The following is a 139,651-nucleotide window of genomic DNA, read 5'->3' as shown; positions in this document are numbered from 1 at the left end:
TCCAGCCCAGGACCTTTGGAGTTCGGGGCCATACGTGACTTCATAAATCTGGATAAGCCCCCCCCCCCACACACACACACATCAGAATCCACAGGGATTAACCCACAGATCCTAGCCCCTGATTCAGAGGGAACGGAAAGAGTACAGAAAAGTCAAGGTTGTATTCCCTTCCCCCTCCTCATCCCGATACACAGCCTCCCTCCCCCCCCCCCAGCCCCGTCTCAGAGCCAGCCTGTGCCCCAGCATAACTGAGTGCTTCCCCTGAACTCAGGATTGCTCGATTGCTCAGCTGAGCTCCTTACTTCACTGGCAGGACCTGGAACTGACTTCCCAGAAGTCCCTGTAATGCCAGCACAAAGTCCAACCTGGAGCCAGGCTGTCACCTGACCCAGCAGGAAGTTGCCAACCTATCCCTAGAGAGGAACTAGCAATAACCAGACTTAGGGCCGCAGCCCAAGGGCCCTTCAAATTTGCTCTGACACGTTTGGAAAGCTTAAGACAGTTGCTTGGAAGATCTGTCTCCCACAGGCATCAGCTTTGTCTGCCTGGGCCCAGCTTCCTCCAGAACAGACTCCTTCTCAGCCAGGCCGAGGTGTGACTGAGCCATCCCTCATTTCAGTAGGACACTAGAAAGGAGGAAGGAGCTCCTGTGCCTGCCCCCTCCCCTGTCGGCTTCTGGACCAATTGGAAGGGCTGCAGTCTTAGGGCAGGGCAGAGAGGTCCTGCTAAATTGCGGACCCCCAGTAAACCGTGGGAAAAGGAACCCCGCAGAGTCCCTCCGTCAACCAGCGTTCCTATGTCCTTTACTCCTAGGCTGCGGGCAGCTAGCGGCTTTGTTAACATTTCAAACAAACTCCCGCCGAGGTCTTCTTTGATCTTCCCTGCATCTCATAGAATCGGAGCCCCAGACTAATTCCACCCTTTCAGCCCTTCCCAACCCCTCTGGGATAAGAGATGAAGTAACTGCCCAGGGTCAGTGGTGTGTGGCCCAATGGAGGTGTGCCCAGCTCCCAGTTGGTGCCGGCTTGCAAGAAGCTGAGGGAAAGGAGGAAGGAGATTTAAAAGCAGAGAGAGAAGAGGAAGTCATTGCTGTGCCTCCTTTGAGGAATGGGTTGTGGTTCCCTTTATTGTTTAGGTAGATATCTCCTCAACACCTGCTCTGGGTTCCAAGCATCCAAAGATGGGCCACGGCCCCGACTTTTATTCCCTTAGTACAGAGTGTAATTATTGGACTTGGTGTACTGTCTGGCATCTGTAATCCAGCTATTCTACTTGAAAGGAGCATGACTTAAGATGAGGTAACACTGAGAAGCCTGTCTCAAAAAGAAAAGCTGGGTGTGGAAGGACACAGCTCAGCCCATAGAGTGCCAGCCTACCAAGGCCCTGAGTTCAAGTCTCTGTCCACACCTTGTGTGTGAGAGAAGAGAAGATTCCTTTCTTTTAGCAAATACAACATTTTTCCTCTTTCAAAATCTATGGTTTCTACACCTCCCCCTCCACCACACACACACACACACACACACACACACACACACACACACACACACACACACACGTCATTATGTAGCCGAGGAGAATGACCTTGTGTTCCTGACTCAACTTGAATTCCTTATCCTCCTGACTGCACCTCTCAAGTGCTAGAATTACAGGTGTCTGCCATCCCTCCTGGTTTACACCATACTGAAGAGAAAACCAACCCATCCCCACCCCACCCCCCGCCCCCATACACACACCTTAAAGTGGTAGGTAGGTACTCTGTACAGCTGTATCCATCCCCCAGGCCTTGTGGGGTTTTGTTGTTTTATGAGTTTACTTTTCTTCTTTCTTTCTTCTTGGTGGTTGGGTTTTGTTTTGTTTCTTTGTTTGTCTTTGGTTTGTTTGTTTATTTGTTTGTTTGAGACAGGGTTACTCTGTTTAGCCTTAGCTGTCCTGGAATTCGCTCTGTAGATGAGGCTGGCCCCTAACTCAGTCACCTGCCTCTACCTACAGAGTGCTGGTCTAAAAGGTGTGCAACACCACCACCACCCAGCACTTATGGGGTTCTCAATAATTGTTTTATTGTTTATGTGTATTTATCTATATGAATGTATGTACACCTGCCCAGGGATCCCAGAGAGGATGTCAAAGACCCTGAAGCTACAGACATGTGTGAGTTGTGAGCTGTTCCTTGTGAGTTTTGGAAACCAAACTCAGATCCGCTACCAAAATAACACTCTTAACTGCGGAACCAGCTCTCTAGCCCTCTCAGCTCTTGCTTTTTGTTTTATTTTGTAGTTCAGGCTAGCCTAGAACTTACTTTACATCCTAGGCTAGCTTCAATCCTCCCACTTCAGCCTCCTGAGCACTGAACTCACAAGCATGCTCCACCATACCTGACTTCCTTCTTACACTTAAATTAATTTTATTTATTTATTACATGTGTGTGCAGGAGTTTGCATACCATAGCATGAGTGGTCAGAATACCACTTTCAGAAGTTGGTTCTTTCCTTTCACGATGTAAGTGTTAAAGATAGAACTTCTCAGGCCTGTTGACCCACCTTGCCCAGCCCCTTTTACTTTTGGAGACAAAGTCTCATTGTGTAGCCCAGGTTATCCTCAAACTCATGGTCCCTCTGCCTCCACACTCAGCCCATCCCCACATTCTGATGGATAAAATGGATAAAAGAAATGCTCTATATGAATCAGTTTTATCTGATAAATCACCATGTTGGGGCTAGGGAGATAGTTCTGGGAGTAAGAAGCCTCCTACACAAGGGTGCAGGCCTGAACCTGGATTCCCCAAAACCTATATGAAGCTGGACACAGTGTAGGGTGTCTGGAATCTACACAGAAAAGGACAATTGAGGCAGAAGAATATGCAGACAAACTTGAACCAGAGAGCCTGGACAAAGATGCATTGGTGAAGAGACCCTGCCTCAGACAAGGTAAGAGACAAGGATGACACTTGAGGTTGTCCTTTAACCTCCACAGAGGTGCCAGGGTACATATGTGTCTGCACTATACACAGGACACACACACACACACACACACACACACACACACACACACACATTTTGAAAGACCAAGACTGAGGCTGGAGAGATGGCTCAATGGTTAAGAGCACTGGCTGATCTTCCAGAAGACTCTGGTTCAATTCCCAGCACCCACATGGCAGCTCACAACTGTCTATAACTCCAAGATCTGACAACTTCACATAGACATACATGCAGGCAAAAACATGCCAATGTGCATAAAATAAAGATAAATAAACTGAAGAAGAAGAAGAGGAAGAAGGAGGAGGAAGAAGGAGGAGGAAGAAGAGGAGAAGAAGAAGAAGAAGAAGAAGAAGAAGAAGAAGAAGAAGAAGAAGAAGAAGAAGAAGAAGAAGAAAGACCAAGACTTTTCTAGCCTTGGTTGACTGTAGTAACACATGCTTATATCCTCAGCCCTCAACAACAACCGCAGAAGGCTCAGGAGCTGGAAGCCAGCTGAATCAGAACCACCCTGGGTTGGGGGGGGAGAGACCACCTTGTAATATCGGCTGGCCACACGGTGAGTCAGCAGGAGCAGCGGTGGCATTTTAATGGCCTAAAAAAGGCCAAACTCTGAGTTATAGGTGGTGGTTATAGTTTTAAATGAGTGCCAGTATTTAATTTATTTCCGCAACACTTTGTGTTAGCCAGTAATTAGAAAATGCTGAGTCTCAGAGACGAGCAGGAACGAAGAGTTTTTAACAACTCGGTAGAAATGTCAGCTTTATTCTGGGTTCTGCCAAGTTTAAAGCTGGGTGTGGTGACATAGGACTTTAATCTCTGTGAGTTCGAGGCCAGTCTGGTCTACAGAGCTAGTTCCTGGACAGCCAGGACTACACAGAGAAACTCTGTCAGGAGAGAGAGAGAGAGAGAGTTAGTTAGTTAGTTAGTTAGTTAGTTTCGGGTGAGATGGCTCCGTTCTCTTTGTAGCTCTGGTTGGCTTTAACCTCCCTATGTAAGCCATACTAGCCAGGAAGTCATGGAGCTCTACCTGCCTCTGCCCCAGCCTCCGCCTCCACCTCTGCCTCCTGTTCTGGGGCTAAAAAGGCAGGCATGAGCCACCACACTCAGCAACTTGCTTTTGCAGAAGACCTTAATTTGATTCACAGCATCCACATGGTGACTCATAACCATCTGTAACTTCAGTTCTGAGGAACCAAACACCCTCTTCTGACCCTGACAGGCACCACATAGCACACATACCTTCATACACATAAATCATTTTTTACTGTTAAGAATATGCATCGTCGGGCTGGAGAGATGGCTCAGTGGTTAAGTGCACCGACTGCTTTTCCAGAGATCCTGAGTTTAATTCCCAGCAATCACATGGTGGCTCGAAACCATCTGTAATGGGATCTGATGCTCTCTTCTGGTGTGTCTGAAGACAGCTCCAGTGTACTTATATAAATAAAATAAATAAATAAATCTTAAAAAAAATATATGCATCATCCTCACAGGGACCAGAGCCACACTGGGTGCTTCACAACTGCCCAGAACTCTAGCTTCAGGAGGCTCCAGTGTCCCTTCTGACCTCTGAGGGCAAAGGCATTAGTGCTCACATAACACACACGTACACACACCCACATACACACACACAATTAAAGATAAAACTTTTTATAGGAATTATTTATCTTGAGCCTGTGGCATGGGTGTTCTGCTGCTTGCACGTATGTATGTGCACCACATGCGTGCTCAGGGAAGTCGAAAGAAAACATGGGATGTTGTACCAGGAATGGCTGTCCAGGGCAAAGGCACAAGCAACTGGATGTCCTGGAGCTAGAGTTACAGATAGCTGTAAGTTACCATGTGGGTGCTAGGAACAGAGCAACAAGTGTTCTTAACTACGAAGCCAATTTTTCTAGCCCCCAAAATTAAAAGAAAGATGTTTGGAAAGGAAGGAAGGAAGGAAGGAGGAAAAGAGAAGGAAGGAAGGAAGGAAGGGAAGGAGACATGTTTTTATAACCTGGTTTGATAGCCCACAGGAGACTGGAGCAGAAGAATTGCTGGTCTAGACTTCATAGTGAATTTTTTTTTTTTTTTCTAGACAGGGTTTCTCTGTGTAGCCTTGGCTGACCTGGAACTCACTCTGTAGACCAGGCTGGCCTCGAACTCAGAAATCCGCCTGCCTCTGCCTCCCAAGTGCTGGGATTAAAGGCGTGCGCCACCACCGCCCGGGGCCCAGAGCAAATACCTTTATCTGCAGAGTCAATTTGCTGGCCTCCAAACAAATGGAGTGTTCACACGTGTGCATATGTGTATGTGCGTGTGCATGTGTGTGTGCTATATGCTGTCTCAAATGGTTGAATGAAACCATGTGTCACAAAAGGAGCCCTATTGCCAATCTTGTTTTTAACACACACACACACACACACACACACACACACACACACACACACACAGTACTAATTGCTAGGTGTCCTTAGCGAGGAACTTGCCTTGTCTGGACTGGACAGTTTTCCCTGCTGGAAGTGCCTAGGTCTGTTGGTGTGAGGGTGCAGCTCACATGTGCAGAAGCCCCCTTAACTCACCTTCCATTCACCCTCATCCCAGAGCTGGGCCCAACTAGGGCCCCATGAAACCACCGAACTGCCCAAGTTGGAAGGCAGAGGCGTGTTGCCATGGAGATAGGCTTTGTTTTCCCCCAACTGTCTGACACTATCTGAGAAGCACACAAAGCTCAGCCAGATGGATGATGACCTAGCCTGGGAGAGTAGGGATTTCCTGACCTGAGGTGCAGAAGGCTCTGTGCTCTCCATGGACAGGGGTCAGCACTTCTCTGTGATCAGCCTGGTCTGTCAGCTGGAAAGGCTTCCTGTAGGGAGTGTGGGAGGAGCCCCTCTCTAGGTGTTTGCTGACACTCACTCCACTGCTCCTGAGCAGCACCACTGGCTCTGCGCCCAAGGTCAAGGCTAGGAGGGCAACACCTCCGCATGGCTTTCTGGAAGCTGGGCTAGTGGGAGCAAAGCTTCCTGCCCGTCACCACAGGGAAAGAGATCGATCGATGAGGATCTTCAGAGACCTCAGCCTCCCATCTACAGTGAGGCTTATACAAACAGTGGGGCATAAACACTCTGGGACACACCCACATACACAGTGATTCAGACCGGCACATCCAGGCACATGATATGCTAAGACAGACATCTAAACATGTGTAAACACAACAGAAACGCTCTGAAACACTCAGATGCACACCAAGGGCGCATGAGCGTGTGCACGTGTGCACACACACACACAGAGACACACACACCCTGCCAGCACACCCACTCCCTCTGCTTACACAGGCACTCCCAGATGACGTAAATACACACATCCCAGGTGTATAGATATTCATTGATAAATATGGAATACATATATTCTCATGTTCAGTAGCCATAAACGTCATTGCATTGAGACATCCATGGGCTGGTTATACAAACACAGACACAAAGATGCAAACAGTTGCCAAGTGAAAACCCAGGTTCAGCAAGGGAAAGGAAAGGGAAGAGGGTCCCTTCTTAGTGAGTGCCAGGTTTTCAGCAGGCAGCTCGAAGGGATGTTTATCTGTCAGATCTTTTTAAAACTCTTCCAGCAAGCTGTGTGGTTGGTAGTATCATCCCTGCTTTAGACGGATGTGATTACATAAAGCATCCAGGCTTGGGCTACCGAGTACAGAGCCTGCCTACAGTACACGAGGCCCTGGATTAGACCCCTAGCCTAAGGAAAAACAGAAAAAGGGAGAGGTGAAAGGAAGAGAGTGGAGGAGAAAAGGAAGGAAGATTGGATGAAAGGTAGACAAAATACCAAAGGGCTGAGAAGCTCACTTGGGGCACTCGCTGCACAAGTGTGAGGACCTGAGTTAAAATCCCCGACACCCACGTAAAAGAGCTAAGAGCTGGAGAGATAGATCAGCAGTTCAAAACTCTGGCTGCTCTTCTAGAGGACCTAGGTTCAATTCCCAGCACCCACATAGTAGGTCAAATTGTAACTTCAGTTCCCGGTGATCTGACACCCTTGCACAGACACACATGCGGGCAAAACACCGATGCACATAAAGGCCCAGCTGTGTTCCTGTAATCCTAGTGTTAGGAATGGGATAGAAGGCAGGTAGTGGGACTCTCTAGCCAGACAGTTCATCTACTCTGTGACTAGTCATCCAGTAAGCTCACTGAGAGACCATGTCTCAAAAAACACTGTGGTGATCGAAGAAGACACCAACATTGACCTCTGGTCTCAACATGCTCAGGTATGCATGTGCACCATACCTGAACACACGTGCCTACAACATACATACACACACACACACACACACACACACACACACTGCAGAATTAAAGACAGTTAATTTAGAAATGCCTCTTTGAATACAGCTCCCCACCGCAGCCTGTCCGATATTAGCATTATCAGCAAATTTCCATTCACAGCCTTTCCCTGTGTACTCTACACACACACACACACACACACACACACACACACACACGCAAAGATACATGCAAATGTGAACATATCCCACAAAACTGACTCAGAGAGGACAAGAAACTTGACCAAGGTCATACAGCTAGTTAGTAGTAGAATTAGGGTTTGGATTTATCCTTGCCTGCTTCACTTCAAAGTGCTGTTTCTGCTGCCTCAGCCAGCAGACAACCATGGTGCTACAGACTCACAGAGGGGAGGCCAGCCTGCCTGCAGGGGCAAACTCTCTGAGCTGGAAAGAAAGTTCTCTACAGCTTCCCTGACTGCTGGATCCCTCTGAGACCTGGAGCCCTGGATCTAATCCCTTGGGAGGGTTTTTCTGGCCAACGCCATTGTCCCTTCCTGTACATTCCTATTAGCAGTGACACATCCCTGGGAAGGGAATCTTTGAATCACTGACTTGTAGATGAGCAGCGTTCAGATGACTATGTGATGACATGCACCGCTCCAACCCCCAGCACCATCACACCAGTGGCCTCTGTGTCCTCTGTCTTCCTCAATCCATTCTCTACCCTGCCCCAGAGGGGCTCTAGTCAAGCTAGAGCTTGCCCCTCTGCCCCTCCTGCTATTTGTAACATCCTTCCAGCCTCCTGGGGATGCACAGTTCTTCACACTTCAGCCTCAGCACTCAACTAGCTTTGCTTTTTGATTGGCATTTCTCATCCTTTGGGATCACATGTCTCTCAGTATTTTTTTTTTTTGAGACAGATTCTCATGTACCCAAGACTGTCCTTGAACCTGGAACTCATGGTAGTGGAGCATTACCATGGGTTTCTAAACCTTCAGTACCCCCACTTTCTGAGTGTTGGGATTGTAGACATGCCCAGTTATTCCTGGTTTATGCAATGTTGAGGATGGAGCCCAGAGCTTTATGCATGCTTGAATGCTTGACAAATACTCTAGCAACTAAACTATATCCCCAGCCCTTCCCATGCCTGCTGAGCCTTTCCAGTCAAGATCCTGCCCAGTTAGAACTGCTTCTCTTGCTGGGCAGTGGTGGTGCACGCCTTTAATCCCAGCACTTGGGAGGCAGAGATAGGTGGATTTCTGAGTTCGAGGCCAGCCTGGTCTACCAAGTGAGTTCCAGGACAGCCAAGGCTATACAGAGAAACCCTGTCTCAAAACAAACAAACAAAAAACAAACAAACAAAAAAAAAAAAAGAACTGCTTCTCTTGACCACCACAGTGCTGCTGTGACTTATTGTTCCCATTTTACAGACAGTTAGATAAAGGCCTGGAGAGAAAAGGAGCCCCTTTCTTCAGGTTCTTGGTCAAGACACTCGTGATCATAATTAGCAAGCATGTTTTCTAGTGTTCTCCCAGGTAGGCCCCAGGGCCTGAAGTTCCAAAGTCTGGTGTCTTTTCTCTCTGAGTCTGCAGTGGCAGCATAGGCCTGGCACACAGGCTGAGAGCTCAGAGAATGGTTGTTGACAGGATATACATCTATTTCCTGTCCCCTTGAGTGGCAGAAGGAGAGAAAATTGGAAGACATGTTGGAAGGTCCTGGAGTCTCTGCTAGCTGACTCCTTCAGAAAGTCATAGAGTGGTCCCTTAAGGAATTGGCTGGAACTGCCCCTGGGTCCTAGGAAAGCTTGCTGACCCTGCTAGGGGGAAGCAAATGCCTCTGGCTCTGCAGCATCAGCCTTCAGTGGAATCTCTCAGCCAATTCCTCATTAAATATTTACTGTTTCCCAGTCTGCTCAGTTTGGTCCTAAGACCTAGAGGTGGTGACTGGAGACAGGACTCAGGAAATGGTCCATAGTTACTGGTCACACACAGTTACTTCAGAACCCTCCCCTTCCCCAAAGCCCTCCAGGTTGAGTTTCCAGCTCTGTTTTGTCACTGGTTCAGAGGGGGGAAAGACACTGGCCCCAGCTGGAATAGCCAGTGAGCCAGGATCCACAAGACAGGTGCCTGTGCATGCTTCCTCTGCATCCTGCATCCCAGCCCACAGCCAGAGAGGATGTGGGCCAGACTTGGAGGAGGCTCAAGGAAGCCATTTTCGAGGTGGGGCTGTGGCTGGAACACAGCCTTGCCCTGGTGGACTTTCTACAACAACAACAGCTTCTCTTTATCCAGCACTCTCCCTCCATTAGCTCATCCAGCCCTCCCCAGCGTCCCCAGGGTGCCTATTATTATCTCCATTTGACAAATGGAGCACGGAAGCTCAGTGTGGTTCATTGACTTTCCCAAGGTTGCACAGCCTAGGCACAGCAAGGCAAGAGTACACCTTGGGGCCCTCAGTTTATACTGGGGGCGGAGGGGGGGTAGAGATGCAGCTCACTCAGAGAGTACAACCAGGATGCAGGAGGTTCTGAGTTGTTCCTCTAAAGCAAAGGAGCAAAACTCTTCCTGGGTCTCTGCTGCTGCTGTCTCTCCCCCCACCCCCTCGTGTTGCCCCACTGCAGCTCCCTAGAGGATGAAAGTGAACATCTAATCCCTGCACTCTCAGACCTCACACAGATGCCCCGGGATGTTTTCTCTGCCTCGCCCAGACTTGTCCAACTCCTATTCTTCCTGCAGATGCCAGGGCACCTCCTGACTTCCCTGAAAAGGCTTCCTGGATTGACTCAGCCAGTCTTAAACACTCCTCCTAAGACACAATGTCTTCTGCAGATTTTTTTGTTCCCCTTTGAGACAGTTTCTCTGTGTAGCCTTGGCTATCCTGGAACTCAATATGTAGACCAGGTTAGTCTTGAACTCAGAGATCTACCTGTCCCTGCCTCCCAAGTGCTGGAACTAAGGGTCTGCCATACACCACCATACCCAGCTACAATCCACCCCCTCCATCCCACCCCGTTTAAACAGGGTCTTGCTATACAGTCCTGACTAGCCTGGACCTTACTATGTAGACCAGGTTAGCCTCAAACTTCCCAAGCTCTGCCTGCCTCTGCCTCCCAAGTGCTGGAATTACTGGTGCACACCACCACACCTGGCCCAATCCTCCATATAAAATTTTAATGGGCCAATTATCTTATTACAGTGTTCGTCTGTCTGCCTCTCTCATCAGACTGAGTTCCTTAAGGGCAGGGATAATGATTTCCGACACCTGTCTTCCCATGTACATAGTTGTAAGTCTTCACCGAATGCTTGCTGAATGAACATATAACATCCCTGAGGGCTGGATGGGGCCAAAGACGGTGGAGCACTAGCAGGCCAGAGCCATTAGGAGAAGCTCAAGTGTGGAATGGTATGTGCTCTGATGCATTCGGAATCTGATGTGTCACTGAGACATCCAGCTGAACATTCCCCATAGGTATGAGTCTGGGGCAGAGCCAGAAAAACTGGACAGGAAGGAAAAAAAAAAAGAAAGAAAGAAAGAAAGAAAGAAAGAAGAAAGAAAGAAAGAAAGAAAGTCTCTGCAGCTCCTACTAACTGCCTTCCCAGGCTCAAGCACTGTGTGTGTATGTGTTGAATGTGCTCTGTGGCACAAAGTCCACAGGAGCATCAACCCATTCAATGGAAGAAAAAACTGAGTCTCAGAGATTAAACTAACTCTTCAAACTTACACAACAAGAAAAAGCAGAGGCAATGGTATGCACAGAGCCCTGGGGTGGAATTCTAGCACCATATAAACCAAGCCTGGTGCCTGTAATGGCTGTACTCGGCAAGAGGGTCACAAGTTCAGGGTCATCCTTGACTACATAGTAAGTCCTGAGTCTCTTTTTTGTTTGTTTGTTTTTGGTTTTTTTGTTTTTTTCGAGACAGGGTTTCTCTGTGTAGTCCTGGCTATCCTGGAACAAACTCTGTAGACCAGGCTGGCCTCAAACTCAGAAATCCACCTGCCTCTGCCTCCCAAGTGCTGGGATTAAAGGCGTGCGCCACCACTGCCCGGCTTCCTGAGTCATCTTGAGATACATGAGACTACATCTAAAACAAGAAAGGAAGGAAGGAAGGAAGGAAGGAAGGAAGAAAGAAAGAAAAGAAAAGAAAGGGGAACCCCTCTCCTATGAGGTTCTTTAGCTGATGTGGGAGTTACCCATCTTTAAAGCAAATATTTGGAAGGCAGAAACATGATGATCAGGAATTCAAGGCTAGTCTTGGCTATATAGCAAGTTCAAAACCAACCATTCTGGGCTATATGAGACCCTATCTCAAAAACAAACAAACAGGCTCAGGATTTGAACTCAGTTCCATACGGTAGGTACCACATACCTAATCCCACCTGCATATGGTAGACAGGAAAAGAAATGGAAGACTATACTTTAAAGAGGGAAAGTGGGAGATGAAGGGGAGCCCTCAAAGAAGGGCCAGGTCAGAGGTCTCTGCCCCCACCCCCCAACCCACCCCCACGGGATCCTGGGATGTGATAGGAGATTCCCACATTAGGAACCGACCCTCTTTTGCACTGTCCCCAGCTCCCGCCAGCCTCCATAAGGAGCCTGTGCTGTGGGAGATGAGGAAGCAGAGGCTGCTGGGAAAGGGCCTAAGGAAGGAAGTGCTCTGTGAATCTGTGGGCTCTGGAGAGCAGGACAGATGGTCTGGACTGGTTTGGAAAAGACCGGCGTGGATGTGCGCAGGCAGGAGTAGGAGGCAGTGAGCGCGAACATTTTCGTTTTGCACAGGTGGACAGGAACAGCTTCATCTTCTTTGGAAGGCATCCATCCTATCTCCCCTACCCCACCACGCAGGCCGAGCCATGCCTCAGCAGCCGGCTCCACAGGCCCCAGCCCACGGTTCCCCTGAGGTTACCCAGGGCTAGCCCCTCCCACTCCAGTCTGCAGTCTCACTGTCCCTGGCCCCGCCCAGTGAGGCAGGAGGGAGGAGTTTCCAGGCAGGAAAGAGCTGAGTCACTCAGTGGCACATCTGGTCTCAGATCTTGATACCCAGCTGGAAGGGGCAGGAAGGAAGAGGCCACCTCCCCCACAAACTCTCCTGACTAAATCCTAGGTCTTTGCCAACTGTGTGGGGCAGGCTGGGAGATGCCGCTGGCGTGCTAGCAACAACCTTTGCCAGGCTGCCTCGCCCACTTGCCTGGGTCCTTTGCTGCTGTGATTGCCGTTCATGTTCGGGAACGCTTGGGAAGACGGGTGGATTGTCTCTGTTGTGCAGGTGACAAAGTGGCTTGCTCAAGAGCTCACCATTTTGGAGAGCTAGCCTGTGGGTGTGCCCTCTCCCACGTGGCTATAAAAGAGGGAGTAGTATTTAGGGAAACTCAAGAGACAGTGGACATCGTCTGAGCGCTCAAGACAGACTGAAGGAAATGTAGTTTAGGGCCCTGGGTCCCTCCATCCCGACACTGCAGGGACGAGGAGGTTTTACTTTGTGTGCAAGGAGACATGAAATCCAAGCTCCTGGCCAATGGGTTACCCCTCTATCCTCTGACTCTCCTGTTTTTGGCTTTGTTCCATGGGGCTTTGCTCTGAAGCAGCGCTCTCTCTCTCTCTCTCTCTCTCTCTCTCTCTCACACACACACACACACACACACACACACACACACACACAGGTTGATTATTTAACATAATTTATTTTTGCCCGCCCTCTATTCCCCATGCTGCGAAGAGCCTTGGCAGGGGTGTCCCATCATCCTGTCCTCTGAGGGGGTTATAGGGACATAGTGTTCTCATTGTCTTGCATGGAAAGAGGTGTCCAGGTCCTGAGGAGAGGAAGGCATCACGCCAGGGTCTCTGATTTCTCTCCAGGCTGCTCAACCGCCTTCTCTAGAGGCCCAGCTGTGCTTTCATATAACATCCAGCAAGACAAGTCACTTCTTTCCTCCCAGGACAGCCGTCCCACGCATATACATCAGACTCTGCAAATCTCTGTTCTTCCCTAGACCCAACCCATCCAGAACATTAACTTCGGATTGATTTAATTATATAAAGTAGCCAGTAGTCACAAGTGTACCCTTGCTGTGTGACCTTCAGACATATTCTGAGACTTGCCTGCATCATGATTTCCTCTTCATTTCCTTTTTTCGTTTTGTTTTGTTATTTTCTAGGTTTGTGGAGACAAGGTCTCATTGTGTAGCCCAGGCTGACCTGGAGCTGTGTAGTCCATCCTGGCCTCGAGCTCATGGTGGACCTCCTGCTTCAGTTACCTGAGCTAAGCAAGGAAGACAATTAGGTTAGGCCCTATGTGCCAACTGCTGTCTTAACGGAAGCAGTTCTAGGCACAGAGGGTGGAGAATCCATGATCAATTAGTGATGCCTGTCATGGGTGCAGAAAAAGTAGTGGAGGTATGTGCGGTGTGTTAAGTGTTGAGTTTAAGAGGCCCCACCAGTCTTGTTTTTTTTTTTTTTTTTTTTTTTAGATTTATTTATTTAATGTATATGACCACACTGTAGCTGTTATTGTAGCTGTCTTCAGACACATCAGAAGAGGGCATTGGATCCCATTACAGATGGTTGTGAGGCACCATGTGGTTGCTGGGAATTGAACTCCAGACCTCTGGAAGAGCAGTCAGTGCTCTTAACCTCTGAGATATCTCTCCAGCCCCCCACCCCCATTTTTTACTTTTATTTGGATTTGTTTTACGCAGAATTTTTTCCCATGTTATATGTTTTTGTTTCTTCAGTTGCTTCTGGTATACCTTTTCTTCTGTGCAACGCCTTCTTCTGGCAATTTGTTCCTTTTCAGTGGGATCATCTCAGCGTGGCAGGGGGAGGTCATGCATGGATTACTCCGCCCATGGGAGTAAATTCATCCACTGACGGTAGGTGATTTCCTCTCTCCTCCACCTGTTCAATGACTAGAGACTCTATATCTTCAGCCTAAAGCTCAACATTACTCTCTACATTTTTAAGCATGTGCAATTCACATGAGTAAAGATTCAGCACTCGTTTCAGGAACTGACTTTGTATTCATTTGGCCTGGGTACCCTACCAACTCCGTTATCCCACCAGAAAGGCTCACATTGCTTCTTTAAGGTGCCATCTCTCAGGCTGAGCAGTGGTGGCGCACACCTTTAATCCCAGCACTCAGGAAACAGAGGCAGGTCGATCTCTGAGTTTGAGGCCAGCCTGCTCTACAGAGCTAGTTCCAGGAAAGCCAGGGCTACACAGAGAAGCCCTGTCTCAAAAAAAAAAAAAAAAAAAGAGTCATTCTTCAGACACTTGGTGACTTGGTGGCTTTTTGGATATGCATGCCCTTGATGGCCTGGACAGTTTCACAGATATTTTAAAAGTGAAAAAGAAGACTTGAACCCCTTGACTCACATGATTCTGAGGGTTTTCTGAGTCAAGAGAGTATCGAATGGGTCTTCACAGGTCACCTCAGGCCACTTACAGGAAGAGCCCTCCAGACATTCTAGACAGTCTGGATCTGCTGTATACTTCAGAGCTTGGCTTTCTCAGAGCAATAGGAAGGAGATTAACAACTTGCTGAAATTGGTCCTCTCCTCCTACCAAATGGGTCCCAGGGATCAAACTCAGTCTTCAGGCTTGGTGGCAAGTGCCTTCTGGAACTCAACATGTAGCCAAGGGTGCCCTTAACCTTCTGATTCTCTTGCCTCTACCTCCCAACTGCTGAGACCACAGGCATGTGCCATTTTTATGCCCAGTTTTATATGTTGACGGGAATTGACCCCCAGCCTTTGTTTGCTGGGTCAATGCTTACCTTTGTCACTTTGTTTACATTATTAATTCTTCTCTGCAGAGGTCAATCAAGGTTTTCTACAAGTTAGACTCACACCTTGGGGAGCTAGAAAAGGAAGGTGTGTGTGTGTGTGTTCCTAGTTTAAAAAAATGGGAAATATTCGAACAGCGAACAGCATACTGTGGAGCTGAGCCTCTTCAGCCTAGCCATGAACATTTGAATATTAAATTACTCTATGCAAGTGAATGCAAATGAGCCGTTGTTGCAGGCAACACAGAGTGGATGGAGCCAGACCTCTGCACAGGTGAGTCAGCATGCCACCTGTGACATGTGACATGCTCTGGTGACAAGATTCTGTGAGACGACCAGGGACTCCCTAAGAGGACAGAGACTCCAACAGAAGGGAACCCTGGTTTGGGTGTACACTCAGTCAAAGGGAGATCACCCACCAGAGAGCCACCCCCTCCAGCCTTATCCCTTGCAGCTTCCCTAGAGCCAGAGGCTGGAGCAGAGAGTGGGACAGCCTCCATCCAGGTCCCCTGAACAAGAACCGCACAATGCACACCCTCAACCTCTACCCCACCCTTCAGGCCAGACCAGGGTCAGGCCACCCATGGAGCTGGAAGTGAGATACTCTGGAAGGGACAGAGCAGGAGAGACGGCTCAGGTGGAGAACACCTTGAAGCCAGAGGCTGTGTGCTTTGCACCTGGGCTCAGGAGTTTTGGGCAGCACCAGAGAGTTTCTAAGTACCCCTGATACCTCAAGACTTGAAATAGCAGGCCCACTGGGAGGTGATGGCACACACCTTTAGTCTCAGCACTTGGGAGGCAGAGGCAGGCAGATCTCTGAGGCCAGCCTGGTCTACAGAGTGAGTTCCAAGACAGCCAGGGCTACACAGAGAAACCCTGTCTCAAAAAACCAAAATAAGGGAAAAGCTGGCTCATGTGAGAGCCAAACCCAGGCACAGAAGACAGAAGGCTCAAATGACAGGAAGCCTCAAGGGTTCCAAGCATAGGTCACACTGCCTGTGGGGCGGTGGCCTTTTAGCCCTTGGGTTCCTGACCAACCACATTCACTGTCTGAAATTCTACCCTGGTAGTCTTGTACTGGACCCTCAAGGGCAAATGAGAAAAGACACTGTGGTGGCTAATGTTTGTTGCAGTCATGATGGGATTTCGAGTCACCATGGAAACACACCTCCAGGTGCCTCTATTTGAGTGTTTCTAGAAGAGTTTTAATAGGACAGTATAGACTCACCCTGAGTGTAGGCAGCTCCATCCCATTGGCTGGAGTCCTGGACTGACTAAAAAAGAAAAGGAAAGTGAGCCGAGCCCCTGAGGCATTCATCTCTCCTAGCTTCCTGCCAGCAAACACAGAGAGAGCAGTTACCTCACTGCCCCAAGGCCATGGCTTGCAGCATGATGGCCTGTACTCTCAACTTAAGCCAAAATCAACCCATAGTTGCTGTTTGTTTGTTTGAGACAGAGTTTCTCTGTGTAGCCCTGGCTGTCCTGGAACTCACTCCACAGACCAAGCTTGAACTCAGAAATCTGCCTGCCTCTGCCTCCCAAAAGCTGGGATCAAAGGTGTGAGTCACCATTGCTCAACTCCATAGGTTCCTTTTCTTCGGTATGTTGTCATAGCAACAAGACAAAGTAAACACAGATCCCCGCTTTCATGGAAGTGATTGGAATCAGGGAGTGGTGGTCATCTTCTAAACTCACTGGACTAAAGGCAGGCCCGACTCCGGAGCTGATGCCCATGAAGTAGCCTGAAGCTGTGCCTGAGGAATCAGATTTGCTGGACCAAGAACATCTTCCTGTGGGGAAGGCAGCGACTAGAGAGGGCTGTTATCAGTACTCTGAGGAACCAGGGGCCATGGGGCAGAAGAACTCAAGGCAGGTTGGATCCAGAGAATGGACAGAAGCAAGGACACTGGAGTTACCGTGACCCAAGTGACAGGCGTTAAGCACTCGGGGCTGAGAGCAAGACTAGAGCTCACGGACTTCTTGCCCACCATGTACTCTTCAAGAGACCCAGAGGCAAGGGTACCTACTTCCTTCCCATGCAGCCCTACGATAAATATGTTTCCTTAAACATGTGTATAAGCATCTGCTTGGTCCTTTTCACCCAAAAGAACTACAACCCCACCTCTCTGGTCTCCTCTACATCCTAACCCACCTCCTAGAACCAAAAGAAGCCAGAGATGGTGGAGCCCTGGCCTTAAGAGCAAAAGCCAAAACCTTGCCTTCTCTGTGTGTCTGCTTCAGAACCTCCAGTTCCTCAGCAGAAATCAAGGAGGAGCCATGTGTGGAGGCCTATGTCAGTAACCCAGCACGCAGGAGGCCAGGGGAACTGCAGTTTGAGGCCAGTCCAGGATGTATGAGATGACTCTCTCAGGAAGAGAAAGGAAGGAAGGAAGGAAGGAAGGGAGGAAGGGAGGGAGGGACGGAGGGACGGAGGGACGGAGGGAGGGAGGGAGGGAAGAAGGAAGGAAGGAAGGAAGGGAAGAAAGGAGGGAGGGGAAGGGAAGAAGGGAAGGAAGAAGGAAGGGAGGGAGAAAGGGAGGGAGGGAGGGAGAGAAGAAGGAAGGAAGGGAGGAAGGAAGAAAGGAGGGAGGGGAAGGGAAGAAGGGAAGGAAGGACGGAAGGAAAGGGGAAAAAAAAAAAAACTGTCTGCCATCCCAGAGGCTGCCAGGATACAGCAGTATGTGGGTAGAGCAGGTTCTAGCCTTCCTAAGAAATCACCCTCACAGTCTCACACTCCCCCTGCCCTTCTGTCTCATGCCCCTGCTTCCATTTCTACTGCAAAGGGGTTCTGTTTTTTTTTTTTTTTTTGGGGGGGGGGGCTTGTTTTTATGAGACAGGGTTTCTCTATGTAGCCCTGGCTATCCTGGAACTTGATCTGTAGACCAGGCTGGCCTCGAACTCCAAGATCCACCTGCCTCAGCCTCCTGAGTTCTGGGATTAAAAGCCTGTGCCACTAATCCCAGCACTTGGGAGGCAGAGGCAGGTGGATTTCTGAGTTCGAGGCCAGCCTGGTCTACAGAGTGAGTTCCAGGACAGCCAGGGCTACACAGAGAAACTCTGTCTCGAAAAACCAAAAAAAAAAAAGCCTGTGCCACAACTGCCCAGCTAGGGGTTCTGCTTCAACTTCAAACTAGGAAGGAGCAGAGGTCTGTGGACTCGTTATGCTTCAGACACTCGTGAGCAGCCAGTAGGGCGGTTACTCAAGGCTGGGCTCACTTAGTCATGGGTTTTACCCCCTCAGCTTACGGGACGGACGTGAACAGGAGCAGGGAGCTAGGCAGTAGTTAGGACAAGAGGTCCTGTGGAGACTCCTGTTGAGAGTCACATGAGGCTGTGTCACTCCAGCTCTGGGTGCAGCTGCGCACTGAGTGTCTGGGGTGCCCATCCCACTTCTCTCTATCTCCTCAAGCTTTCCTGCGTTCTCTTGAGGACAGGACAGGCTAGGCAGCGAGGGACTGATGATTTCTTAGTAGCACAAGCTCCAGAGATAGGGAGAGGACTGGGTTCAAATCCTAGCTTAGTCACTCCCCTGTGACCAAGGCCGACTGCTCTGTCTGTCTCAGGAACAGTGGAACAGGAAGGCTACAGCTGTGGCTCAGAAGTCAGTCACACACTTCATATTCCAATACTGCTCCCATACCCCCTCCCAGGACTTGGGAGCCTGAGGCAGGAGGATTGAGACTTTGAGGCCAGTCAGGGCTACACAACAACATTCTGTCTCAACCCTCTAACTCGTCCCAAATTATCTCTAAATGAGGCTGACATGGGCTGGAGAGATGGCACAGCTGGAAAAATGACCGGCCATCAAGCCTGTTTACCCGAGTTCAGTCTCCAGGATGCACATGGTAGTGGGAGAGAACTGACTCCCTCAAACTGTCCCCTGACGTACGTGAGTGAGCCATCTGCACAAACAATAAACAAAGAAAATTTAATTTAAAAAAGACTAACGAGGCTGGAAAGATGGCTCAGTGGCTATCAATGCTTGCTGCTCTTTCATAGGGCTTGCATTTGGTTCCCAGCACCATGTCAGGCAGCTCACAACTGCCGATAACTACAGCTCAGGGGGCATCTGACAACTCTGGTCACCACGGGAACCTGCGGTCATCGCTCACATGCACATACCCACATGTGAACACTCACACATAACTAAAAGTAAAAAGAGTTTGGCTCTAAAGAGATGGCTCAGTGATTAAGAGCACTGATTGCTCTTTCAGAGGTCGTGAGTTCAATTCCCAGCAACCACATTGTGGCTCACAACAATCTGCAATGGGATCTGATGCCCTCTTCTGGTGTATCTGAAGACAGTGACAGTGTACTCATATAAATAAAATAAATAACTCTTAAAAAAAAAAAAAAAGGAGGGGGGCTGGAGAGATGGCTCAGTGGTTAAGAGCACTGACTGCTTTTCCAAAGGTCCTGAGTTCAATTCCCAGCACCCACATGGTGGCTCACAGCCACTACAGGATCTGATGTCCTCTTCTGGTGTTCAGAAGAACATGTAGACACAACATCCATATATAAAAATTATATAAACAAATACATTTAAAAATAAATAAATACATTTGTAAAAGGAGTAAAGTGACTGACTAGCTGGGACAGCAGCTCGTACCTGTAGTTTCAGCCCTCCCTCCGCTGAGGCAGGAGCGTCATGTGTTAGAGACCAGGGCAGGATCCTGGGGATAACCACAGAGCTCAATGGTAGAGCGCCTGTCTACCATGCCTAATGCCCTAGGTTCCATCTCCGGCGCGCTCTCTCTCAATCTCTCTCTCTCTTTCTCTCTCTCACACACATTCTCACACATGCTCACACACACAGTCATACACACATGCATGTATACATGCACTCTCACACACATGCACACATACACACACACTCTCCAGTACAGATACATTCACACTCTCACACATGCACGTTCACACTCACACACTCTCATACACATGTACACACACTCTCTCACACACACACTTTCACATATGCATACATTCTCACACACATGCCCATAGACAGTCACACACACACACAAAGCCACATTCATTTACATGTTCCTTCATACTCAGGCATTCACGCTGTCAGCCACAGACAGCTAGGCACACTCATAAACTCACCCATCCATTCACCTATCTGTCTGTCTGTCTGTTTGTTTATTTAGAGACAGGTTCCCCTGTGTAGCCTTGGCTGTCCTGGAACTCATAGTATATTAGACCAGGCTGGCTCGGAGTCCTGGAGTAAATCCTGCACCCTCATTCCCGGCCACACACATTTTTACACCCAGCTCTGTCTACACCTACTCTGACGTGTTGATACTCTTCTACCCACCCAGCCAAGAGCAGGTATACTCAGACATGCACGCTCACACGTCCACTACACACACGGACACACCCTTCATCCTTTTGCTTGTAGTTTTGAAACACGGTCTCGAATAATACAGGCTGACTCACGTGTGTAGGTGAGGCGAGGGTGACCTTGAGCTCCTAACCCTCCTGCCTCTACCGAGTGCTGGGATTAAAAACACGCACAGGAAAGGATGTCCACACACCCACACAAAAAGTATACGGCAACATTCACATTTTGTCTTCTTTTAGAGACAAGTCTCCTCACTATCGTCCTGGAATTCATTGTGTAGATCAAGCTAGTCTCAGACTTCCACAGTCTCCATCTCTGTGCGACCCCCCCCAGCCCCCCTTGGCTTCCCCCATCCCCCCAACCCCATCCCCTGGTGCTGGGATTACAGGCGGAGATTACCTGGTTGACATTCACATACGCTTACACACAAGCTTCATATTTAAACCAGATTGTATCTGGACCAGCAAAACACACATGTATTTTGCACACAGTTCTATACATTCTGGGACATTCACAGCCACCCTTGAGACACACCACAGTGACTTGTTGGGTCATGGACACTCCACTCACACACAGAGTTTCCTCACCCACCCCCGTGGCCATCTCCTTTATAAGGAATTCCTGCCAACTACCAATTTGACTGGCTTTCTCCCTACCTATTTCCCACCATCCTCTGGGGCCTCTGGGGCCTCCCTCCAGAGCCCAGGGGGAGGGGACAGGGCAGGGTTAGCTCTGCTGATGTGGCAACGCAGCTCACCTGCAACTGCAACCTAGGCCACACCCTCCGCTGGGAGAGGTTTAAAGGAACAGTACCCCTTGCTGCTCACGTGGCTTGGTCTGTTTCTCAGACCTGGAGAGGGCTTAGAATATACATGGGACTTGAACCTAGTGCCTAGTAGGAAGAGATAGCTATATCAGGACAAGGAACCCTCCCCCCCCCCAGGTGGGCGTCTGTGCTTGCTCCTCTTCTGTTCCCAGCCTCCCTAGCAGACACTCCACCCTCTGCCAGGCCTTGTCCAACACCATCTGGGTTCCCTGCCAGAACCTGGGTGTCCCTCTCTATACCTCTCCCTGCAGAATCTTTCTCATTCCTTTTTCAAAGCTGGGTGAGGTGTGCCTGCACAGTGGGCATCTCGGCTGGTTACTTCCCAGTCATGTGACAGGGCAAGGCACTCCTCAGGTCTGCCATTGCCTCATCTATCTGAGAAACACTTCTACCTATCAGGATTGGTGAGTTTCAGCAGGAACCACGACCAGAGACTTGAGACTGTCTTGGCAAGGTCGCCTCAGAGTTGCAGCAGCAGACGTAGAGGGACCAGGTCATCCTGCTGGACCTTGCCTTTCTACACACCACCTCCTAGTGATCCCTTAGCTTCTGCCTTAATTCAGAGTGGTTTACTGTGAGGTTCCCACCGCTCTCAAAGCTGTGACAGCACAGCCTGGCTTTGATCATCCTGTGGTAGGAGGAGTGTCTGAGAGGTGAGCCCGTGGTGGAGATGGAGAAGAGTCAAGGAGACCCAGCCATATCCTAGGAAGTCACCAGTCTAATGGCGGAGAGCTAGCCTGGTCTGCTCCTGGGATACTTGGCCTTTCACCCCCAGTGCTAGAGATGGAATTCAGTATCAGTATGGCTAGGCGGGTGCTCTGAATTGAACAGCTCCCCAGCCTGATTTCTGGCTTATTCAGGGAAAGCCAATTTGCCCCCTCAAGTCCCAGAATTAGTGGGCTAGAGAGATATGCTGTGCCCCAAAGGACCCCACTTCTGATGGGAGAGGCAGTCAGATCCAAGAGTTCTTGTGCTGTAGGGAGGTACACTCTCAGCCCCTGAACTACCCGGGGCACATAACACTTCCCCTGGGATACACAATCTATTGGGAAAATTTACCATCTCTCAGGGTTACCAACCGGAGACACAATCTCTTTTCTCAGAGACCTGAGTTCCATTTCCAGCCCCCATAGCAATCAAGAGGCTCACAAACACCTGTAACTCCAGCTTCAAGGGATCCAACATCCTCTTCCGGTCTTCACAGGCTTGTACTTGTGTGCACGCGCACGCGCGCGCACACACACACATACATACAAACAAAAACATAAATAATATTTAAAGAAACAAAATAGACTTTCGGAGGTTAGGAAGTGAAAAGGCATGGCGCGAATGTGCTGGCTACACAACAGTCCCGGGAGGTGAGGCGGTGTGCACACGGCCCACATTCCCAGCACCGAGGCTTCAAAGGCAGACATTCCTCAGTTACAGGCGTGAGGCTCATTCCTGGGACGTGCGCTGACTGCTCCGGGCACTGGAATAACCTGAGGATCCCTTGAAGCCATTAATAGAAGACACACACGCCCTCAAGGCCACGACTGTGTAATCAGAGGGAATTTTTATATTCGGCCAAAAACTTGGAGTCAGTCAAGTCATGGCAGAGTGAGCTTGTAATCCCAGCACTCAAGAGTTAGAAGCAGGAGGATGACGAGTTCAAGGTCATTCTTGACTACAGAGTGAGATCCAGAGTCCATCTCAGATAAACCCTGTGGAGGGGCGGGGAGGGGCGGGGGGGAGGGGCTCTTTGCTTAAGAGCACACTGATTGATTGCTGTCCCGGAGGAGAACCTGGATTTCATTCTTAGCACTCACACGGTGGCTCACAACCCCTTATAACTCCAGTCCCAAGGGATTCAACAAACTCTACAAGCACTAGATACACAAAGTGTACATACTTACATACTCATATATAAATACATGCGTGTGCAGGCAAAACCACTCATACACAGACAAGAATTTTTAAAAATCTCAAAACTGCCGGGCAGTGGTGGCTCACGCCTTTAATCCCAGCACTTGGGAGGCAGAGGCAGGCGGATCTCTGAGTTCGAGGCCAGCCTGGTCTACAGAGTGAGTTCCAGGACAGCCAGGGCTACACAGAGAAACCCTGTCTCAAAAGACAAAAATAGAAACAAAAAAAGTCAAAACTAAGAAGACAAAACACATAGGGTTGATGAATAAAGGTATTTGCTGCCAAACCTGACAAAAATTGGAGTTTGATCCCCAGATCCAACACAATAGGAGAAAACCAGCTCCAGCTCACACCAGTTGTCCTCTGTTCAGCACACGTGTAAATTTAGGTGGCTACTGACTAATACAGACACTTGGGAGGTTTAAGCAGAATGGACTCTGTGAATCTGAGGGCAGCCTGGTCTACATACAGTTCCAGGCTAGCCAGGGGTACACAGTGAGACTTTGTCTCACAAAATAAAAACCTACAAAAACAAAGCCAGTTGTAATGGCACACACCTTCAATCCCAGCACTCAGGAGGCAGAGACAGTCAGATCTCTGTGAGTTCGAGGCCAGCCTGATCTACATAGTGAGTTCCAGGATAACCAGAGCTACATAGTGAAAGACTGTCTCAAAAACAAAAAAAGGAAGTAAGTGGACGCCTGTAGGAGCCAGAGCTTCTGTGAGGAGAGTTGTGGAGGTGGAAGAGGGATAAGAAACACACAGATCAAATGTGCACCGGGAACAGAGGCACTGTGTCTAGAGCAGCCTACGAGTTTGTCAGAAGGGACACTCCAAAGAGGACAGAAGAAAATTCTGAGTTGGGGGGTCTGCCTATGGTGGTCTGCCGATGCCTGTTTTAGGAGTGAGTAGCTGGGTGGGGAAGTCCTACAGAGTCTGAGAGAAGGCCACAGTGATATGCAACTGGAAAAGGAATTTTTTTGGGGGGGGTGTGGGGGGAGTTTCAAGACAGGGTTTCTCTGTGTAGCCCTGGTTGTCCTGGAACTCACTCTGTAGACCAGGCTGGACTCGAACTCAGAAATCCGCCTGCCTCTGCCTCCCAAGTGCTGGGATTAAAGGCATGTGCCACCACTGCACGGCTGGAAAAGGAATTTAAATGCAGCTTTCCTTCAGGGTCCAGGTCATAACCGCAATGACTGCTGGGCTGTTCTCTAGGAATTCCTGTATCCCTCCTAAGAGCAGAGGTGTTGTATTCTCCATTTATAACCAAGGAAACACAGTTCCAAGAGTCCAGAGACACAGGAGGGTGAAGAGGCTGATTTATACTCCATTCTCATGAGTCTCTTTCCCTGGAGTCCACAGCCCATGGCTTTCCAGTGTTCCTTTCAAACTGGTGGAGCTGGTGCTGTTGTTATATTGTTATTTGTTTATTTATTTATTTATTTATTTATTGTGGTACTGGGAATCGAACACAGGATCGCATGTGTACTAAAGTCAGCTTGAAGACAGAAAGAACTACATGTCTAACCCATATCTAGCCCTCGTTGATTTCTAATCATTCCTGTTTGTGCATGGTCTAACATAATGTCCTACACACTATAGGGCTTCTTGCATGTTAGACAAGCACTCTGCCTACTGATCGATATCCCAGCCCTGTTTATTACTAATTATTGCTTTGATGACTTGGTTCACCTCAGGCTCAGCCCTCTAAGCTAGTTGCACAGTCGGTTCTGAAAAAGCAAGTTCAGTGCGCCCCCGCGCGGTCACAAAAGGAAACACACGTCCTGCTGTGGCAGGCGTCTGAGTGGGAAAGGTGATGTCTGTGTGGCGCCCCCTTTAGGCTGCTCTAGACATTGCAGGCGAGTTAACCCGTGGAAGCCGCAGGTGAGTCACTCACTCACCTTGTTTAGGCAATCAGCAGAATGATGGTAACACAGCAGTGGGAACAGGAAGGACAAAGGAAAGGAAGGGAATGACTGTCTCTTGTATGCAAAGAAATCAGCATCCCCTCCCCTCCTTTTTTTCTGATTCTTTGGTTGTTTGGTTTGGTTTTTTCTTTTTCTTTTCTTTTTTTTTTTTTTTTTTTTTTTTTTTGGTTTTGGTTTTGTTTTTTTTAGACAGTGGTTTCTCTGTGTAGCCCTGGCTGTCCTGGAACTCACTCTGTAGACCAGGCTGGACTTGAACTCAGAAATCCTCCTGCCTCTGCCTCCCAAGTGCTGGGATTAAAGGCGTGCGCCACCACTGCCCGGCTGGTTTGGTTTTTTTTCAAGACAAGGTTTCTCTGTGTAACCCTGGCTATCCTGGAACTTTCTCTGTAGACCAGGTCTTCAGTTCACAGAGATCTCTCTACTGGGGCTAAAGCCACATACCACCAGACCCCAACTCCTTGTTTTCTCATGTAACATACCTAACATAGAAGCAAAATCTGACCTTGAGGGAGATTAAGTGATCTGTCAAGAGACTAGTTTGTAGTCTATCAGAAATCTGCTTGTGGCCATGATCCAGCTCCTGGAGAGTAAGCTTGAGATGGTCAGGCCTCTGGTAACCACCACACTGGCCATAAGCCTCCAGAGGTTCAGGATAATGACACCTAAGTAGTAGAAGGGAGGGGGGAGGGGGTATTGGATGCTGGGTGCTATCAATCCTGCAAGTGTGACTCTGGTTTTTTTCTTTTTTTCTTTTTTAGAAATATTTCTTTTATGCATATGAGTGCAGCGAGAAGGGGTCATCAGATCCCATTACAGATGGTTTTGAGCCACCATGTGGTTGCTGGGAATTGAACTCAGGACCTCTGGATTAACAGTCAGTGCTCTTAACCTCTGAGCCATCTCTCTAGCCCTGACTGATTGTTTTTGTGTTTTGTTTATTTTTCCTACACAGGGATCCTCTGTGTAGCCTTGGCTGTCCTGAACTTCCCTCTGTAGTCCAGGTTAGCTTTGAACTCATAGACATATGCCTGCCCCTGTCTCTAGAGTACAGGGATTATTAAAGGCATGCACCACTACTGTCTGGCCATAAAAATAAGGGTTTTGTTTGTTTTGTTTTTAAAGATTTATTTTGAGTACACTGTTGCTGTCTTCAGATGCACCAGAAGAGGGCATCAGATACCATTACAGATGATTGTGAGCCACCATGTGGTTGCTGGGAATTGAACTCAGGACCTCTAGAAGTGGCTCTTAACCTCTGAGCCATCTCTTCAGCCCCCCCAAAATGTTTGTTTGTTTGTTTTGTTTTGTTTTGTTTTGTTTGTTTTTCAAGACAGGGTTTCTCTGTGTATCTCTGGCTGTCCTGGAACTTACTCTGTAGACCAGGCTGGCCTCGAACTCAAAAATCCACCTGCCTCTGCCTCCCAAGTGTTGGGATTAAAGGCGTGCGCCACCACTGCCCAGCAAAAAAATATGTTTTTAGAAAAGAAAAATTAGAGTATGTGCTTAGCATCTAAGAAGACTAGTTTCCATTTTCAGTTTGAAAGAAAAAAAAAGGGAAGATTTAAAATGTGCATATAGGGGCTGGAGTGACAGCTCAGTAGTTAAAAACACACGCTACTCTTCCAGAGGACCCAAGTTCAATTCCCAGAACCCACGTTAGGCAACTCACAACTGCCTGTAACTCCAGATTTAGGGAGATCCAATGTTCTGGCCCTACAGGCACTTCAGGCACTTGTACTCATTTATATACACACACACACACAGACACACTCATGCACACACACTCATACACATACTCACATACATCTTTTTTTTTTTTTTTTTTTTTTTTAAGCAGGGTTTCTCTATGTAGCCCTGGCTGTCCTTGAACTTGCTCTGTAGACCATGCTGGCCTCAAACTCATAGAGATCCACCTGTCTCCAGAGTGCCTGGATTAAAGGCATGTGCCATTACTGAGGGTTTCAAAGTTTTTTAAATAGACAGTGATAGCTAAAACTCTTAGGCCCTTGATGAAACACTTTTCTTTTCTTTTCTTTCTTTCTTTTTTTTTTTTTTTCCAAGACAGGGTTTCTCTGTGTAGCCCTGGCTGTCCTGGAACTCACTCTGTAGACCAGGCTGGCCTCGAACTCAGAAATCCGCCTGCTTCTGCCTCCCAAGTGCTGGGATTAAAGGCGTGAGCCACCACCACCCGGCGATGAAACGCTTTTCAAGTTCATTCTCACAATAAACCTGTGATCTGAGACAGGTTGCCCAGTTTTGTGGAGCCCAGAGCCTGTGAGTGAGGTAGCTTCCCAAGGACACCCAGTGAATACAGAACAGTGTCAGGCCCAGCTAGCCTCTCGCTTCCAAAGCTTGGATTCATATTCTGCTTCAAGACACAGTGACCTGGAGAGTCCTGCAGAGCATCTCAGACCCATTTTTTCTTCCACCTCGGGACAATTTCAGGGCAGTGTCAGTACAGGGAAACTGAGCAGAATGGCTTCCCCTTTGGTTAAGTGATGGGGTTTTCAGGGCAACTTCATGTCACCAGCTCCTGACTGAGCCTCTCATCCAGTCACCACAGTCCTGTGAAGAGTGCATTTTACTCTCAGAGAGCCAGGATCTAGGGAACATTGCTCCCATAATTATTTAGGGCAGGCTCTACAGTATGGGTGAGGGGGGTGGCAGTTGTTAATGTCTCCCATGCTGCTCTCGAGTGCTCCCCACTTCCTAAGTCACCTCTAGGGCAATCACAGTCCCATTTCTCCCATCTTCCATGGCTCAGGACTCTACAGATCCAAGACTGAGTAAGAATGCTGATCTCTCTCTCTCTCTCTCTCTCTCTCTCTCTCTCTCTCTCTCTGACAGCGTTTCTCTGTATAGCCCTGGCTGTCCTGGAACTCACTCTATAGACCAGGCTGGCCTTGAACTCAGAAATCTGCCTGCCTCTGCCTCCCAAGTTCTGGAATTAAAGGCGTGTGCCACCACCGCCCCCAGCTTCTCTTTATTTATGTGTATGTATAGGTCTTAGGTATTGTTCTATTGCCATGAAGAGACACCATAACCAAGGCAACTTACCAAAAAATAAAGCATTTAGTTAGAGGTTTGCTGAAGGTTCCAGAGGGCTGGGCTGTAACCACCTATAACCATGAAACAGTAACTGAGAATGTACTTTGAGATACCAATGTCAAGGTAGAGAGAGATGACTGGGAACGGTGTGGGCTTTGACATTTCATGATGTTGCATGAAGTCTCAAAGCCCACCTCCACGGATGCACCTCCTCCAACAAGGCCATAACTTCCAATCCTTCCCAAACAGTTCCACCAACTGGGATCAAGCATTGAAATGTGAGTCTATGGGGACCATTCTCATTCAAACCACCACAATGTATGTCTGTGTAGATGTTTGCCACCTGTGTGCTGGGAGGTAGCACACACCTCTAATCCCAGCACCCGGAAGGCAGAGCCAAGTGGATCTCTGTGAGTTCGAGGCCAGCCTGGTCTACAGAGTGAGTTCCAGGACAGCTGGGGTTACACAGAGAAACTCTGTCTCAAAACAAACAAACAAGTCAAAGTATACCACATGTGGGTGTCCACAGAGGTCAAAAAAGAATGTCAGAATCCCTGGAGGTGGAGTGACAGGTGATTGCAAAACATTTGAGCTATGTTAAGAACTGAACTCTGTCCTCTCAGAGAGCAGCAAGCAGGTGCTCCTAACTGCTGAGCCATCCTCTCCTCTCCTCTCCTCTCCTCTCCTCTCCTCTCCTCTCCTCTCCTCTCCTCTCCTCTCCTCTCCTCTCCTCTCCTCTCCTCTCCTCTCTTCTGTCTCCCTCAGTAGTTCTTTTTGTTTGCTTGTTTTTCTAGGCAACTGCTCTAATACTGTGCTAAACACCAACCGCATCTTCCTTTTGTTTTTGCCTTTCCCGAGGATTGAATTCAAGGGGCTGGAGAGATGGCTCAAAGGTTAAGAGCACTGGATGCTCTTCCAGAGGTCCCGGGTTCAATTCCCAGCAACCACATGGCAGCTCACAACGCTCTGTAACTTTAGTTCGCAGGACCTGACAGACACACATTCAGACAAAACACCAACATACATAAAATAAAAATAAATAAATTATCTAAAAAAGAGAATTGAATTCAAGGTCTTGGCACCAAGTCTTCGTGTATATGACATATATATGTATTCACACATATATACCATTTTTAATCTATAGTCTGTGTCACTATCACTCAGCTAAATATCTGTCTTCCCACTCTTCTCATTTTGATGTTTGGTGCCCCCTCCCCAAACCTCTGTAGCTTCTGGGAATACAGTTCTTATCTTTGGGGTTTAGCAGTAAAGAGGCACACTTGAGGCCTTTGCTGGATGAGGGGTTTGTTTTGTTTTGTTTGGTTTGGTTTTTCAAGACAGGGTTTCTCTGTGTAGCCTTGGCTGTCCTGGAACTCACCAGGAGTGACCAGGCTGGGCTCAAACTCAGAAATCCATCTGCCTCTGCCTCCCAAGTTCTGGGATTAAAGGCGTGCACCACCACTGCCAGGCAAGGGTTCTTTTTTTTAAAAAAAAATATTTAATGTATGAGTGCTCTATCTGCATGCATACCTATGTGCCAGAAGAGGACATCAGATCCCATTACAGATGGCTGTGAGCCACCATGTGGTTGCTGGGTATTGAACTCAGGACCTCTGGAAGAAAGGCCAGTGCTCTTAACCACCGAGCCATCTCTTCAGCCCCTGGAAGGGAGTTCATGAAAGAACTGTTTACAGAGGAGTGTGAGGGATGGGGACGTTCCAAGGCTCTCCATCCTTGCAACAGACACTACCCTGAGCCAGAGGAGTTAAGGGCGGGGGGGGGGGGGGTCTCCCCAGGAAATCTAATGATAGGCAAATCCATGGACGGGACACACACACTAGCTGTAGCCTTTGGTAGAGGACTGTGATGCTCGCCAAGGAGGACTTCACTGTGGGACGAAAGCCTGATAAATAGACTCATCTCAGGTTCGGGCTACAACTCAGTGGTAGAGCACCACCTGGCCTGTGCCAGGCCCTGGGTTCAGTCCTCACAATAGCTAGGGGAGTGTGGGACTATTCTGGTCTCTCCTCCTTTCTTCCTTTTTTTCCTTCAAGACAAGAGTTTCTCTGTGTAGCCTTGGCTGTCCTGGAACTCACTCTGTAGACCAGGCTGACCTTGAACTCACAGAGATCCACCTGCCTCAGCCTCCAGAGAACTGGGATTAAAGGCATGCATCACCACCGCCCAGCTCTCTTCCCCCTTCTTATTCTGCCTGTGTCTCCTCCTGGCAAACTCAGCTGAGGGCCGAAGGCCCTCAATGAGACTGTGGCAGGAATCAGGTCCTGGACAAGCAGGGCAGCAGAGAGACAGAGTGGGGGTTGGGCAGAGAATGGTTGTCCTCTTCTTGGGTTTGGCTTGTGGACACTTTATTTATTTATTTATTTTGAAAGCACCGTCTGTGTCTGGCTCAGAAAATCTTATTTTATTTTATTTATTTTTTTAAATCTTCGGAGGGCCAGACTATTCTGTCTATGAGGCAGTCCCAGGAAGGACCTCTCCCACCCTTGGGCCCCTGGGTGTCAGTATGTATTGTTACATTGCTTAACCTAGTGCCCAGGCATTACTCTCGGTGCAAGCTTGCATCCCCAGGTGCAGGTTCTGGCATCTTCTACACAATGAGCTTCTTGCAGACTTGGGTCAACAAAGCCATTTGCTCTGATCCAGGCTCAGCACAGGCCAAGTGTCCATGTGTGCCAAGGGACTGAGTCCCGTGACCTTGCTCACCGAATGCCCCCTGGGCGGATGCAATCTGGACATGTGTGTGTTTGTGTCTGCCATGCCCCACAGGAACTCTGCAGTGGTGGATAGTATGAGCCTGGCATGCAGCCAGTATAATATGTTGCCTGAATTGATCTGGATAGCATCCTCCATCCTTCTTGTCCTTCCTCCATTCAACGAATATTTGTTAGTTTTCATTATCATGTGTGTGCATGTGTGTGTACATCACATGTGTGTATGGGCACGGTAGCATGTGTGTCACTTGTGCGGAGCTGGTTCCCTTCTTCCACCATCATGAGCGTTCCAGAATTCAGTAGCTAGGTGGCTCAGCAAAGTGTCCTCACACTGAGACCATCCAACAGAGATATCTATTACATGCCAGGCCCATTTTAAGCTTCTGAGGACACAGCATTCAGTATGTCACACAGTCCCTTCCTCTGAGGACCTTCCATTCTAGTGGAGGAAGCAGAAATGAGCCGAGCAGTGGTGACCCACGCCTTTAATCCCAGCACTGGGGAGGCAGAGGCAGGCAGATCCCTGAGTCTGAAGCCAGCCTGGTCTAAAGAACCAGTTGCAGGATGGTCAGGGCTACACAAACACTGTCTTGAAAAACAAAAACAGAAAACAAACAAGGGCAAACACCAAAACAAACAAAGCAAATGAACACTATTGAGTTGGGTTTTTTAGATTTTCTTTCTTTCTTTCTTTCTTTCTTTTTTTTTTTTTTTAATATATTAAGTGTTCTACATCTTTTTTTTTAAAGATTTATTTATTTATTTGCTTTATATATATGCATACACTGTAGCTGTCTTCAGACATACCAGAAGAAGGCATCAGATTCCATTACAGATGGTTGTGACCCACCATGTGGTTGCTGGGAATTGAACTCAGGACCTCTGGAAGAGCAGTCAGTGCTCTTAACCACTGAGCCATCTCTCCAGCCCTCTTTCTTTCTTTCTTTCTTTCTTTCTTTCTTTCTTTCTTTCTCTTTTTTAATATTTTATATATATGATGAGTACACTGTAGCTGTCTTCAGACACACCAGAAGAGGGCATCAGATCCCATTACAGATGATTGTGAGCCACCATGTGGTTGCTGGGAATTGAACTCAGGACCTCTGGAAGAACAAGCAGTGCTCTTAGCTGCTGAGCCATCTCTCCAGCCCTCTTTTTTTCTTTCTTTCTTTCCTCCCTTCCTTCCTTCTTTCTTTCTAGATAGGTTTTCTCTGTGTAGCCCTGGCTGTCCTGGTACTCACTCTGTAGACCAGACTGGCTTCGAACTCAGAGATCTGCCTGCCTCTCCCTTCCTAGTACTAACTAGGATTAAAGGCTACCAGGCCTGGCTTGAGATGTATCTTTCTTAATTATATATCTGTATGTCTATGTGTGAGTGAGTACATAGGCCTGAGGAGGCCAGAAGTGTGGTGTCCCTCTGGAACTGTAGTTACAGGCCATTGTGAGCTGCCTAGTATGAGTCCTGCCCACACCCCCAACAACTGGACCATCATTCTCGCCCCAGATAAACCCTAGTGTTTCCTAAGGTGCTACCTGCTGCTGAACAAAGGATAAGTAAGGTGATGGATACGGTGGACATGTGGGATGCTTCTCTATGGAGATGACAGACATGGGCACTGAGCTCTGAAGGACAGTAGAATCTGACATAAACAACAGCAAGGACAAAGTCCAAGCCTGAAGGAGTTTCTGGGACTTAGTAGGGATTGTTTTTCACACTAAGGAGCTTAGTGGGAGCTGCCAGGAGTTAAGGATGCAGCCTTGGGGACACCTCTGCCAGCTCCTGGGCAAGGGGGCTGGAAGGGAAGAGGCAGCCCCTGTGACTGCCACCCTTGCTGCCTGTTGCCTAGCACCTTGGGTAAACAGCAGGCTGGCAGGCCTTGCCCTTGCTCCCTTCCTTCTCTCTGACTGGCAACAGCTGTCCAGCAAGGAGCCGGAGGCCCTGCCAACATCCTCCCCTGGAATATTTCAGGGCTAAGTCAGAAAATGACCAGCTGCCTCCAAATCTCTTCTTCCATAGACCTTACATGGGTATATTGGGTTGCTCTGGGCTTTTCGCTTGCTTCCTCCCCCTGAAGTCTACCAAAAGATGCAAATACACAGCCCCGGGAGGCACTCCCAGAGAATGTACAGTCACAGACACACACCTACCCCTACCCCTCAGCTGCCACACTGGCATATAGCAGCCCAGTCAGACACACAATCACAAGCTCATACACCTGGTCCGTAGTCCTGCAGCCAGCACCCCTTCCCCTCAGGACACTCACACCTGGCACAATCACCCTGCTCTCACGTCGAAGATCTGCACTTCCACACGTCCACCCAGGACAGGAAGGAAGTCACACTGGGGATACAACCCTAGACCCATCTCCTGCTGCACACACAGGACCTTCTCCAGATGTTCCCAGCTGTGGGCACATGGAACACACCACACAAGCTACCCAGTCAACAGCACACCGGCATCACTCCTCATTCACCATCCCCTAAGATGCTCTAAGGATCTGATTAAACGGTTGTCCAGCTTTCTGGCCCCGGCTGCTGGGTGCACAGCATTCTTCTGCAATTGAATCAAAGCCCTCCTCCCTGACACAGGGACTAAGTGGAAAAAAATAATCAGAGCAAGAATGCCTGGGGCCTAGGTCTGGGAAGAGGACCAGGGAGGAGGGGGAGAGTGCCTTCATCTAACCCGGACACCGGAGGCCGAAGACTTAGGGGTGGGTGCATGCCTTGAAACACAACAGAAGTGGCTAAGCAGGAGCTACAAGTGGAGCTCTCAGAAGACCCCAAGGAACCTCCCAGGGCGAGGGGAAGAGACCAGAATTAAACAGACTCAACTTTACTGCCTTAAGCCTTTCTGCAGTTCTTCCTCAGCCGTGGCCCCCAGCTGTCTCCAGACGCATGGGGTGTGGCGATTAACATCCCCGCCGCCCCTTCTCCAGCAGGCGTCCTGCCCCACCCCCTCACGACAGCTGCGGGCCACCAAGAAGGTGGCCCGGCTCCAAACCCTTGTGCGGGTGGGGCTCGCAAGGCGCCGACACGAGCGGCGCTGGGTCCCTCCGGGTACCCCACCAGTAAACCTTCCTCCCGCCTGGATTGAACTCGGGAGCTGCTCCCTTGGCACCGAACAGCCCCCTCCTCTCCTCACCATGCAACCAGGGCCAGAAGGAAAGGTGGAGAGATGGAAGGAAGGTTCGCGAAGTGCCGCTGGGCCGCCCCCTCATCCCACCCCACCCCCATCGCCTCCCACCCTCTCCCCGCCCCCAGGGCCGCGGGGCCCGCGCCCTCCTCCCGCGGGTGTTCGTCCGGCCAAGTGGGCGCGTCCCGCCGGGGCCGCCGGGATCTGGTGTCCGCTGCAGCTGGCAGTGCGGCGGGCGCCGGCACGGGCACAATCGCCGACGGCGTTGGCTATTAATAACGCTCCGGGCGAGCCCCGGGTCGCGCAGCCATGGCCAGCCCGGAACCCCTGCGCGGCGGGGACGGCGCCCGGGCCGCGAGGTAGGATCCTCCAGGGCCCGTGTCGCCGCCCGGTAGGACAGGGGGTGCTGGGTGGGCTCCCATCTCCGACCCTCGGCCCCTTTCCCTTGGCTGTGGGTAGTGGTCATGCCCGGGTGTGGCACTGGGCGGAGCCACCGGGGAAGGGAGATGGGAGGCCCTGGCTTGGGGACCTGACACCTCCGGTGGTCTGTGTTACTCCTTCCACAGGCTGAGTGTGATTCATCCCTTCAGGCTAGCAACCTGTTAAAGTGTGCTTGGCCTAACTGACCAAAGAGTAGAAGTTTTTTGGTTTTTGGTTTTTTTTTGTGTTTTAGTCTTATTTTTCCCGTTGTTTCTCATTCACTTGTTAGCGGGGCTAGGGAGAAAGCATTTGAGAATTCACTGCATTTGAGCCACTTGGTGCAGGGTTGGGCACGTGCCAGCTTGAACTTGAGTCTGTTCAGTCAGCTCATTCTGCCTGGTGTGGCTCAGGGTGGAGGCCTAGAGAGGGCTTGTTCTCCCGTCCTAGCACCGGGCCCTGGCTGAGCCCAACAGCTGTCCACATTGCAACTTTATCACTGGGGATTGTGGAGTCGTTTTGCCCCAGGTCACATTGTGGTCCAGGGACTTCCCAGTGTATCAAATTATGGGAACACTTCCTGGTACCCCTGTTGTCACATGAGAAGACAGCACTAAGCTGGGTCTTAACACATTTTGCCTGTATTCTCTACACACACACTAATAAGCTTGAAGCCAGGCATGAACTCTTGTTTGCATGACATGTAACACACACATCCAAGTCACAGTCTGATGGACAGCATACAGAAAGGATTGTCTAAGTCCTCTGGTATAGGGACAGAGTGGCAGAGGCCTTGAAGTCAGGGGTTCCAGCCGGGCACTGTCCCTCTCTTGCTTGGCCTCCTGTAATCTGTTTCTTTGCTAGCTCAGTAGAGAGGCAGTTAGCTGAGGACCTCTGGTACCCAGGTTGGTGTGGCAGCCAGGAAGAAGGGAGGCCTGGGTTCTATACCATAGACCTGCCACTTGACCTTGGGCACGTTTCCCCTAGGAGTTCAGTTGTTTTCTTCTTGCCTTCCAAGGGCCCCACAAGTAGCTCTGTCCTCTGGAGGATCGCGCTCATCCAGTGGACAAACGTCCCTTCATAACGTAAAGTCACTACTCGTGAATATGACCTGCATTCAGAATGTCCTGAAGACACAAGTGGCTATTGTTTGGGATATGGTACCAGGTAGATGGAGTTGGAGGATATTAGACATTTGTTAAGTAAACAGATTTTTTTTTTTTTAAATTACTTGTTTTAATCCTGACTGTCCTGGAACTCACTCTGTAGACCAGGCTGGCCTTTAACTCACTGAAATCCACCTGCTTCTGCCTCCTAAGTGCTGGGAGTAAAGGCGTGCACTACCACTGCCCAGCAACAGAGTATTGTTTCTAGCTGGGAAAGGAACCTAGTACTTCCTGAATGCTAGGCAAGTGCTTGCCCCCCCAGTCTCAACTGTAACCCTAGAAAGATGGTCTGACTAAGATGTTTCAGAGTCTTTTAGATTTGTGCTTAATGGGGCTTGGTACCCATTAAGTGGTCTCCAGGCTCCCCCCACTTACAGAACCTCAGGTGAGAGGTGAGCCTTCTGCTCCGTGCCCTCTGGCTTGCCGGCCCCTGCATTGGGTGTAACAGAAGAGCAGCCGACAAGTGAGTATTCGTGTACGTGCTTAGAATAGTGGTTAAGTCATTCCAAGGCGGAACATGATGCAGAGGGAAAGCAGGGACTCTGGCCGAGCAGCAGAGGTGGGCCCAGCTGTCCGAGCAAGCAGCTGCTCCTTCCCAGTACAGGCAATTTTACTTTCTATGGTAGCTCAGGTTGGTGTTTTTGGGCAGACTGGTATTCAGGAAGTTGCATTTTTCCAGCTAGCCCCTTTAGATATTGTGGGCTCGGAGTGGGTGGTGGGAAGAGTTGCCACATGTTCTGGGTTGCCAGGCACTGGGCAGATGGCAAGAGGAAAGTGAGCTGAGACTAAGAACTGTATCTCAGGGCCACATCTCTGAGATTCTGAGAGCTGGGCACGGATAGCTTGTGCCTGTAATCACAGCACTTGGGAGGTTGAGGCAGAAGGATTGTTAAGAGTTCCAGGCCTGGGATTGGAGATGGCTCAGCTGATAAGGGCACTAGTGGCGCTTGTAGAGGACTAGATTGGGTTCCCAACACCCACATGGTGTCTCACAACCATTCATAACTCCAGGGGATCTGATGCCTTCTTTTAACCTCTGAGGGGAGCAGGCTTACACGTAGTACACAGACATGCATGCAGGCAAAACATCCATACATATAAAATATTTAAAAAAAAAAAAAAAAAAGAGGCCAGGGCCAGCTAAGGCTACATAGCGAGTACCAGGCCACCTAGGGCTTTATAGCAAGACCCTATCACAAAGATTTTGCAACTGTGACATGGAGCAACTATGTTGTAGACAGTAAATTACGGCTAGATTTAGCTACAGAGAGGCAAGGAGACCCGTTAGAAGGCTGGTGCAGCCAAGTCATGGTGGTGCACACGTTTAATCCCAGCACTTGGGAGGCAGAGGCAGGCAGATCTTTGTGAGTTTGAGGCCAGCCTGGTCTACAGAGTGAGTTCCAAGACAGCCAAGGCTAAAGACAACAATATAAACAAACAAACAAACAAACAAACAAACCAAAAAGGCCGATACAAAACAAAGTAAACAGACCACGGCTTGGACTAGGGCCCTAACAGTGGCATGGAGAAGGCTGGGCGGGCTGGAGGCGTCCTGTGGTAAAGGTCAGTTTGCAGGGAGGTGGCTAAATGTAGCCGGAAACTGAGTGCTGGTTTCCGGTTAACTGACCTGACTCGGAGGCAAGGAGAACTATAGTCTGAGGGCAGCTGAGCTGAGGTCAAGCCTGATAACCTTAGTGCCACCCCCAGAACCAGCATTGGAAGGAGAGAAGTGCCTCTCACAAGCGCTCTCTGACCTCTACGTTTGCACTATGCACACACCCCTCCCAACACACACACACACACACACACACACACACACACACACACACGTGTACATTAAATAAAATGTAGAAAATATATATAAATTTGAAGCAGATCTCAACAATCACCTCATTCATTCACTTTGTTGTTGTTGTTCTTGTTTGTTTGTTTTAATATAAGGTCTCAGGGTCTCACTATGTTGGCTGGCCTGGAACTTGCCATGTAGATCAGACTGGCTTAGAACCTACAGGGAGGCCCTTGCTTCTACATGGGATTAAAGACATGCATCAGAATGCTCCACCCATTTTTCCCCCAGAGAGAAAATAGGTTTTGATTGTCTTTTTGTTTGTTTGTTTTTCAAACAGAGTTTCTCTGTGTAGCCCTGGCTGTCCTGGAACTCACTCTGTAGACCAGGTTGGCCTTGAACTCAGAAATCCCCCTGCTTCTGCCTCCTAGGTGCTGGGACTAGAGGCGTGCATCACCACTGCCTGGCTGGTTTTGATTATCTTTATTTGGTGCTTTTGGGGTACCTCAAGCTCAGCTGCCCCCAAATTATAGTTCTCATGAAGCTGGGGATATGGCTCACTACTGGTTGGATAAGGTAGACCACCTATAATTTCAGCTCTAGAAGGAAGAGATGGGGCTCCCCAGGTCAAGCTAGCTGGGAAGATTAGCCATGTTGGTGAGCTCTGGGTTTGGTTGAGAGACCCTTCCCCAGTGAATAAAGGAGAAAAGCTATTCAGCGAGATTCTCTCAACATTAGTGTTTGGAGTCCATCTGCATAGGTGTGCATGTGTACACATACTTATATGAGTGCCCAGGTTGATTCTGAACTCTCTATGCTGGTGAGGATGACCTTGAACTTCTGAGCGACGGGGTTATGGGATAGGCACGCATTACCACAGCTGACTTTCTGTAGTGCTAGGAATCACAGCCAGGGCGTCCTACATGCTACATGAACACTCTGCCAACTGAGCTATAGCCTCAGCTATTACTTGCGTGTGTTCTTGTGTTTGCACATATGTGTGCACATGTGTGGAGGCCATGCAATTCTGCCTGTCCTCCTCGACTTTTCTGTAGGATCCCTCACTGGGGTTCACCAGTTAAGCTACACCAAGTCTCTGGGGTTCTCCCGTCTCAGCCTACTCAGTGGGAGGCTTACAGGTGTTACCACAGCATCTGGTTTTTCACAGGGCTGCCAGGATCCACACTCAGGTTCTCATGCTTGTGTGTGGGAAGCTGGCACTCTACTGTCCATCTTCGCAGCCCACTGGGTTGTTTGTTTATTTGTTTTGGGCTTTTATTTGGTTTTAGATTTAACTTTAAATTTGTTTTTGGCATGTAGGCAGGGAGGGATGCCTGGGGCCAGGAGAGGCATCCTCCCATTCCCCAGCTCTGAGCTGGAGGTGCAGGTGGTTGTGCTGGGAACCCAACTCTGGTCCTTGGTAGGAGCAGCTAGTACTCTTTAGCTCTTACCACTAAGTCATTTCTCCAGCCCCGCCCCTCCAGCCCCGCCCCTCCAGCCCCACCCCTGCCCCTTTAATACCTATTCACTTATTTGGTGTGTGTGTGTGTGTGTGTGTGTGTGTGTGTGTATTCCTCCGACAACTTGTAGAAATCGGCTCTCTCCATTTGGAAGCCTGGGATTGAACTCAGTTTATCAGGTTTGGTGGCTAGTGCCTGCATCTGCTGAGCCACTCACTGAATTCCCCTTTTTTGTGGGCGAGTGGCAGGTGTTCACGAAGCCAGGTTGGTCTCCCACTCACTAAGTAGCTGAGGCTGGCCTTGCATTTCTGACCTCCTCCCTCAGCCTTCCAGGTGTTGGGGTTACAGGCAGGCACTATCACAGTTGTCTTTCCTTGTTTGGGGGGGGAGGGGACAGTCTAGTCCCAATTGCCCTTGAACGTGTATAGAACCGTGGAACACCCAACTGTGTTTGAGAGTTTAAGGAGAGCAGAGACTAGCCAGTGATGCTGTGGTGTCAGGGAATGCAAACGGTGGGCTGTGTGAGGAAGAGGCAGATTGGGGAGGGGAGCAGCGTCTTAGCGTCTCATTGCAGTGAAGAGACACCATGACCTCATATAAAGGAAAACATTTAATTGGGGCTGGCTTACAGGTTCAGAGCTTCAGCCCATTAGCGTCATGGCGGGAAGCATGGCAGCGTCCAGGCGGACATGGTGCTGGAAGAGCTAAGAGTTCTACCCAGGAGGAGGGTTTCTTCCACACTGGGTGGAGCTTGAGCATAGGAAGAGACCTCAAAACCCACTCTCACAGTGACACACTTCCTCTAACACAGACACACCTCCTCCAATAAGCCCACACCTCCTAATAGTGCCACTTCCCAAGGGCCAAGCATATTCAACCCACCACAATAGGTAAGAGAACCGTGAGGTGGAGGCCATTGACACATCAGTGGGACAAAGGCTGCTCTTTCACGGGCCTGTCGTTTCTCTTGCAGGGAAACACACACGGAGGCCAGTTTTCCTCTCCAGGACTCAGAATCCCCGAAGGAGGCCAAGACCTTTAACCCAGAGGCCACTCTGTCTTTGGAGGGGACTGTGAACCTAGAGGACATTCTCTATCTGGGGGCATCGGGGGACTTTGAAGAGAGTCTTTATGAGGAGGAGGAGCCTGAGAAGCCAGAGCCAACACTGTATATCGATGAATTGAGGCAGCCGGACGAGGCGCTGGACCCGGAAGAGCCTGTGAGTCCAGAGGAGACGCTGTTTGTGAAGGAATCCGTGAGACCAGATGAGGTACAATTCTCAGAGCAGCCTGTGGAGTCAGCTAAGAGCCCAACTGCTGGTGAGGGAGAAATGGTGACCATGGAGGAAAGCCTTCCAGCTCAACCGATTCCCAGCGCAGAGGAGGACCTCAGCGTGGAGGACCTGGAGTTGCTGGAAGGCCGTTTCCAGCAGTGTGTACAAGCTGTGTCTCAGCTGGAAGAGGAGAGGGACCAGCTCATCCACGAGCTAGTGCTGCTCAGAGAGCCAGCCCTGCAGGAGGTGCAGCAAGTCCACCAGGACATTCTGGCTGCCTACAAACTGCACGCACAGGCGGAGCTGGAGAGGGACGGGCTCAGGGAGGAGATCCGGATGGTGAAGCAGAAGCTGTTCAAGGTGACCAAGGAGTGCGTGGCTTACCAATACCAGCTGGAGTGCCGCCAGCAGGACGTGGCTCAGTTTGCCGATTGCAGGGAAGCGCTGACCACTCGGGCAGCCCAGCTCTCTGGAGAACTGACCCAGCTCCGAGATGCCTATCAGAAGCAGAAGGAGCAGTTGCAGCAACAACTCGAAGCACCCCCAACCCAGAGCGATGGGCACTTTCTCCAGGAGAGCCGACGGCTGTCGACACAGTTTGAAAATCTCATGGCAGAAAGCCGCCAGGGCCTGGAGGAGGAGTATGAACCTCAGCTGCTTCGGCTCCTGGAAAGGAAAGAGGCGGGGACCAAAGCTCTGCAGGACACCCAGGCGGAGATCCAGGAGATGAGGGAGGCTCTGAGGCCCTTGGAAGCAGAGGCCCGGCAGCTCCAACTTCAGAACAGGAACCTGGAGGACCAGATCACGCTCGTGAGGCAAAAACGAGACGAAGAGGTTCAGCAGTACAGGGTAGGCCCATTGGTTGTGCAAGAGACAGAGTTTTATTATGTAGTTCAGGTCGGCCTGGAGACCTTGAGAAACTTGAGACCTTCCTGCCTCAGCCTTCTGAGTGCTGGGACTGTAGGTGTGTGCCACCATATCCAGCAGAAGTGACATCTTTTAGCTCAAAGGAAGTCTGATGTCCTTTTCTCCTTCTGAGAGTTTCTCTGTGTAGCCCTGGCTGTCCTGGAACTTACTCTGTAGACCAGGCTGGCCTCAAACTTCCAGATCCACCTGCCTCTGCCTCCTGAGTGTTGGGACTAAAGGTGGGCTCCACCACACCCAGATAGGTCTAATAATGTCTTTGGGGCTAAGGGTTACTTACCATCCAGTACTAGAGAAGAACCTGTTCTTTGGGCTCATTTATTCATTCTATTATAATAATAATTATTAATTTTATTTATTATTATTTCATACAATATATCTTGACCACAGCCTCCCATCCTTCTGTTCCTCCTGGTCCACCCCCTGCCCCCAACTCATTTTTTTCCTTTGTTCTTTATTAATTTCATTTGGTTAGGCCAGGGTTAGGATTTAACAGGTATTTTTAGTCTGTTTACATAGCTCTCTCTCCCTCTGTGAGTGTGTGTGAGTGTGTGTGTGTGTGTGTGTGGTAGTGCAGTTTGTGGAGGGGTAGGGAGTGGGCTCTGGGAACTGAACCTAGGACTTCACACAAGCTCTAGTCAAGCTCTCCATAGCTTTACCCATAGTTCTCTTTTTAACTTGAGACAGGATCTAAGTTGTCTAGCCTAGTCTTGAACTCACTCAGTAGCTCAGGCAGGCCCTGAGTTTGAGATCTTCCTTCTTCAGCCTCGCATGTAGCTGGGATTACAGGCCTATGCTACCAGGGTAAAATGGGCTTGAATACATGGCTTGGATCTTTTTTTTTTTTTTTTTTTAATAGACAATGAAACTGAGGATCAGCAAAGCTGCTTGAAGTTGGGTCTGGCCAGCCCTAAGTGTTTCCCTGCTTCCTTTTCAAGTCTAACTGAACAGTGACTCCTGCTTGGCTAGAGAGTTAGAGCAGCCCAGTGCAGGAGCTCATTCTGTGCTCTCCTGGGCACGCTGACCCTCAGAACCTCCGATCCAGCCTCCACCTTGAAGCTGTCCAGGGGCTGGGTTCTCAGCATTTTCCATTTTTGTACATGTCACCATATCCCTTGTATTGGAGTTATTTCTGATTAAGTGTGAGCCAGTTCTAACCCTGTTTTAGAACAGAGTAAGATATAAATACTGAGGGAATAAACATTTGCGTGTGCTGCTGCAGGCTGGGTGTGCAGAAGGCAGGGGCTATCTTTACTTATCTCCTAGTCTCTGCCACGAAGCTTAGGGGACACAGCCGGCCAATGTTACGTGTTTCGAGGCACACTGAGGAGACTTTCCTGTGGGGTCTTTTACAACCACGTGTTGTTTTATTTGCAGACAGGGTCTCAAGTGGCTCAGCTTGGCCTCAAAGCAGGAGCCCCTGATATTCCTGTCTATCTCCCGTGCCCAGTGTCTTATTAGATAGTATTTATGATTTCCCCCCTTCCCTTCTCCCTCTTGCTCCGGCCCCGCTCACTCTGGCCCAAAGGTTTTTTTTACTTATCCATTATATGTAAGTACACTGTAGCTATCTTCAGACACCCCAGAAGAGACCATCAGACCTCATTATGGATGGTCGTGAGCCACCATGTGGTTGCTGAGATTTGAACTCAGGACCTCCTGAAGAGCAGTCAGTGCTCTTAACCGCTGAGCCATCTCTCCAGCCCCTTATGATTTAAAAAATTTATTTATTTATTTATTTATTTATTTATTTATTTATTTATTTATTGTGTGTGTGTGTGTGGTTATTTATTTATTTATTTATTTGAGACAGAGTTCCTTTGTGTGGCCTTGGCTGTCCTCTAGCTCTGTACAGCAGGCTGGCCTTGAACTCATGATCTTGAGATTAAAGGTGCTCACCACCCCCCCCACTGGCTTCAGATTTTATTTTATTCAGGTCATGAGTACCCACTTGGGTAAGTGCACATGAGCGAGCACTGGTGCCCTCAGAAGCATGGGGTCCACGGGAGCCAAACTCAGAGGTGGCTGAGAGCTGCCAATGGGGATCCCTCGAATGCAGGCCCTCTGCAAAAGCCATTTATCCAGCTCTATGCATGCTTAAACTCTTGATTCTCCTGCCTCAGCCCCCTGAGTGCTGAGGTTTAAAAGCCTATGTTATGCCGGGCAGTGGTGGCGCACGCCTTTAATCCCAGCACTTGGGAGGCAGAGGCAGGCGTATTTCTGAGTTCGAGGCCAGCCTGGTCTACAGAGTGAGTTCCAGGACAGCCAGGGCTACACAGAGAAACCCTGTCTCGAAAAACAAAAACAAACAAACAAACAAACAAACAAACAAACAAAAAGCCTATGTTACCATGCCCATCCCAGTTCTTTTTTTCTGAGAGGACTCCTAAATGGTGTTTGCAGGTGACTCACCCTGTTTCATTCTGGTTACTTTTCAAGGCTGCTCCGAGCTTCTTAGATTGCGCCTGTGCTCTTAGAGCCCGTTTGTCGACACTACCGCCTCCATTATCCATCCATTCACAGTTTCTCCAGGACTAGTATAATGGAGGCTAAGGTGCTGGCAAGAAAAGGCAGGAAACAGTCAGGGATGAGGTTGCTGTTCTCAGAGTTTGCAGTCTGGGAGGGATGCCAGACAAAACGAACGTTTCCATAAAATCCAACAGCACTGACATTAATGAGGCTTCCTGGGTTGAGGATGTAGCAGTGCTAAGGTGCATGCACAAGGCCCTGGCTTTGACCTCCAGCACTGCACACATAGAACGAAAAAGGCCTTAATACCAACATCCAGGACGCAACGGCAGGTGGATCTCTGAATTCAAGGTTCAAGGTCAGCCTGGTCTGTATGGTGAACTCCGGGGGGGGGGGAGAGAGAGAGAGAGAGAGAGAGAGAGAGAGAGAGAGAGAGAGAGAAGGAAGAGAGGAGGGAGGGAGGGAGGGAGGGAGGGAGGGAGGAAAAGAAAAGAGGGAAAAAAGGTTGCTTGATTCCAGATGGATAAACGTGAGCGTCTTAGACTCAATGAACATGCTTCAATGTGTTAAGCCCAGAACCATCTGAGGAAGTAGCCCCTGTATGTGCTCACTGCCTAGGGAAACACGAGGGACGGCAGAGGATTAACAATAGCTAATATGTACTAGAAAGTTCTCTACAGAGTTCTTTACTTTATACCTCTGCCGGGTATGAAATGTTTGAAAAGTGTGCAGAGAGGGGAGACAGAGAAGCTGTTGGTTCAGCATTCTGCCATTCTGGAGCGGTGACCTGAGCGCGTAACCCTGAGTGACGTAGAGCATGCTCTTTCCCTCCACAAAGTGTTTCGTTTGAGCCGCGAATGTGTTCACTGACTGGTTAGGTAAAAAGTATTCCAGGCAGAGGGGACAGCTCATCTGAGAGCATGGAAAGCGAGCTCAGTATGGCTGAGCCGTAAGGAATGAGCAGACAGGCAGGGCTGGAGTGGGAGATGTGAGTGATTTTACGGAAGGATTTCTTTTTCTTTGTGTGTATGCCTGTGTGTAGCTATGTTCACCTGTGCATGCTGACTGGGTGTCCTGTTCTGTCAGCTATGCCAGTAGCTGCTCTTCCCCTCTCTGTCCCCAGTATTGGGACCAAAGGCGTGTGTGTGTGTGTGTGTGTGTGGGGGGGGTCACATTTGAGCTTGTTATGAAACTTCTGGGGATTTGAACTTATACTTAACGTGCATTTGTACCACGTATTCAACTGCTGAGCCATCTTCCCTGCCCAAGTTTTTACTGAAGTCACAGACCCCTCCCCCTCCACTCCAAATATGCTAAAAAAAATTCTTTTGACGATTTCATACATGTATAATTCTGATCTCAGCTATCCTCCCCGCTCTTCTCTCCCCAACCTCTGCCAGCCCCTCCTTCTTTCCAGCAAGCTCCCCCTCCCCGCATTCATGCTTTTGTTTTTGTAAATGTCTATTTAGAACGTGTCAATGTCTGCCTGGAATTGCAGTGCTGTCCTTCTCCAACTGCGGAGTGCCAGGGCACTTCAGCCTGCCCTTCTCGGGTTTCACAGAGAGGTCACAAGAGTCTGCTCAGGGAAGCAGCAGAGTAATGAGGAATGTGAGCTTGGAGCCAAGGCAAATCCTGCCTCCGCTCCCTCACAGGTGAACCGGGACCACATCTGATTTTAACCAAGAGGCCAAGAAGCAGAGGAAGTGGGACTTCCGGTTGGAGAGATGTCTGGTGGCTGAGAGAGCTGCTGATCTTGCGGACGGACGACGTAATTTCCTGTAGAGACGATGGGCAGTTTACACCTTCCTGTAGTACATGTCTGGGAGGCTTGTTGCCTCCATCTGCTAACGTAGGCCTAGTCCTGGAAGCTTCTAGCCTCTGTACAATCTAATCTAGGCCCAGAATGTTTCAGCCTCTGAGACTTGCTGCTGAATAAGCTCACCCCTTTCTAGTTCTTTCTGAATAACGGCTGGCTGGTTCACATCAGCTGCTCTGGCTCAGATCCTCTCCAAGCCTGCTAATTCAGTCTGGCTTCTCCTGGCTTCTGACTGAATTGCTCTGCTTGACCTCAAACTAACTCTGTCGATCGGTTCTAATCCTCTGACTCCTCCTTCTCTGGCTCATTCTGTCTTAATCTGTGTCTAGCTTGTTCTCTCTTGCAACCTGTCTCTAACTGTCCTGGTAAAACTGTTTCCTCCCTCTCTTTTCTGTTTCTGCACTGCTCTCTTAAGTAGCTTCCCCTTTTCTCTCTCCACAAGAGAGTTGAGGGGTGGATCCTATGTCTTACTTATTCTGTCAAGTCTTTCTTTTGATTTGTCACTTTTCTGCCACTTGAATAACCATCACTTTCAAACATGGGCGCTTCCTTCTACACACCAGCTTTACCCACATTGTTTGGGATTACAGGTGTGTGTGCTAAGGGTTGAGCCACACCACAACTAAGAACAGTTTTTCAGTATATAACACAATCTTAGGGTTTACAAGATGATCAAATATCCTGCAACATTTCTGTTAACTTCAGCTCCAAGGGGATCCATGACCTCTCCTGACCTCTCTAGATACTACCTGCACATGGTGCACATATATACACTGAGGTACAGATGAATTAATATAATTTTAAAAATGGGATTGATAGGCATCTCATAGGGTTGCATAGAACGAGCTAGGTATTTGTAAAGCTCTTGTGGTAGTGCCAGGCTAATACTTATATACTCTTTATTTTTTGAGACTGGGCTCTCTCTCTCTCTCTCTCTCTCTCTCTCTCTCTCTCTCTCTCTCTCTCTCTCTCTCTCTCTCAGGTTTTTCATGACAGGATTTCTCTGTGTAGCCCTGGCTGTCCTGGAATTCACTCTGTAGACCAGGCTGGCCTCGAACTCAGAAATCCACCTGCCTCTGCCTCCCAAGTGCTGGGATTAAAGGCATGCGCCACCACTGCACCACTGCCCGGTGGGTCTCTCTCTTATAGTCTGACTAAGCTTTAACTATGTAGATCAGGCTGACCTCGAACTCTCAGAGAACCACTTGATTCTGTACACATCTTTTCTTTTCTTTTTGTAGACAAGGTTTCTCTGTGTACCCCTGGTCATTCCAGAACTCATTCTGTGGACCAGGGACCAGGCTGACCTCAAACTCAAGACATCTGCCTGTTTCTGCTTCCTGAATGCTGGGGTCAAAGGTGTATGCCACCACCATCACCACCACATGGCTACCTTTATTTCTTTTAAAGCAGGGTTTTGTTACGTATTCAGGCTAGTCTGGAACTCCTGATCCTGCTGCCCTAGCCTCTGGAATTAACAGCTTCTGGTGTTCGGGTTCAGGAACTGTCACACAAACCACATGAACACTGATCTCAATTAAGCAAGAATAGTGTATTGAAGGCACACCCCGAGACTAATTGCTCAGGATCACAAAAAAGGGCTGCGGAGCCTAACTGTGATACAAACCTGTTCTTAGGGCAGGGTTGTTGTTGTTGCTTTTTTTTTTTTTTTTTTTTTTTTTAATAGGAAAAACCAAGTTCAGAAGTTCAGAAGGCAAGAGTGGAGGCAGTACTACATACATTTTTGCTAACTAGACAGAGAATTATCAGCTGACTTTTGAGCTGATTGGTCCTGAGTGAGGTAGGAGGAGTGATGGACAGGTGGTGAACGGGGGAGTTTCAGAGCATTGAAACAATAGAGCCGAAGTAATACGACCGTAGTGCTATGGCCTTTTAGGAGTTCTCAGTGTCAGCGATGGATATTACTTCTGGGAAGCCGAGTGTGAAAACCTGAACTTAATTTCACCGTATGAACAAACTGGAGACTGAATAAAAAATGGCTACAGTTAATGTTAAAAGGAGCAGGCGTCACACTGCTACCTCATCTCTGTTATGCAGCCTGGGTGGTGGGCTGAGAGAGCCTGGCTTTGCTTACACCATAGGTGAAAAGGAGATTTCTGAGACACAGTAGGAGGGGCGAGGGATTTTCTGAGAACACTATCAGTCAGTCCCATCTGATTGGGACTCAGATATAAACTAATATAACTCACATACACACCTGTCATCCCTGTGAGCCACTTTCCCATAGTCCCACGCTCATGTGTTAGCCAGCTTTCTTTTCCCTTTTGTTATTTAATGGCAAGTTTACTATTTCTGGCTTTGTAGACTAACCAGGTCAGCCTCAAACTCATCTGCTTCTGCCTCCTGAGTGCTGGGATTAAAGGCATACACCACTGCACCTGGCTTAGTCTTAAGACTTTCTTAAAATTATTTTTTATTAATTATGAGCGTGTAAGTCTGGGTAGGTAAATACACATCGGTACAGGTGGCCACAGACGTCAGTCACTGGATCCCTGGGAGCTGCAGTTACCAGCAGTTATGAGTTGTCTGAGGTGAGGGCTGGGAACTGAACTTGGATTCCCTGCAAGAGCACTGTGTGCTTTTTTAAATTTAATTTTAAAATTTTGTGTGTATGGGTGTTTTGCCTGTATGTATGTCTGTGTACCAAAGTGTCCAGAAGGCAGCACCAGATCCCTTGGAATTGGAGGCACAGATGTTGTGGGTCCTCTGAACACTGTGGGTCCTGCTTTAAACATTGAGCCATTTCAGTATTTAAGGGGTAGTGGGGGTGCATGCTTTAAACCCCAGTACGCAGGAGGCAAAGGCAGGTAGATATCTTGAACTCCTGGCCAGCCTGGTCTACAAAGTGTGCTCTAGAACAGTAAGGAACACAGAAACCAACCAAAAACCCACAAACAAAACCCAAAAAACAAAAACTCAAACCAACCCAAACATCCAACCCTCCCTCCAAGTTAACACCCTTTCCCCTTCTATTTTTAAAGACTGATTTATTTATGTATATAAGTGCACTGTCACTGTCTTCAGACACACCAGAAGAGGGCATCAGATCCCATTACAGATGGTTGTGAGCCACCATGTGGTTGCTGGGAATTGAACTCAGGATCTTTGGAAGAGTCAGTGCTCTTAACTGCTGAGCCATCTCTCCAGCAGCGACCTCCCCCACTCCTTCTTTAATAACAGGTTCTACTTAGCCTTGGTTGGCCGGGAATTCACTGACTCAAGTGACTTCTTCCATCAACCTGCCCATGTTCCCTTAAAGAGGCCAGCTCCACCTAGCTCCTTAGCTCCTTCTCATGGGCCCGATGATGGCTGCTACTGTCCAGAGAGCTCCCTGGTTCCTTGCCTGTTTCTGAATTCCCAGTGTGAACATGTCATCAGTGTTTTCCCTCATGGACTCTGGGGATTAACTGAGGCTCTCATATCGTGTGGCCAGCACTTTAGTGACTAAGCAATTTCCTCAGACAGTATTTTTTAAAGTGTTCTTGAGACAGGTCTTCCACATAGCTCTGTCCTGAAACTCACTATGTGAAGCAAGCTAGTCTTGGACTCAGAAATCTGTTGAGGTTAAAGGTGGGTATCACCACATCAAGCCATTTTTTTTTTCTTTTCCTTTCCCTCCCTCCCTCCCTCCCTTCTTTCCTTTCTTTTTCTTTTTTTTTGAGACAGGGTCTCCTAGACTCCAGGCTGGCCTCTTAATTTACTGTGGTGAAGGATGACCTTGATTCTGAGTCTGGGTAGAGTTCTGGTATTACAGGCAAGCATTGCACCCACCCATGTACTCTTGTGCCTTAATCAAAACTCGGACAGCAATGCCTCCCTTCAAATGCCACATCTCTGTAGTCCCCAAAGCAGGGTTGGGCACTAAAAAAAAAAAAAAAAAATCTTTTGGACTAAAAAGATGGCTCAGTGGTTAAGAGAACTGACTGCTCTTCCAAAGGTCCTGAGTTCAATTCTCAGCAACCACATGGTGGCTCACAACCATCTGTAATGAGATCTGATGCCCTCTTCTGGTGTGTCCTAGACAGCGACAGTGTACTCATGTACATAAAATAAATATTAAAAAAAAAATCTTTTGACACACTTCTGGTTAAAGGCAGGCTTCAGCAAGTGTCCAGCATCACAACTTATGTGTCTCAGTACAATACCAAAGCTGCCTCAAATCCGAAAAGCCCTCTAATAATAACACACACCCAAAACTGATCTTCAGTCTTTCCCAACCATCCTTTTACCTACCCCATCCCCAAACACACACACCAACACCCAGTGTCCCCAAAGTTCGCAGATTATTTGAGACAAGGTTGCACATAGCTTAGGCTGGCCTGGAACCTGATTCTGTCTCCACCTCCAAAATACATATCCCTTAATTTACTCTGTTAAGGGTCAAACCCAGGGCTGTGTGAAGAGAGGCAGTCTGCCAAGTGAGCTGCATCCCCAGCTGTTCCACCCCAATCACCAAGGATCCAAGCCAGCTAGCAGCCAAGTCAGACACGCTGACCGTTTTCCCTTATTACCAGAAGACTCAAATAGCACTCAGCTGGTATCCTCAGCACCACACAAGTTGTTATCCTATACTTTATTTTTTCTTAAAAAGGCAGTGTTTTATGTGGCCTAAGCTGGCCAAAAATTACATAGCCAAGGATGGATTTTTATTGAACTTCAGGTCCTCTATCTTCCACCTACAGAGTGTTCGAGTGAGTGTACCACCATGACCACATCTTAATCATTTCTCCTTCCAGTGCTGGTTCATTACAGTGTAGGCATATGCTCTACCCCAGGACTGTAACTCTAGCTCCTTTATTCACGTTTACCTTTGGTTTTAGTTGTGAGATGATTTTTAAACCTTAAAGAATCACAATAATGTATGAAGTGCAGATAAATCCTTTCTGAAAAACAAAACTTCCAACCCACAAGCTAAAAATACCTTACTATATTCTTAAAATAGAAAGAATGAGGAATGTTGCAACTGATAAAGCACTAAGAACACCAACCCCCTGAATACACCTTTTATTTAATTTGCTCACTTTGTCTTGCCTGCAAGTTTGTATGTGCACTTCATGCATTCTTGGTACCCAGAGAGGTGAGAGGGACTCAGAACAGGAGCCTAGTTACCTACGGTTGAGTCACGTGGGTGCTAAGAATCAAACCTGGGTCCTCTGCAAGAGCAACAAGTGCTCTTAACAGCTGAGCCATCCCCCCCCCCCCGCCCCCTCACCTTTTCACCCTGTCAAGATGTAGGTAACCAAGTGATTGCTCAAGCCAACCACCTCTCCCAGTTTTTTGAGACAGGGTTTCTCTGTGTAGCCCCTGGCTGTTCTAGAACTAGAACTCATTCTGTAGACCAGGTTGGCCTCGGTTTACCTCTGCTTCCCAAGTGCTGGGATTAAAGGTGTATGTTACCAGTGCTTGATACCGCTATATTTAATGATACAGGAAGGGCACAGTGGTGTGTGCCTTTAATCCTAGTACTGAGGGGGCAGAGGGGGGCAGATCAGAGTTGGAGGCCAGCATGGCCTACACATAAGAGTTGCAGGCCAGCCAGATAGTGAGAACATGTTTTAAAACAACAAAAACCAACCAACAAAACCAAATGATGATAACTCAAGAGTACAACATGCAAGTTCTATTATTAGCAGCTGCCAGGTGCTTATTGTCTGGCTCACAAGTATTTGGCCATCCTGTGCAGGAGCAGCTGGAGGAGATGGAGGAGAGACAGAGGCAGTTACGCAGCGGGGTGCAAGTTCAGCAACAGAAGAACAAGGAGATGGAGCGGCTGAGGACAAGCCTCGCAGAAGAGCTTTCCACATATAAGTCAGTGTTCTCTGCTTCGCAAGTCTCTTAAATCTAAAACCAAGGATGGTGGGAGGGTCCAGGGAATATTGCATTTAAAGAAAACAAATCATTTGGGGAAACGACTTTCAAAATGTGCCCACCCATGAACAGATGAAAAACAGCTCTCTCTTTTTAAAGGGCTATGCTACCCAAGAGTCTGGAACAGGCTGATGCACCTACTTCTCAGGCAGGTGGAGTCGAGGCACAATCCCCAGGTGATCTTTGTGGGTAGATGACAGTGGTGTGTGCTTGTCGTTACTGCTTCCACAACAACACTAATGCCTTACTCTGGAGGGTCTTACTGTTACTCTTGCTTGGAATCCTCTTACAGGCATGTGCCTCTGTATCTAAAACTGGCTCCCCTTAAACAGAGTTTCACTATGTAGACGAGGATGGGCTTAATTTGAGGCAGAATTCTTGGCTTTAGCCTCCTAAGTGCTACATCTAAATTTTCAAATAACTTAGGGATACTAAGTAAGGATATGTCTCTCAAATATCTAAGGTCAAGCATAATTGATTTGGAGAGCTTTTTTTTTTTTTTTTTTTGAGACAAGGCTGTCCTTGTACTCAAGACATCTGCCTGCCTCTGGAGGGTGGAGATTAAAGGCTTGAGCCACCAGTGCTCAGTTAAGAACTTTTAAATTATAGCTACATCATCTACTGGCTGGTCGTGGCTCAGTAGTTAGGAACACTTGCTGAGGACACAGAAGTGGCTATCAGAACCTGCACAGCAGCTCACAAGTCTGTACCTCCAGTTCTAGATGATCTGATGCCTTCTTCTGGCCTTTGTAGCGATTCCAAATACAAATGTGATACACACACACACACACACACACACACACACACATGCACGCAAAGCATTCACTCACACATAAAATATTTAAAACACCCAAAATACAGGTTTTACATACACACTCCTTCCAACACTGTGGCACTCAAGTTTCCTTGGTACAGATCAAAAGGCAACCCTACTATCAAGTTCAGAATGACAAAAAGAGGCCAACAAGAGGGCTAAATTACTCATTTAAAAAAAAAAAAATTGAGGCTGTAGAGCCCAAACTTACTGCTTGGTCAATGTATAAAGCAACTAACAAGCTTGTCCATTCCTTTCCGTGTTAGAGTGTGGGTCTGTGAGTACATGAACTAAACGGAGTACCTCTGGAGGACATCCTTGTAACTGCTAAGCCATCTCTCTGGCCCCCATTTTCTTGCATAATCAACACAAAGGCTGTGGATTCATTCAGTAGTTGGGATGTTTTAGAGCCTAGTATCAAAACCACTCAAGTACACTTAGGAAGCCGAGGCAGGAACATCATAAATTCAAAAGCTATTAACTATAGCTGTATGCCACCATATCTGCCTACTTTATTCCCTCACCTGTCATTATTCAGTTTTGCAAATAAGAGCTACTTAAGTATCTGCTAGTGGAATGTCATTCCTGGTCCCATGAAAATATGTTGTAGGCAGGTGTGGTGGCACATGACTTTAATCAACACAACACTCAGGAGTTAAAGGCCAAAATTCTACAGTCAACTTCAGTCCAGTCAAAGCTACATAACGAAATCAACCAAAACAAACCACAGTGTAGAAGTCTTTCCCCAGCCTATCCTGTTCTAAGAAAACCTTTGAAATTCATTGTTATTGAGGAAAGTACAAACTTAACTGTGTTTCTTTCAATCTTACAGGGACTGTTTAGAAATGTATGGTCGGATCTATAACCCAGAAACAAAACATTTATCAAAGGATCACTAGGGATGGACTTTTCCCAAACCGATAAGAGTACCAGCACCTGGCAAGCAATTCACTCTGTAAAACTACAAACACGGGCTGGCTTGCCTAAAAAGATTATAAGTTGGCTGGAAGCAGAATCCCAGGCAACTAGGATCTGGATTCTTTTTTGTAGACTGCTGGTCCTGATCTCAGTGCACTATGGAAGGGGAAAGCAAGCCTTTTATCTTCCAGCAGAACCCTGAGTAATGGATGTATCACCACACCTGAAGTATCATGAAGAATGTTATGGATTGCTTTGTGCTGACCCAAATCAAGAACACCTGAGGGAAAATGTTGGGGTCAAAAGCAGCCAATTTTTGCTGTATGGATCCACGACAGATTCTTTTGTGCTACAGGTGTTAGATTTTTAAATGACTAGCTCACAAAGGCATCTTCCTCTTCAAGTCTTCACTCACATAACTTACTTTTTAAATAGTCACATTAAAAAACCACCATCACCATAAGACCCCACTTAGATCTGCCTGCCTCTACCTCTGGAGTGCTGGTATTAAAGGAATGATGACAGGCTTGTTTTTTGAGACCAGGTCTCAAGTAGTCTAGGCTGGTTTCTTCTATCTTGTTATTGTAGGTCAGGATGACCTTGAACTTCTGATCTTGCTTCTACCTCCCAACTGCTGGGACTACAGGTGTGTACCATCCAGTACTACCCAAGACACGCCCCACCCCTCCAGACTATTTCGATACATCGCTCTGGTTGTTTTGGAACTCAGGAAGAACTCAAACTCACAGAAACCTACTTGCCTCTGCCTCACAAGAGCTAGGATTAAAAGTATGCGCCATCATACTCAGCTTGATAATTCTTAACTCATGCTAACGTAACCACAAGTCCTAGGAATCACTTCAGATTTGGACCAGACATTTCATTTTTGAAACTCCCCCCCGCAAAACATAAATGGTTCTGGAGGTGAGACATAATCTAGTCAGTCCAAGCAAAAGCAGTTCTTTTTTCTGGTTATCACCAAGTGGCAATAAAGGCGCTGACTCTTAAGACTATATTTTAAAAGTAGGGCTTCCAATGAAAAACATGTCAGATACAAGCTCTCTGTAAACGGTTCAAGTGTCTTTCAAATTTAAACTCTGCCTTAAGTTCTCTATCACACTGCCTTTGAGATTCTTGGAAAGCTAGGTAGCTCTCTAGAAGACTTCAAGAATATGTAATTTTACCAAGGCTAGTTTGTGTACTCTGTTCAGTAATGTCTTCAATTTTCCCCAAATGGAGTAAAGCTCTCTTTCATCTATGGTTATGGGTCTATTATGTTTATTCTGATCTTGATAGTCAAAACCATGGAAAACAACTGTCATTTGAACAAACTCTTCCAGAAGCCAGAGACCGTTGTCTGATGGATACTAAATAAAACCCACCAGCATAAGGCTATATAGAAAAGCAATTTATTCCATTATAAGCACTTACACAGTTAGTCATGGAGAGTAACAGGCCTGATGGTGAGACAGGTCAACCAAAATGGAGATGGCATCAAACTATAGTGGTCAAAGACTAACCTCTAAAAAAGCAACTTTTATCAAGGATTAATTTAATCTTAAAAACAAATACAAACTAGCAATTCACTCTCAACTTGACAGTTTACCAGTGGCACAACTGCCAGGGAAAAACATACATCTTTACAACTTGGTGGTCCCAAGTTTTTTTAAAAAAAAAAAAAGAAAGAAAAGGAAAGGAAAGAAAGGAAGGAAGGAAAAAAACACACACAACAAAAAACAAGACTTTGTTCAGCTATCCAGCCACAACTGGAGCCACCAACGAGGCATTGCTGAATGAAGCCCCCCAGTTAAGATTTAGAAAACACCCATGGTTTGGGCTAATAGCATTGATGGTGGCACCTATTGTAGTTGGGTGGCTGAACGAAGTCTGTGTCTTAAACTAACGTTAAATCCATCTCAGGGTTCAGAGGAGAACGAGGAGAGTCTAAAATCACAAGTGCAGACGTGTCTAGGATCCCTGTCCTTCTGGATCCACACTTCCTTCAGGGTCTTCATCATTATAAATGTTCTCTGCCTGCCAAAAAATAAAGACAGCACAGTATTTAGCATAAAGACAAGTTTTGTTTTTTTTTTTAATTAATTTATTTTTTTTTTAAATAAAATATTATGCCAAAGTGCCTGATAACATTTCAAGCAGGGCCATACATTTATAACTACATAACAACTACTGTTGAATAAAAACAGCAACAAACAACATGCAAACAGTATGAATCATAAATTAGTACGGAGTGTTCAGTAAAAACAGGCCAGAGCTTGTACAGGCCACTTTCACATATGTATAGATGATCATCATTCCCAAACCCTTTAACCAGATATACTATTGTTAATTGCTAAAATAAAAACCATAAAAGTCTCTATGAAATACACAGAAAGTGATTTTACATAGAATTTCTTTTTGGAAAGAGAAATGCTTTTTAAATGTTTGTGATGTGCAACTCTGGAACATGGTAAAACTCACTGAATGGTAAAATTTAAGTAACTCTCAACAAAGCCTTATGTCCAAACCTCAATTTTCAAATGTTTTGAAAAAACCACTTTTACACAAACTAACTCCTACCTCCACAAGGTGATGAACAGATTAATCTTAAATACCAAAACCACTACCATCTGTAACTTTATCACACTGGGTGTTGCATGCAGACGATGAGACAATCTTACGTGATTTGACAATAAATATACAATAAGGCTAAAACCAAGCCAGATGTGGTGGTGAACTCTGAGTTTGCGGCCAGCCTGGTCTACAGAGTAACAGTCAGGGCTACACAGAGAAATCTGTCTCACCTCCTCCCCCCCAAAACAAAAACAAAAAACAGAACTAAATAAACAGGAGGGAGGGAATAGTATTTCATGTCAATACTCATCAACAGACTTAACAGACACCATCTCAGAGGGTCATTGCAAGCTCCAATCTACAGAACTATCTTGTCATCTCTAAGGGCACAAATGGAAGAGATAAACCCAACAGGGAGCAGGCGCGGACCACTCGTACTACTCTCCAAGCAAGTCAACGTGAATACCCAGATCTGGAAGCTTCCCACCAGGGAGGCTGAGACTCCAAGTGCCTGTCAGCAATTCTGCTGACCAGCCCACCTGCAGAGCTACCTAGGGTCCCACCAAAACTGCCTTATGACCAGATCTAGGCATGGCCACAGGGACGGATCATCATCATAAACAAGACAAACAGAGCTGGAAACCCCAATGCTTCCGTAGCAGTTCTATGCCAAAGATAGAGCAAAGCACAGGCAGGCATGTACTACTTACTGTATTTATTATAATCCACAAAAGCGGCAGTGAGCCTGAAGATCTAGGTCACCCCCTTGACCTTTTCTCTTTTTTTGAGACAGGGCTGCTCCATGTAGCCCTGGTTGCCCTCAAACGTAGAGATTCCAAATGCCTCTGTTTCTTCCCAAGTGCTACTGGGATTAAAGGTGTGCACTGCCACTGCCTGGCCTTTTCTTTTCAGACAGGTCCAGCTGTCTTGGAATTCTGTATATAGAATACCATTTGATTTCGAACCAGAGACGCCAGAGTTCTGGGATTAAAGCTGTAACATCATGCCTGGCCCCACATTTTCAGAACTACCACTGCGTATTTTTAGACAGGGACATGACAAGGAATAAAATTGTTTTAAAATACAGTTATCAAGTTTAGAGAAAATGTTCAGTGGTTAAGTGTGCTTGCTGCACTTCTAAAGGACCAGAGTTTAGCTCCTAGCACTCCTGTCAGACAGCTCATAACTGCCTACGACTCCAGCTTCAAGGTATCAGATTCCTCCTACTGGCCTCCTCTGACAACAGCATGCTTGTGGTCTGTGCGCATGCACACATATTCATTCATTCATTCATTCTCTCTCTCTCACACACACACACACACACACACACACACACACACACACACACACACACACACACACATCTTTAAAAAATAAATAGCCACGGGTAACACAAAAATTACAGAAAATAAAACCAGCTTGTGGTAATGAAAATAACTAATGTACATTTAAAATTTATTAATATCTGTGCTTCTTTTTCAGGAATACTCTTACTATATTACAAGTACTGAATGTAAGATTTTTACTAAAAGTATGATATCAAATGACATGTTTGTGAAAAAATCTTATGTTAAATTTCCCATTCATAATTCAAATGCCAAGAAATACAATCTTTGTAGTACTATTCATAAGCTAGGTTGGCTTGGTATATGTAATAAAAATGGCTGTTACAAAATCTTTAAACTAACCTTACATTTTAAGGTAAAAGTTAACTTACAGCTATGACATTTATACATAAAGATCTACTGCCTGTCTACTGCTGCTTTCCTTTTTGAAAAACCAGAGCTTAGATTCAGGCAGTGGTGGTGTGCATGCCTTTAATCCCAGTACTTAGGAAACAGAGACAAGAGGGATCTGAGTTCAAAGCCAGTCTGATGTAAACTCTAGGACAGAAGATGATGACACAGAGAAATCCTGTCTCAAAATAACAAGTTCTCACCAAAACTAACAACCATCATCTAAAAACCAAGCTGTTGACATCTGCTCAGCCCACTTGGAGACTTAATCAAAGGTTTAGCTATGTGTCTTTGAGAAGAGCAATGCTGTCAGAAGCACAGATTTTCAGTTAAAGACTGCTAACTCCTATGGAAAAAAAAATAATCAGAATTTAAAACTGAATAAGCATTACAAATAAAACAAACAAAACCAAACCACCCTACATGTATCTTTATATTACTGTTCACCAGTTACTCCCTAGCAGGGAGTAGTCCTGCTAGGTTTGCTATCCTAAGGATCATTTCCTTATATGTAACATGTTTGTCCTTAAATAGGTGGTTGTCATGCAACAAAAGGACCCAACAGGAGACAGTTAGATTTTAAATTTTCTTTAAAGAAAATTTCTTTAAAGACAGTCCAAAGGGTTACAACAACAACAACAAAAAAACCCAAACAAACAAAAAACAAACAAAGCCCAATTGACTTTCCTGCTGCTTCAGAGAAACCCCAGACTGAAGAGATCACACAGGGCAACACTTGTCAAAACTATGAAAACCCAAAGACCAGAAATGAATTGCTCCTTGGCCAGGTTCTAAGAAATGGAGCCACGGCCACCTAGATCACAGTCAAGACTAATGTCCTATCCTCTAAAGAAAGGACAGGCCTTGAGCTCTAATGGTGGATGCCCTCAAACACTAGTAGGGTTCAAAATGGCCTAATAAAGTCTCACTCAAACAATTTCAGGTAATGATCAGGTGCACTCTGGATGGCTGACAGGACAAACATCTAACAGAGGTTTGGTCTTTTTCTGGATAATGTAGGCCTTTTATAAATGAGCCGATAGTAACCAATCATAAGGAGAATGTCCAAGGCCAAGGGAAATCTGTTGTCAATCTCAGTCTTGGGGAAGTGAATTAACATATATGGGACCCAACAAGAAAAACCCCACTTAAGTTAAAAACTACCAGATCTACAGCTTTCTTTTCCAGCTAAAATATCAACATGCAAACATCTAGAACAAGTCTAAACTTAACAGCTGATGCAAAGCTGATGGCTGAACCTCTGACGGATGGATCTTCTGATGTTTACTAAAATTTGGCTCAGTGGTAGAGCGTGTTTGTCTATTACGCACAAGACAAGAGTTCTATAACCTGGGGGTAGTGGTGCATGCCTTAATTCCCAGCACTGGGGAGGCAGGGGCAGATGAATTCAAGGCCAAGCTCGTCCACAGAGTAAGTTCCAGGATGAACAGTCAGAGCTACACAGTAAGAAAAAGGGACCACCAATAAGCCAGCTTGTCCTCTTCTCTAGTCCTTAAACTTTAGCATTTAGAAAACCGAGATAGCCAGGCACTGGTGGCACATGTCTTTAATCCCAGCACTTGGGAGGCAGAGGCAGGCGGACTTCTGAGTTTGAGGCCAGCCTGGTCTACAGAGTGAGTTCCAGGACAGCCAGGACTACACAGAGAAACCCCGTCTCAAAAAACCATTTGAAAGAAAGAAAGAAAGAAAGAAAGAAAGAAAGAAAGAAAGAAAGAAAGAAAGAAAGAAAGAAAGAAAGAAAGAAAGAAAGAAAGAAAGAGAAAAGAAAGAAAACTGAGATAGGTAGACTGCAATGAATTAAATATAAATATAGCCTGTTTTACACAGTGAGATCCTGTCTTAAGCAAAACAATGCAACCCAATCAATCTGTTACTAGGGGACAGTGGTAAAGAATCCAGGTACAGCTCTAAGCACCCCATGGTATCTCACTATCATTATCTGCAGGCCAAAGGAATCCGATGCCCTCATTTCGGTCTCTAGAGGCACTGCATACACATGGTGCACATTGAAAAATGCAAGAAAAACACTCAAGCATGTAAATAAAGTCAAAACAAACCTTTTAGGTCTTTATGATTTAAAAACTACAAGAATATAAGGCTGTCACATCACAAACTGTTAAAAGATTTTAAAACAAGAACATCTTAACTTCTTAAACAAAGCTCTAAAAGTCAGGCATAGTGGTTTATGCCTTTAGCTCAGAACTTCGGAGGCAAAGGCAGGCAGATCTCTGTGAGTTCAAGGCCAGCTTGGTCTACAGAACTAGTTCTAGGACATGCAGGGCCACACAGAGAAACCCCATCTTGAAATAAACAACAAAAAACCCAAAGCTCTATGACTCTAACAGTAGTTGTAGCCTTACTTTATGTTTTGGTTTTCACTATTTTTCTTTAATTGGTACTCAATGGTTACAACCCTCACTACTATCACTTAATACAATGTATCACTGGGTTCCTTCTTAAAATTGTTATTTTTGTATTTTACCACATTTTCAGTAAAGAAGCATCAGGATGCATATATAATATTTAAACAGTCCAAGATCACACCCTACTAGCAATCTACCCAAGGACGGCTCTCTTAAGACAAGCATGGCCAGATTTTCCTGGCTCTCGTTCATTCAGGTGTCCAAGTTGATATAATCACATCATTATTGTAACCTCCTACCCTAGAGGGCTTCTCTGTACGCAGTTGTGTAGTCCTGGCTGTCCTCAATTCGCTACATAGCTCAAGCTCAAACTCAGAGATTTGCCTGTCTTCTGAATGCCAGAATTAAGTAAATGCATGTGCCACCATGCCCCGCCTAAATCTATTTTTAATCTTGCATTACTAAGACAACTTCAAGATAAACATATGATGTAAGGATCCCAATTAACCTTTACCACAGGGCATCTAAAGCATCCTTTCTAACTACAGATAAAGAGACCTCTGTAGCATAACATTTCTCACACATAAACTATGGTTCTGACCAACATTGAATGAAATTATAGAAATCTAATCATCTTTCAGCTCTGAGCTACAATTTTTGGGAATACAACTCTCAAGTGGGATTTGGGGTAGCAAAGTGTATAGAGAAAGAAGTGTACCCCTGACCCCAATCAACATGTAAGCTGGGTGTGTTTAACAACATCAATATGTTGATGTCCAAATGTTTTCAAACTAAAAATGGATCCCCAGAGTCATTAGGAGGTTGGCAGTCAAAGTCAGGTAAGATTTTGCAGAGTCTTATCAACCTAAGAAATGCATTGCTTTAGCTAATGCAAACTCAATGACGGGTAAGGAAGACATTCTTGTCAATTCTTGTTTATAAAATAAAAGAGGGGTAGATGTGGAGAGCTCTTGGGGCTGCTTCTAGAAACTTGGCAGTAATTTGACTTTGGGCTAGGACAAGGAAGTACACTCAAGATCTTGACTGTCTTGGTAAATCCCCAAATACCATGGAACTTTATTTATTGCCTTGTTTTTTCCTTGACCTAGAACTGACCTTATTCTTTGCATGTACTTAGAATGGTATAAAAGCAGACTTGGAAAAAAACAAACCAATTCAGCCTCAGCAATGGCTGGAGCCGTGTTATTAAAAAATAAAAAGCTGGGCATGAAAGAGAAGATTAATTTTTATTTAGTTAAACTAAAAATAACCATTGGCACAATCAGATAAAGGAAAATAAAGGTTGAGCCAGGTAGTGGTGGTGCTGTACACTATTAATTCAGCATTCAGGAGGCAGAGGCAGGTGGATCCAGCCTGGTCTACAGAGTGAGTTCTAGGACAGCCAGGCTTCACAGAGAAACCTTGACTTGAAAAACTAAAGCAAACCAAACCAAACCAAACCAACCAACCAACCAACCAACCAACCAACCAACCAAAAAAAACCCACCAAGAAGAGGCAGCAATTCAAAATAACATTAAGAAAAATGACACATAAATATTGAAGTTACATGTAAAGAAAATTGAACACAGATGGCAGCTGCATCCACAGTGTGATACATAGGAGGTATGAAAGAAATGTCTCATATCTAGTTTCTACAAACCAAGCAACCACTTACCATCTGCCACACTTGCATGATATTATCTTCTGATACAGAACAAATCACCCAAGGTTCATTGGGATTCCAGGAGAAGTCAGATATCTTGGCAGTGTGACCACCATGAATAAACTGGAAGAAGGACCAAAACAAAGACATTAAATACAGACCACAGTAAATCACAGCCCACTCACTATTTAAAACACTGAAGATTCAAAGTGCCTGACTTGTAACATACCAACAACTCTGGTGGGCCATCCTCTGCATCTTCTGGGGACTGTTCTTCTCCAATTTTACTTAAAATAAATAAATAAAAAAAAATTAGGTCAGAAAACATTACACTCAGTATCTGTCTTTAAAAAATGTAAAGATAGTAACTTTGCTAAGCTTGGTGGCATTCAGGAAGCAGAGGCAGAAAAGTCTCTTGAGTTTGGAGCCAGACTGGTTTACAGAGGGAATTCGAGGACAGCTGTCTCCAAAACACTTCCACCCAAATAGCTTCAGGGATAGGGTAACTAACATAAAACTCACCTTAGGTCCCACACATTCAGCCTACGATCAGTACCACTGGAAGCTAAGATGGTCTCATTGTGAGGTGACCATTGAACCTATACCCAAGAGTGAAGAAAGTGAAAGACCTCATTAATAAAAGAGAATACGGTTAAAACTGACAGATACTTCTCACATGAAAATAACTCATTACTAAAGATAGGATTATCTGCATTTTACACTCTGTCCCACAGTGTGGCTCAATAGGGCCTCAGAACAGAGCTCAAACTGGCTTTAAACTTATGCCTCTTGCCTTAATCATACATACTGAAACATAAGTCACCAAACCTAGCTTCAACTTATACCTTTGAAACCTTATTTTCCTCCTCTCCCTGGCAAATTATTTATACTTAATCGGGCTTTTAATCAAAAGGAGTTAATTTCTGACACGCAAACTAAAATATTGACAGGTGGCATAGATCCATTATTTTCTCAACTGCTCATTATGTACCACATAATACAGGACAGGCTACCTCTACCTTTCTCCTCAAAGATTCTTTACAATACTGTTAGCTATAAAAGATGCAAATAACAATCACAAATTCTGTTGCTATTTATTAGGAAAATGCTGGTTCATGGCACAAGAAAGGTATTATCGACTAGTGGGCTAGGGAGGAATTTAGTTATTCTTTCAAGTAACACTACCATCACAAAGCTGAAGGAGTTGAGACAAGGGCAAAATATGTTCACTATCTAGTCTATTTAGATGAGGATGACCCTGTATTTGATTCTCCTGCCTCTTCTTCCTGCATGCTGAGATTATGTAGGGTCTCTTACTAGATAGCTCAGGATGAACTCAGAGTTGTGACTACTTGGTTGAGCTACCTCTGTGTTGGGATCAGAGGCATGTACTACTATCATACCTGTCTTCACTATAAAATTCAAGTTTGGGTGAAAAGGTTGCAAAGTAGTCATCACAATGCCTTACAACATGTGTTTTAAAACAGCAGACATTTATTTGGGTCAGAGGGACTTGCCTATTAAAAAGGGGACACAGAGGACTCATAGTAAAACTATCTCAAAAACGGCAGGGCTGGAGATATGGCTCAGATCTTCTAGAAGATCAAGGTTTAATTCCTAGAATGCAAAACACACAGCCTCCCCCTGCCCTCCAGGTTTTAAGACAGGGTTTTTCTTTTTCTGTGTAATAAACCTGGCTGCCTTAGAGATCTACCTGCCTCTGCTTCCCAAGTGCTGGGATAAAGGTGTGCACCACCACTCCCACCCAGCACAAAATAATTTTAAAAATCAGATAAGAGACAAGCTGTGCTGGTGCACTCCTTGAATCCCAGCATGCAGCAGGCAGACCTCTGGGTTCAAGACCAGCCTATTTATGAAGCAAGTTCCAGGATAGCCAGGAATACACAGAAAAATCCTATCTTTAAAGTTCTGCTAACTTGAGCAAATTTTCTATAAATAAAGGAAAATGAAAGAAAGGGGAGGAAAGGGAAGTGAGGGGGTAGGCACATTGGTTTCTCTTACTTGGAATATTTCATCCTTATGTGATTCAAAGGAATGCAACTTGAGTTTCAGATTTCTCAGATCCCACAAGGCAACAGTCTATGAAAAAAAAAAAAAATAGTAACAATTTATTAAATAAGAATACCCTAGGCATAACAAGATGGTTCAGTGGCTAAGGGTGTTCACTGACAAGCCTGAAAAATGACTTTGATTCCAGAACCCAAATAGTGGAAGAGAACAGACTCTGGAGAGTTGTCCTTTGACCTCCACAGGTGTCATGGCATATGCGCCTCCACCCCTGTCAAATAAATAAATGTAATTTAAAAAATTTTAAGTTAAAAATCACATTCCTTTTATGTATTTTTATTCTAACACCCTGACCTGGAGTTTATGCCTGTCATATATTTTATCTATTCAGTATATATCCACATGTGTGATGAAAACCACGCAAAGATCAGAGGCCATCTTGTAGGAGAAAAGTGGGCAATCTCCTTTAGTCATTTGGGTCTTGGGGACTGAACTGAGCTCTTCAGGCTCCAAGCAGTGCCTTTATTCACTGTGGCACCCTGCCAGTATGATAATAAGCTCTTTTTAAAGATTTACAAGAGAAGACAAGAAAACCTCTAACTAAAATAAAACATTAACTCAGCACCCACTTGGTGGCTCACAAACATTTATAAAATTAAATCCCAGGAGATCTGACCTCAACAGGTACCATGCTCAAGACATATACATAAGTGAAAATACCCATATCCATAAAATTTAAAACCTCAAACAACAAAATAATCCAAACAAGGAAAACCTACCTTGTCAGCTGATCCAGTGGCAAGAATGAACTCACTGTAAGGATTGAACGATAAGCAATTCACTTCAGCTGTGTGAGCGTCAACTGAGTGGCTTGGCTTGGAAGTATTGTTTGAACGAGTATCCCAACTTAATTTAGAAAGAAAAAATAGAAGAAACTTGACATGGTGACTAATGCAAAACCATGAAAATATATGTATTAAAAATAAACAATGGGTTCCACTCACATCATAAGTTTCTGATCATCAGCAACTGACCCAAACAGAGACTCATGGAGCAGATGCCAGGAAACGTCCTCTACTACTGCTGTATGACCCGTAAAGATGGTCTTTGCATCCACCACTTTTCCTTCTTTTGGAACTGCACTAATGTCCCACAGGCAGATGGTCTTAAATATAAAATTAACCATTATATAAAAGATTCTCACTTCCCCGCATATCCCAAAAAAGAAACCAACTGGTAACAATCCAGGATTTGCTTCAAAACTGCAAGGATACGCACATGGTCATCTGAAGCACTAAGTAAGTGCCCGCTGAGATTTGGATTCCAAGAAAGCCCATATCCTTCCTTCTGATGTCCACGGAGGCGCAAATCTGGGTTGCATTCTCCAGAAGGGTCTGCAAAATAACACATACCAAGAACATACAATCCATCGTCTTTCTGGGTTTATTAAACAAAATGATGCCCCAAAACACCTATTATACAAAATACAGACCCCTTACCAGATATCTAACACTAAAGCTGGGCAATCATGATTTTTTTTCTACACAAAAGCATTATTTCACTTAAAATTATAATGCTCACACATATCAATATAAATAAAAATTTAAAAGCCTATATCTGATTAAAAAGAGGAAGGTACCTGGTTTAGAAGGGTGCTTTGTGTAGTCAAAAACAAGAACATCACTGGATGGAGTCTTTGTTGCAATGATGCAAGGGTTCTGAGGCATGTACCGGGCCCTGTTTACTTCTCCTTCATGGTTGATCTTGATTTCTATTTCAATTTTCCCACTGACAGAACCAAAACCTCCAAATTCTGTATACAGAATAAAAACAAAAAGTACTTAAGCAACCAAGCCATATATTTAGAAGATGGAACCTAGACATTTACAGAACTAAAGAACTTCCATACATTTGTAATTATAGATAGATTAGTAGTAAGTACTACATTATTAATTGAAATTGTGACAGTATGAGTCAAGCTAGGTGGATTTGAGTTAGAGGCCAGCTTGGCCCACAGAGAAAAGTTCAAGGACAACACAGAGAAACCATGTTTTGAAAAACCCAAAAAAAAAAAAAAAAAAAAAAAAAAAAAAAAAATTTCTGTCACTAACACCACTATTCCAATTTTCCTTTCAGCTAAAGTAATGGCTCAGCAGTTAAGAGCACTGACTGCTTTTCCAGAGGTCCCGAGTTCAATTCCCAGCAATCGCATGGTGGCTCACAACCATCTGTAATGGGATCCAATGCCCTCTTCTGGTGTGTCTGAAGACAGCTACGGTGTACTCATCACATATATAAAACAAACAAACAAACAAATAAGAAAAAAAGAAAAGGAAAAAGAAAAACAAATGTTACTTTACTTATCCACTGATTGATAGGGTCTCATTTAGTATAGGCTACCTACCCTCCAACAATCTAATTAAAGATAACCTTGATTCTATCTCAACCTCAAGTGTTGGAATTACAAACACCCCTATTACTAGAGAAGTGTTGCTAAATAAAGGACAAAAATTATTTTCAGAGAGCAAAGGTGTAAATAAATAACACTGTTGGCCTATTAGGTAATCTTCAGCCTCAAAACGATTATACATTTATTTATTTTGAGACAAGATTCCACTGTAGCCCTGGCTAGCCTAAAACTTGCTATGGCCTGGAACACAGAGTGATCTATCCACCTCTGCCTGTGCAAGTAAAGTACTCAAAGACTCAAAGTCACCATATTTGTTTATTTTTGCCCGTAGTGCACACATCATACAACACATCTTTAATCCTGGCACTAGGTTAGCAGAGGCAGGCAGATAGATCTTTTGAGTTTTAGACCAGTCAGCTAGCCTGTCTTTGAAAAAAAAAAAAAAAGACTCTAAAAGGAGAAGAAAAAAGCTCACTAGATCTTCACACACACCCCGACTCTACATACAACACATGCAAGATGTAACACAGAACTAGGAAAGAAGGCTCCTGAGCCAGCTAGCCTGGAGCATCCCCTACAGCTACAGAACAGCCAAGATACTGCCTCAACAAGGTAGAAGGCAAAGTTGCCCCCCCACCCCCGTCCCCACCTTCACATAAAAGCACCAACACCCATACAGGCATGTAAAAATAAATATTAGAAAATATGTAACATAAATGATGAAGAAATTTTCAGTTTAAGCACATGGTAGTAAGTATGCAACTACACACAACTCTGACCTTCTAAAAAGTTTAACTGTCAAAGTGCAATATACAGGTGAAAACCAATACTTGGCAGAGCCCATAGAAAAAAGGAATAATCAAATCATATTATGCATGATTTCAGTTTGGGGCATATACTTAAAATACAGTAGTAGGAATTCAGCTTAGAGAATTTAAACAGATTATTTAGTTTAAGACAGTGTCTGCCTTTGTCTCAATAGCTCAGCTTCTTTCACACTCAAGATCCTCCTGCCTTCAAGTACTGAGAATACAAGGCACACGCTACCACATACAGCTCTCAAATTGAGTTTTAACACAGGTTAGGCTGTGCCTTTTTTTTTTTCCTCAGATCGAACCTAAGGCCACACATATGCTAGACAAACATAACATCCCCAACCCAAGCCACACCTACTTAAAATTACAGATTGCCACCATAAAGTAGAATGTGAAAGGGCCATTCAAAATATTAACAAAAAACTCACTGAAAATAAAGAATTCTTTCTAGTTTGTTTTTTAAACACACACTCAAAAGCAAAACACCATTAAAAGCAAACCAAAGCACAACACAGCAGAACAGAAATCAATAGATCTCTGTGAATACCAGAAGCACTATTCAAATCACAACGAAAGCCTTCCAATGGGCTGGAGAGATGACTCACTGGTGATGAGCAACAGCTGCTTTTCAAGAGGAAGCAGGCTTTGATATTTGGCACCCACATGGTGGCCCATAACCACCTGTAACTTCAGTTCCGAGGGATCTGACATCTTTTTCTGGTCTCCATAGGCACCAAGCACACATATGGTGCACTGACATACATGCCGAGAAAACACCCATATACATGAATAGTAACAGTAAAAGCAATCCTTTTTAAAAAGGTGAAGATTAATTTGATTATCACAATACAAGTTCATAGCAAGCCTTGGCTACTTAAGGGAGCTTCAGGCCAGCCTAGCCCACAGACCCTGTCTAAAAACAAAACAATAACAAAACCAAAAACAACCAGAAATAACAGTAATGTAAAACTCTCTGAACATTTTCAGCACCCCAGACAGAACATGTGCATACTATTGTCATGTTCTGTCACCAAGTCACTTTTTTAGGCCATAAATTTAGTGGAATCTCATAATCTCTTAAAACACTTTCTTTTTGTGTCCGTGGTGCTAGGTATGGAGCCTAGGGTCTTACAGATCCAAGACTAGTAAATTCTACCACCGAGATACAACCCAGCACCCAAAGACTTAGACATGAATTTAACCATGACTGTACTCATTGCCAATGAGATCAACTGAAGTCACTACTCCCCCACCCTTTAAATACCAAGCTTATTCTCTGATCCATAAAGTATTACTTTAATGAAGAAGGAAAAATAAAGCATATAACACTTGATACTGTACTGTGATAATCAAATTTTTAAAAAGCCATAGCTGTTATTCACATTACTGCTTTTCTGGTCACTGTTTTTGGAGAGAAGCCCTCTTGAGAAGTTCACTCGGGGTCTCACTACGCAGACCACAGCTGCCTTTAATGTACAATAATCCTTCCCCATCTGACACACGCCTACACCAACACACAGAACAAAGGAGGCAGCTCAGTAGTAGAGAGCACGATGATCCCCAATTCCTCAAAGCAAGATAAACATTCAGGGATCAGGACTAAATTCTAATCACAAACACATCAGCAAAATAAACAAAGACCAAAGTTCTATCAGTTGAAGTACAAAAACAAAAAAATCCAAAAAAATTATCTTGAGCTCTTTGGGACAAAAAAGTTGGAGGACATTAGAAAAAAAAGTTAATAATTTATAACTGTACAGTTTTTAAACAATAACAGAACAATCCCACCCAGAACTTCAGAGGCAAAGGCACAGATTTAAGGCAAGTTTAAGCCAGCCTGAGTTACATGAGAGCCTATTCAAACGTAACCCCAGGAATAGAACATGAAAATATATGCAACCTAGGTGACAGGACAAGCCTCCAATTCAGCAAAACCATGTCAAAGGATTAAGAGAGTGACAAAGGAGTGTGCTGGCACGGACATGAGTGCCTTCACTCTTGTGGACCACACTCGCAAAAGATTACAAGATAGTGAATCCAATTTCAGAAAAACAAACCCACACCACATATTCTACACTACCTCCTAGGTACCAATAAAATCTCCCTGAGGAGAGGAGAAATGGCTCAGAGGTTAAGAGTACTGGGTTTCTTTCCCAGTACCCACATGGGGGCTTCACAGCCATCTGTACCGAGTTCTGAAGCCCTCTAACCTTAGGTGTACATGCAGACAGAGCACTAACATACCTGGTGGCAAAGGACAACTTTTGGAAGTCAAGTTCTTTCCTTCTACCAGGGACTCCAGGACTTTTACCTGCTTAACTGGCTCATTGGTCTGCTTTATTCCTTTTTCAAACAGGATTCATTTCTGTTGCCCAGGTTGGTCCTGAATTTGTGACCATTTTCTCTCAGCCCAGAGGGCTATGATTATAAAGATCGTGTCACCATGCACATCCACACAACAAAACCCCATTTATTTTGTGTTTGAGTGACTGAATTCAGGGCTTCAGATTTGCTGAAGTGTTCCACTGAATTCCCTCTACTCAAATACAATTTAAACACATTCTACTGCATTTAGATCCGAGGCTATATAGCGCAGTGCTAAGAGCATTCAGCCTTTAACACAAACACTGGGTTCAATTACCTAGGAAGAAGTCATCAAAACAAACAAAACAAACAAAAAACCAAACCAACCAAACAAAAAACCCAACCCAACCAAACACAACCCAACCCAATTCATGTAACTGATAGGAACTGGATTCAGAGGTTAAATGAACCACATAAAACCCACACATCTGTAAGTGGCAACAGCATCTCTACCCACCCTCACTCTAAAGTCAGCACTTTCCTCCGTCAACCAACCATATATGGTCACCTAGAGAATAATTTGCAAAAAAGTATTCGCTTGGCAAAACGCCTAACATCATAGTTGGTTACCCTAACAACCAACTTGGCACTCTATCACAGAAGAGTAAATGAGAAAGGACCAAACAAATTTGCACAGGTACAATCCTGGCCAATAGCTGGATCCGAAATAAACTTACACATAATGAAGGGTTCTTTCTGTTAATCACCAATAAATACTAGCTCAGTCAGTCAACCAGGTCTCAAGGGAGGGAGCAAGGATTGAAAAGAAAAAGACAATTAGACAACATTCTAATAGCCCAGCCACTGCTGAGGCGGGTTTATTTTTTTCTAGTCTGCTTTTGTAACATTTTAAGTACATGCAAATAATGTCAGTTCTAGGTCAAGGAACAAACAAAATCAGTGTTTTTAGGGGCTTATCAGGATGTCCAAGATAAAAGGAAAGCCACACACCCCACTGCTGAGTTTACCTTGAGCCTTGTATTAGCCCAAATGTAAATATCCTTATGAGTCTAGTTCCCTGTCCTAGCCCAAACTCAAATTCTTGCTAAGTTCCCAGAAGCTTCCCCAAGAGCTCCCCACATACTAAGGACAAATGTTAGTAAAAAGAAATCATCGTCTACTTTTTGTTGCTGTCTGAGTCCGGGATTATTCAAGGCAACTTTCCCTACTGACTCTTTTCTGATAGTTTGGTGTGAGGGCTTGTCTTAGTTAGGGTGAACAGATAGACACCAGGACCAAAGTTAAGTCTTATAAAGTGTAACATTTAATTGGGGCTGGCTTACAGGTTCAGTCCATTATCAAAGTAGGAGCATGGAAGCATCTAGGGAGGCAGGGTGCAGGAGGAGCTGAGAGTTCTACATCTTCATCTGAAGCCTGCTAGTGGAAGACTGACTTCCAGGCAGCTAGGACTAAGGTATTACAGCCTACAGTGACACACCTATTCCAACAGGGCCACACCTCCAATTGTGCCACTCCCTGGCCCAAGCATAAATAAACCATCACTGGAACATAAGTTGTCAATTCCTATCTAGAAAAAGTGTTTGTTAGCAGTTATTAATGGCTGATAAGTGGTCGTGCATGCCTTTAAGAATCCCAGCACTTGGGAGGCAGAGGCAGACAGATTTCTGAGTTCGAGGCCAGCCTGGTCTACAGTGTGAGTTCCAGGACAGGCAGGACCACACAGGAAAACCCTGTCTCGAACCCCCCCTCAAAGACTTTATGTCCCTACACCCCATGAAATTCTCATAGCACAGATACACTGCATACTTCAGGTGCCTTGTAAATGGTTTTTGTTCTGATAGGAAATCACTGGTCCCAAATTGGCTTCAACTTGTAATCCTCCTGCCACCTGTGCTTTAGACATTTAGTTTAAGAGCTGTCAGAAGAGCAAATAAACCCACAACACACATTTAATCTACATCTCAGGTACCTGGGAAAAACCCAGGGGAGATGAAGAGATGGCTCAATGGTTAAGAGCAATGGCTGCTCTTCCAGAGGGCCCAGGTTCAATTCCCAGTGGCTCACAAATGTCTATAACCCTACTTCCAGGGGGATCTGACAACCCTTTACTGTCCCTTCATAGGCACCAAGCACACAAGTAGTGCACAGACATACATGTAGACAAAACACATACACATATTTAAAAAAACAAAACAAAACAAAACAAAACAACAAAACCCAAGGTGTAACAATTCATATCTATGAACTAATTTCTGTCTTTGGGTCAATATCTTCCCAGCTGACCAAATTGTATACCTCCTTAATGAAGACATAACCCATACAGCATTACGTCTTCCATCCTGCAGAGTCCTACCTCCTTTTTCACTGTCATAATGGGATGCATCAAACTGAGCATCATCATTAGGGAGCTGGACACTGGCTATCACCAGGTGGTTTTGTTCATCTGATGTGTGTGTTCCCAGGACAAGCCGATGAATGCTGAAATCTTTTCCTTCAGGCCTGTAAAAACAAATCATCACTATTCAAGTTGGTAACCCAGGAAACCAGTCAGCAATGTACATATATAACAAAACAAAAAAACCCAAACAATTCAATCTTGGGATAGTAAGAACTACTTCCTACGTAAAGCAACCAACAAAACCCTCATATGTTCAAGTATATATGCATGTGTATACCAGAGGACAATTAGATATGACTCTTAAGATGCTACTTATCTCTTTTAAGACAAGGCTTGCTTTATTGACCTGGAGCTCACCAACTGGCCTGGCTGGAGAAACTGAGGGATCCTCCTGGTTCCCATCTCCCCAATTCTAAGACTAAGCATATATCTCACCCTGACTCTTAAAAACCCCCACCCCCCTAGTGCTTATGAGGCAAGCGCTTTACTGACTGAATCACCACAAAAGCTCCTATATTTCACTTTTAAAAAGTGGAACCAAAACCACTATTTAGCAGTTAATAGTAGTTGCTGCTCTTCTCACAGGACTTGAGTTCAGTTCCCAGCTCCCATGTGGAGTAACCCACAACCACTTGAAAGTCTAGCTCCAGGAGATCCTGAGCATACACATACGCATGCTCAACTCTCTCCCCACAATGGAATAAAATAAACAACAACTGTTGAAGATCAGTTCTCTCCTTCCATCCCATGGGTTCAGGGGATCAAACTTAAGCTGTAAGCTTGGCAGCAGGCACCTGTACCCACTGACTACTTGGCAATCTCTTCCCTACTTCTAGTGGCCCTCTATTACAGAAAGCTAAAGCACAAATACAGCACTCAAATTTTATTTACCTTGGACAAAATTTTAGAATTACTTGAAGGAAACTTATTTTTCTCTCAGTTTATTGAAATGAAAAAGTGAATTATCTATACACTCTTTATAATGGGTAAGAAGAAAAGAACTGTTAGATATGCCAATATATTCTTGTTTACCAAGAACTCTGCTAAGAGATGAGAAAAACAAAAGAAAGGGAAAAAACTACTGTATAAAACCCAATTGTCGAGCTTTGTGCCTGGTCATGTGCAAGAGTTCTTGTATTCCACAAAAGAAAAAGACAAGGAGATCTCTGGATTCCAGGATAGCTAGGGCTACACAGAAAAACCCTTTCTCAAATAACAAAACAAACAAACAAACAAACAAACAAACAAACAAAAAGAACATTAAATAAACTGTCCAAACATTTACTATGTTCCTAATTCTAAATACACTGCTCCAAACACTTTGGAAGTAGTTCTGTTTTCATTATAGTTCTCACACCATCCTTTCTGTATGTACACATCTATCTATGCGTGTGTTTACACATGTAGAGGCCAGAACTTGATAATGGGCCTCTGGCTTACCTTTTTCCTCTAGATAGACTGAAGACAGAATATTTCTCCTGAACCCAGAGTTGTCAGTTCTGCTAGTCTAGTTTATTCTAGTGATCCTCAGGAAACCACACATGGTGTATACACATACAGACAAAACACACATACACCTAAATTCAAAACAAAATAAAAAAACAAGACAGGCACTCTTCTTAAAGAGCCAGGAGCAGGAACCGGGGAGATGGCTCAGTGATCTACAGCTGTTGTTATTCTTGCAGAGGACCTGGGTTCAGTTTCCAGTGTCCACATACTGGCTCACAAGCATGTAGAACTCCAGTTCCAGAGGATCCGACACCCTCTTCTAGCCTCCCAGGTTCCAGGCATACAGTACAAGGTACCAGGTACAAAGTGGCACACCGACATACATGTAGTCAAAACAAAACAAAAAAGAATACCAACAGAAGAATCACCATCATCAGAATGGCTTGTAGGCAACACTGTGGAGGCATTTTCTGGGATTAATGATTAATGTAGGACCTAGCCCAACACGGACAGTGCCATCCCTGGGCAGGTGCTTTTGAGTTATGTAAGAAACAAACTGAACAACACAGAGGCCATGTTCATCCATGGCCTCTGCTTCAGTTCCAGCATCCAGGTTCTGCCCTGTACTTCCACGATGGATTAAACTGTAGCTGAAATAAATTCTTTTCTACCCAAGTTGCTTTTGTTCATGGTGTTTTATCACAGCAATAGAAAGCAAGTTAAGAAAATACCCACACATATAAAAGAGCTGTTTGAAAAGAAACAACAAAAGCAATTAGTCAGTGACACAAACACTAGGCAGTATACACCTCATGAAAGGCACACAAAAACACTGGAACTTAACAGCTGGGGAATATAATACAGTTCAGTAGCAGTGTGCGAAACTAGTATCCATGAGGTCCCAGGTTCAAGTCAGTAAAACAAAGACAAATTAATACATTATGGGCTGGGCTAGATTTAAATACAATACTAATTCACCTGAAATTGGGGGGGGGGGGGTGAGGATATCAAGCAACATGGCTGAGATAACTCTAGTTCTGGAAGTGGAAAAGCCAAATGAGAAACCTAGAAAGAGGATTAAAATCACTGTTAAATTTCCTGAATGTCAGCTTAAGGCAGTCTAGATTTTATACTATAGGCAATAAGGAATATTAATTTTCAAATGAGACATAGCTTAATACCATTTGTGTTCTCCTGTAAAAATTAATCTATACTGTAAAGGCAAGCTTCTAAAATCATGGTCCTAGACCAACAGTACCATTGGATAAATATAAGGAATGCAAATTCTCAGTTCTATAGACTCAGAAGATCTGGAGAGTAGGAGCCAACAGTCCTGCAGCTGACTATTGTACAATTTGAAACCCTTTGTCTAGATGGGAAGGATGCTACACCAATAATAGGCTTACAAATGTTGCCAAAGGGATTAAATAGGCTACCTAGAAGCCAACTACTTTAAGCAGAGAAGCCAGGAAGACACTAGATAGAGAGTATACCTGTAAGTGCCCAAGAAACAGGAGGAACTTCAATTTGGGTCTCAAGATATCAATAGCAGCAATTCCTCTGAATTTGAGGCAAAGATGCAATCAGCCTTGCCCACTCCCCAACACAATTTTTTAAAAAAGTGCATGTGGGAGAGGAGGAGGACCCTATAATGAACTATCATGTAATAGCTAAAATTTGGGACTCATTATTCCAACACACACAGTTTGGAGAGGACAGAGCTGTATTATGTAACCCAGGCTGGCCTGAAACTTCTAGTGCTAGAATACAGACCTGGACCACCATGCAGGGTTTTTCCTATGGTGTTACAGGCTAGTCTTGAACTCCTCATCTTCCTGCCCTGCCTCTTAAGCGCTGGGATTACAGATATGTAGCACCAAAGACCCTCTCAACACAAACAGTTTAACAACCACTGAGAACAGACAGAGGTAACCCTACTAAGCTTGAGCTCCTAACTAGTTTTTTAATTTAGTAAATTCCCAATTCCGTAGGCTGGAGAGATGGTTCAGCAGTTAGAGCACTAGCTGTTCTTTCAGGAAACCAGGAATCACTTCTATGGCAGCTCCCAAAAGTATAAATCCAGTTCCAGAGAGTTCCAGTCCTCTTCTGACCTCTGCAGGCACTGTACTCACATGATACAGACAAACATGCAGGCAAAAGACTCCTACGCATTTAAAAAAAGGTCCAATTCCAAACTTCTAGTTGCCTGCATGGATTTGTTCAACATCCTTCAGACAGTTCTCCATTTCCCTCTATACTGCTGCAAAGGTAGTAGCCTCATTCTTAAGTTACTAGTAAAACGCACATAAACTTTCCATGACACACAAAATAGAGACCTATCGCAGAAGTACTGCCTTCCTTACCATACACAAGGGTCAATTCCTAGCCCTCAAACCAAAATAACTCTTTACTCCAAATTTCTATTACCTGCTGAACACAATCAGTCTCATAATCGAATTTCGTACATATCGTAAGTTTCGAAAGAATTCAATACACTTTTTCGAAGTTTACACCAGTAATTACCCACATTCACCATCTTTGTATTGCCACTTGCTTCTGCAAGCCAGTCGTGGTATTTCATGTTGACAGACATTCCCTTGGTTAGAAGAATTTGTGAATGCAATTTCACTGTAGGGTCCCAGGAGCCCCCACCCAACCTTCTGTGCTGAGTGAGGATCAAAGTCCCTGCCAGCAGGTGCTCAATCACTAAACGTTACAACCCCCTAACCCTCTTCAGGTATCACCTACCTACTTATCTAAAACCTCACACATTACTGCTGAAAACACCTGCCCCCACTTCAGTTAGGCAGACCCCAGGTTTATCTTGCTATTTATTAACCTTGGTATCACAAACGACTTAAGAAATCAAATGTTTTGTTTATAAACTTGACCCAAAATACCTTCTTGAAACTGTCAAGTTTTATATTACATGGCTAACTCCAGTTCTAAGAATGGCTATCAGTGCGGAGGAAAAAAAAAAAAAAAACAAAACCGAAAAACAAAAACAACAATAAAAAACAAGCCATGTTTTCTCCTGCAAGAAAAATTACAAAATGATCTCCTGTTTCCGACCGTACTTTTAATCGAGGAAAATAAATATTACTGATAGGCTCTTATGTCCTCTGAATGACTGGAGGGGAAAAAAATGGAAAGCTATCAATTCCCAAAATAATATTCAAGAGATTCGCGTCACCTGGTCACATCTGGAAGCCACTGGGCAGTTAAGCTGGGCCACTCCAGGGCATGGGTCATCACCAAATCATAAAGAAAAGGGGTGTTCTTCTTCCATATTTTGTACTCCTCGTTTATCACACGTTCTTCCACCGCGTCGTCAAAGGCCGCTAAAATGTTTTTAAGAAACAAATTAAGTTAGTGAACAGAAACGGAAAGGGAACGAACCTCTCCAAGCCACCGACCCGGGGCCCGGGTTTTGACAACGAAATGGAGATTCATCTTAATCTCCCAGGTCTCAGGCATCAACGCCACTCTCGGCCGCGGCGGGCCGGAAGTGCTGGGGCCACCTCAGCCGGACACTCCGTTGCTCTTTGGGGCGACGCTGTCCAACCTCGAAGCAGGGTGGCGCGCGCCAAGTCCACGAAACCCGGGAGGAGGCCTGCGCATCGAGCCTGGGGCCGGGGAGTGGCGCCCCGAGTCCCGGCAGGCAGAGGGGTCGGCAGGGAGCGTCGTAGTCGCCTAGGCCCGAGACCTGGCGTCGCCCCGCATCCGCTCCGGAGAAGCCGGCGCGCCGTTAGCCCGCCCCGCTGGGAGCTCATTCCTCAGGCCGGAGTTGCTGGGATCGCCAGAGTCGGGCCTGCTCTCCGTCTCAGGCCGCGGAACAGGCCACGACACAACCCCGAAACCCAGCACCCTCCCGAGCCGGCCTCAGCACACTCACCTTCCTTGTCAGCCATGGCGGCAGGCGAGCCGGGAGGGGTTGGGGGATCCCGGGGTCGTGCGTTGCAGGAGGGGCGGGGAAGCTACGAGCGCTCGCTCCGCGCGCGCGGCCTCTATTGTTTCCTGCGGCCCGTGCGTGGGGGGCCGCTCGCGTGCCTTCGCGCCAACACTGGCCAATAAGGAAGCGCGGGTCGGAGGGGTGGGCGGAGCATTCGCGTCGCGGCCAATGGAAACACTCAAGAGTCGCTTTCCGCGGGTCCGAGACGCGCGCTCCGCCCTTTCCCTCCCCCCCCCACAGTCCCGAGGCTTCCAAGGATTGCGCGCGCGCCCCCCGCCTGCACGGACTATTCCCGTGCAGATCACGTGATCCCCGCCCCCCACCCCCACCCTCACACACGCTCATGCGCAGCCGTCTTCTTAGAGGGTCGTTGCGCTAACAATTCCCTCAGGGTAGCGAAAAAATTCGAAGTGTTTCCGGGTCTGGTTACCAACCCCAAGGGCCAGAGGGGGAGAAAACGCATCACCGTTTAGACTTACAGGTGCCTAATTCAAGGTGTCTTTTAACTTACTCCCTCAGTTTTTAGAAAGAACTAGTAGTAATGAGTGTAGAAAATAGGGTGCTGGTCTCTAGAACATGCTATAAAAGCGGCAAAACTAGACTGGAAGCCGCAAGCGATAATATCCTTCCGCGAGCTCCCAGAATGGCGTCCTGGTCCTTTTAGATTAGCGGCCAAGGGGGTGGGGTGTAGAGCGGAAGTTATGGCGCAGGGCCGAAGTCTGGCTGATGAAGGGCGGAAGTAGGGTTCCAAATCTGCAATCATGGCTCAAGAAGAGGAAGATGTTAGAGATTACAATTTGACGGAGGAACAGAAGGCGATCAAGGACAAGTATCCCCCAGTCAATCGAAAGTATGAATGTGAGTAGGTGGCTCACATCTCTTGCATTCGGACAACCTCGGCTGCTTGCCTGCAGCTTCCTGTCTCGCCCATTTCTTCGCCCCACAGGTGCCCTGGCGTAATCACAGTGTGCCCCTCATTGTACCTAATTTAGGGGGAAAGCGAAGAAAAAGATCACTTTACTAGAGAATGAAGAAATCTGAGGCCCTACCCTCTCCCCAAAACATTCTCCTGAAACTCCACGTGTGCCTGAATCACGCTTATCTTTGGGGATATAGTTCAGAAGTCGAGCATTTATTATTGTAAATTATATTTGTGGGTTAGTTGTATTTTTAAGCGTTTTCTGGATTGTCCTCGAGTTTCTCCCAGTAGTGGGATAGTGTGACCACGTTAGAGTAATCAAGAAATACCTTTTACTGTGCGTGCGTACGTGTGTGTGTGTGTGTGTGTGTGTGTCCGCAGCCCAAGGTTGGATTTTATTATGTACTGCAACTTTTGCATCACGTTAATATTTTTTGAAATATAAAAGCACTAAATCTTTGACAATTCAGTTTTTTCATTAAAATGTAATTTATGTTAAATTGGGGTTATTATTATTTTTAAATGAATATTTTGAAATTGTTAGGCTTCCCTTTTTTAAAGTTCTTCTGTCAGCTTCCATACGTTTAATCACAGCATTCTGGAGGCAGAGGCAGAAGGATGTTTGAGTTTGAGGCTAGCCTAGTCTACATAGTGAATTCCAGGGCAGCCAGGGCTACAGAGTAAGACCCTGTCTCAGAAACAAAGAAATCTCTTATGTCTTTAAGGGACATGCTAAACTAGTAGTCTACCCCTGAGCTATAGTTTCCGACCTACAGTAGTCTTTGAGAATAGGGTTCCTGAGATGTAAAAAAAAAAAAAGAAAGAAAGAAAGAAAAAAGAAATTGGAGAACCACCCTATATAGCAATGTATCATCTTTTTAAAAAAAAAATGTAAAGAATTGAGTATAATTTGTATGTCCCTTAGTAAAGTGTTAAGTACTTTTCTTTTTTTGTGACAGGATTTCACTCTAACCCTCACTGGCCTAGGACTCACCAGCTGATTCTCTGGTGCTGGATCCACAGGCATGAGCCACCACACCTGGTCCAGATTACTATTAAACAGATCTACCCGTGTAAGCAGCCCTCGTTTCCAGATAGACCAGTTCTGTCACCTTAGAAAGTTTCCTCAGTTCCTTTCCAGCATCTTATCCCTGAAGCCACCATTGTTCTATTTTGGATTTCTGGAATATAGTTTTCTGTGTTAGAGGTTCACGTGAGTGGACTCATGTTCTTGGTTCTTTTATGTCTAGCTCCTTTGCCCCAGTCAAAGGTGACACAGGAGACACAAGTCGAAGTGACTATCGTTAAGTACGGGCGCTGTAAGAGCTGAGAGCCATTCCAGTTCACACAGAAACTGTTCTACTTGGAGAATGAGGGAGGACAGAGCAAGGGCTCCTACAGTCAGAGGAGGGACAGAGTACAAAGGGTTAGTCACTATAGTCACTGGAGATGCAACAGGGCCAAGGCCAGTTATGCCTGCTCCCTGGCAGTTTTAGAAGCTTGAGTTCTAGCCTCCCACAGCCTGGGGACAAGAGGCCCCAGTTTGTGGGGATGATAATGTTTAAAAGAACCAGGTCTCTAAGGAAGATTGTTCAGAGCTGGAAGGGATACATATTCACAATTTTAAGGCTTTTTTGGTACTTGCTGTAAAATAGGGAGATTTGGAGTCTCTTATCAAGTGTTGGCTAGAACAAAGAGAGAATTCTACAGCCTTTATTAGGCTTTCCTCAGGCAAGCATTTTAACTGAGACTTAGATGTGGCCTTGTGCTCCTGGAAGCCATGCTAGAGTCTGCTTACATACAGGGTTTTGATACAGCTGTTAGATACTCAGAGTTCTGCAGATTTCTGATAATGCTTATGTCTGTTATTTATTTTGTTGTTGAAATATTTTGAGAGATGTATACATGTGCACCATATCCATGTCTAGTACCCATGAAGGCAACAGAGTCCCTGGAGCTGGAGTTACAAGGTGGTTGTGAGCCACCATTGGGCGCTGGGAAACAAATCCCTACTCTCTGCAAGAGCAGCGAGTGTTCCTAATGGAAGAACCACCTCTCCAGCACCATCATTTGTTTGCTTTAACTTTACTTCATACGTGTGATGTGTCAGTGTGTATGTGCACATGCTCATAGAAGTCAGGGCAGCCTTGGGCATCAGTCCTTCCTTCTCTGCCTTCTTTGAGACAAGGTCTCTTGGGCACTGATAAGCCAGGCTAGCTGGCCCAGGAATATCTAGAGTGGGTTCTCAACCTTCCTGATGCCTCAACCCTTTAATACAGCTCCTTATGTTGCGGTGACCCCCCCACCCCCCATAAAATTGTTTGTTACTAGTTTATAGCTGTAATTTTGCTACTGTTATGAATCATAATGTAAATAAGTATCTGTGGTTTCCTATGGTCTCAGGAGACCCACAGGTTGAGAACCACCAGTCTGTAGAGGCTTGTCTCCTCCTCCGGTCTCTTGTAAGCTAGGATAGATGTTTGTGCTGCTGTGTGCGCTGCTAACGTGGGTTCTCAAAATCAGAACTTGTATCATATTGCCTTGCATAGCGTGTACTTTTACCTACTGAGCTCTCGCTCTCTCTCTCTCTCTCTCTCTCTCTCTCTCTCTCTCGTGTGTGTGTGTGTGTGTGTGTGTGTGTGTGTGTGTGTGTGTAAAAAGGGGATGAGGAGATATATATATATATATATTATATGTGTTATATATTTTATATATATATGCCACAGTATACATATGGAAGTCAAGGGACAATTTTCAGGAGTCAATTTCTCTTTCCCCTTTGTGGTCCAGTATAGCAAGTACAAGCTTTTAGCCACTGAGCCATCTCCTTGCCCCCTGCACCCCCCCAAGATGGGGTATTACTGCTGGGCAGTGGCAGCATACTTCTTTGATCCCAGCATTTGGGAGACAGAGGCATTCAGATCTCTGAGGCCAGCCTGGTCCACAGAGTGAGTTCCAGGACAGCCAGGGCTACACAGAGAAACACTGACTCAGAAATGAATGAATGAATGAATGAATGAATGAATATGGAGTGTTGCTGTGTATCCAGGGTGTCTTAGTAGCCTAGGCTGGGCTGGAATCTATTATCTACCTGCCTTAGCCACTTAGGTGCCTGATATCCAGCTAGGACGATGTTCTTAATGAGTAGCTGTGAGCTCCGTTTGCTGCCTGTCAGTACTCTAGAGTTATTTCTGTAGGACTTGAGAGTCAAGTTCACTGACTTACACATTTTCCCCTCTCTCCCTCAGATTTGGATCATACAGCTGATGTCCAGTGAGTATAGCAAGAGTTGTTCCTTGAACTGTCTTTAAATAAAATGAATGCTTTAATTTATTTTTAAAGATTTATTTATTTTATGTATATGAATGCACTGTGGCTGTCTTCAGAAACACCAGAAGAGGGCATCCGATCCCATTACAGATGGTTCTGAGCCACCGTGCGGTTGCTGGGAATTGAACTCAGGACCTCTGGAAGAGCAGTCAGTGCTTTGAACCACTGAGCCATCACTCCAGCCCTGCTTTAATTTTTTTTAATAAGAAATTGTAACTATGTTTCTGTAAGGTTTATCTGATTTTCTTATGTGTGTAGACACTTTGCCTGTGTGTATGTATGTGTACCATGTGTGTGCCTGCAGCCCGAAGGGTCAGAAGAGGTTATCAGGTGGGACTGGAGTTACAGTTAGATGTAAGTTACCAAGTGGGTGCTTGGACCAGGACCTGGTACACTTGGTCACTAAGCCATCTCTTCAGCCCCTATTTTTTCTTATTTATTTATTTAGTGCCTGTAAGTAGTACACTGTACACTGTCGCTGTCTTCAGACACACCAGAAGAGGGATCCCATTCTATAGATGGTTGTGAGCCCCTATGTGGGTGCTGGGAATTGAACTCAGGACCTCTGGAAGAGCAATCAGTGCTCTTAACTGCTGAGCCATCTTTTTAGCCCCTGTATCTTTTCTTTTTATGAGCTAGGATCTTACTATGTAGCACTGGCTGGCCTGGAATTTGTTATATAGACCAGGCTAGCCTCAGACTCATAGAGATACACCTTCCTCTGCCTCCTGAGTTTTGGGATTAAAGGTTTACCCCAGCATATAATTACATTTTATTTTGTGGGCTATGTGTGTAAAAGACATGAGTGCCACAGTGTATGGGCAGAGGTGAGAAGTCAATTCTTCCACCACAATGTCAGGCTTGACGGCAAGTATCTTTTACCTTCTGGCCCCAGTGTATTTCTGTTTTTCTCCTTTTATTTAGTTGTTTTAAATCGGAAATGATAGCCGGGCAGTGGTGGCACATACCTTTAATCCCAGCACTTGGGAGGCAGAGGCAGGTGGATTTCTGAGTTTGAGGCCAGCCTGATCTACAGAGTGAGTTCCAGGACAGCCAGGGCTATACAGAGAAACCCTGTCTCAACCCTCCCCCCCCAAAAAAAAAAAATCTGAAATGATGGTTTAAAAATATCCAACATGGGTATCATTGAATTAGACATGTAGTTTATATTTATTAAATTGATTTTCTTTTGCTTTACTGTGGGATTTTCTGTCTTGTAGTTGATTGTGCACACACTATGCCCCCTTTTACTTTTATTTGTTTTAATTTAAACGTTTTAATTTTTAGGTTACATGCGTGGGGAGATACTCTGGAGGAAGCATTTGAACAGTGTGCCATGGCCATGTTTGGTTACATGACAGATACTGGGACTGTGGAACCCCTCCAAACAGTGGAAGTAGAAACCCGAGGTAACTAACTGCTCTATTCGCAAGTAAAAATCATGGCACGAGTATACATTGTTCTGCATGGTCTGAGTATTGCTGCAGTCAGAACAGCAGGGTGGGTTATGAACATCACTAACCATCACTTGCTGTGGCCCCCTTGACCTTGTGTAGGAGACGACTTGCAGTCTCTGCTGTTTCACTTTTTGGACGAGTGGCTGTACAAGTTCAGTGCTGATGAGTACTTCATACCCCGGGTAAGTGCAGGCGTTTTCTTGGGCTTTGGGTTTTTTGTTTTGTTTTTTTTTTTTTGCTGAGCAAGTATGCTGTTGGTTCACATTTTAAAATTGAACAAATAATTAAAAGTAAGTGATAGAATCCAAAAATTAGTCCATCGAGATATGTGGTGTAATGTAATGTTGAATTATATAAATTATAGGGTTTTTAAAAGATATTTTGATTGTTTTTAGTTTGTGTACAGTTGTTTCGCCTGCATGCATATCTGTGCACCAAGTGCATGCCGTGGCAATGAAGGACAGAAGCGGGCATCGTAGACCCTGCTACCACAATCCCAAACAGTTGTGACTTACCACAGAGGTGCTGGGAATCCATTCTGGGTTCTCTGTAAGAGCAGCCAGTGCTGTTAACTGCTGAGCGATTTCTCCTGCTCCATGTAGGTCCTTATTGATTAACCTGTTTACCTAGGTCTCCTCTCCTCTCCTCTCCTCTCCTCTCCTCTCCTCTCCTCTCTTCTCTCCTCTCTCTCTCTTTTTCTCCCTCCCTCTCTTTCCTTCCCTCCCTCTCTCTCTCTCTTTCTCTCTCTCTCTTGTTTTAAACTTAGATCTTTGACTGTGAAGGATTTGATATCACTAAGGCCTGGAGAGACCATTTACTGAGCCAGCACGATGGGCGTGCCATTTATTATACCACTCAGGAAGCAGAGACATGAGGAGCTCTGGGTTCTAGGCCAGCCTGATTTACATAGCCAGTTCTATGTGAGTCTCTCAAGACTACATATTGAGCCCAAGTCAAAAACAAAAACAAAACAAAACAAAAAAAAAAACCAAAGGGAAAGAGAAGGCAGGGCAGTGTACCTATGATCTGTGTTCAGGTCCACGTGTCCAGTTGTTGCCTTTGAAGTTTTGTGCATCTGTCACTTTGCCCTAAGTTCAACAGTTGATGATTTCAGACTTCTTAATGTAAAGAAACAAATGGAAAAAAGGCCAAATGCAAATTGCCTGCTGTTGCCAACGTCTAGAACACTTTTCTAGCACTTGACACACATTCCCTTTGTGTTTCCAGAAATCCTCAGTCTCCCGTTAGTCAGTTCCATCACAGGTATCCACTGAGGCACTCATCCTACAGACAGATGGATCCCACCCCACCCCCAGACAGCGTTTGTCTGTGTAGCCCTGGCTGTCCTAGAACTGATTCTGGAGACCAAGCTGTCCCTGAACTCAGAGCTCTGCCTGCCTCTGCCTCCTGAGTGCTGGGATTAAGGTGTGCGCCACCATTTGCCTGTCTGTTTCTTCTGGTTTTTTGTTTGTTTGTTTGCTTTGTTGAAAGTAATTATTTTCTGTGCTGTGGTTTTAGCTCACTTGAAAGAATGCTGACTTAGCATTCTGAACGCCCTGGTTTCAGTCTCCCAACACTCAGGCATGGTGACACAAGCTTGTGGTTTCACCACTGCAAAGATGAAGGCAGACAGTATGAACGCACACTTTTCCTTGGCTATATTTTGAGGCTAACATGAGTATTATAAGACCTTGTTCCAAAAATGTTTTAAAATAAGATAAATAACATTTTTTTTCCTCTTTAGGAAGTGAAAGTACTTAACATTGATCAAAAAAATTTCAAGTTACGATCCATTGGGTATGTATTCAAACTAGCTGAGTTGCAAGTCACAAAAGATGTTCAATTATGTATAAAATATATTTCTATATATGGCATGTATAAATGGTGAGTCAGGGGAGCATTGCACTTGGTTAGCCTTGGTACACTGACTTGTATAGACTCCTAGGAGTATGAGCTAACCTGAGCTTTAGAGATTCAGAAACTTGTGGAAATACATTTCTTTCTGGATTCATAAGCTTGATTCCCAATTTTAAAAATTTTATTTTAATCCAGGCAGTAGTGGTGCACACCTTTAATCCCAGCACTTGGGAGGCAGAGGCAGGCAAATCTCTACATTTGAGGCCAGCCTGGTCTACAGAGTGAGTTCCAGCACAGCCAAGGGCCACACTGAGAAACCCTGTTTTGGAAAAAAATGTGTATGTATGGGTATTTGTATGTATGTATGTGTACCACATGCATGCCTTGTGCCTGCAGAGGGGGTCAGGGCTACTGTAACTAGATTAACAGACAGTTGTGAGCTGCCATGTGGTTGCTGGCGATTGAACCTGGGCCCTCTGGAAGAGTAGCCGGTGCATGTAACCATCGAGCCAGCATCACTCCAGCCCTCAATTATTTTCATAATGAAAAAAACTTTGTATTTATAATTAGCAGCTGCACTCAACTAGGTGATTCCAGTTTGTTTGTGTTTTCTTGTTTGTTTTGGTTTTTCAAGTCAGGATTTCTCTGTGTAGCCTTGGCTGTCCTGGAATTTGCTCTGTTGACCTGGCTGGCCTTAAACTCAGGGAGCCATCTGCCTCCCAGTGCTGGGATTCAGTGTGTGCCACCACGCTCAGCTTGATCCCAGTTTGTTAGCAGCATTTAAAGCATTGTAGTCTAGAATCATGCGCTTTCTCCTCCCTTAGACCCATGCATTCAGTCTCCACTTCCCATCCCCTTCATCTCCAGGGAGACCACACTTACAAGCCTTACTGGAAAATGTACAGAATAAGATAAAAATAGAAAATTGTAGAAATAATAGCTGTGTTTGCCTTTCCTTCTGCAGGTGGGGAGAGGAGTTCTCGCTGTCCAAGCACCCTCAGGTATGTGCACACGGCTAGCCTGGAGAGCATTCTGGCTGCACATGCCAAAGTAAACTTTGGGTTGGTCTGTTTGTTTATAATTTATTTATTTTTATGTGCATTGGTGTTTTGCCTGCATGTATGTATGTATGCGGGTGTCTGATCATGGAGTTACAGACAGTTGTGAGCTGTCTGTGGGTGCTGAGCATTGAACCCGGGTCCTCTGGAAGAGCAGTCAGTGTTCTTAACTGCAGAGCCATCTCTCCAGCCTCCATAAACTTTAGTTTTAATTAGTGTGAAATATCAAGTTATTTCATGTGCCTTTAGTTAGAAGGGTTTTTAGCATATTCACATGGAAAACAGGAATGAGTAAGGAGGGGGTATTGATACACAGGAAAGGAAGAGGATGTGGAGCATTGGTGCGTGGCGCTGTGGAATCCGTTTGTATAGAATTGGCTTTCTGAATCATCACACTGTGGGAAGGCAGAGGTGAGGGCAGAGAGGGCTGGCAGATTGGCTGTGGGTGTATGAGCTTCTTCTCTTAGTATTTTCTTCGAGTTAGGGTTTCACTGTATACCCTGGCTGTCCTGGAACTTGCTATATAGACCAGGTTGGCCATATGAGTTGGTTCTTATCGATAGCGTTTATTCTCTAAGAAGCATGTTGATTGAGAGAATGGAGGGGAGATGCCTGTGGAGAAAATGTGAATTGTCTTTTCGGGGAGAAAAGCCGCCCATGTAGCTCACTGGTCAGTAAACATCCATTTGAGATGTGGACGGACATACGTGGTGATGCTGTCAGAAACACTGTGATAATAGCAGAGGAAAGACAGTGACCTCAGTCATCCCTTCTGTGGCATCTCCACATGCTGTTGTGCATTAGAGCCAGCAGGTGCCATTCACTATGACCTGGCATATTTTGTGGCACTAAGAATTGTTACAGATTCTTTTTAGAGTTGGAAGGGACTTAAGAGGACATCTAATCCTTTTGTTCTAAACTGGGACGGGGTGGGGTAATATCATGTATCAGAATCCTGGGAGAGCTCTGACCTGGGAAGAGAATCCCAAAGAACAGGCTGAGGGCTAGGGTCAGGACATAAGGAAGTAGAGAGGGACAAGGAGAGCCTTGGGCCAGCCTGGAGAGCTTGTGTTGTTTGATCTGACTCGTTTTATAAATGAAAACACAAACCCATGCCCATCCAGGTCAGACAGCTTCCCGACCAGCTGGGCCCCGTGCCTGCTTTTTAGCACTGGCTCCAAGTCCCGTGCTCTGTCTGCTGCTCCTCGCGGCTCACGTTACCAGCACATGCTACTGCACTGACTTGATAACCACCAGTCTCTTGTTTCATAATTACAGTTTGACTTTCTGCCAGCTCCTGCTAGAGATAAGATTGTAACTCCAGTTTCTTTTTCCCTTTAACTCTAACTTTAGGGAACAGAAGTCAAAGCAATAACATACTCAGCGATGCAAGTCTATAACGAGGAGAAGCCAGAAGTATTTGTGATCATCGACATCTAAAATGCCAAAAAAGGGAAAGAGCTTCTGAAGAACTGATTTGTCTCCTTCCTTTTGGGAGGACATGATGATTCATTTTCTAGTGTCTTTGCTAAATGGAAATACAGAACTGGGAACTTAAAGTGGGACTTTCAGAAATGGAAAACCAGTGTGTAGCCTTGGTCTATGGTTCCTAGATAATGAATTTTTCGATTTTTGAGAAGCAGCTGTGTACGTGGTCATTTGAGCAGTAGCAGCAGGTGCCTTCTGCCCTTCCACTGGAATACAGGTGCTCCAGCGTGGCCTCAGAAGGGACTGCCCACGGTGTAAGCAGCTGCCGGGGCTGAGTCCAACTGAAATCAATACAATCTAAGCTGGGTATGTTAGACATTATTATATGCCTGTGATCTCAACACTCAGGATCCTGAATTCAAGGCCAGCTTTAGCTATAGAATGAGTTCAGAGCTAGCCTGGACAACTGAACATGGCCATGTCTCAAAAAGACAGGTGTAGAGCAGAGAGCATGTACACCGTGTAGGCTGAGGAGAGCAGAGAGCATGTACACCGTGTAGGCTGAGGTCATGGTTTTATGTTGCTAAGGGGCAGAGCCATTCTCTGTTCCAATTGGTTCTGAGTAGAACCCTCTAAAAGACTTCTTAGAAGACTCCTGATCCTGATTTCTCTCTCTCTCTCTCTCTCTCTCTCTCTCTCTCTCTCTCTCTCTTTCTTTCTCTCTTTTGGAGACAGGGTTTCTCTGTGTAGCCCTGGCTGTCCTGGAACTCACTCTGTAGACCAGGCTGGCTTCGAACTCAGAAATCCACCTGCCTCTGCCTCTCAAGTGCTGGGATTAAAGGCATGCACCACCACTGCCCGGCTTCTTTTTGGGTTTTTTTTTTTTTTGGTTTTTTTTTTTTTGGTTTTTTGAGACAGGGTTTCTCTGTATAGCCTTGGCTGACCTGGAACTCACTCTGTAGACCAGGCTGGCCTCGAACTCAGAAATCCGCCTGCCTCTGCTCTCTCTTCTTTTTAAGCAGCAATGATACTTAATATTTTCTCAGAAGAAATATCTGACATTGTACCTTACATATAGACCTACATGTAATTTTATTTATTTATTTATTCATTCATTTATTTATTTATTTATTTTGGTTTTTCAAGACAAGGTTTCTGTGTATAACAGAGTCCTGGCTTTCCTGGACTCAATTTATAGACCAGGCTTTCCTTGAACTCACAAAAACCCACCTGTCTCTGCCTCTTGGGTGCTGGGATTAAAAACATGTGCCATGGACTGGAAAGATGGCTCAGTGGTTAAGAGCACCGGCTGCTCTTCCAGAGGTCCTGAGTTCAATTCCCAGCAACCACATGGTGGCTCACAACCATCTGTAGTGGGATCCGATGCCCTCTTCTGGTACACAGGTATACATGTAGATAGAGCACTCACATACATACAATAGATCTTTTTTTAAAAAAAAAAAGTGTGCCACCACATCCTACTGAAATTATTGCTTTACTTTTATTGAGACAAGGTCTCACTGTGTAGACCAGGTTGGCCTTGGGCTCATGGTGCCTGCGTCTTCCTTCTGAGTACTGGGATTAAAGACGTGCCTCGGCATGATGTGGTTTTATTAAAGCAGTCTATGTGTCCAGTTAGAGAAGAAAAAAACCTATCTTTAACCTACTAAGGTTGAAGAGACGGCTTAGTGATCAATAGCCCTTGCTCAGCAATCAGAGTGTGTATCCCGGCACCTATAGAGGAAGCTGAGTGTCTGTATTTCTCTACCTTCAGCTCTGAGACAAGGCCAGCCCAGTATTCAGAGCAAGTTCCAGGACAGCCAAGGCTGTTACACAGAGAAACCCTGTCTCAAAAAACTAACCAAGCACATGATCTTGTAGAGGGCATCTGGGTAAAATTCCCAGCACTGACCTGGTGGCTAACAACTGACTTTAAGTCCATTTCCAGTCATGAGGTGCATTCTTCCACAGGCATGGCACATACAGAGAACGTGGTCATAAATGCAGGCAAAACACTCACAGACACAAAACAAAAAATAAACCTTTAGGAAAAAAAAAAGGTACGGGCAACCACACAAGGCTAGAAACTATTCTTAAAAACCGCGAAGTCTCCTGTTTATTTTTTTAATTTCTTAAAGAGCAGGGCACAATGCACACACCTGTAAGCCCAGCACTCCAGAGGCAGGCAGATCTTTGTGAGTTTAGGACAGGTCAGCCTGGTCTACATAATGAATGTTCCAGGTCAGTGGTACATGGTCCAGCCCAAGATTCCAAAGCAAATTTTTTTCAATATTTTCATTTTGGGTGTGTGTTTTTTATGTGACTGAGTGTTTTGCCGACATATAAGTGCACCGTGCAATGCCAATAGAGGCCACAAGAGGGCAGAGGATCCCCCAGAACTGGAGTTGCAGATGGTTGTTAGTGGGGAGGAGAGGGCAAGTGTTAGCAACTGCTGAGCTATTTCTTGAGTTGCGTCTCCAGGTTATTATTTTATTAACTTTAGACTTTTTTGTTTGGCTTTTTGAGACAGGGTTTTTTCCATGTAATCTTAGCTGTCCTGGAACTTGGTTATAGACCAGGCTAGCCTCAAACTGATTGATCTGGCTGCGTCCGCCTCCAAGTGCTCAGAGTATGGTGTACACTACCCTGATGCAGATTATTTTTAGAGAGAGGAAAAAGGTTATATTGAAGGATCTTCAGCCACTGACTTGACTTTTAGCAGTGTTTCCTGGTTTTAACTTACTGTTACTTACGTGCGTAGTATGTGGTATGTATAGTATACGATATGTATGGAGACCAAAGCAGGATGTCCACAGTCTTCCTCACCAACTCAGCCTTGTTGCCTTGAAATGAGGTTTCTAGGGGAGCTGAAAACAGCATTTTGGCTTGGCTGACCAGCCCAGAAAGCTCTCAGCTCCACATGTGTTCACCCCCACACACGCTTGGCTTTTTTATGGATTCTGGGAATTCAAACTCAGGGTTTCAGGCTTACAGAGCAAGCACTTTGAGCCGTAGTTTGTGCACACACACACTTGTGTGTAGAAGTACACTCATGCACATGTGCATGTGGAGGCTGGAGTTCTTGAGACAGGGATTCTTCACTGAACCTGGAACTTCTCGGGATCTGCTCAAGCAGCACAGCACATACATGCAGCGCCCACAGAGACAAAGATGGAGACATCAGGAGTTATCAATCTGGCTCCTCTGAAAGAGTAAGCAGTGCTCTTAACTGCTTTCCAGCCACTCAAGAGTAGTATTAATTTAATGACATGTAACTATGGCCAGGTGGTGGTGGTATACATCTTTAATCCCAGCACTCTGGAGACAAGCAAGGGGAATCTCTGAATTTGAGGAAAGTTCAGTCTACAGATAGAGTTCTAGAACAGCCAGGGCTACACAGGAAAACCCTGTCTCAAAAAGCGAAACAAAATTAAACTATGAACTGTTTTAGGCATATTAGCTTTCAGTCATAATCCTAAACCACTTAAAATAATGGAATTGTGTTATAAATTATTTCAGACTTACAAAAAAATATGTTTTTTTTTTTTTTTGGGGGGGGGTGGTTTCAAGACAGAGTTTTTCTGTGTAGCCCTGGCTGTCTTGGAACTCACTCTGTAGACCAGGCTGCCCTCCAAACTCAGAGCCCTGCCTGCCTCCACCTCATAAATGCTGGGATTAAAAGGTTATGTGTATGATAGATGTTTTGCCTGTATATATGTTTGTCTACACTTCAGTGCCTGGTGACTATGGAGGACAGAGTAGGTGTTTGATCCCATAGATACAGAGTTACAGGTAGTTGTGAGGAGCCATGTAAGTGCAGGGAATCAAATATTTCGTCCTCTGAAGAGCAGCCAGTGCTCTTCACTGTTGAGCTTCCCTCCAGCCTGTAGACTTGATGCTAGGTCCTGCAGATGAATGGCCGGACTCCTAAGTGCAGTCTTACGTGGTTCTCTGTGAGATTCAGTATTATAGCATATGCGCTTTCAAAACAGTTTAAATTGTTGTAGACGGGTTGATTGACAGGTGAGAGTAAAATCTCCTGCCAGCAAGCCTGATGACCTGCATTCCACCCTGCATGGGAGGAGAGAATCAACTTCTACAGATTTTCTTCTGACTTCACAAGTGTCCTAGCATGTACACATGCACGCACACACACACAAAACAAATAAATAAAAATGTAATTAAAAAGATTGTCTCAAAGTTTTGTGATAGGTTTATTTAAAATATTTTAGTCAAAAAAGTTTGCTAAATAGATTTTTCCAATATTTAAAGAAAATGATATCTGTAATAACAGAAAGGGTAATTAAGCCAGGCGGCAGTGGCGCACGCCTTTAATCCCAGCACTTGGGAGGCAGAGGCAGGTGGATTTCTGAGTTCAAGGCCAGCCTGGTCTACAAAGTGAGTTCCAGGACAGCCAGGACTACACAGAGAAACCCTGTCTCGGAAATCGAAAAAACAAAAAAAAACAAAAAACAAACAAACAAAAAAAAAAAAAAAAAAAAAAAAAGAAAGAAAGAAAAGAAAGGGTAATTAATCATCCATCATGCCAACGCAAGCAAGGTCTTCCCAGTGCAGCAACAAAGTTCAGAATAGATACAGTGGCCTATTCAGAAAGCATGCAAGTTACATCAGGTGCATCTAAGTCGGTAGGAGAAACCCATTAACCGGGCTCTGCCCATGAAGAGACATGGGATGCCTGTGTAAACTGCAGGCATGCCAGCTCTGACAGGTCACACTTCAGGCTACCTAATGTTGGGTTTTATTTCTTTTTCTTCTTCTTCCTCGCTATCGTCAACCTGCTGTATGACCAGATCAGCAGACCCATCCTCTACAATCTCCACATAGGATCGATTCTCTTCTTCGCTCAGTTGCCACCGGCAATCCTTCTCTCCATCGGTCTGGGACGCGCGGTGCGGCTCAGCTTCCAGGTCGACAGGGAGGCTGTCCATGCCTACTTCAGCAAGGCACTCGTTACACAGTCTGTAGCGCCTGGTTCCTTCCTGCACCACTTGCCCTGTGAGGTCAGTCACATGGCGTTTGCATTTCCTGCAGATGAGTTTGCATGCCTGGTGAATCTGCAGAGATTTAAAGAGTGATAAAAATAAATGTTCAAAACTGGGTCAGTTTGCTATTTTAGGGACCAGTTCATACACTTAGGATGCTCAAAGCATTAAACCCAAGTTAACATCAAATTATTTCAAGTGCCAGCGATAAATGTACACCACATACACTGGATATCAGCTTTCTCTACATAATTGCTGTAATGGTTTGTGTTTTTTTTAAAAAAAAAACAAAAAACAAAAAAAAAACTACTCTTACACACTTAATAATTCCACACATCCATTAACCCATTCCTTCCCAGAGTTAAAGCTGCAAATACTGTGCCAATCTGCTTTAAAGATTTTAAAGAATTTTTATTGTTGTTATTATTATTATTAATGTGTATAAAGGGGGACATATGCGTCCTTTGGTGAAGATATGGAGGTCAGAGAATAATTTTTTTGTTTTTACTTTTTATTTTATGTGCATTGGTGTTTTACCTGCATGTTTATCTGTGTGAGGGTGTCAGATCCCCTGGAACTGAAGCCACAGACAGTTTTGGGCTGCCGTGTGGGTGCTGGGAATTGAACCCAGGTCCTTTGGAAGAGAAGCCAGTACTCTTAACTGCTGAGCCATCTCTCCAGCACCCCTCATATATATATATATATATATATATATATATATATATATATATATATATTTTACTAGAAGAAAACAATATAATCCTGAATATAAGATTATTTTTAGTGACCAAAGCCTGGACGGGAAGTGGAGCACACTGTATCTCAGGGAAAACCTAAACATGATGACCTGTTTCAATGGGGACTGTGCAGGCAGAGGCGAACCTGACCATCCGGAATGGACACTGGTTTTAACAACCAATACTGTAGTTCTTTCTCACATCACAACTGTTATCCCTGCTGCTTCTTTACCACTGATGGGGATGCCACTCACAGGGCTGAAAGTGAGGATCACATGAGTTAAGAGGTCATCTTTGGTCAAAAAGTTAGATGGGGGCTGGAGAGATGGCTCAGCAGTTAAGAGCACTAGCTGCTCTTGCAGAGGACCTGGGTTCAGTTCAGTTTCTGGAAACCCAGGACCCTCCCTGGCTTATGAGGGCACCAGGCCTAAGTATGCACTACACTTCCACACATGCAGACAAAACACTCATACACATAAATCTTTTTAATTAAAAAGATTTATTTTTTTAAAAAATGAGGATTGGAGAGATTGGGTCAGTACACACACTGCTCTCCCAAAGTTTCCAGCACCTAAGTTCAGTTTCCAATCATCAGGGAACCTGATACAAACTAGAAAGGAGGTGTACTGGAGACAGGTCAGACCCAGCCCCTGACTGGACTCAGCAGGTTTCAGCTATTAATAGTAAATGCTGAGTATCCAGATTAACAGTGGTGATTCTGATCTGACATTTTAAACATTTGTACAAGGTAATCATTGTCTTCTAGCAGAGAAATATATCAAGCCATATGAGATTTGGTATGAACTAACATGGAAATATGAAAAGCTTTAGCACCAAAAGAGTATATCTGACTTCAAGGTCTCAAAGGAGAATAAAATTATTTAAATATGTATATACAGGGTGTGGTGGTACCTGCCTTTAATCCTGGAGGCAAAGACAGCTTCACCTCTGTGAGTTCTAGGCCTGTGAATATATTTACATGTTATTTAGTATGTGTCTGTGTGTACACATGTGTCACAGGACATATGTGAAGGTCAGATGACGACTTTTAAGAACTGGTTCTCTCCAACATGTGAGTCTCTGGATTGAATTTAGTTGTCAGGTGTGATAGAAGTGCCTTACCCACTGAACCACACAGTAAACATTTTTATATAACTTAACATACATAAATCTATACATTATTTACAAACCACAATAGTACTCCTAGAATAATTATTTTTAAAAATATCTTATTTATTATTATGAATTATTAGTGTGTATGTGTAAAAGCCAGAGGACACCTCTGGATTTCTTCTAGGTTCTTCTAGGTTCAGGTCCTGAGGCTGAGGCCATTTGGTGGCAAGGGTTTTACCAACTGAGCCATCTCACTGGGCCATGAGCTCTTAATATGGTAGAGTTGTGTGAAGAGATTTCCTATCATGAATCTTTTGTGGTTGTGTTCCATGTATGTGTGTTTGTGTATGTACATACACAAGGATGATCTATTCATGTATGAGTATTCTGCCTGCACGCTTGTACGCATGTGCAGCACTTGTGAGCTTGGTACCCACTGGAGTACAGAAGAGGGTGTCAGATCACCTATAGCTGGCATCACAGATGATTGTGAACCACCATGTGGATGCTGGGAACCAAGCCCGGGACCTCTGCAAGAGCAGCCAGTGCTCTACCCATTGAGCCATCTCTTCAGTCCCGATACCTTTTTTTTTTTTTTTTTTTTTAAAGTCTCTCACTAAACTGGAGCTCACTGATCCAGCAAGACTAGCTACGAACCTCCACGAACCTCTGGCCTCTGCTTCCCCGTGCTATAATTACATGAGCGTGCGACCACACTGTGAGGATGATGAGGATGGTGATGAGGATGGTTTGCTATGTAGTTTGCTAGGGACCCACACTCAAGTTTGCATTTTTGTGTGGCAAACACTTTACTGAGTAAGCCACCTTCCCATCTCTAACTCAGATGATTAAAGCAGACAAACACAGGGCTGGGGTGCAGCTAAGTGGTAGAGCCCTTGCTTAGCATGCATGGGCCAGTGTTCAATCCCTAGTACCACAAGGGGGGAAAAACGGAGGGTGAGGGAAGGAGAGGGAGAGAGAATGAGAATAAAAGCAGATAAATGCACACATTTTACAAGAAGCAAAATGATGAAGGCTCGTATACATACTGTTCGGAAATGGCTACTCAGATGGTCTAGCCTGCTAAAGCGTTTCCCACATGCCTGGCACGGGTACGGCCTCTCTCCTGTGTGGCAGCGCAGGTGGCGCTTGAGGTCTGCCTTCCGCTTCACCACATGAGTGCAGTATGGGCATTTGAATCGCAGCCTGGGCAGATCATCTGTCAGGAGACAGTTGGATTAAATCCTTGCAGAGATCACAGTAACAGTTCTATTAGCATAAGGAATCTGAGGACTTGCTGAGCCCAGCTGTGTGAAGGTAAGGACAGATGACTTGAATTAAGGACAGTGGACTGTTGAGCAATCCTGGGCACAGACATAAAACTCGACTAGGAAAACTTCCACTCTGATCCTTTGTAATCTAACCCTTCACATCAGACTTTACATGTGAAAAGGTAAAACCACACACACAAGCCAAGAATAAAGCAAATTCATTTTAAAAGAGGAATTTCTGTCGGTTTGTTTGCTTGCAACAGGGTCTTCACTATGCAGTCCTGGGTGACCTCAAACTCACAGAGATGAGCCTCTGCCCCCTCAAGTCCTGAGATTAAAAGTGTGTACCTTGCTTAAGAGAGATTTTTAAAGATATATTTACTTAGTATTTTTAATTATTTTTTTTCAAGATTTATTTATTTCATGTATGTGAGTACACTGTTGCTGTCTTCAGACACACCAGCAGAGGGCATCAGACCCCGTTGCAGATGGTTGTGAATCGCCATGTGGTTGCTGGGAATTGAACTAAGGACCACTGGAAGAGCAGCCAGTGCTCTTAACCACTGAGCCATCTCTCCAGCCTTATTTACGTATTTTATTTGTAGTGTGTGTCTGTGTGTTTATGTGTTTGTTACATGTTGGTACACATGTATGCCACAGAGAGAGAGACTCTGTGTGTGTGTGTGTGTGTGTGTGTGTGTGTGTGTGTGTGTGTGTGTCTGTAGTGACATATTGGTACACATGTATACAACACTGAGAGAGTGGAAGTCAGGAAAACATACAGAAGCCACCTGGTTCTCTCCTTCCACCATGTGGTTTGAATTCAGGTGGCCAGGCTTGGTGACAAGTGCCTCACCTGCTGAACCATCTCTTAGCCACTTGCTGATTTTCAGGACAGGGTCCCCCTCAGTAGCTCTGGCTGGCCTAGAACGCAGGATGAGGATCCTGCCTCAGTCTCCTTCATACTAGGGTTACAGGTGTGGGCTACCACGCGCAGCTGTAAAAAGAACTTAAATTTGTTCTATTGACATCTTTTATACCCTTGATATACTTGTTAAAGCTTTTTTATGTATGTACGAAAACATTTTATTTAATCACCTCCTACTTCTTTTATTCACTTGAGATCCTGCTCACGCCCCCTCTCACTAGCTCGGATGTTTGGTTTGGTTGACTGGTTTTGTTTTTGTGATGCTGGGGATAGAATCCAGGGCCAAGTTGTGAAAAAGTGTGTTGCTACCACAAGACACCTTCAGCCAATTTTTTCTTTTTCTTCTTTTCATATAGATTGTGTGTGTGTGTGTGTGTATGTATTCTCTGAATACTCTTTTATTTTGACTGTCATTAAACATAGTATTATATTCTAAATTAAACATTATAAATTCATGTTCTGTGAAATAAATTTGAGTAAAAAGTATAACTTTAAAAAAAATCATGTAAGAGGCTGGAGATATGGTTAAGACCAATGGCTGCTTTTCCAGTGGACCTGAGAGCGGTTCACAGTGCCCACGTCGGGTACCTCACAACTATCTGTCATTCCAAGGCCAGGGCATCCAATACACTTTTTTGGCCTCTGTGAACAACACCCATATAGGCATGCTCAAACACACACACACACACACACACTCTCTTGCGCGCGCGCGTGCGCGCGCGATGTAAATAAATGCCCTGGTACCTAAAATTAAGGGCATTTGAACTTGAGACTTTCTGAGGTACCTGGAAAGCTCCTGGATGTGACGTCAGGCCCTTGGCTGTACTGGTAGCCAGCAGGAACATTATCCACTTCAGCATCAACCTGTACCTGCTCTTCAGACTGGGAAACATGGTTGCTGGAATCGGATGTTCGAGCATCTCCTTTGCTGGGCTTAAAATGAACAACTTCAGATGGCTGTGGTAACCTCAAATGCTTGGTCTTTTTAATGGGGTCCTTCCTTTGCTCATGCTTGGCTAATGGTTGTTGAGGACTCCTCTGGGAGGCTGGGTGGTAACTGTACTTGTTCCATGGCTTTCCACTAACTATACCTGGTCCTTGGTCTGGGCTCAGGTGAGAGCGGGGAGACCCGCTTTCTTCCTGCCAGCTGTTACTATAAAAAGAAGAACGCTCTACTCCATTAGAGCCAGTGTCCTTATCAGAGAGGCTGAAGTAGCGATCTTTCTCTTTCTCGCTAATGTCCAAGGAAGACTTAATGAAAGTCTTACACACACTAATGACGTCAGTCATCTGAAGGAAGCTGGCGGCAGACATCACTTCTATAACATTCTGTCCAGTAAGGGAGAGTTTGCCGGAGTAGACAAAGTCCAGGATGACTGTGAAGGTATCAGGGGAGAAGGTCTGAAACGTGGCTGTGGTCGGCTGACTTGTCTCCTTTGAGTTCTGAGAGAGCAGCATTTTAAAGTAGCCGCTGCTCGCAAACAATACATTCCGATGCGCTTTGAAGACCTTGCCCTCGACTAGGATGCTGCAGTCGCAGAACACGCCCTGTCTGCGCTGCTCGTTCAGCTGCTGCAGGAGGTGAGACTGGTGAGAGGAGATCTCCATTCTGTGGGGGAAAGACACACATGGGTACCAGAGGGGACCTCAGAAACAAGCCTAGAACAAGCTGGTGAAAGTAGGAACCAGAAGGTCAGTTTCCCAGCTAAACCTCTTTCCTTAGAAAATAGTCCCCAAGACACAGAAGACAGCAGGGACCACAGGTCCTGCTACTGCTGGCCTATGGTCCCTGTTACTCAGGAGGCTAAGGCATGAGGATTACAAGCTCAAGGCCCGCTTGAGCTACAGAGAGGGTTCAAGATCAGCCTGGAAAACTTACAAGGCTCTGTCTCAAAATAAAAAGTGAAGAGGTTAGGAATATAGTCACGTGGCAAAATACCAGCCGAGCTTAAGGGGAAAGGCGTGTGTAAAAACAAGAACAAAACAAAACCAACAGACAAAACAACACACACACACCCTCACTCACAATCCTGGCAGGAGAGGGTTCCAGGCTATCCTATTTCTACCTCTATTTCTGATGTCACTACATGATGACTGGGAACTATTTGTCAAGGTGTGACACTCAAACATAGAAAGGCCTATGGAAACACACCTAGTGCACAAAGACCACAGAAGCAAGCGGTGCACCGTATGAAAATGACTGACACCGAGATCCTGCTGCAGTGGAACTGACAGTGCCATCTTTAGAGATGACACTCAGTCTCCCCAGTGCAGGGTCTCTAGGTTTGCACTACTGTGCAGCCTATGAGAACAGCTCATTCTTTTCTCTTAAGATTTATTTATTTAGGCCTGGAGAGATGGCTCAGTGGTTAAGAGCACTGACTGCTCTTCCAGAGGTCCTGAGTTCAATTCCCAGCAACCACATGGTGGCTCACAACCATCTGTAATGGGATCTGATGCCCTCTGCTGGTGTGTCTGAAGACAACGACAATGTACTCACATAAATGAAAATCTTAAAAAAAAAAAAAAGATTTATTTATTTATTGTATGTAGGAGAGTACACTGTAGCTGTCTTTCAGACACACCAGAAGAGGGCATCGGATCCCATTACAGATGGTTGTGAGCCACCATGTAGTTGCTAAGAATTGAAATCAGGACCTCTGGAAGGGCAGTCAGTGCTCTTAACCACTGAGCCATCTCTCCAGCCTGAGAACAGCTCATTCTTTTTTTTAAAGGGCTTATTTATTTATTTATTATATGTAAGTACACTGTAGCTGTCTTCAGGCACCTCAGAAGAGGGCATCAGATTTCATTACAGATGGTTGTGAGCCACCATGTGGTTGCTGGGATTTGAACTCAGGACCTCCAGAAGAACAGTCAGTGCTCTTAACCACTGAGCCACCTCACCAGCCTGAACAGCTCATTCTTACTGTAGCCTGTAGCATCCTCCTCTCTGTGACGTCCTGAGCTCTACCCCTTCATCTCTCTTACCCTTCTTCACACTCAGGCTAGGCCATGGCCAATTTTTAAAAAAGAAGAAAAACATATCAAATAAGACAGCTTAGGGTCAGGGGTATAACCACAATGACTTAGTAACAGTTGACTGAAATTATTTCTTGCCAAGTCAGGCAATGAAAAGATGGGTGGTGTTGGGACAAATTCTGAAAAAAAATCTTAAGGAATGAAGGGGGAAAGATGTTCAAGATGTTCAGTGTAGGTGCCTTGTAGTCTTCAATTTCTACTTTTTTTTTTTTTGTCTATTTATTGTTTGTTTGTTTTTTTTTAAAGACAGGGTTTCTCTGTGGAGCCCTGGCTGTCCTGGAACTCACTCTGTAGATCAGGCTGGCCTCGAACTCAGAAATCCGCCTGCCTCTGCCTCCCAAGTGCTGAGACTAAAGGCATGCACCACCACTGCCTGGCTCACATAATATAAAAATAAACATATTTTTAAGTTTATTTTTCCATCTGGGAAATTTTTGTTTCGGTTTCAGTGAAAATTGCTTTCCGGGCGGTTTGTAAAAGTGGGTATCTGTGTTGGCAAGAGTTGCCACTGGTTGCCATGCACAAGTAATTTAAACAGGCTCTAACTAGGGACTACTGGGGAGCAGGAGGGAGCTTAACATTAAAAGTAAGTGGAAACTATCTTCCTGGGCACTGGCTCTGACACGGGGTAGGATCAACAGAAGCTGGGTGGAACGACCCCAGTGTCATCCAAACAGCAGTGACAACACTTGTGCCCTACTGCAAAGACTGCAACCCACGGCTCAGTTCCCTGGAAAGGAGGCAGAACTGCAAGACCGGATTAAGCGTGAGTTGAGGGGGTGCACACACTTCTGTAAGTCCCTGCTGTAAACCAAGCAACAGAATTCCCAAAAGAATTAGTAGTGAATTTCTAGATTATAGTCTCTTATGTCCCTGAAGTAAATTATCTGTCTGGAATATACAGAATAGTTTCTGTCTCTGCATAGGATGTCTTAGTATATCTTCTTGGTTGACAGACAAGAGCCCAGGAAATAAAACCCCCACATCAGAATCCAGGGGTTCATTGGCCAACTGTTTGCGATGAAACAGATTTATGACTTCGGCGCTAATGAAAACGTGATTTGTGGAAATGTGTGTCAGACGGTGGCACTGAAGCTGCTGAGTTTCGCTACCTGCATCTGCAGTAGCCATGGCAACAGCTGGAGTGCCTAAGAGGGGAAAGGGCAGGCTCCAGGCCTTAGACTCTTAGCCCAACTGACCAGAGAACTATTGCCCCAAGGTAGTTTTCTCATACAGCCTGAGGTGGAGACATGGGGAAAAAAAAAAAAACAATCACGAAGTACACATGGCTTGCAAAGTTACAGAAGTTATTTTACGCCTTGACCAAATTTCTTCTGTAACAACTATTGATTAATTACGAAGGAGAAGGACCTGGGCACTTGGAATGAGAGCTCTGGAACAGATTCAGACCATTGGACGTGCCTTGGAAGTGCCTTGAGCTCCCCACACACCGGAAAAGAGCTGCTCTTCACTGAGATTACCCTCCCCCTCCTTCCATTCCTCTTCCCTTCCTGCCCCCAACAGTCCAGAGAGTAGAATGGAGGTGAGTCCTGCGCTCAAGGAGATAAAGTATAAAGAAAAGCCTGATGCTAAATGGAATAAAAGGATGCTGACTTCAGGGCCAGATCTCATCCAGGTAAGGTTCCAACTTGTAAAAAGTGAGAAGGAAGTAAAGGAACGCTCAGGCAGCGATGGAAACCTTCAAAAACAAAGCTGGTGAAAACGGAACTGGATGAGACATGTTCCTGGCCCGGCAAGCAGGAGACCTTGGCAGCAGCCGCCACAGGGTTCTGGCTTTAGAGTCAAGGATACAAGAAAGGGGTTGTGGAATCTCCTTCCTTGGTTAAGGAAAGCCACCAAGGCAGGGCATGTGTCAGGGGTGTCCCTGCATGGAGGCTCGGAGAGATCATTGCATGAATCTATGAAGGTGAAGCCTGGATTGCCTTGGAGATCCTAAAATGTTGGAGATGCCAGAGTTGCAGGATACCTGCCAAGGAGAGCTGCAGACTGGAATGTGGAACCAGCCAGGAGAAGTGTGTTGCAGTCAACAGAGCTGACAGGAGTTGGAGATCTGAAGAGTGCTTTGACATCAGACATGGAGATGCAGAATGCGGAGTTTACCCTGCTGGGTTTCAGACTAGCTCTGATCCAGTATTTCCTCATTATGTTCCATTTTTACCCTTTTGAAATGTTACAGTCTGTACGGCTGTATGTTGGAAGTAATGCTTTGCCTTCTGCTTTTATGAGGTTACAGTTAAGAGATTGCCTTGAGTCTCAGAAGACTCTGGAAAGACCATTTCGAGTCTTGAAGTGTGACTGAATATATTTTGCATTATGATATGGCTACAAGCCTCTGGGGACAGGGAGTGGAATGTGGACACTTGAATCAGAATGGCCCCCACAGGCTAAGACAAGGGGCAGGCTGCCCTTCCTAGCTTGCCTTTCTAGACAGCTCTGTGATTCCTGACCTGAGATACTCACACATAAGGGGTGCCTAGCAAGCTTCCACAGACCTCCCTCACCACGCCAGCATCACTGGACCACACTCACAGCCACAGAACGTTTGCCAAGGTGCTAAGTTCTAAACCCGCAGAGGGGGAAAGAAAGAAGATGTCAGATTTCACTAAGTGACCTTCGCACAGACCTAGGAATGTATTTGGTAACGACCTCTAAGGAATACACTGTTTAAGTAGGCTCACTTTGTTGACCTGGATGCAGTTACCAGATTCTGGATTGAAAGTGTTTGCATGAGCTCCTGGGGGGAGCGGGAAGGCTCTAAAATGTATTTCTCTCCTTGACTGAAAGTGGGACTCAAGAGGAGATGATTTCCAACTATGTTAAAATACCAAACTTCTGGCAGAGTGGAAGAAGGCCAAGCGAGCGAGCTGCCGTCATTATGATCCCGTCAGAGAGATGATGCCCTGAAAAAACTGGGTGCTAGCCAACAGGATGTGGTGTGTGTTAAAAGCACTGGATTGAGGGGGGGGCTGAACAATATATGACCCCATCTTTTTTCCAAAACTGTGATACTCATGTCTTGAAACCAAGCAGGCGGGGCTATAGTTCAGTGGTAAAGTCCTTGTCTACCATGCACAAGGCGCCATGGTTGGTCTCCAACACTGAGTACAAAAAAAGGAATGAAGGGGGGGATGGGAGGAGGGAAAGAGGGTTGCAGCGCCCGTGCCTGTAACTTCGGGGAAGAGACAGGGATTCCTGGGGCTTCTTACTCTCAACTCCAGGTTCAGCAAGACTTTGTCTCAAAAGATAAAGTTAGGCGCATGGCTTTAATCACAGCACTTGAGAGGAAGAGGCAGGCGGATCTCTGTAAGTTTGAAGCCAACCTGGTCTACATAAGGAGTTCTGGACCAACCAAGACGGCACAGTGAGACTCTGTCTTTTTTTTTTTTTTTTTTTCTTTTGGTTTTTTGAGACAGGGTTTCTCTGTGTAGCTCTGGCTGTCCTGGAACTCACTCACTCTGTAGACCAGGCTGGCCTCGAACTCAGAAATCCACCTGCCTCTGCCTCCCAAGTGCTGGGATTAAAGGCGTGGGCCACCACCGCCCGGCGAGACTCTGTCTTAAAGTAACAATAATGTAATATTGTGGAAAGTGATTGAGGAAAACATTTGACATCAACCTCTGGCCTCTATACTCACGTGCACACACGTGTACACACACACATGCACACGCACGCGCGCGTGCACACAGGAACATGTACACACACATACACATAGAAGGAAAGAAGAGGAAGAAAGAAGTAATCGGGCTGAGGCTGTACAACTCAGTGGTTCACATTAGCATGGAGGAGCTCCCTGGTTTAGTCTCCAGCACCAATAACACAAGAGCAAACCCACAAAGCAAAAACAAAAGCAACGATGGAGTTTGCAGCCACCTTTACATCCAATGTATGCAACTTTTGCTCGTCTCCTCAGAGATCTTAGCTTTCAAGATGCAAATGCCCAACCCTTTGAAATACTGACAGCACCATTAACTTGGACTGTGTGACTCAGGGGAATTTTCAGTACCCTTCTGCTAGAGGAACACCTTCATTTGCATTTTGTAAGCTAGCCTGGGAAACTCAGTGAGATATTGCCTCAAAATCGAAAGTAAAAATGATAATAAAAATATACTGACAAGCAGGCAGTGGTGGCACTTGGGAGACAGAGTCACTTGGGTCTATGAGTTCGAGGCCAGCCTGGTTTACAGAGTAAGTTCCAGGACAGCCAGGGCTACACAGAAAAATCCTGTCTCAGGAAAACAAAAACTAAACAAATTAATAATAATAATACCGACAAAAGCAGCTTAAGGGAGAAACTTTAGTCCACAGCTTGGGGGTCCAGTTCCTCACAGTGAGGACATCCTGGAGTGGGAGCTGATCAATCACACTGCATCCAGTCAGGAAGCGGAGAACCATGGATGCTCCTGGTCGGCTAGCCCCTTCCTCCTTAACCCAGGCCAGGACCCAGGCCCAGAGAATGGTGTCCCCTTCTTCAAGCTGGGTCTTCTGAACATCAAATAACCTCACCTTAATGGGTTCCCATGGGAACCCCTGAAGGATTCTCCCTCCTGTCCTACCCAGCATCTGCCCTCTGTTTCATGCCATTTCCTCTCACTCCTTTTCTTTTTACTTATTTATTTACTTTTTTTTTTTTTTTTTTTTTTTGAGACAAGGTTTCTCTCCGAAGCCCTGGCTACCCTGGACCTGCTCTGTAGACCAGGCTGGCCTCGACCTCACAGAGATCCACTTGCCTCTGCCTCTAGGGTCCTGGGATTATCAAATGCAAGCACCCCATGCACAGCAAGAGGAGCTTCTTTTTTTCCGTGGGCAACAGTTAACTCAGAGACTAACAATTGTCAAAGTGCTGAGAGCAAGTGATTAGGGGTACTTAGCTCTCAATGTCCCTCAGTGGGACATCTAATCAACCTCACCCCGAGGCTCATCCAAAAAGGGAGAGCTGAAAGAGGCAGCGATGGGGACACTGTGTGTGGATGTGGATACTGTGTAGACGTGGATGCTGTGTGTGGATGTGGATATTGTGTGGACGTGGATGCTGTGTGTGGACGTGGATGCTGTGTGGACGTGGATGCTGTATGGGTGGGGATGCTGTGTATATGCTGTGTGGATGCTGTGTGTGGACGTGGATACTGTGTGGATGTGGATGCTGTGTGAATAGGAATGCTGTGTGGACGTGGATGCTGTGTGGATAGGGATGCTGTGTGGACGTGGATGTTGTGTTGATGTGGATGCTGTGTGGATGTGGATGCTGTATGGATAGGGATGCTGTGTGGATGTGGATGTTGTGTTGATGTGGATGCTGTGTGGATGTGGATGTTGTGTTGATGTGGATGCTGTGTGGATGGGGATGCTGTGTGGATGGGGATGCTTTGTGGATGGGGATGCTGTGTGGATGGGGATGCTGTCTTCTAAACACAAAATGGCTGGCATACTCGGGAACTCTCAGCAGATGTACTAACCCAGCCAAGAAAAGCACAGAACCAAGCTGGTCAAACTTAGCATAGCTGGGGAGAGGCTCATGAGGCCCAATATTAGCAGAGGAGACATTGACAGTTGATGTCTACTCAGGACAGAAGAGTCGTTTTTCTCTTTAGTTTTGGCCACTAGTAAGTTGTCCGCCATCTAAGCAATGACCTAATCTTCATGTGCATACGGCCAACAGTAACAGGACTCAGCAGGTTATGAAGAAGAAAGGGACAGGGAAAAGGAGGGTGTGAAGTCAGGAGGGGGACATGGTGGAGAAGTATGGGGTACAGGGGGAATTGGAGGCAGGGAATGGACAATGATATGAAAAAATGAAACATAAAGTTTTGACATGGGCTGGAGATACAGCTCAGCAGCTAAGAGCACTGGCTGCTCTCTCTGAGGACCCAGGTTCAATTCCCTGTTCCTACAATGCAGATCACAGCTGTCTGTAACTCCAGTTTTAGGGGATCCTATACCCTCACAGATATACATGCTAGCAAAACACCAATGCACGTAAAATGCATTGAATGCATTTTACATTTTTGTAGAAGATTTTTGACAGCAAGTTGGAGGCTTGGGAGGCAGTCAACATGTGAAGTAGTTGCCACACAAGGATGAGGACCTGGTCTGATGCCCAGAACCTCCATGAACTCTAAAATGGTAGCATGCACCCGTGCTCCTCACGAGAACAAATCTGGTCAGGTGGTTTGGTTTGTGGGGCAAGTCTAGTGCTCCTAACCTGAGCAGAAGGCACTGGGGTGGACTTCTCCCTTATGATCCATCCCCTTGGGCCCCTGGAAACATGACAAAGAGAAGCATCAATTCTGTCCTTACTTAGGATTTAAATACACTTTTTTTTTTTTTTTTTTTTTTTTTTGTTTTTCTTTTCGAGACAGGGTTTCTCTGTGTAGCCCTGGCTGTCCTGGAACTCACTCTGTAGACCAGGCTGGCCTCGAACTCAGAAATCCGCCTGCCTCTGCCTCCCAAGTGCTGGGATTAAAGGTGTGCACCACCACTGCCTGGCTTAAATACACTATTAAAATATGAAACTATCAGTTTGGAGACCCAAACTCTAGTTTTGGGTCCTAGTCAAAAGAATGGGATCTGAGTGGCCTTGGAGGAAATATCTGAGGACTGGAATCTTACATACTATTGTCTCTTGCCCTGAGTTCATCCAGCTGTACCATTCAGTCCCTGAGCAGGTGATCATTTCCTCAGGAAAGCTGATGAAGAAGACATGCTAAGGCATGCTAAGCAGATGGGAGGAATGATTATCCCCTTAATGAGATCATGGGCTTATCCTTCCCAGAAGCCACTCTCTTGATATAGATTGCAGACCTTCCACCACACGGCACTGCTCAGCCTGCCTGTTTAATACCTATCTACCATCTATCTTCTTTCTATACATCCTTCCATGTATGTATGTATGCATGTATGTATGCATCTATCCATGTATGTATGTATGCATGCATCTACTATCTATCTTCTATCTATCCATGTATGTATGCATCTATCCATGTATGTATGTATGTATGCATCTACTATCTATCTTCTATCTATCCATGTATGTATGTATATATGTATGTATGTATCTATCTATCTATCCATGTATGTATCTACCATCTATCTTCTATCTATACATCCTTCCATGTATGTATGTATGTATGTATGTATGCATCTACTATCTATCTTCTATCTATCCATGTATGTATGCATCTATCCATGTATGTATGTATGTATGTATGTATGTATCTACCATCTATCTTCTATCTATACATCCTTCCATGTATGTATGTATGTATGCATCTATCCATGTATGCATGTATGCATGCATCTACTATCTTCTATCTATCCATGTGTGTATGTATCTATCCATGTATGTATCTATCATCTATCTTATAACTATGTATCATCTTCTATCATCTATCTCCATATCTATCTATCTATCTATCTATCTATCTATCTACCTACCTACCTACCTATCTTTTCTGTTTGAATACTTACCCCGGAGCTAGGCATTTTTTCCTATCGCTCTGGGATTTTTCATTCTTCTCTGAAGCACTTCCCTCCTTCCAGCATACAGCTCAACATGCCAACTTTCTTGGACCCTAACTCAAAGGGCATCTATCTGCTTTTCTTTCTTTATCTCTTTCTTCTTTTCTTCCTTCCTTCTTTTCATCCCTCCCCATTTTCCTCCTCCTGGCAGCTGCCAAGATTTACAGCTTGCTTGCCCTGTTGTTTTTCTTTCCAGTTCTAAAAAAATGATCTTCAAACTTCCTTCTGAATCTATTTTTAAATAATTGTATTAAGGAGACTAAGGATCCAAAAGGGAATCCCAATTTCCCTAGCAACAACCCCAGCGCTGCTCTAGTGGCACGGGAGGCAGTCAAAAGACACCCCAGACACTTGGGGGCCCACAAGCCTGACACACAGAAGCAGCAAACAAGAGACCCTGTCTCAAGCAAGGTGGAAGTTGAGGACCAACACCCCAAAAAGCTGTCTTCTGACCTCCTCATGTGTGCCCACTTTTGTTTGTTTGTTTGTTTGTTTGTTTTTGTTTTTGTTTTTCGAGACAGGGTTTCTCTGTGTAGTCCTGGCTGTCCTAGAACTCACGCTGTAGACCAGGCTGGCCTCGAACTCAGAAATCTGCCTGCCAATCTGCCTGTCTCTGCCACCCAAGTGCTGGGATTAAAGGCGTGCACCACCACTGCCCGGCGTATGCTCACATTCTTACACACACAAGGGTGCACAAATGTACACAAAAAAGAAAACAGGAAAAGAGAGTGAGCAGAGATGACTGACCAAGACAACCAGCTGAGCACTTCACACAGGGAGTGACTGACCAAGACAACCAGCTGAGCACTTCATACAGGGAGTGACTGACCAAGACAACCAGCTGAGCACTTCACACAGGGAGTGACTGACCAAGACAACCAGCTGAGCACTTCACACAGGGAGTGACTGACCAAGACAACCAGCTGAGCACTTCACACAGGGAGTGACTGACCAAGACAACCAGCTGAGCACTTCACACAGGGAGTGACTGACCAAGACAACCAGCTGAGCACTTCACACAGGGAGTGACTGACCAAGACAACCAGCTGAGCACTTCACACAGGGAGTGACTGACCAAGACAACCAGCTGAGCACTTCACACAGGGAGTGACTGACCAAGACAACCAGCTGAGCACTTCACACAGGGAGTGACTGACCAAGACAACCAGCTGAGCACTTCACACAGGGAGTGACTGACCAAGACAACCAGCTGAGCACTTCACACAGGGAGTGACTGACCAAGACAACCAGCTGAGCACTTCACACAGGGAGTGACTGACCAAGACAACCAGCTGAGCACTTCACACAGGGAGTGACTGACCAAGACAACCAGCTGAACACTTCATACAGGGAGTGACTGACCAAGACAATCAGCTGAGCACTTCACACAGGGAGTGACTGACCAAGACAACCAGCTGAGCACTTCATACAGGGAGTGACTGACCAAGACAATCAGCTGAGCACTTCATACAGGGAGTGGGGACACAATAAATCAAACAAAATACAAAGCTGCGTAATACATTCTGCTTTTTATATAGGTTTGTTGTTGTTTGGGGTTTTTTGTTTTATTCTGTTTTGTTTCGAGACAGGGTTTCTCTGTGTAACTTTGGCTGTCCTGGAACTCATTCTGTAGATCAGGCTGGTCTCGAACTCAGAGAGATCCACCTGCCTCTGCCTCCTGAGTGCTGGGATTAAAGGAGTACAACACCCCCACCCCCCAGCTTTTTATATATGTTTTTAAATGAGGTATAATATCAATTAGAACTTTAGGGGCTGGAGAGATGACTCATTGGTTAAAGAGCACTGGCTGCTTTTCCAGAAGATCCCAGTTCAATTCCCAGCACCTACACAGTGGCTCACAACCACCTGTAACTCTAGCTGTAAAGGATCTAAGGTCCTTTTTCTGACCTTTGCATGCATGTGGTACACAAATATGCATGCAGGCAAAATAGCTATACATACAATATAATAGAAATGTAATATTACTAACGTACAAAATTAATGTTTATGTTAATAAAAGGATTAGAACTTTCCATGCGTGGCTGGAGTGGAGCTCGGCAGCAGAACATCTAAGGACCTGAGTTTAGTCTCCAGTACCAAGGACTCAATTTCCTCATACCTGGAAATGTACGATGCTACCCTTGAAACCTTGGGACTGTTGAAGAGCAAACAGGAAGAACTCCAAGTCACCAAGTTCTCGAACAGAGGCGTGTCTGTGGGGAGAAGAAAGAGATACACAGGGTGAACTTTTGTAATAAGAGACATATCTGCTGGGATAACTATTTATTTATATAGAAGGCATCAATGTTCAGCATGTAAAAATAATTTGGCATAGATTATTAGTTTTTTTTTTTTTAATGGCTTTGATGCATTACATCACTCTTTTTTGTTTGTTTTCGAGACAGGGTTTCTCTATGTAGCCCTGGCTGTCCTGGAACTCAGTCACTCTGTAGACCAGGCTGGCCTCGAACTCAGAAGTCCACCTGCCTCTGCCTCCCAAGTGCAGGGATTAAAGGTGTGCGCCACCACTGCCCGGCATGATCACTTTCTAAATAAATTAACACTTTCAGGGCATGATGGGACATGCCTGGAATCCCTGCACTTGGGAAGTGGTAACAAGAGGGTCAGGAGTTCAAGGCTAGCTGAGTCTACCTCTGACCCTGTCTCGAAATAATAGTAAAGTGGCTACAAAAGAAGCTTAGGAAACACTGGCAAGGACAGCAGCAGGATGGAGATCGTGAATAAACTCGGACGTTGGAGGGACAACTGTCTTTATTGTTTGTTGAGACATAATGAAAGCCAGGTGGGTTTCAAACTTTAGGTCTTCCTGCCTCCGCTTCAGGGTTAGGACAGCATGTGCCACCATGCCCAGGAAATCTAGGAGTTTGAGGGAGGAAAAGTTCTTGCCATAATGAAAGACCATTCGTTTGTTACCCAGTCCTAAGGAGCTGGCAAGGTGTGGGTGGAACAGTTACTCTGACAGCCTTCTGGTGTCACCAGAGCAACCTAGGGGCACAATCATGGCCTATTCTGTGGCCAGTGAAGGTGAATTCAGAGTTACCAGAGAGAACGGCTTTCTAAGCTGAGCCCACACCTTACAAGGATGGCTATTACATTCTGATGAAGTGCCACGATAAGGGACAATCACCAAGTCCCACCTTAGCTACTACTCAGACACTTTCAGAACCTCCTTTTGGAAAACTAACAAGTATATTTCCCACACTCCTTTGCAGTAAAGTTGCCGCAGTGTGAGCTATCAATGAGGTATTCTTTCATGACAGTCGTGAGGCAGAAACGAGGCAGGAACCATCTTTGCATGGCTTGGCTGTTACTGCTGGCAGTCATGTTTATGGAAACTTGATGGCTGTCAAGACAGCAAATGATTTATACATATATTCAAATGTCACAAATCTCACTAACGAAGACACTATGTTAACAACTATAATTCTTAAACAGAGAGGTAGAGTCACTATTTGGTGACATTGAGGGCAACAGTTTCTGGATCCCCAGACTGTAGCTAGGAACTTGCAGCCTTCCGAGTCCCTCCCTGGTGCTCCCTTGGGTAGTCTTGTTCTGGGAAACATTTCAGAAGCCCTAAACCACAAGCCCCTTGTGCAAGTCTTTTTGATGACTTTGTAAGAACCCAAACATTTTATTAGATCCCTCTCTGCTTGAAATATTCAAACTGTTTTGTTTTCCTGCGATGAGATCCAGATTAAAGACTGGTAGGTACCCTGTTGTTCGCAGGGTCGAGAAGACTGTGAGCCACATGCCTTAGTTTCTCTATCTAAAAATGACAACAGCAACAGTAACTGTATGCCTTGGAGCTATGGGATAACGTTCATGAGAAACAACCCATAGAAAGTGTTCACAACAGGGCCTTCAAGACAAATCACAGGGCTGGAGAGATGGCTCAGTGGTTAAGGGCACTGGCTGAGCCAGGCATGGCTGGCACACTCCTTTAATCCCAGCACTCAAAAGGCAGAGGCAGGTGGATGTCTGTGAGTTCAAGGCCTGCTGGTCTCCAGAGCAAGTTCCAGGACATAGAGAGACTCTGTCTCAAAAACATCAACAGTAACAGAGCACTTGCTGCCCTTCCAAAGGATTTAAGTTGGAGTCCCAGCATCAACAAACTGGTTCTTAACAACCGGATCCATCCAGAGTCCTAGTCTGACCTCTGTGGGCACAAACATAAATGTAAGGATAATAATCATACACATACGGTTTTTTTTTTTTAAATAAACAAGTGTTGCCAGGTGATTATGTGCCTTTAATCCTAGTATTGGGAAGCACACGTTTAACTTTTTGTTTTGTTTGAGACAGAGTCTCACAATGTAATCTAGGTTGACCTGGAGCTTGCTATGTAGACCAACCAGGCCCCACCTGTCTCTGCCTCCCTATTGCTGGGACTAATTAAAGTTTTAAAATTTTATTCATCTGTCTGCCTGTATATGCAATCTGTGTGTAGTGCCCATGAACACCAGAAGAGGGCATCAGATCCCTGGAGCTGCAGTTACAGGCGGTTGTGAGCCGCCCAATGTGCGTGCTAGGAACTGAACTCAGGTCCTCTAGAAGGGAAGCAAGTGCTCTTAATTCCTGACCTGACTTGCAAACTTTTTAGAATTTCATTACCATACATTTTTCTTGTGTCTATTAGAATACTTATATAAAATTGACTGGTTCTACCAAATATTTATAGGTACCAAAAAGTGAGAGAACCAGTTTCAAACTATGTAAGAAGGCTCTGCTCTAAGAATCACCTATAAGGCCGGGTGGTGGTGGCACACGCCTTTAATCCCAGCACTTGGGAGGCAGAGGCAGGTGGATCTCTGAGTTCGAGGCTAGCCTGGTCTGCAGAGTGAGTTCCAGGACAGCCAGGGCTACACAGAGAAACCCTGTCTCGAAAAACCAAAAAAAAAAAAAAAAAAAAAAAAAATCACCTATACAGCTCATTTCAAACGTTACCTTACTCCTTATATCTCACTATGCAGACCAGACCAGCCTGGTCTTGAACCGTGTGTGTGTGTGTGTGTGTGTGTGTGTGTGTGTGTGTGTGTGTGTGTGTTAGTGGTCCACACCTGTAATCCTAGCACTCCATAGTTCATGAGATCCTAACTTGAAACAATGTTATCATAGCAAACCTCTCTTGGGCTTGTACTTCTGTTCCTTTTCTAAACAGATCCCAGCTTCGCTTCATAGTGACTCATCCTAGAAGCTTTCTGTGGCCTATGTCAAGTTCTCAGTTTCATCTGAGTGGATGTCCCTGGGAAGCACTCTTCTGGCTGTGAGCCTCAGCCAGAGTCACAATTCCTACAGTTGCAAGCCTTCTTTAGAGGTTTGTCCAAGATCCATTGAGACCTGCTAATCAAATTCTCCACCCCCAACCCCTCCCCCTGGAATCGGCCACATATCTTTGGGCTCCTTTCTTTTAGTCTGGGACTTCTGGTACTTTACTGGTTTCCTGGCTCAAGGTTCATAGAGCGCTCAGGAAGCTTTACTGGAACAGAGAGCAGGAATCTCCACTGCTTCTTTCTTTGTTTCATTTACTTATTGAGGTCAAAAGACAACTTGTAGGAATTGGTCATCTCCTCCCATCATGTGCGTTCTAGGCATTGAATTCAGGTTATCAGGCTTGGTGGCATGGCCATTTTACCCACTGAGTCATCTTCCCAACTCCCCTATGGAGCTGCCTGAGGCAGGAACAGCTTTAAACAAACAAACAAATTCTTTCGCCCTTTTTTCCTCTCTTCAATTTTAGGCTGTACACATAGCAACACATCCTGTGTTTACAGTGCCCTAGGGAGCTTGAAAAGGCAGGTGAATAATTTTTTTTTTTTTTTTTGAGACAGGGTTTCTCTGTGTAGTCCTAGCTGTCATGGACTCACTCTGTAGACCAGGCTGGCCTCGAACTCAGAAATCCACCTGCCTCTGCCTCCCAAGTGCTGGGATTAAAGGCGTGCACCACCACCGCTCGGCAACAATTTTCTTTTCAGTTAACAGGGTAATCTTACCTAGCTAGCCCAAGCTAGCTTCCAATTGGGATCGACGTACACAGCTGTAATGATTTTTTTTTTTAAGTATAAATTAGGCCGGGCGGTGGTGGCGCACGCCTTTAAGGTAAGGCACAAGAAAAGTTACTAGAAAATCGTGGGGCTGCAGCGATGTTTCAGGGGTTAAGAGCACTTAGCTGCTCTTCCAGAGGACTCACAAGACACCCTCACAACAAACAAATTAATTAAAAAACAAAAAAGAAAGAAAATCTTCAAAATCATATACAAAGCAAGTGACCACATCAAGCTTGAACAGCTTGAGCCCAGAACCAGTTTACAAGTGTCTCACTCCTCTCCCTCCCCCACAGTGTATGCAAATGTCCCACAAAGCCTCAGTTTACACTCCCAAAACAAAACTGAAACAATACAGGGAAAGACACAGCCCGGAGGAGGAAGGTACAGGAAAAACCATTCAACCAAATGGACCAGAAAATGGGCCAGGAATGGTGCCGTTGGCTAGTAAAGCTGTGTAGCAGCCCCAGGCCCAGGGCTGATCCCAGCATCCCACAAAGCAAGGAGTGGCTGTACACAATTAGAATCCCAGTGCTGAGGAAATGAAGGCAGAAGATTTGAACTTCAAATCTGGCATACATAGTAAGTCTGAGGCAAACCTGGCCTACATAAGACCTCGTCTCAATAAACAGTCAAGATTTTCAACAGAACACTCTTCCTGAACAACACAGCAACACGAAGCGAAGGGCTCCAGCCAGCCCGAGCAGGGCAAACCTGCTGGCAGGTCTCGCCCTTCTTCCTTCCCTCTCCCTAGTAAACCATAGATTACATCCCTAAAGCTAGCCCACAAGGTCTCTTCTCCTACTTGGATATTCCTTAGGCCAGAGTCATTCCTAAGGCTGATAACCAAGGTCCAGCTACCAAAGTATTGAAATCTAGCAACCAAAAGTCCCCCTTTGGCCACCCTAATTAACACACCCAACCACAACATACCACTGCATGCTAGAACATTCTAACACAGACCCGCTCCTTTTTCCTCTTAAAAACCACACCTGTAAGGTCATTCGCTGCTGCTTTCTGCCTGAGTCAAAAAGCATCTACTTGACTCTTCTTCCCGGCTTAAGAAGGCTCTCTCTGTGAAAACAGGTGTTTGGGTGTAGTTTGTGCCTAATCCTGGGTCCGGAAGGGAGCACCCCGCTGGCTGTGTGCCTGTCCCTTCAGGAAGTACCCTGTGAACTGGGTGGGTACCTTACAGCTTGGTACATTCAGCATAATTGACAATAGCAAATAGTATCTTATATTAAGAAAGGCTTATTTTCTGCAGAGGCATCCACAAGCACGGATAATACCTTCCAGATTTTCTTTTTTTCTGGAGACTAATCTTACAAGTTGTATTGGCAAGTCAGACTAACTCCCGAGAGTCACCCAAAAAGTCAAGCAGAAACATTTCTTGAATCTCGTATGAGTTAAATGTCCATAGTATCCGGGCGGTGGTGGCGCACGCCTTTAATCCCAGCACTTGGGAGGCAGAAGCAGGCAGATTTCTGAGTTCGAGGCCAACCTGGTCTACAGAGTGAGCTCCAGGACAGCCAGGGCTACACAGAGAAACCCTGTCTCGAAAAAACAAAACAAAACAAAAACAAACAAACAAACAAAAAGCCATAAATGTCCATAGTAGCCCATAAGAAGAGTACAGAATTCAATGATCCTGCCAAGGTCAATGATCTTTTAAAGGGTGTTGGAAAAGACAATCACATATTTTAGGAACCATTAACTTTGAAGGTCTTTGGTATAGAATGAAAAATCATGTAGACTGAAGAGTTGGGTAACAGAAAAAACCTGAATGAAGTTTCTGGTCCAGAAATCCATCTTTTCCCGCTGCACACAGCACTGATGTAGGCCTTAGTGTGTGGTCCTAGCGAAAACCCTACCTCCCAACTTTGGGCTAACTGGAACTGAGCAAATGGTTCTTTGAATGGTGACTGTATTCTTCGGAGGATGAACAGCCATATAATTCTGGGAAGATTTGGAATTAAGTCTAGAAACAATTTAAGAGCTGTGCTTTAGAAAGCTGTGTCTCCTCCAGAGTTCACGCAGAAAGTTCACTCACAGAGAAGGAGCATGAAGAGGAGCTTTTAGGGGGTTATTAGGCCATCATGGGGGGAGGGGCACTGCCCTCAAGGATAGGATTAACATCCTCATAAAGGGATTTGGAGGAGGAGGTCTGCTCTCCGCCTCATCCCTTCTATCCTTTTTACTGATGAAGACGTGACACGGTATTTATCCTCATTATGTATGCAGTGAAGAGGTGCCATACCGGAAGCAGGAAGCAGAAAGCAGCCACGGCAGGGCACCATAGTCTTGAACTTCTCAGCATCTTCAAGTGTAGGAAGTAATTATCTGTTCTTTTGTTTCTAGACAGGGATTGCCTGTGTAGCCCTGGCTGGCCTGAAACTCAATCTGTTGACCAGGCTTCCAAACCAGAGAGACCTGCCTGCCTCTGCAGGGATTAAAGATGTGCAACACCATGGCCCAGGAACGTGGTGTTCTTTATGTTACCCGATCTTCGATAATCTTAGCAGCACATATGGACTACAGGGGCTAAGATAGAAAAGTCTTAGGATTAAATGTTAGAACACTTAAGAGGGACTGGAGAGATGGCTCAGTGGTTAAGAGCACAAGCTGTTTTTCCAAGGACCTGAGTTCAATCCCCAGCACCCACATGGAGGCTCACAGCCATCTCTCTAACTCCCATCCAAGGGGATCCACCCCAGCACCCACATGGAGGCTCACAACCATCTCTAACTCCCATCCAATGGGGAACCAACACCCTCATCTGGCACCAGGCATACAATTGGTATACTGGCATACAGGCAGGCAAAACACATACATATAAATCTTTTTTTTTTTTTAAATAGACTTGAGTTTTGAAACTATAGTTGGAAAGGCCTCACTAAGAAGATGGCATTTTTGAATGATTGATGTCCAGAGTAGGGAAGAGTGTGTGTCTTTGATATTACTCCAGGCAAACCAAACAGCAGGTGTGAAAGCCGAGATGTGAATAGGAATGGAAAATGGAGAAGGAATGGGTGAGGAGAGCAGGCCGCTGTGTGGTATGTCTGCCATGGCAGCTAACCCCAGGGTCTCAGGAGGCTGAGGCAGGAAGAAGACCAATGCAACCCTGAGCAAAAACCCTCATCTCATAATAAAATTAAAATTTAAAATATAAAAGGCCCGGGGATATATCTCAACAGTAACATTTGCTTAGCACATGCAAGGCCTTGGGTTCAAAATACACACCCAGACACCCACAGACAGACAGACAGACACACACACACCAACCACAGGGCCTTTGGATATATTTTAGTAAGATGTGAAGGAGCCATTTAAGGTTTGGAGAGGGCTGGGCATATGGTTTAGTGATAGAGTATTTATGTAACATGCATGAAGCCTTGGGTTCAATTCGAGTACAGAATAATATCAGATGCGGTGATCTACGCCTGTAATCCCAGCATTAGGCAGGGGGCTGCAGAGGTCCAAGGTCATCGTAAACAACATAAATTTCGGGCTAGCCTGGGCTACATGGACCCCTGTCTCCAAAAGAAAAAAAAAGATATATAAAATAGTAAAAAAAGAAAAAAAAGAGGAATTTTTTAAAAAATTATATTAACCTCTTTGAATATTAAAAACTATAATTATGCCATTTAAGACACAAATTTGCCTAGTGCATCCATCCCAGGACTCCCAAAGTGGAGGTAAGAATATCAAAATTTCAAGTCTAGCCTGACGAGTCTGCTTTAAAACAACCAATAAATAGGTGAATAGAAGTAAGATTTAAGTGATAAAATCAGCAAAGGTTTTGGTACTTGGAGACTGCTCCAGGACGCTGCAAAACAGTGTGCCTGGGGGTGGGGGTGGGGGGCTGCCACCTCTCAGCTCCCTGCCTAGGGAGATGAGATTCCATGGTTAGCCTTTTTCCTTTGCCAGGTAGAATAAACAGCCTGAACCGCTAGCCGTCTCGTAAGAAACTAAGTGCAATATCTCCTCAAAGTGAAACCACTCCATTTACTAAAGTTCTGCTAATATAAAGACTTGTAGGTGTTGGCGGCGTGTGCGGTTGGGTGCCCGCTAGGTGTGAATCCTATTCCAAACACGTCTCGGAAAGACGTGGATTCCAGCTAACCGCACGGTCAAGGGCGAGTAAGCGCGCCAGGGCGCGAAGGGACCAAAGCAGGCAGCGTCGCCAGGTGGGAGATGCCAGGGACATTCTGCCGGGAGCCAGCTGGGGCTCCATAATTCTGCCCTCGGTTCTAAGCCCGGAACTGTCGCGTCGTGATGGAAAGCCAGAGGGTGGAGGGCGGAGTGAGAACGCCGGGCTGCAGCGCCCCGTGCCCGACGGCTGCAGACACGCCCGGCCCCGTGGCGCCGCCTCGCCGCCGCTGCCTCCTGGAGGCTCGGGCGCCTTCCCGCCTTTCTCGGGGCTCGGCCGGCGCGGGCGGCGGGGCGGGGGCGGGCGCGGGCGGCGACGGTGCAGCCATTGTCCCGCAGCCGCGCCCGGGGCCGCCGCCGCCGCCCGCGCCTCCTTTGTGGCCGTCGCCGGCCCTCGGAGCCGCCGCTCTGCGCCCCCGGCTGCAAATGGCGCCCGGTCGCTCCTGCGCCGCCCCACGCACCGGCCAGGGTTGCAGCCCCGGGGCGCACCTCGGCGGCCCCGCCGCCCTCCGCCAGGCTCTCGGCCCGGCCCGCAGCCCCGACGCCCCGGCCGCCCTCCACCCGCCCGCGCCCGCACCCGCGCCCGCGCAACCACTTACCGCGGGGCTCTGGCCGCTCGCTCGCTCGCTCGCTCGCGTGCGCTGCGGAGCGATTCCCGGTTCCCGGTAGGGGAAGCACCCCCTTCCGAAGCTGAGGCTTTGCGCCCTAAAACAAGTAGCCCCAACGTGGGAGAAACAAAAGGTATTTGCTGACGTGGGCGTTGGACAGAAACGCCCGAGGGCTGAGGACACAATTAAAGGGGCAACGCACAGATTTCAGGCACCAACCAGCAGCTTCGCCCACTCCCCCTGTCCGTGCCCACACCCGAGTGCACCCTCCGCAGGCACTGGGGCGCCCAGGTTCCCCAGCAGTTGACTGCGGATCATTCTTTTAGTCGGGAGCTTAAATTTTAAAATTGTACTTTACGTTGGAAAGGCGCCTCCGGAGGGCAGAAGGGCTGGATTTCTAAGATGTGGGGATATTGGTTCAAGGAGAGAGGGAGGGACTTAGGCGTGCCCACAATTACTGTATAAGTACATGTGACATTATTGTACTTAAGTTTAGCGACGTAAAAATGGGAGAGATTTCTACAAAATTTCCCTTTGTCGAAGCACTTAATTCCAGTCAGTCATCGCCTTTTAGAAACCTCTGTAGGTCCCCATCAGGCCATTTGAAGAAGCAAACCCCGAGGGGCTGAGATAAGATAATTCGATTCTTGATATAAAACTAGTAAAAAAAAAAAAAAAAAAAAAAACCCAGAAAGTTTTGTGTTTTCAAATACAAAAATAAATCAAGTTTCTCTTCTGACGGGACTCTAATATTTAGAGCACACAAATATCAGGTAATACATCTTCTAAAATAGTAAACTGCTGAGTTTCCACATTGCTTAAATTCCACAAACTAAATTAGTTTTCTACTTCTTTATGCTGATTGTCAAGTACTGCCAAAGGGGTGGGGGGGGGGAGAGAAGAGACTCAAGATTTCAAAGCATACGTTTAATATTTAATATTTTGAGACGTTCTTCTCCCAAGTCTGAGTCACACCCACCAGGGTCTTGTTTCTCTGATTTCCTCACTAAGTAGCTATGTATTCGAACATCGTTCTCTGAGAACACAATATAGCCAGTCATTTCTGAATGAAAAAAAAAAAGAAAGAAAGAAAGAAAGAAAGAAAGAAAGAAAGAAAGAAAGAAAGAAAGAAAGAAATATGACCGGCCAAAGGTATGGTGGAGGAGAAGCTTTATGATAGAAATGTGGGAGAGCATAGCCAGAGGCAGGGACATCTGGGAGAGTACAGCATGGACGTGAGTAGACAGAGCTGTGCCCTGTGACAAGATGGGAAATGGGGGAGGGGAGGGCAGCAGAACAAGGCACAGCAGTCGGGAGACCCTAATTACAAAGAGTGTGGGTAGTCAGAATGATTGGATTATATAGGGAAGAGTGGCCCAGACCCCTAGGCTGGAGAATTCAAGCTAGGCGGCGGGATATGCCAGCCAAGAGGGCCCTGTGACGGGTAGGGACTGAGAGATGCAGGAAGAACCTGGTGACCAGGTCCACTTTGATATGTTAACTAGGCACCCCAGCTATTTGTCCAGGGTTTGGAACCTAACAGTTTCTTACTGTCAGGCCTGTTTACTCCAGAGGCGCTTTGTGATTTAGATGTGTTTCCTCACCTTTGGAGGTAATGGGAGGTAACGGAAGGAAGCTCGTTTGAGAATCATTAGGACACCAGGTGTTGTGGCACATGCCTTTAATGCCAGAACTCAGGAGGCTCTGAGTTTGAGACCACTCTGGTCTACATAGTTCCAGGACAGCCAGAGCTACATAGTGAGACCCTGTTTGAGAAAAAGAAAGGAAAGGAAAGGAAAGAAAGAAAGAAAACAATTAGCTGAATATGCTCAAACTGTTCTACATGCACATGCACACACACAAAACACACACACAGGGAAAGAGAGAGATGGGGGTGGGGGGGAGGGAGAAACTTATCCCAGAAAGACCTCGACTTTATTTTTTTTTAAAGATTTATTTATTATATATGGGTACATTGTCTTCAGACACACCAGAAGAGGGCTTCAGATCCCATTACAGATGGTTGTGAGCCACCATGTGGTTGCTGGGATTTGAACTCAGGACCTCTGGAAGTGCAGTCAGTGCTCCTAACCTCTGAGCCATCTCTCCAGCCCCCCTAGACTTTAAAATAAGGTTTCTGCAGCACTGGGAAGGCAGCAGCAGGTGGGTCTCTCTGTGCTGTTCTTCTACAGCCAGGGCTAAGCTCAAAACAAAACAAAGATTCCAGCAGCCAATTAAGCTAACCAGGAAGGTCCCTTCCCCGGTGGGGGCTTGCTGTGCAATGGTTGCAAATAGCCTTTTGCCTAAGTGGTTGTCCAGAGGGAAGTTGGAAACACTTCTTTAGCAGCTATTCATGTCTGGTCTCAAAGCTGTCCCCAAACTAGGCCCCAGACAGGTGTGCAGGGTGCCTTTGGGAAGCCCCTGGGCACAGTGGCCAGCGTTCACTTTGGCCAGGTCATCGTGTCCCTCTACGCCAAGCTGTCAGATAAGGAACATGTGACCGAGGCTCTACATGGAGCCAAGTTCAAGTTCCTGGCAGCCAGAAGATGCTTATCTCAAGGAAGTGGGGCTTCCCCAGAGGTAATGCCGACGAATTTGGAGATTCGACAGCTGAGAAGTGGCTTATCCCTGATGGCTGTAGGGTCAAATATATCCTCAATCTCGGTCCCCTGGACACCTGGCAGGCCCTGTACTCCTGAGGGCTTCCGCCGTGTTCTAGACCCCACCAAATCAATACCTAGTTTGTATTTTTACAAAGGAAAATTTATTCCAATTTTTAAAAGCTTTTTACTTTATGCTTTTTTTTTTTTTTTTTTTTTTTGCCTGCATGTCAGCAGACCTACATGCGTACTGCTGGTGGTGAAGAACAGAGAGGGCATTTGATCCCCTAGGACTGGAGTTAGGATGCTTGTGAGCCACCTCGAGGTTCAAATCACGGCCTCTGTGAGAGCAACCAGGGCTCTTAACCAGAAAGCCATCTCTCCCCCATCTCTTTCCAACTTTACAGAAATTTATTCAACACCTACTGTTGGGTTTCAGATCTGGGACAAGGGGCTGAAATGCATACTTAACCACAGTGAACCTGGCACCATTCCCAGCATCCCTCAGGCGCTACCTGTTACAGGGCACAGCAGGGACACCCAGCCCTCTGCCCTGAACTTTCCAGCACAGGGGCTGGGCTTCTTCCCCAGAAGCTCCTCCCTGTATAATCCAGACATTTTGGTCCCCTCTTGCTTCCTGCCTTCTCTGCATTTTCTCTCTCCCTACTTGCTAACATTTTCTCTTTCTCTCCCCCCGCCCCCCCCGCCCCTCTGTCTCCCTCCCTATGGTGACTTACCTAGTCTCATTTCTTGGGATCAGTGAACCCATCCAAGAGCTGTCCCCCAATAAATCTGTCTTTATATAGTTTAATTTGGCTGGGATTGGCTCCTTTCATCAGCAGAGAATAATTTATCAACCCACTATCGGTAAAGTGTTTGCTATTGACTCTTGAAATACAGTTGTGGATAAAAACTCTTGGCCCAGTGGGGCAAAAATCCCAACTCTCAAGAGGCAGAAGAAGGAGGATATTTCTCTCTCTCTCTCTCTCTCTCTCTCTCTCTCTCTCTCTCTCTCTCTCTCTCGCTCTCTCCTTTTAAAAATTATTTATGCGGGGCGGTGGTGGCACACGCCTTTAATCCCAGCACTTGGGAGGCAGAGGCAGGTGGATTTCTGAGTTCGAGGCCAGCCTGGTCTCCAGGACAGCCAGGGCTACACAGAGAAACCCTGTCTCGAAAAACCAATAAATAAATAAATAAATAAATAAATAAATAATTTAAAATTTTTTAAATTTATTTATTTATTTATTTATATGTAAGTACACTGTAGCTGTCTTCAGACACATCAGAAGAGGACATCAGATCCCATTACAGATGGTTGTGAGCCACCATGTGGTTGTTGGGAATTGAACTCAGGACCTCTGGAAGAGCAGTCAATGTTTTTAACCCCTGAGTCATCTCTCCAGCCCAGGAGGATCTCTTGTAAAGATCCATAATTAGAAGAATTATGATACACAGGACTCAAACAGTGTGCAAAAGCAATGTTTTATTCTGCAGAAGTCCAGCAGGCAGGGGTCTACCATTTACCAAGATGGAGGCACCCAGATGAGCTTAGATGCCCAATTTGGGGAATTCCTGGGAGGAATAGAGGTATGGGTGTCTTTGGGATTGACTAGGGTTCTGGGGACTTTCCAGAACCTTTGCTGTGGGGTGGGAAGCTGGAAACTGTTGTTGGGAAGCCTGGAAACTGTTACTGACTCACTGTTCTTGCCTCAGGTGGTGGGGTAGCTTCTGATGGAGAGTCAGCTTCTGATTGACTGTCCTAGGCCTGTCATTTTTTTCTAGTAACTGACTTGACCAGGCTTGCCCAGCCCTAGAAAACAGAAATTTAGGCCTCATCTCCTGAACAGTCAGCTGGAAACATGTCTCAGTCCTCTCACTCTGAGTTCCAGGCCAGCCTGGTCTACAGACTGAGTTCCAGGATAGCCAGGGCTGTTACACAGAGAAACCCTCTCTTGAGAAAACAAAACAAAAACAAAAAAACAAAACAAAAATATAAGCATGATGGTTGTGATGTAACTGTTCCTCTGAGATTAAAACTTTCCATCCTTCAGGGAGACAACAACAGAAAAATAACTTCAAGAACTCCCTGAAACTGGACAGATTCACTAGGCACCTCCCTGCTACAGAAAGCAGGGCCCAACTTCAAAGACTCAGAGGAGAAGAGCTGTCCAGAAGGGATCTAGATCAATGGGAGAACCAGGAAAGGATGCTCTCCAGCCCGCTGAGCTGCCCACAGGCTATGCAGTGGGCTCCAGTTTTCCCAGCTCCTGTGAGCTGTCACTCATGCTGGGTGGGCCTGGATGGTGCCTCTGAGTCTTTTCTGCTACTGTAAGTGGCCCATCACCCACATTTCTGTAAGTAACCCCAAAGAAGCTCACTGTTTCACCAATCTGGACTCAAGATGTCTGCTAGTGCCAACAACCTGAGGATTACTGACCTCAGAGAGCATTACCAAGCTTGAAAGTCCAGATTGGTGAAAAAAGAGTTTTGTTACACAAGAGCGGCACACACCTTCAATCCCAGCACCTGGGAGGCAGAGGTACCCAGATCACTGTGGGTTCAGTGCATCTTGAGCTACACAGATAGTACCAGCCTATCCAGTGCTGTCAGAAAAGAAACAAAAGGAGGAGCCTAGAAGACCAGTTTGTGTTGTCTGTCTGTTTAGCTTTAGTTTAGTGGAATTAAGAGAGTCATTAAAGACAATAAAACCGGCTTGGAGATGCTGAAAATGTGGTATCTCTGTGCTATAGACGGACACCTTCACCCTTTCCGTTTGTGTGTCATACAGACGGACACCTTCATCCTCTCTGTTTGTGTGTCCTCTGAAACCTTGAGAATGCTTTACCTTATGGTTACCTTATGGTTAATTGGTGGGAAGTAGAGCCTACCTTCTGCAGTAGAATATGAAAATACCAATGACTCACTCTCCCAGAATTCCTTGCAGATACAAAGGCCATTGTGCAGACTTTGACAATGAGATGTACCACTTTGAAGAGGGAGTTACAATGCCAATATACAAGAACCACGGAGGAGGACCTTTCTTAGCCACAGTGACAGTTGCAGGGGTAGCTCAGTCCCTAGTTGCCAAGAACAGTATTGGTATCCTCCCTGGGACAGTGATGATATGACTTTGGCTATGGTTTCTGGCTGCCTTCCACCCTTGTGTTTGAACTCTTCCTGTAATTCTGTGAACTTCCAATATAAACTCATCTCTGCTTAAGTTAGAAGATTAATAAGTAAGTTGTTTGAGATAAATATTAGTCATCGACAGCTGTTGGTAACACATGGCTGTAATTTTACCACTTGGGAGGTCTCCTAAGAGAAACTTGGGGGAAGGAAATCGTTCATTTGGCTTACAAGGCCCAATCACAGTCCACCTTTAAAACCCAGGGCAGGAACCCAAGCAAAGCAGGAACCTGAAGGCAGGAACTGAAGCAGAACCCAGAGGAAGGCTACTTACTGTCCTGTTCCTACTTACTGTAGGAGATTGAGGTGTTCAAGGCCAGTCTGGATTATATGAGACCCTAGCTCGTGAAACACAACTTGTCATCAGTGTCATGTAGACAGTAATGAAATCACACATTTGGGTAGAGAGAATGTGAAGCAAGAGGAGAGACCTTGTGATCTATGGAGGGTCTCCGTGCTTTACCACTAGCAGGGAAACAATCTGGGTGAGGGAAGAGTGAAACTCAATTCGGGCCCGATATAGGTAACCAGTGCTGAGCCAAGACTTCAAGAATCTGACCACACAGAGTTTGTTTATTTTAACACGGCACAAATTTGGAAAAAAGCTTTCTGATAAAAAGTAACTCGTTTCCGTGAATAGACAAAGCTTAAAGCATGTTGATATTGAAGCTCTTTGTAAAGTACATAGGACTCTGACCATAAGACGGGTTCTTACTGATTTAGAAACAACACTCAAGGGCCTAGGGAGAAAGACCGAAGTAAACATAATCCCTCCCTCCGGGAGTTAAGATTTGGCTTGGCCCTGAGATAACATAGAAGTCATTTTGATTGTTGTAAAGCAAAAATGACATCTCTCATGAGGATGAGTTTTACCACCTAGAATGTTTTAGGGAGAAAGGGTCTGGGACAAGTGAAACATAAATTCTGGGAGATATGGACTGTCACCAGACAGACCAGGACCAACAGGTTGTAAATGACATCCATTCTTAGCCTTCCAGGAGAAGGGCAGGTTAAGTATCACGTTCCTTTGAAGGACGTCTGTGAGTTTAGCTTTCTTGGCTTCTGCAGAACTCAAGGACTTTTCTGCAGGGATCAAGCTGGAGTTTTGTTTTGTTTGCTTTGCTCTTTTGTCATCTTGGCACATGCCAGGTACTTGTGGGAAGAGGAAGTTCAATTGAGGGGACACCTCCATCAGATTGAACTGTACAGTCTGCAGGGGACATTTTCTTGATTGAGGATCGATGTGGGAGAACCCGGGTCACTGTGATCGGTGCCAACCCCAGGCAGGTGAGCACAGGCTGAGGAAGAAGGTAAGCTGGGCAAGCCATGGGAAACAAGGCAATAAGTAATATTCCTGCCTCCAGCTTACTCCCTTGTTTGAGATCCTTCCCTGGCTTCCTTCAGTGATGGGCTGTGATCAGGACACGGAAGCCAAACGAAATCTTTCCTTTCCAAGTTGCTTTTAGCCATGGTGTTTATTACAGCAATAGAAAGCATATTGAGGTAGGAGGTTTTGGTTTGTAGTGGATCTCCCTATGTAACCATTCTGAACTTGAGTCCCCTTCCTGCTACAGCTTCCTAAGTGCTAGGATTACAGACATGTGCCATGTCTGGAACTAACTTTTAAGCAAATTCCTTCATCTAATGGACAGAAGAAGATGAAATTGCAAGTGAGTCTGAGAAGAGGCTGGGGGAGGGGCAGATATGGGATGATACGCTACTGAAGCTATAGACTTTAAGTCGAGAAGGTACAATTGGACCATGGCAGTTAGTATTGCTGAGACATCAGGTCTCAAGATGTCTGCTAGTGCCAACAACCTGAGGCTTGCTGACCTCAGAGAGCATTATCAAGCTTGAAAGTTAGTGATGGTCTGAGCACACAGGAAAGGAGCTCTGTTTCTGTACCTGCAGCCACTGATTGACACAGAAGACTTCTAGGAGCTGGGCAGCTATGGCAGGAAGCAGTTGTGTAGCAGATCCATTGGGTGCCAAGGGCATCTCTGATGCTGTCTACCTGGAGGTGATATGAGATCCCCACCACCCCCCATTGAGGAATTCGGTCCAAGACTGTTCCTTCCAGATGCCAATCGCAAGCACCAGGTCATTGTACTTGTGCTTCTGACCTGGTTCTAAAACAAGCTCCCCACAAGCCACTGGGGGGGGGGGGCACACCTAAGTTCTCTGGTTTATCATAAAGGTTTTACAAAGGATGTGAATGAGAATAGATAAAGAGATGGCTAAGGCAAATTATCGGGAAGGCACACAGAGCTTCCATGCCCCTGGATGCCCTGCCCTCCAAGAACCGTGCTGTGTGACTGTCTTAGTTACTTTTCTACTATTGTGATCAACACCATGACCTAGGCAACTTACAAAAGAAAGCTTTTCAGCCAGGCATGGTGGCACACGCCTTTATTCCCAGTGGGAAGAAGGAGGAGGAAGAGGAAGAGGAGAAGAAAGCAAGCAAGCAAGTTCTTTTTTTTTTTTTTTTTTTTCTTTCTGTTTTTTTGAGACAGGGTTTCTCTGGAACTCATTCTGTAGACCAGGCTGGCCTCAAACTCAAGAAATCTGCCTGCCTCTGCCTCCCAAGTGCTGGGATTAAAGGCGTGTGCCACCACAGCAAGCAAGTTCTTAATTGGGCTTACAGTTTCAGAGGGTTAGAGTCTATGAAGTGGAGCAAAATCTTGGAGGCAGGAACAGTTGAGAGCTCACATCTTGATTCCCCAAGCAGGGGGCAGAGAGATTTGAAAATGGCAGTAGTCTTTTGAAACCTAAAAGCCCACTCCCAGTGATACACTTCTTCCAAGAAGACCACATCTAATCTCCTTCCTGCCCCTGCTACCAACTAGAGCTCTCCTTGTCTGTCTTGAGGCTGTGGAAATGTCCAAATTTATGGGATCTTAAGCAAGCCCTGATTGCCTGGGTGAATGTACGCTGGTTAAGTTAAAAATGGGGCCAATCAGAGACTGTCAAAAAGTTACCTAAAATCCTGGTTACTATGACAGTCTTCCGAGGCTGACTCCTGATGCTTTTCCAGCCCCACATCACCCAGCCATTAGCTGTCAAAAGCTCGAGCCCTTGGACAGCTAAGATTTTGTCTCTTCTGTGGCTTCTTTGTCCCCCAGGATCATGTTTTCAGGCCACAAGAGAGACCCACCCCAAACGGGAAACTCCTTACCAGGGTCCCATTGTACTGAGATCAATATGCGACCCTGTCAGAGAAGGACAAAGACACAGAGAGAGGTCTAGGGAATAAACTACTCTTGAGAGATTTTCTCATAAAGAGGATGCTGCCTTTCTTCTCACTATAACAAACCAACTGAAACTTGATTCTATGACGTTAAATCTCGTTTATTTTGTGCACGGGTCCTATGAGTTAGGAATGTAGCAGGTTGTCAGCAGGGATGGCTTGTCTTCTATTCCCTCCTCTATTGTCTATTGCCTCCTCTGAGAAGACTTGGTGTCTGGGGGAAGTTAGTGAAAACTGAAATTATCTGGAGGTTACTTCACTTCCAAATTTAAGGTTAAGACTGGGACAGCAGCCGGGCGGTGGTGGCGCACGCCTTTAATCCCAGCACTTGGGAGGCAGAGGCAGGCGGATTTCTGAGTTCGAGGCCAGCCTGGTCTACAGAATGAGTTCCAGGACAGCCAGGGCTGCACAGGTTTCAAGAAACCCTGTCTTGAAAAAAACAAGCAAATAAAAACAAACAAACAAAAACAAACAAACAAAAAGACAGGGTTTCTGTGTGTCGCTCTGACTATTCTGGAACTCTGTGGACCAGGCTGACTTGGAACTCACAGGTGGTGGGATTAAAGGCATGCACCACCACCACCCAACTAGAATAAAGTTTTTTAAAAAACAAGTTTAAACACTCATAGAAGTCACAAGCATGAAAAGGACATCTTTAGTTAGTACACAGAAGAAATAGTTTATAGTAGCTTGATTTCTAAGAATTTCTAAGTCGGGCTCTAAGGAATAATGCTGACTCTGCTATCCCCATCGCCAATGGGGAGGCAAGATGAGAACAGAGATAGGTGTGGTGACCTCTAAATGCCCATAAATAGTTTGACATGCACTCCTGAAGGGGCAGAAGAGAGCTGCTGAAGACAGCTGACCTGAGTGTGGGCTAGACCTAGTGACTTGCTTCTTAAAATAAACCAAAGTAGAAATAATGATATGTGGCTTTAAAGGCTTGGTCGCCAAGATATAATAGCTTCCGGTTTGCTCTTTTCTGTCTTGAATAAGTTTCTCTGGGAGAATCCTGAAGAAGCCCTGAGGTGATAAATTGAGGCCTCTACCAATGGCATGTGAGTGGGTTACCAGGAGAGGTGTCTGCCAGCCCATCTTCAACTGACTGCAGCCCCAGATAAATTGCTTGATTCGTTAAATCAACAATTTCATGAGAGGCCCTGAGAATCACCCAGCTGAGTTCTCCTGGACTGTTGGTCCTCACAGTCTTACAAAGAGAAAATGTTTTGTTTATTTTTCGAAATTAAGTATTCAACTCAGGGTTAAAGAGATGACTCAGTGGTTACTGGCTGCTCTTCCAGAGGTCCTGAGTTCAATTCCCAGCACCCACATGGTGGTTCACAACCATCTGTAATGGGATCTGATGCCCTCCTCTGTCATGGAGGGATACATGCAAATTAAGCACTCATATACATAAATACATAAATAAATAAATACATAAATAAATACATACATAAATAAGTAAATAAATATCTTTTTTTTTTTTTTTTTTTTTTTTTTTTTTTTGGTTTTTCAAGACAGGGTTTCTCTGTGTAGCCCTGGCTGTCCTGGAACTCACTCTGTAGACCAGGCTGGCCTCGAACTCAGAAATCCGCCTGCCTCTGCCTCCCAAGTGCTGGGATTAAAGGCGTGCGCCACCACCGCCCGGCCATAAATAAAAATCTTAAAGAAAACCAGGTATTAAACCTAGGACTTCACACATGCTGAGCAAGTGTTCCCCCAGCTGACTACTTGGTGTTTGAACCATTAAGTTGGTTCGATCAGGTAATCCCAACAAAGTCAGGAAGACTGCCCCAAATTCAAGGCCAGCCTACTGTGCTGAGAGAGTTCCAGGCTAGCCAGGACTACATAAAGAGTTCCTATTTCAAATAAAAATGCAAACTTGTTCTCTAATTAAGTTTCTGTTGTGATAAAGCCGGGCATGACCAAGCCGGGCAGTGGTGGCACACACCTTTAATCCCAGCACTTGGGAGGCAGAGGCAGGTGGATTTCTTGAGTTTGAGGCCAGCCTGGTCTGCAGAATGAGTTCCAGGACAGCCAGGGCTATACAGAGAAACCCTGTCTCAAAAAAACAAAAAAACAAACAAAAAAGAAAGAAAGGAAGGAAGGAAGGAAGGAAGGAAGGAAGAAAGAAAGAAAGAAAGAAAGAAAGAAAGAAAGAAAGAAAGAGAAAAAGATAAACCATGACCAAGAGTATCTTGGGGAGGGAGGGTTTATTTGGTTTACAGCTTACAGTCCATTGTGAAGGGAAGTCAGGACATGAACCTGGAGGAATGAACTGACATAGAGAACATCAAGAATCGCTGCCTACTGGCTCTGTCCTCCTCCTGTTTCTTATACACCCCAGGACTTCCTGCCTATGGATAGCGCTGCCCACAGTGAGCTGGGCCTGCCCACGTCAATCACTGATCATGAAGGTGCCTCCCTCACAGGTTTGCCTAACAGGACAATCTGATAAGGGCATTTTCTCATTTGGGGTTACTCTCTCTGATGACTCTAGCTTGTGTCAAGTTGACAGAAAAACTAACCAACACTACTTGGATGGAGGAGATTTGTCATACGACAATAAAGAACTTTTGGACTGTGGTGCTGTCTTGATGAATCTTCATTGTCAATATGGCGGAATTTAGACTTCATTTAGGAGACTGAGGCATGCTTCTTGGTGGGGTAGAGGGTATGTGGGGATCCTCCCAGAGGGTTAACTGAGGAAGGACTCACCCTGAATGTAGATGGGGAGACAGTAGAGTCCATAGTCCACTTCTGGTCATGTGCTTCCTCTAAGAATGAAGTAGACAGAGAGCAAACAGGGGACTCTCACTCGCCACTGGGGAATCAATTAAATGCAAGAGTAAAGTTGAAACAAGATTCAGTTCTCTCCTTCCACCTCATGGGTCCCTGGAATCTAACTCAGGTCATCAGGCTTGGCAGCCACTGCCTTTACCCTCTATCCCCTGCTGGGTTTTTGTTTGTTTGTTTGTTTATGGTTCATTTCATACCATACAGTAAATAAGTGGATACTAAAATTTAAAAATAAGCCTTGGAATACTGCTAACCAGAGAAATGAACAATGTCCATAGTAAAATCTGTAAACCCTTTGGGAGAGGAACTGAAGAGGACGGGAAAATGGAGTGACCTCCTATGCCTGAGACTTGGCAGACTCGCCTTCAAGAAAATGACCATCTCATCAAAACAGAGTCAATGTCCTCCCTGTCAGAATTCCAACACTGGGGGTGGGGGGGGAAGGAGAAGTGCTCAAACTCTTCTTGTTGTTGCAGAGAAGTGGGGTTCGGTTCCCAGCATCCACATCCAGCAGCCCACGGGGGCCTGTTTACTCCAGTTCCACGGGATGTGACGCCCTCCTCTGGCCTGCTTTGTCAGTTGCACTCACATGATGCACTAAGTCCCAGACACACACATAAAAATATCAACACTATTCTTCCCAGAAATAGAACATTAAAAGTTCATTTGTGAAGTCAACTTCCCATGTTTATAGCAATTGTATGCACATGCTTGCACTTTCTTTCCATACTTATCACAGACCATGGACACAGATCATTCCTCAAAGCACATTTGACTAGGACTGTCCCAACGCTTGTTGGGAAATGGTATGTGACAGGATGTGGACTTCCCTCCAGTTTTGCCACATGACTTTTTTGTTTGTTTGTTTGTTTGTTTTGTTCTTCTAGACAGGGTTTCCTTGTGTAGTCCTGGCTATCCTAGACTCACTCTGTAGACCAGGCTGGCCTGGAACTCATAGAGATCCGCCCGCCTCTACCTCCAGAATGCTGAGATTAATGGCATGCGCGCCCAGCTTGCCATGTGACTTTTAAGTCCTGCGTGTAGATGAAACATGTTCCCTGCCCCCTCTTCAGGCTTGGTGCGTGACACTGGAGCCAGTGGCATTGTAAGCATCGACAGCATGCTTGTCCTGAGCGAAGTACAGGGATGCACCACACAGTCCCATCGGCCCTCTTGCTTTCCCTCTCTGCTGTAATGTGACTCCCCTGTCCCCACAGGAGATGGGGACAAGTGAGTCCCAGATAGGCTACCAACAGAACAAAGAAGCAAGTCCACTGAAGCACAACGTGGCTTAGGATTATTTATGGAACCATGGACCAGGGGTTACATTCTGGAATGTGTCCTCCCATTGTGGACCATAATACCATGCAGGCTGCACCATGGAATCCCTCCTTTTAGTTAACTGTCTGCCTCCTGTACACTGGAGCATCCCCTCCACATTTTTTTAAAAGAGTTATTTATTTATTATATATGAGTACACTGTCGCTGTCTTCAGACACACCAGAAGAGGGCATCGGATCTCATTACAGATGGTTGTGAGCCACCATGTGGTTGCTGGGATTTGAACTCAGGACCTCTGGAAGTGCTGTCAGTGCTCTTAACCACTGAGCCATCTCTCCAGCCCCCCTCCACATTTTCTTCCAGACCCTATGTGGCTGGAGATGGGGGTGGCAGGAAGGACAGGTGGGTGGAATGCCGGCTGAGGGTCCAGCAACCTTCACCCCAGCCCCCCACTAAGCAGTGTTACCAGCTCACAACAATTACTCTAGACCTAACTACTGCCATTATGTGGTACCCGGGTTTGTTGTGGATCCCAGGTTCTGCCTCCCTTTGCTGGCAGTGTCCAGACACTGCCTATTTACCAGCTCCGAGAGGAGATCAGGAACAGGGTTCTGAGGTCCACATCTCCCCTCAGGGTATCTGCACACCAGACAGGAAGGGGAAAGCAGAGCCCAAGACAAACAGGATCTGCTCCAATTGGAAGTGAGTGCTGAGAACAGAAAGGCCTTCTTTGGAAGTCTTAGTGTCTCAGCTTGTTTAAGCAGAGGCCTTCCTTATGGCGGTCTTCAATGAAGCAGCTCTCCGAGATGATCCTTGCTTGCTCATATTGGGAGTGGAGGTGAACCAGGGATTATATACTTTTAGGGAGAAGGGCATGAGACTATCCAGGAAGGGAAGATCACTGGCTGAAAGCTTAAACTATCTAGATACCTCATTAGCATAGAGAACTCCAGGCGCTATCCCAGGTGACCGTGACCGATTGTCCCTTGGTTCTCTCAGTTGGTGGTCATGGTTAAGTGTTGTAGAGTGGGCATTGGAGGCTGGGAGGGGGCACCTCCGCTCCTACTGTCCCAGATCTCTCAGATTCCCAGAGTTTGAGTACACCCCACTTAACCAGTTCTTATGCCTGTCTGATATTGCCATCCCATGTCCTACTCTATTACCAGGACTGTGATCCAGACTTATCTCCATTCATGACAATGTTTGGAGATGATGCCCTATGGGAAACAAAAACATTCTACAAGATGTAATATGGAGATGACTGAGGGGGCAGTGACTTCTGCAGCCCAGCCTGAATCAAGAGAGACACAGAATCTAGCCTGGAATCACTAGTGTATAACAGAGTAAGAACTGCCAGTGGCCAGGTACGGTGGCTCAGGTGTGTAAGGCCAGCACCTCAGAGGCTAAGACAGGAGCATCTAATACTCAGTGTAAATCCAGGCTTCAAACAAGGGCTGAAGAAATGGCTCAGCATTTAAAAACACACACGGTTCCTGCAGACAACTCTAATTTGATTCCCAGCACCCAAGTCAGGTAGCTTACAACTGCTGGTACTCCAGTTTCATGGTAAGACACCTCTCTGACTTCCTTGGGTACACACACACACACACACACACACACGTAAGTAAACGATAAAATTTTTTAAAATGCTGCGTGGTGCTGGCACACACTTTTCAGCCCAGCACTTGGGAAGCAGAGGCAGAGTATGCCATGTTTGAGACCAGCCTGGACTCTAGAGAGTGTTTCAGGACAGCCAGGGATATACACAGAGAACCCCTGTCTCAAAGAAACAAAAACTAACGTACTAAATAAATACTAAAAACAAAGAAAAGAAAAAAAAAAAAAAACAAGCAAACAGGAAATATATTGACAGTGTTGGTTATTGTAAGCCAAAGGTTGGCAAGTCACAGACCACGGGCTCAACCCAGTCTAACACTGTTCTCTTTTTACATTTTTTTGTAGGTTGAAAGTAACCAACAGAAGAATATTTCTGTGGCACCTGAAAGGTAAATGGATTCAGATTTTGCTTTGAAAAGCAAATCTATCAGAACACAGCTATGTTGGTTACTTTTTCTCTCTCTGACCCAGTACCTGACAAATGCTACCTAAGGGAAGAAGGGTCTGCTTTGGCTCACAGTTGGAAGAGATACAGTTCATCATGGTGGGCAGGCATGGCAGCAGGAAGCAGTGAAGTAGCTGGTGAGACTGCGGCTGCGTCAGGAAGCAGAGAGAGATGAACCCAGTGCTCAGCTCTGCACTGTCCTCTTGATTCAGTGCAGGACTTCTCCGTGGGATGGCGACGCCCTCATAGACACACCCAAAGATCACGCTGGCAATGAAGATTAACTATGCCATCAACCATGGTTGCTCTATTGTATGGTACCTATGGTGACTTCTGTGAAACTATGTCAGTGCTGAATGGGTTACAACACAGGGTTTACCCAGCCCCCAGGGTATTTATTACCTGGCCTGCTATGCAGGGCACGGGGTGGGGGGTGTGGGGGGGAGTGCTGGCCTTTGTTTTAGGGAAAGGTTTTCAGAGTGCTTGTTAGCTCACTGGAGATGACTAACATGTTCAGGAGGAGTTAACGGAGCACGTGAATAGCCACAGGGAAAGGCTTGCTTGTACCACAGCTCACTGTGGGTCCCTCCCGCTGGCTGTAAGTGCGCAGGCGCATGCCTCCGAGCTATGTGATTCCTTGGCCTTGTGAGTCGGGAAGAGAGGCTGGCAGAGGGAAAAATCTCCCTCCCTCTCCTCCCTTCACCCTTTCCCTCAGCAGAACTTGGCTTAGCCGTGGTGTTTTCAGTCAGTACTGGTAACCTGGGCTTTACTTGGCTCCCACCGTGCTACAAACTTCATAATATAACATCTACTGCCGTTTCCTGTTAGTACGCGTGTGATGCGTGTGGTGCCTCAGAAATCCTCATTGTGCCTATAGGTGCTTTACAGACCTGTATTTTCACATGGTCCCTGAGAACTAAACTCTGGTCCCTTTGCTGGTACAGTAAGCTCAGAACCACTGAGCCTTCTCTCCAGGCCCCATTTAAACCATTTCAGAATTATCACATTCAAACTTGTGTGTGTGTGTGTGTGTGTGTGTGTGTGTGTGTGTGTGTGTTTGTGTGTGTGTAAAACACAGCGCACACGTAGAGATCAGAGAACAATTTGCAATTTGTGGGGCTCAGTTTTTCCCCTCACCACCACTTAGGTCCTGGGGATTGAACTGCGGGTTTTGTTGTAATCCCAGAACTCCATGGAGAAGGAAATGCACGCATGCATACATACATACATGTATATTTCAAGGGCATCCTAGGTTACATATCAAGTTCAAGGCCAGCATGGCCTCCAAGAACTCAGTCATCAAAAACAAAAACTAGGAGGCTTTAATCTCAGCACTGTCAGAGGCAGACAGATCTCTGTAGTTTGGGGCCAGCCTGATCTGCAATAGCAAGCTCCAGGCCAGCCTGGGCCACACAGTGAGACCCTGTCTCAAAAGCAAACAAAACAAAACAAAAGAAACAAACAAACAAACAAACCCCAAACCACAAAATTGGAGTCAGCAAGGCAGCTTAGTGGGTATAGGCACCTAATACTAATTCAGAAGACCTGAGTTGATCCTAGAGACCCAGATGGTGGAGAGAGAGCATTGACTCCCAAGGCCTGTCTTCTGACTCTGACTCCTGCCTCCAGATACATACACACAGGGTGATAAAAACATATAAACCAAATAAAAACCCAGAGATGCCCAGTAAACACCAGTAGGATGGCCAGTGTTGGGGGCCTGCTGCAGAGTGGGTAGGACATGGTCCTGCCCTGTGTGTAAGGGGTTTGGTAAGAGAGAAAGGGGCAGATTACGCTCCTTCTAGAGCTCTACTGCTGATCTCTCATCAGTCTTCAACTGCTCCTGTGACTCGGGTGGATCCTGCTCCTGCACTGGCTCCTGCAAGTGCAAACAATGCAGATGCATGTCCTGCAAGAAAAGCTGCTGCTCCTGCTGCCTGGTGGGCTGTGCGAAGTGGTCCCGGGGCTGCATCTACAGAGGCTTCAGACAAGTGCACCTGCTGCGCCTGAAGTGGGGGGCATTCCCATAACTGTGTAAATAGAATATGCAGTGTCGTGGCCCAAGCTGCCTCACGCTTGGGGGCCAGAAATGTTGAGAAATGCACTACCCCATGCTTGTGGGTCAAAATGTCTTGGACCGTTCTGTCAATATTGGGACCTGCACTGCCAAAAGCCTTGGGGACTAACTTGTTAGCCCGCACTGCCCCAGGCTGCTCCAGTCTGCGGGTCAGGGTTCAGCAAGAAAGAAAGTGAGGATGGATGCGAAGAATGGAGACCAGGCAGAGTATGATTCAATCCCATTTATTCTTCAGTCTCTCCTCTTCTCTTCAAGTCCCAAGTCTTGAGTTCCTAGTCCCTAGTTCCTAGTCCCTAGTGCCTCCAAGTTCCAAGTTCTTCCTCCAAGTGCCAAGTGCCTAATACCTAATAATTCTTCTTCCGAGTTCTCTAGTCCAAGTATCTTCTTCCTTAATGCCTAATTCCTACTCCAAGTTGTACTGAACTCTTCTGTCTGCCTCTCGCCTTTTATATGTCTTACTTCTAAGCCACGCCCTTAAGTCACGCCTTTAAGTCATGCCCTTAGGCCTTGTCTCTCAATCTGATCTCTAAGTCAGGCCCTTAAGTCACACACCTTTAAGTCTCACACACCCAAGGAAAGTCCTGGGTATCTAAAGCAAGATGTTATCAGAGTGTGCTCAGCTGTTGTAGGCTATTGTAATGAAGTCTCTTGTCAGGGTATATGGCTCAAGAGGGCTGCAAGGATGATAGCCACCTTCTGTTGGCTCCCCACAATGCAGGAGCCTAGCTTTTTTTGTACAACCCTGACCCATTTTCCACTTTTTTTCTATAAAGCATATAACTGACAATAAAAACAGTTGACTTGATTTAAGAGAGAGAGAGAGAGAGAGAGAGAGAGAGAGAGAGAGAGAGGCAGAGACAGAGAGAGACAGAGAGAGAGAGGAGGAAGCAAGCCAGCAGGACTAGTTCTTTTTTGAGACAGGGTTTCTCTGTGTAGCCCTGGCTGTCCTGGAACTCACTCTGTAGACCAGGCTGGCCTCGAACTCAGAAATCCACTTGCCTCTGTCTCCCAAGTGCTGGGATTAAAGGCCCGCGCCACCACTGCCTGGCTTTTTTTTTTTTCAGGGCTGGTTCTTAAAGGAGAGGTAAACTTTCAGCAGAGGACATGTGAGCCTGGAGTTCGGAGGAAATAAGAACGTGGGAAAAGGCCAGAGCAAAAGGAACATGAAAAGGCTTTCCAGGGAGCTCTCTGAGAGCCAGGAGAGAGGGCAGGACCACCTTTGAAGGTGGTGCCAGCGAGTGCATGTTTGTATAACTTTTCACGGATCTTAAAGTCTGATCACGTAAGGGAGTATATTCTACTTGGTGGAAAGATTCTATTCATATTTATTTGATGATGGTTTCTCAGGGCTGGAGACACTTGGCCTGGTTTTTCCTTCAGACCAGAATCTAGCTCTGTCCTCTCTCTCTCTCTCTCTCTCTCTCTCTCTCTCTCTCTCTCTCTCCATAAGACAACCTTAGCAGCACAAGCAATGTGACTGTGCAATTGGGGATGCCATGAATGTATAAATAAACATTGAATTCCCAAGACAAAGAAAGAAACCCAAGGGGCTAGAGAAATGGCTCAGCGGTCAAGAGCACTGAGGTCTCCCAGAGGACCTGGGTTCAGTTCCCTGGGCCCACATGGTGGCTCACAACCATCTGTAATTCCATTTTCAGGGTATTCCAAGCCTTCTTCTGGTCTTAGCAGGAGTACACATACATAGCACACAGACATAAATACAGGCAAATACTCACATGTAATAAAAATAAACTTTTTTAAAAAAGAAACTGGAAATATCGTCTTACTCATTTTAAAAATTTTGATACATGTTCAAATAATAGTATTTAGAATATGTTAAATAAATATATATCATTAGACTATTAGTATTTCACTATTTCACATTTAAAACACATGTGTATTCATGTGTACATAAGTACATGCATGTATGCAGGTAAATATGCCTGTGTGTGTGCATGTGTATCTGTAGAGACCAGAGGACAACCTCAGGTTTCACCCTCAGGAGCATTCTCCACCTCCTTTGAGATAGACTAGTCTGGATCTCATATATTAAGCTAGCCTGTCTACCCAGCAAGGCTGAGGTATCCTCCTCTGTCTGCCTTCACAGGGCTAGCATCTCAAGTCTTACTGTGTCAGCCTTTTCATGGCTTCTGGAGACTGAACTCAGGTCTTTACATATGCAAGGCAAGCACTTTCCTGTCTCAACTAACTCTTTAAAAAAAAAAAGCGGGTGGGGGCTGGAGAGATGGCTCAGCAGTTAAGAGCACTGGCTGCTCTTCCAGAGGTCCTGAGTTCAATTCCCAGCAACCACATGGTGGCTCACAACCATCTGCAGTGTGATCTGACACCCTCTTCTGGTGTGCCTGAAGATAGCTATAGTATACTCACATAAAATAAATAAATAAATCTTTAAAAAAAAGATTTATTTTATGTGAATACTGTCTCAGCTCTTTTTTAGAAGATTTATTTGTTTTATGTATATGAATACACTGTCACTGTCTTCAGACGTACATGTGTATACATGTGTATACACACACATACAGCCATTAGAGTAGGATATGGTGTTGTATGCCTTTAATTCCAGCACTCAGGAGGCAAAGATAGGAAGAGCTCTGTGAGAACCAGGCTAGCCAGAGTTGCATGGTATGAGAGACCTTCTCTCAAAACAAAACAATAAACAAAATATATATATATATATATATATATATATGTGTGTGTGTGTGTGTGTGTATGTATATATATACATATATATGTGTGTGTGTATGTGAGTATGTGTATATGTATGTACATATATATGTATGTATATGTGTGTATATATGTGTACTTGTATGTGTATGTATATATACTTGTGTGTGTATACTTGAATGTGTATGTATCTGTGCATATGTGTGTGCATGTATATATATATGTGTGTGATGGTTTGCATGTGATTGGCCCAGGGAGTGGCACTATTAAAAAAATGTGCTCTTGTTGGAGTGGGTATGTCACAGTGGGGATGGGCTTAAAAATACCCTCAACCTAGCTGCCTGGAAGTGAGTATTCAGATGAAGCTGTAGAATTCTCAGCTCCTCCTGCACCATGCCTGCCTGGACGCTGCCATGTTCCTCACTTGATGATAATGGACTGAACTTCTGAACCTGTAAGCCAGCCAAAATTAAATGTTGTCCTTTATAAGCGTTGCCTTGGTCACGGTGTCTGTTCACAGTAGTAAAACCTTAAGATAGTATTCATTTGTGTATATGTGTATGTGTGTGAGTACGTGTGTGTGTGTGTGTGTGTGTGTGTGTGTGTGTAAACTAAAGGTCAATTTCAGATACCATTTGTCAGAAGTCATCTACTTTGATTTTTTTTTTTAAAGATTTACTTTTATTTATTTTGTGGATATAAGTTTTTTTCCTGCTTGTATGCATGTATACCATGTGTGTGGCTGGAGCTTAGGGAGAGCAAACAGGGAGTCAGATCCCCTGGAATTGAAGCTGGAGATGATTGTGAGCCACCCTGTAGGTGCTGGGAACCAAATCTCTGTCCTCTGGAAGAACAGTAAGTGTTCGGGTTTTTTTTTTTTGTTTGTTTGTTTGTTTGTTTGTTTTTGTGGTTTGTTTTTTTTTTTTTTTTTTTTTTTTTTTTTTTTTTTTTTTTTTTTTTGGTTTTTGGTTTTTGGAGACAGAGTTTCTCTGTATAGCCCGGGCTGTTGTCCTGGAACTCACTCTGTAGACCAGGCTGGCCTCGAACTCAGAAATCCGCCTGCCTCTGCCTCCCAAGTGCTAGGATTAAAGGCGTGCTCCACCACCACCCGGCTACAGTAAGTGTTCTTAACAGCTGAGTTTTCTCTCCAGCCCCTACTTTAATTTTTGTTTTCTTTTTTTGGGAACAAAGTCTCACTCTGTAGACTAAGCTGGACTCCAACTCACAGAGATCCTCCTACCTCTGCCTTCTGAGTGCTGGAACTAAAGGTTTGTGCCACCATGCCCAGCTTCTAAGTTTCTCACTGGCCTGGAATGGAACCCAGATCATCAGGCAAATACTTTTATCTGCTGCACCATCCTGCCAGTCTGATTTAATAATAAATTTTATTATTTTAGAGCCAGGCAGTGGTGTCGCAGGCCTTTAATCCCAGCACTTGGGAGGCAGAGGCAGGTGGATCTCTTGAGTTCGAGGCCAGCCTGGTCTACAGAGTGAGTTCCAGGACAGCCAGGGCTACACAGAGAAAGCCTGTCTTGAAAAACAAAACAACAACAAAATGTTCAGACTGTTTTCTTATAGGACCCAGGCCCTCCAGCCCCCTGATGGCCCCACCCACAACAGGCTCTCCCCCATTAAGTCACTAGTTAAGAAAATGCCCTACACCCTACAAACTTGCCTACAGCCTGATCTTATGGAGGCGTTTTCTCAGCTGAGGCTGCCCCCTCTCTGATGATCCGACATAAAACTAGCCAGAACACTCAGGACCCGCACAGCAGAAGGAAAGAACTGTTTTCCACAGCGTGTGCTCTGATTTTCTCCAGCTTGCTTGTTATGTATGCACTGTTCCCCAGGCACAAACGTTGGGAAATAAATTAAATTAAAAAAAAAAAAAAAAAAGTCAGGAATGGTGGCACATGGCTTTAATTCCAGGATTGGAGAGGCAGAAACAAGGAAATCTCTGTGAATTCAAGTTCAAGGCCAGCCTGGTTTAGATAATAAATTCCAGGCTAGCCAGGGCATAGTGAGAACTTTTTTTTTTTTTTTTTTTTTGCATTAGTCTTTGGTCTAGAGCACGCACCATTCCATGTTGAGAGGCTCTGGGGCATTACAGCCTAATTGTCTCTTATTTTAGAGCCAGTGTCTACTGTAAGTCATCGTCACAGAGTTCCTGTAGCCCAGACACTATCCAGAAAACTTAATTAATTGGCTTTGCTGAAAGCTTGGTTGGTAGGGTCGAGGAAATGTGCTAAGCTTTGTTCCTCTGAACTTTACAGGCTCCGTCCCTGGGTCAAGTTTGATTGCGTTCAGGCAGCACTCTTAGCCGACTTAGTGCTGTGTGCAAGTACTCAGATTTTACTGTGTTCTGCCTTAGCGGCCTTGATAAGCAATATAAAACTACCAGGGCAGCGCTTGCCTGCTGTGTCCCGGGGTTCCCTCATACAGGGGACTATTGAGTAAACCCCATTTAGGATCAAGTGACAGAGTTCCTGTAAATCCCCTGTACTCAGGAGGCTAAAGCAGAGGGATAGATCGCTTGAACAAAGAGTTTGAGAACAGCCTGAGCAACCGAGTAAGTACTTTTCTCCCAAAATAACTTAATGACAGAAAAA

General features: G+C 45.7%; 4 protein-coding genes and 1 pseudogene across 8 annotated transcripts; 3 read left to right on the top strand and 2 right to left on the bottom strand.

Annotated features, from left to right (window-relative positions):
- The first annotated feature begins 33,821 nt into the window (after positions 1-33,821).
- On the top strand, positions 33,822-66,000 carry Sync (syncoilin, intermediate filament protein). 5 transcript variants are annotated; one of them, XM_076934148.1, is made up of 5 exons: positions 33,822-33,995; positions 39,745-40,894; positions 50,959-51,083; positions 51,243-51,319; positions 65,395-66,000. In XM_076934148.1, the coding sequence occupies exons 1-5, from the start codon at positions 33,985-33,987 to the stop codon at positions 65,490-65,492; spliced, it is 1,461 nt and encodes a 486-aa protein (XP_076790263.1). In that variant the 5' UTR covers positions 33,822-33,984; the 3' UTR covers positions 65,493-66,000. The 5 variants fall into 5 exon arrangements, 4 of the variants coding, with proteins under 4 accessions (XP_076790263.1, XP_076790262.1, XP_034358136.1 ...); XM_076934147.1 differs by lacking the exon at positions 33,822-33,995 and adding an exon at positions 34,141-34,301; XM_034502245.2 differs by lacking the exons at positions 33,822-33,995; positions 65,395-66,000 and adding exons at positions 34,141-34,301; positions 52,790-54,646.
- Positions 54,263-76,833, bottom strand: Rbbp4 (RB binding protein 4, chromatin remodeling factor). Its single transcript, XM_034502247.2, has 12 exons — positions 76,551-76,833; positions 75,849-75,996; positions 71,162-71,307; positions 64,898-65,071; positions 64,537-64,652; positions 64,263-64,423; positions 64,038-64,164; positions 63,253-63,330; positions 61,753-61,829; positions 61,460-61,517; positions 61,243-61,353; positions 54,263-54,909 (listed from the first exon to the last, which is right to left on the bottom strand). The coding sequence occupies exons 1-12, from the start codon at positions 76,564-76,566 to the stop codon at positions 54,844-54,846; spliced, it is 1,278 nt and encodes a 425-aa protein (XP_034358138.1). The 5' UTR covers positions 76,567-76,833; the 3' UTR covers positions 54,263-54,843.
- Positions 76,834-77,303: 470 nt separating this feature from the next.
- On the top strand, positions 77,304-86,867 carry Zbtb8os (zinc finger and BTB domain containing 8 opposite strand). The gene is made up of 7 exons (XM_034504062.2): positions 77,304-77,465; positions 80,775-80,799; positions 82,144-82,265; positions 82,413-82,495; positions 84,058-84,110; positions 85,135-85,171; positions 86,582-86,867. The coding sequence occupies exons 1-7, from the start codon at positions 77,369-77,371 to the stop codon at positions 86,666-86,668; spliced, it is 504 nt and encodes a 167-aa protein (XP_034359953.1). The 5' UTR covers positions 77,304-77,368; the 3' UTR covers positions 86,669-86,867.
- Positions 86,868-90,799: 3,932 nt separating this feature from the next.
- Positions 90,800-117,448, bottom strand: Zbtb8a (zinc finger and BTB domain containing 8A). Its single transcript, XM_034504061.2, has 5 exons — positions 117,097-117,448; positions 108,406-108,499; positions 96,494-97,317; positions 94,559-94,728; positions 90,800-91,731 (listed from the first exon to the last, which is right to left on the bottom strand). The coding sequence occupies exons 3-5, from the start codon at positions 97,314-97,316 to the stop codon at positions 91,399-91,401; spliced, it is 1,326 nt and encodes a 441-aa protein (XP_034359952.1). The 5' UTR covers position 97,317; positions 108,406-108,499; positions 117,097-117,448; the 3' UTR covers positions 90,800-91,398.
- A 1,881-nt stretch (positions 117,449-119,329) lies between these two features.
- Positions 119,330-119,443, top strand: LOC117709673 (small nucleolar RNA SNORA70; annotated as a pseudogene).
- Positions 119,444-139,651: the final 20,208 nt, after the last annotated feature.

This window comes from Arvicanthis niloticus, chromosome 5 (assembly GCF_011762505.2).
Source record: "Arvicanthis niloticus isolate mArvNil1 chromosome 5, mArvNil1.pat.X, whole genome shotgun sequence".
Classification (NCBI taxonomy): domain Eukaryota; kingdom Metazoa; phylum Chordata; class Mammalia; order Rodentia; family Muridae; genus Arvicanthis; species Arvicanthis niloticus.
The sequence above is the reverse complement of the archived record's forward strand: the minus strand, read 5'-3'. Positions and strand labels throughout refer to the sequence as shown.

What these genes read in the sequence shown, in the direction of transcription:
- Rbbp4 (XM_034502247.2), bottom strand. An exon ending in TTAGTGCTTCAGATGACCAT is followed by an intron (nt 64,424 to 64,536) that starts GTGCGTATCCTT and finishes TTTATATTTAAG; the next exon opens with ACCATCTGCCTGTGGGACAT. An exon ending in ATAAGGATGAAATATTCCAA is followed by an intron (nt 61,830 to 63,252) that starts GTAAGAGAAACC and finishes TCTTGGGTATAG; the next exon opens with GTTCAATGGTCACCTCACAA.
- Zbtb8a (XM_034504061.2), bottom strand. Translation starts at nt 97,316, where the DNA reads ATGGAGATCTCCTCTCACCAGTCTCACCTCCTGCAGCAGCTGAACGAG. An exon ending in CACATCCAGGAGCTTTCCAG is followed by an intron (nt 94,729 to 96,493) that starts GTACCTCAGAAA and finishes GTCTCCTGACAG; the next exon opens with ATGATCTGCCCAGGCTGCGA. An exon ending in TGAGTAGCCATTTCCGAACA is followed by an intron (nt 91,732 to 94,558) that starts GTATGTATACGA and finishes AAATCTCTGCAG; the next exon opens with ATTCACCAGGCATGCAAACT.
- Zbtb8os (XM_034504062.2), top strand. Translation starts at nt 77,369, where the DNA reads ATGGCTCAAGAAGAGGAAGATGTTAGAGATTACAATTTGACGGAGGAA. An exon ending in AGTCAATCGAAAGTATGAAT is followed by an intron (nt 77,466 to 80,774) that starts GTGAGTAGGTGG and finishes TCTCTCCCTCAG; the next exon opens with ATTTGGATCATACAGCTGAT. An exon ending in ATGAGTACTTCATACCCCGG is followed by an intron (nt 82,496 to 84,057) that starts GTAAGTGCAGGC and finishes TTTCCTCTTTAG; the next exon opens with GAAGTGAAAGTACTTAACAT.
- Sync (XM_076934147.1), top strand. Translation starts at nt 34,252, where the DNA reads ATGGCCAGCCCGGAACCCCTGCGCGGCGGGGACGGCGCCCGGGCCGCG. An exon ending in GAAGAGCTTTCCACATATAA is followed by an intron (nt 51,084 to 51,242) that starts GTCAGTGTTCTC and finishes CTCTTTTTAAAG; the next exon opens with GGCTATGCTACCCAAGAGTC. An exon ending in AGTCGAGGCACAATCCCCAG is followed by an intron (nt 51,320 to 65,394) that starts GTGATCTTTGTG and finishes TTTTCCTTTCAG; the next exon opens with CTAAAGTAATGGCTCAGCAG.